The 144,179-nt window shown below is 41.7% G+C and overlaps 2 protein-coding genes and 1 non-coding gene across 3 annotated transcripts; 1 reads left to right on the forward strand and 2 right to left on the reverse strand.

The window, feature by feature from the left end:
* The first annotated feature begins 17,878 nt into the window (after nt 1-17,878).
* TRNAA-UGC (transfer RNA alanine (anticodon UGC)) lies at nt 17,879-17,950 on the forward strand. Its single transcript has one exon. It is a non-coding gene; the product is annotated as a tRNA-Ala (tRNA).
* Nucleotides 17,951-52,190: 34,240 nt separating this feature from the next.
* On the reverse strand, nt 52,191-64,486 carry LOC139694034 (waprin-Rha1-like). The gene is made up of 4 exons (XM_071592433.1): nt 64,383-64,486; nt 59,474-59,548; nt 55,195-55,353; nt 52,191-52,677 (listed from the first exon to the last, which is right to left on the reverse strand). Exons 1-4 carry the CDS (start codon nt 64,384-64,386, stop codon nt 52,535-52,537), a joined length of 381 nt encoding a protein of 126 aa, XP_071448534.1. The 5' UTR covers nt 64,387-64,486; the 3' UTR covers nt 52,191-52,534.
* Nucleotides 64,487-70,761: 6,275 nt separating this feature from the next.
* Nucleotides 70,762-119,278, reverse strand: LOC139694171 (nose resistant to fluoxetine protein 6-like). The gene is made up of 14 exons (XM_071592601.1): nt 119,273-119,278; nt 118,904-119,216; nt 83,544-83,800; nt 82,897-83,111; nt 82,305-82,414; nt 81,969-82,162; nt 81,640-81,797; nt 80,336-80,504; nt 78,490-78,683; nt 76,520-76,667; nt 73,791-73,980; nt 72,181-72,323; nt 70,858-70,964; nt 70,762-70,765 (listed from the first exon to the last, which is right to left on the reverse strand). The coding sequence occupies exons 1-14, from the start codon at nt 119,276-119,278 to the stop codon at nt 70,762-70,764; spliced, it is 2,208 nt and encodes a 735-aa protein (XP_071448702.1).
* Nucleotides 119,279-144,179: the final 24,901 nt, after the last annotated feature.

Here is a 144,179-nt window from a genome sequence, read left to right on the forward strand (position 1 = left end):
CCCAGTCACGCACCATGCATTAGCCTCACTACTGAAAAAGAAATTCATGCGAGCAAATGACTTATAGCTTTGAGATACTGACCCCAGGTGAATGCAGAATTTCCTTTCGACCATGCAGTCATGAGAACACGTCATGTTTAGTACTAATAAAAAAGAAAATACATCGGCCAAAAATAACCATCAGAAAAAGGAACACAATACCACAAACAGTTCAAGCCATATTTTGAGACAATGGAGTAAAAACATTAATATCCGAATTAATTGACTCCTGAGTAAATTTCTATTATTCGTATTCAACATGAAACAAATAATCTGAACCGTAAGCTACAATATGGCGGTGAAAAGCTGCTTCTCCTTAGCCCAGTTCATTCATAGGTGGTTCTTAGTCATATTTTCTTAGATTATAATTGGCCTTACTTCAAGTTGGCGTCCACTCATTATTCGTATTGCTTGAAAAATATCAGGCAAATGAAGATTCAGACTCATTTTAGCAGGTGGTGTGTATCGCAGAATGGGACTCGTCTCTCACGAGCCTCTTAAGTTACGAAGACGAAGATGAGAGCTAAGCCACCAAGTCAAGTAATCATTCAGTCACTCGCATTTCAGCGAAGTCATCGCACGCATTCTCTCGTTTCACATTCTTGTTTATTGTTTGGGACCCTCATGAGGTAGGCCTGATTTGGGAACTAGATCGAGAGCAACTTAGAGCAGCTAGGTTTGTGAAAAGCTGATATGAACAAGGTCGCAGTGTCACATTACTAATGGAAGAATTAAGATGGGAGCAACTGGTTGACCGTATGCTTACATACGTGTTAAATTTACCGCGTACATTTGAGACAGGTTACGTATTTGAGGATGTTATGGGCCAGATCACCTACGTAAAATCAGGGAGATTTATTGTAGAGGGGATAGAATTAAAATGTCGTTTTTTCCTCGAAACATTAGATGTAAAAATAGATGTGTCAGCAATCGCGTAGAGGACAAATAGAATTGGTAGTTCGTATATTTTTAGATATCTTGCATGTTCTTTCCTGGGTTTCATTTTTTATTCAATAGACCCATCTTTTAACTGTTCTCCCTAATGATTTGAATACACGTATCCTGTTATTGAATATTGTTGCATGTATAAGTACTGTCTTTCAAGTGATTAACTTTTTTCGAGTCCATGATTATACTAATACATGTGTATTCGTATGTGTGCTGAGGTAATATGACCGTGATTAAGCATGGTCCAACACCCCCGCCATACTCCCTTACTGTGGCTTCTGGGATATTGTGTAGATGTAGATGTTCCAGCGAGCCTGCCGCGGCCAGTTGCTACCGGCCCGTTGTTGCCCGAGAAGAGCGAGGGAGAAGGCATTGGATGGCCCCTGGGCAGAGACGCGGGGCTTCACTCACTGACTTACTTCGGGGGTTTGGGCTTATTTCAAACGCATCTCGAGGGAGCAGTAGATGTTGAGGATGGATTGGGATTTCCCATCGTACACGGCGGTGGTGTTTTGACGGAAAATCGGATTGAGAGATTGATGAGACATTAAGGTATATTCCATTACTATGCATACTGGAAGACTGCTTCTCAGATATAAATTCATCGCCATTTAGTGGAAGTGTGTGGGCATCAAAAACGTGCGGAAGTGGTGCGGGGAGTTTTTTAATGGCCGGGAAAACGTCCACGATGAGCAATGGTCGGGGTGGCCGAGTTTGCCGGAATCAACGGTGGCTCCAATTGACGAGATGATGCGCAATAACCGGAGAATACCTTTCATGAGATCCAAAGGAGTGTGTCTGCAGCATGGCAATGCACATCCACATGAGTCACATCAAACGACCACCCTACTCAAAGAATTCGTCTGGGATATAATCGACCACCCTCCTTACAGCCTAGACGTTGCCCCCAGCGACTAACACTTGTTTTTCGCTCTCCAAAAACACCTTGGAGGACAAAAATTCAAGTAAGGCGAGGAAGTGCAAGAAGCAGTCGTCAGTTAGCTTCGTGACGCGGCGGGAGAAAGGTAAGACGCCGCTATTAAAAAGCTGGTTACAAGGATGCAAAAAGTGATTGGTCGTCAAGGCAACTATATAGAACAATAGCTAAATGCTCAGCCTTTCCTACGATGCACACAAAGTTGAGAATAATTTTGATTTTTCATGAAAAAATAGACCTTACTTTTCGAATCACCCTCGTACATTAATGCAGATTCATTTGCGTATAATACTTAAGAAATATTTCCAAGTTTTCTCTGTTTCCATTTTCAGGGTATTTGTCTTGAATTCTGGTAATTCGTTTTATAAATATTCTCGGTGTCCGTTGAAATTTGCTTTATCGAATAGGTATATATTAACTTGGTCTTTGTTTTCTTCCAGGCATTTAGTTATTAATTCTACAAGAATACTTAGCTTTAAGTCAATGACGCCGTTCATTATTTAAATGTTTTTAATGATCTCGGCCGTAGAAATCGCGAGGATATCAAGTGTGATATATGTGGCATCTTGTTGATGATGTAACAATTTGTTTTAAAGAGTACTTTGCGGATGGATAAATGGAGGAGTTCTTGGCATGAATCTCTGTTTTTGGCGGATTTTCCTACGCAGCACAAGTCCCAATCAATTGACGGTAGATGAATATCTACCTGAGGCTGAGGCCATAAAAACTTTATTTTGCAAAATTTAGTCTACATCAATTTTTTACCCTTCAAAGTATTCTCTATTTGTTACTATTCACTAATCTTATCTTCTTTTTCACTTTATAAAGCAGCTTAGGAAGTCCTCTGCAGTTAGGCTTTATAATTTCCTCCTCGTTTCCTGCTTTATTGTGTTCACATCTTCCCAGTGATGTCCCCTCATCACATTTTTGCATTTTCGGAATATGAAAAAGTTGCAGGGGGTGAGATCTGGCGAATATGGAGAATGATCAAGGATGGTGATTGCATTTTTGGCCAGGAAATGGTGAAAAATTAATGCTGAATGTGCAGGTGCATTGTCATGGTGAAGGAAGGATCCATCCATCATGTTCGGTTATAATAGTGTGCACTGTTGATTTTCCTAAATGCAGTTAATCAGCTATCATTAAGATAGTTTTTTTGACGATCGGTAAGGACAAGGGACCGCACACGATCAATGTTGTCGTCAACGCGGGTTGTTGAAGGTCGTTCCGGCCTTGCATCATGCTTGGCTTCTTGTCGACCAACTTTAGAAGACTTAATCCACTTGCAAGCGGATGTTTCCTTCAGAGCATTAACACCGTTAACAGCTGTCAACATTTCAGTAATTTCTTGATAACTTTTACCGCACCTCCCAAAGAACTTGACGTTGATTCGTTGCTCCGTGATTGGGTCACAGGCAGCTAGCGCCGCTAGTGGGCGGGGCTATAATCCACGCCATGGCCGCCAGATGGCACCAGTTCGCATATTGCACAGACAACGTATCTTCCGTGAGCCAACTCTCCGTTCCAACTACTGTGTCTGCCTTTGTTCTAACAAAAATATGCTCAATATTCGAACTTTTGTGCTTATTCCACGGCATTTTAAATTTATAATTCTATTTGGTCTATCATCTTTTGTTTAATTGTTTTCTGGTTGCTCACAAAAGTGTTTCAAAAAGCAAAAGTTTGCAAAAAAAAGATTTATTTGTTAACAGTGGCACTTGTCATATATTCATTCCCATAACTATCTTCGCCGTTTTCTAGGTACTAATTTACTTGATTCAAGGTGAATTATCTGTCGTTTTAACGCAAATTGTAGCTTAATGCAGGTTAAATTCACCGCATAAATTTGAGGCAGATTACTTATCTGAGGATGCTAAAGATTACAAAGCTATCTACATGCCCCAATTAACTCCGGTAGATGAGATCACCAACGTAAAGTCAGAGAGATTTATTCTGGGAAGGACAGATTTAAAATGTCGTTTTTCCTTGTACCATTGGTGATGGAAATAAATATGACAGCCATCGCGTAGGAGATAATTTGAATTGTTAGTTCGTATACTTTGTCAATATCTTGAAATGTTTCTTCCTGCATGTTATTCTTTTTACTTAGTAGACCCATCTTTTTAACAGTTCTACAATATGATTTGAATAATCGTAACATATTATTTAATATTGTTGCATTGCAGTGCTTTCTTTTTTTATGTTTGAAATTTGTCGAGTACATGATGAAATTAATATTTGTGCAGAGGTAACATGACTGTGATTGTGAATGTATGGCTGGGGAACTAATTACCCCGCCACACGCCGTTACGGCGGCTTGCCAAGTACTGTGTAGGCATAGATGAAGCGGAAATATTTTGGCCTAACGCTATTTGGATAAATCAGACCACAAAGATAAGATAAGGGAGATAGATTCCAGTGCAGATCGGTACAAATACTCGCTCTTTCCCCGAACTATCAGAAATCATAATATTAAGAAATCAAAGTCGCTATAGTAAGTCAGGAACGTCATTAAACGTTCGTAGACATAAGGTAAATTCATCTACATCTACATAATACCCCGCAAGCTGCCGCAAGGGCGTACGGCAGGGGGGGTTTAGGTCACCACCCGTAAACAGTATCAAAGCAAACAGCTCCGTAGTATCCAAGCAAGCAAAGCACCTGGTCCGGAAGAAACACCCGCTGGAATATCAAAGGAACCAGCTGAAGGCACTTCCCCCTTTTCTACGAATTGTCCTCCCCAAATCGGCGGAAGAAGGCTAAGCACCTCGCGACCGGAAGCCAGCCCACAAAACTCCCATCTATAAAGGCGGCGATAGGGACAAACCAACCAACCACCGACCCACCTCCTATCTCCTGGAACACATTATGGTCACCAAGACTACAAGACTCTTGATAGCAACAAAATACTAACCCACAACCAGCACAGGCCCAGGAAGAGCAGATCTTGAGAAACGCCACTAGGTGCCTTCATTCACAATACACCTAGATCGGTAGAAAACAACACACAAGACTATGCAGCATTCGCAAATTTCAAAAAAGCTCCCGATAAAGTCCCACACAATAAACCGTTACACAAACCCAAATGCTATGGAATTAGTGAGAAAATTATTAATTTGGATTGGAAACTTCTTGTCAAATCATAGGTGCATGTGTATGTTAGTTGATAGCATATGTATTTGCATGCGTGAAAGTTAAAAATATTTTCGCATGAATATCGCATTCGCCCTTCTGGTGTAGATTTGCATGAATTTGCTTGTTTTACATGTGATTTTACTCTCTCATACGGATGATGACCTAACACCCACCGCCACGCGCCCCAATGGCGGCGGCTTGCGGGTAATTATGTAGATGTAGATGAGAGAGGGAATCGAGGAGATGAGCGGTGCGAATTGGGTTTTCGCGAGCGCGGGTATTAATTCCGCGTAGAGCTCTTTTACTCCCCCCGCGGGGAAATGCCTTTGGTGCAGGGGAGGGGATCGCGGTTTTCGAATTCCGACCCGTGCACCCTCCCTCCTCACTTTGCAAAGAGCGCGGGCAAGTGGAATTCCCCGGAGCCATTTCAGGATGGCGTTTAATGTGGTCCACGGCAGCGCGTTAACCACGTTCCCCTTTCATCCGATAATTCAATACTAATCACCGTTTTAGTGCTGGTGGCGTTATTCCACAGTTGCACAGGATACTTTGGCCGAACGGTCTGCGATTGCTATTTCAAATGGAATTTCCCTAACTTCTCCTACTGCGTTGCGCCCTGAGTTTTGAAGAGCGCATATGTCTTCTTTACTGTCTTGTCTCCTGCCTCCAAAACTTGTGAAAACGGACGAAGATAGGCCGTTCACAAATGCCTCTCTGAAAAGCGTTATCGTCATGTCTTCTAATCCCGATACTCGAACGTGGCCTAATAATCACAAAACACGGCTTAGTTTTTTGGTTATATTTGGCACAAATGCGTTGTGAAATGAAAGTATTTATCATGCACGTATCCTTGTGGGACATCAAAAATAATTTCTGTCAAAGTTTAGGAAATAGAAAAATTGAAGATGGGAATAATAAATTATACTTGACGGTGAGATATTACAAGTCGCCAAACCATTAAAGTGTCCACTAAAGAGAGACTAAAACTTTTAACTGTGTGAATCAGGTGTTTAAACAGCACATTCAAATTACCCAGGTGCTTCGATTCGATTTTGTCATGTTTGCCCATTGTGCAAGGAAATATTGAGTAATTGAATTGAATTGAAAAAAACGAGTCATTGAATCTGTCCGTGGCGGCACAATCTCTCTTATTGAATCTTGAGGGATAAGATAATCTTTTTTTAAAAATTCACTGGTTTCAATTGGTTTTAATTACATAGGTGACATCTTCAGGTACCTCCCATTGATTGTTTGCACCCGATGCCGTAGGAATTTGTTTCATCTCAAAGTGGAATCTACCGGTGTACTAATTTGGCAACATAATTATTCCCTCGAGTTCGAATTGAAGTTCAAGTGTCGTGTTCTTTTCCGAAGGTCCATCCGAGTCACTCCTTGCGAGTCAAAAGGTTCTAAACCCAATTCCTGTCCGTCACGCTTGTTCTCTCCACGTGGCAATTTCTAACAAATCAGGCGGATTTTCTCTTAACCTTTTTCCATATTACTTAATTAGAAGAATAGAGAGTAGGTCAATTAGCGGGAATTCACTAGACAAGCATTGCTTGGGTCTGCGATGTAAATATTTCTAGAAGAATCACGAATAGTGTAATGAAAGATTAGACTTAGTACATACGATATACAATACGACATGTACATTTAATATAACTTCGCTGTGCATAAATTTTATTTATTTATTTATTTGGGATACATTGCTGTTAGGCGATAAGCCGGGTGGCAATGACATGATATAACAAACAGTAGTCATTCTTAAAACATATCACAGTGTCATTAAATAGTCGCCATTAAATAGTGTCATTTAACAATCCCATCATGTATACCTTTTGCATTCACGCCTAAATGATTTAATGCTTTTGGGTAAGGGCTTAAAGAGTTCATCAGGCAGCTGGTTCCACTCTTTGATTCCCATATTTAGGAACGAAAACTTGGCGGTGTTTGTCCTTTGGGGCATGTATTTGATTTTAAGCGGGTGATCATTCCTGCCGAGATAACATGGCTTATTTACACTCTCGTTCAGTTCTTTCCAGCCTCCGTCAGCTTTCAATATTTTAAAAATGGCACACAGTCTATTCAGCTTCCGTCTGTTCTTTAGTGACCCCCATCCTAGTGAGCCTAGCATGTCACTTACACTGTCGGTCTGCCTATGTCGCCCTAAAACGTACCTGGCAGCCTTCCTTTGCACTGCTTCTAATTTTTTCACATGCCCTATTTCAAAGGGATCCCATACTGTGGTCGCATATTCGACAATAGGCCTTACAATTGTTTTGAAGACCAATTCTTTAGTTGATTTAGTGCTTCCTTTGAGGCTCCGCATGACCCAGTGGAGCGATTTAAAGGCCTTGCCTACCACATAATCTGTGTGAAGTCCCCACCCTAAGTCTTTACTTAGGTGTACCCCTAGATATTTACAATTATCTTTTGTTACGATCGTTTCTCCCATTATTTTATATACCCTTCCCTCACCTGCCTTCCTTTTGGAGAATGAGATGTGGATAGTTTTTGCAGTGTTTATCTCCATTTTGTTGATTTTGATCCAATTAGCCACGTTATCTATGTCACCCTGCAGAACGTCGCGATCACTGCTGCTGCTGATTTCCCTATAGAGTATACAGTCATCAGCGAACAATCGTATTTTGGAATTGACACATTCCGCAAGGTCATTCACGTAACAAAGAAACAGAGGAGGACCAAGCACGCTACCCTGAGGTACTCCGGATGTGACGCGGGTTTCTTCTGAGATTTTGTGCCCAACACGAACCTGCTGGGTTCTATCTTGTAGGAAGGCCTTCGTCCATAGTAGTACTCTTTTATCAATATTTAGTTTTCCAATTTTATCTAACAATCTGTCATGGGGAACCCTGTCGAAGGCTTTTGAGAAGTCGAGTATAACTGCATCTATTTCTTTACCTTTGTCTAAGCAGTCTGATATTTCCTGGCAGAGTCCAAGTAGTTGGGTTTCGCATGAGTACCCTTTGCGAAAGCCATGTTGGTATTTAAATAGCCAGTCCTTATCCTCCCAGAAGTCACGTAGATATTTTGCGACCTTCTTCTCCATTAGTTTACAGGTTACAGACGTTAGGCTAATCGGGCGATAGTTCTCTACACTGCTATTGGTCCCACCCTTAAAAATTGGTATTACATAAGCCTTCCTCCAATCATCGGGGATTTGATGATTATTTAACGTAATGTTAAAAATGGTGCGCAGATACGGTATCATTGCCTCTGACCCTAATTTGAGTGCGTCTCCAGAGATGTTGTCAGGGCCAATCGATTTGTTGACTTTAAGCTTTTTTACTTTGTCCATAACTTCGCGGTCACCGATCTTCATATACTTAGGAATAACAATATTACTCTTTGAAGGTGTGATGACTAGTTCGCCCGGACATAATACGTTCTCCCCTTCACAAACATGAAAAACACGTGGGGGGAGGTTTCCACTGAAATCCTTGCTAAACACACTTCCATACCACTTGTTGAGCTCATTTGCTTTCCCTTCATCATCTGTTATAATGTCCCCCCCTTGGGTTTGGATCACGCCTACCTTCACCTGGCTGTTTTTTCGTCTTCTTAAGTATTTGTAAAATTTATTTGTATCGTTTTTAGTGAGAATGTTCACTAAGTATTCTTCTTTTGCTACCCTCTTTTCCCTATTCAGTTCTTTTACTATCGATTTATATTTGCACAGATATGGGTTCCCATACTTGATCATAGAGTGACTCCTCCTAGCCTTTCTCTTTAGTTTTTTTATTGCGCAGTTATAGTACTCGGGGTCGGTGTTACTTTTGAGAGTCATTTTTGGAACGAATTTTTCCAGCCCTTCGTTGACAATGTCTTTGAAACTGTTCCAGATGTCGTTTACAGTTCCCCCTGTACAAGCCCAGTCCTGAAAACGTTCCTTCAACAAGGTACGAAACCCATTGCTATCTCCTTTGCTGTATCTCCACACCGAATTTCTTACTACCCTATTCTCGGGTACCCGGAATTCCCATTGAATATTGATACATACCGCTGAGTGGTCGCTTATACCAGGAATTACCTCTCCTTCCGAGAACATATTGTATGGTCTAGCTAGAAACACATCAAGGATGTTCCCGTATATTGTATGAAACTAAAATTTTCTGAAAAAAATATTTAATTGTGGGCTATAAATAAATTGATTGCCGTGAAATAAAATGGAAACATGTTTTGTCGTACGATAGAAATGATAATCTTCTGAATAGGTTTTATGAATTATGATTTTGGAAATGTAGTAAAAATGAAAAAGCCTTCCCATACATATACCAAAAGGAGCAGTCAAAAGCAATGCCCAAAGTAGGATCGGGTATGGACATCAAATGTATAAGGATAAAGCTATCTCTAGAGTGCTAATCAATTGCCCAAGTTAAAAAAAAAAGTAGCAGCCTTTTACCATGTTAGTCAAAATACCGAAGCCGATTTAATTAATGGGAACCGAGAGCTGGCAAACGCTAGACTTCGCAGACGAGGAGAGTTTTTCAAAAGGCTTTGAAATTTGCAGAAGGGACAGAGATTATGGGAGCGTTCATAGCTTGTCGACGATACTCACAAAAGCAGAACTGAATCCCTCACTAGTAATAGGAGAGAAAGCGTTTGGTGGTCCATAAAAATTCTTAGATCGAGAACAGCTCGAATCTACTATAGGCCTCCCAATTCCGGGGAAGCATCCATTATGGAATTAGAAAGGGAGGTCGCTGTGTTGAATTCGCATTTCAACTATAGGAGAGTTATAATCGGAGGGGAATCCAATCTTCCATTAATAGGTTGGAAAAAATATAGTTTCATAGCAGGAGGTAGGAATAAGGAAGGAGTCAGGTGAGTCATTGCTTCGTGTGTTCACATCACATTCATTAAATCAATTAGTGCTATTAACACCCGCCAGAGGAAACAATATACTTGATCTAGTAGCCACAAATTTATCCTAAGTCGTCCTAAACACAGGCACCCTTAAGAAGGACTTAGTGGCCACAGAATAGTGCTAGTTAAAATTAACTTGATGGCTATGAAAAATTAGAATCCCAAAAGGAAAATGTCCTTGTTTGACCGGGCCGATTACGAAGGATTAAGGCGTGACCTAAAGCAGTCTCATGACACATTTAAGGAAATTAGTAGAAACAGAGACAGTGAGAGTTTGTAGAGTGCTATTCTCGACGTCACACGGGGAACAATGGTACGAGAAAAACACGTAATTGGTAAATTTAAAAGTGACAGGTGGGAACCTAGATGGTACAGCGTAGAAGTACGGAAATTAATTATTTGTTTATTTTAGAATTACGTTGCAATTAGGCGATTTTTCTGGTGGTAACGGTCAAGTTTGGTCAAAGATAACTCTTACAACTAAAATTACATACATACATGCACTAGAAACACAGAAAGTAAAGCATTAAAACACCAAAGATCGTGGTATTCAAAAATGAAGAGATCGCACAAGGACGAATCAAACAATAAACAATAAGAAATGATACGTAACTATAAAAAAGCTAACGCGTAACAAAGAAAAACATGTCGCCAGACGTTGATAGACTTTAAAAATAAAATATTAGGTGAATATTTGGACGATAACCCAAAGCATTTTGGTCATACTTGCATGTACGGGAGGTTCGGGGAATAAGTCGCCACTGCCGTCCTTAAATAGCCACGGACAAAAAATTACCACCAATTTAGGAGCATCTGATGCATTAAGCGACTTTTCACAGCGTTTTTAATAATCGCTCGCTGGAACTATTCGAGTGGCTACCTTATCTCTTCCATTTCCCCAATTCTAAATTTGTAATATATTCTCATGGAATCGAACCCCAACTAAGAGACATTACCCCAAAAGAATCGCCCGGCCCTGATCAGATCCCTCCTCGCGTTTGCAAAACTATGTCCTCAGTGATAGCTTCTAATATACCCTAATATATCATAAATCCCAAAATAACCGCGTAGGACACAAGGACTGGAAAGTTGCTAATGTCAATCATATTTAAAAAAGAGTAGATCCGAGTAATCATCGACCAATCTCTTTCACATACATCTTATGTAAAGCCTTAGAGCATAATGACTAATTCAATCATTAAATATATTTCTATTTCGACAGTTTACTGATAAAAAAACCAGCAAGTTTACCGAATGGTACACCTTGCAATACCCCTTAAGGGCTCATCACGGATAGCCGGAGAGAAGAGGAGAATTTCGTGACCTTAATGAATGGGCCTGTGTCCGTGGGATAAGTGAATAGTTAACATACGACCTGTTAACAATCAGCAAGAAATTTGAAGTCCTTTGGAAAATCATTTGAAAGTGCGGCGAAAGCCACAATGCCAGGAAATGTTTACGGTACCGTCGTTGGGCGTCTTCCTCAGCGCCGCATCTCTGTCCACGTGCTCACTCGATCAGGAGAACAGATCACTCGAAAAACTTTCTATTCCATCACGCTATTTGTCCTTTAAGGTATACAACGTACAAGAGGACAAAGAGTCCCAAAGGGAATGTCCACTAACTTCTTGGACAATACGGCCAATTCCCTTGTCTCTTCATACAATAGAGTCTGCCTCGTGTTCGGCTCATCTCTAAATTTCTTCGAAATGCTGTTTCCCAACACGTTTTAGTTAGCCTTTCTTGAGGAATCGGGAACCTTTCTTTTGGCCGTCGGTCTCTCCACCTCCTTGCTTTCCAGTTTAGGTGGACGGGAAAGACGACAGGGGATCAATTATTAATTCCCCGAGCAGGACGATAAACGGTTTGCGAAAAGCCGCAGGAAGGGAAGAGGGAGGAGGTCCAGAGAGAAATGGGGGGGCGGAAAATAAATGAAAGGGAATAAGAGGATCAGGGAATAAGGCCGCGAGGGGAGAGAGTTTGGCCCGGGGGGCGGGAGGAGGGGAACATTCGATTCGGAAGGATTCGATCTGTACACTTGGGGAGGAAAGAGGCAAGAGGGAGGTAAGATCGAATCTGGGGGCGTGGCCATCCCGCGAAGGGGACGGGGTGGGGAGATGTCTCGAGCGTCGCCCGAAGAGAGATAAGACGGCTTATCGGAGCCGAAAAAATATCTCTCATGCGCGGCAGCATCGAGGCAGAAGTGACCATTGCGGCAATCGAGTGGAATCGCGTACGCGTGACGTGGGTGGTCCGAGGGAGGGAAGGAGGCGGTTCCTGGCTTGCTTAATTGGGTGCCGCTTTCCTCATTGGACCACAATTTCGTTCCTCCACCTACTCACCTGTAAACAAGTCAAATACGTGGATTATATTCAGACAAAACAGTGCCTCCTCTACTAAGTCTTTTGCTATTTTACAATTACGAAATACCACCAACGATCAGTCGCGGTGAATTGGAAACGGGGATTAAAAATAGCCCAATTTCGTCACCCGGCTACCTGGCGTACCTTTAGAGATTCGTGGTAATCATACGAAAGGAAAACTGATAGGAATGGTGAATTTTAGAACTCTAGCAGAAAATGTCTCGATACTTGAATTAATAAACCACGTATTTCGCATTATGCTACGGCAAGAGAGATGGTCATTAATTAAATAAGAGAGATTAAGTGCATTACAGATAGATTTAAGCTTTCATTTTTTCCATGAACGATAAGGGATCAGAAAAACATTGCCGACCGCAGTAGGGGTCAAAATTAGTCTGGAGTGTATTCACCCCCTACCACGCACCCAAGCGGAGGCTTACGGGGTATTAAAATTAAATTAAATAAATAAATATAATCTCTTGGTCACATATCAATTTTAAGGAATATACTAATTGAAGCCCCTGCGTTTGGAAGCGAAGAAAATGAATGGGAGGAAGATCATGTAGAAGAATGATGGAGATGATATCTACGCGTGCGTAGAGTGTCTAGTACTCCGCGTCTATTACTGTCTATTTCAGGGCGTAAGCATTCTGTCTCAAGCAGAGAGGAAGTCAAGGACAACCTATTGCCACCATTGTTCAACCAACACTTGCGTGGACTTGGAACTCCTACACAAAATTACCCCATTTTTACTTTTACGACAGGTTAAATCATGCGTTGCGTCCTCGAATTTCATTCGCCATATACATCCCTGATTTCACAGCACTTTGACCAACGCTTCTTGTCCTGCTTTCGTGCATAGTTTTTTTTAAATCGGGGAACAATTACATATGCAGTTTATTTTTTAACAATAAATTTTGGGTTTTCATCGCCAGCGATTCCATTGCCAAATCTAAGTAACGAGATACGCGCTGATTTATATACCTGTATGTCTTATGGTAGACCTCCGACACTTGCTCATTCTTTTCCAAGAATTGCATTCCTTAAATGATAGGTTCTTGGCAGGAATGAATGGGAGTGCACCGACCGATGCCGGGGAGGCCTTGCTTTCGCCTCCTCTCCCCGGGAGAACTCCTCCGCCATCGGTTGGGCCCTCCGCGCGGCAGGAGAGCGGGGACCTCCGCTCGGACCTCCTCCCCTCGCTCCCCCGGGCGCACCTCCGACGTCCCCCCTCCCTTGGGTTATTTATTTGTTTGTTTGCTTGCTTGTCTCTGGCTGAATTACTATCTCGAAATTCGAATCGAATCTCATTTCGCTCGCGTTTCAAAATGAAAATAAAGAGGAGAGGTCCTCAAAATGGGAAATGTCCCATTCCATCAACACTCATTTCCCTTCGCTCGCGGATGTAAAAAAGGAGCCACCCCTTCACCCTCCCTTCCCCTGCACTCACTTGGTTCCCCCTCGCCTTCCCCTCCCCGTTCCCGCCGAAGAAACACGACTCGACACGACGGGGGGTGGACCGGGGGGTGGACACCACGAGCCCCCTTCCACCCTCGACTGTTCGCGAATCCCTTCCTTAAGGGTTCACTCGAGTACTCAAGGGATTGGCGAAAACAGGACAAAAACACGTTTTTTGATTCTCGCTTCGCCATGAAAGCCACTTCGTAAGACTAGTCCCCATCTTCCATTCTATCCAAATTTTTAGTATTTAAAAAAATTCTTGAGCAAAAAGAGGTTTCCATGAGAATTGATGAACCATCTCCTTAAACATGGACAGTATAAAAAGTATCGGTAACAATTTTCCCCTGACGTGCGCGTCAAGTGCTGAGTTCAAACCGTAGGTTTAAGTGTGCGCATGATCGCAGATCGTATCATTGGTATTGATAAGACAGTAAAAGTGCAAATATCATTGAATCACTAAAATAATTGAAGATGCGAAAGTTCTGCGCTAAACTTGTCCTTCCCAAGGTTTTTGGAAGGACGACAAAGAGCAGTCGAGTGTCTGCTTGCATTCTGCAACGACATCGCGACGATTCCCCAACCCCCTTACAGTCCCCCCGACTTGACACCAACACACTATATCTTATTCCCAAAAGTGAAATCCACCATCCATCAAAGGACATCAGTATGGACCCTAAGTGCCGTACAAAAAGCTTGCACGCGTACCCTTAAGAATACCCTTATCCGGAATTCATCTGCCAGGGAGCCATCGAGTCGCGGAAAAGCCGCAAAGGCAAAAGTGTGTCGACGCTCAGGGAAGAAGTAATTTTACCAGAATGTTGAGGTATTGGAGCAACATATCGGAATGAAATCTATTTTTAAATAATACTTTCAATACAAACCCTGTACCTCTTTTCACTATGCTTGTTTGCGATCCAAATCACTTTCAAAACCCAAACGGCACGATAAGCTTCCAAGTGGGAATGCATAATATTTTTCACCATTACCAGTGACATTACAGTGCAATTAAGTAAAATGGATGAAATACGAAAAATCGCATGTTCAAATGCCAGCTTTTCAAAGGCGTCTGCAACCCACTCGTATGAGTTTGACGGGCAAAGTATGGATTATGGAAAAGCAATGAAAGTTCACCTGACTCACTAGGATAAGCGTTGATGGCTGGTTGTCTTACTATGGGCCGGACTCCGAAGTTAGGATTGCTTCCCTCAACGGTTTGAAAGTGTCTTACATGAACCAGCAAGATATGTCTCCAATAGTTCGAACATTATCCCCAGAGGTTCATCTAATCGACATTTTAGATTCCTATTGTGAAATGGATACTTCTAGAATTTCCACGAATTTCATTTACATGACATTCATTTACAACGAGATATTTTCGTGTTTCGTATTTTTAAGTTCCAAATCAGACTACCGGATAAATAAAAAAGCGATCATTTTCCCAATTGATAAAGGATCACCATATGGCGTGACGTCCATTGGACACGCCCTCAAAATTTAAAGTCTACTACATCAGCTTTCCCTGAGGTTTCCCCATATCAGCAACTGTTTCGATAGGGAAAAAGTAACGAGTGTGACAGACCGGTTAGAGAAATTAGACGGAGAGCCACTTGAGATGCGAAGAGCCAAATTTAGAATTGTTTCCCTGCAACGGAGACGTACCAAGCCGATTTAAAATGTCTCCACGGGATCATGAGCGGCGGTCATAGGTCTCACGAACTCCTTCGCCATTTCTATCCTCATGGCCCCGCTCGTAGAACGAGACACCCGCCAGTATTTCGCCTTCTCCTGTGCCGCTTATCCGTGGCCCAGGGACCTCCCGCACTCATTCAATGCCCTCATTTCGCTTCCTTCCGAAACTGATATCCCATCATCACCCCCATCATCTTCCTCAGTCCACAGACGTCCCCTCCAAGCATTGCAACTTACGGTTCATGTTTGGACTTACCTACTTTATGTTTCCCGTACAAGCATTGAGTAATTACATGTTTCCCATAGTGTAAATAATATTTAATCACATTCTATCCTTTTTATGTATTTCGTTATTATTTATTATTTCGAATTCATTGATCACTTTGTAAATAATCGACTGTGGAGACCAATTTGGCTGTTTTTGGGTTATTGTTAAATAAATAAATGAAATAAACAATACACAAGTGAGACGCAAGACTTTAAGCATGTTTTAGAACAAATGAGGAGAGAGAAGGCAATAGAAGAACTATTATAGCACCACACTATTTAGGCAGATCGGACCATAAAGATAAGATAAGGGAGATAGCCTCCAGTACAGATATATACAAATACTCATTCTTTCCACAGACAATCAGGAATCAAAATTGTAAAAACCCGAAGTCAATAGAGAAATATTAAAGACATTTTATTTACAAGTCAGCACAAGATTAATCGTTGGTAGACATACGGTATATTCGTAGGAAAATGTGTATGTTAGTTGATAGTATACAGGGTTCGTCCGGAAAATAAGTGTACTGAGCTCAGGAAAAAAAATGTATTACACTTTTACATATCTTAAGGTAATACTCCTCAAAATGGGACCCTTGTGAGTCGATCTATGAAACAGGCCACGCCACCACTCCTAGAACAAACGTTAATGAAACAGGCAGACAACTTCAAGGTCGGCATCACCGAAAGCGTACACACACCCGTGCGACCGGAAAACATTATGAGCAACGAGCCAGGCATCATAAAGAGCACATCCATACAATTGGTTCAAGATTTTAAGCAAGTAAAAATTCAAAATAAACCAACGGGCATTTCTAATAATGCAAATTTCAAACAATGCACCCTCCTCCTCCTACCTCACCCTCCCCTCTTCCCTCCCCCCCCCCCCTCAAGCCGCCTTGATCGCTCACTTCACATCGAACAGTACCACCGTACAGATGTCTTCTCACCGTCAAGCTGTTTACTCTCCCCGTTGATGGTCACCAGCCGACCTTAATAGCGTAATAGAAGCTTTGTAGTTTTATTATTATTGGCTAGAGGAAATTATCTAACTTTGCAAGGTAGGTCGCATTAACTGTATGACGGCTGCTAATGGTAAACAGAAAGAACATTGCAACAGGAGTGCTCTTCTGCTATGGTTGAATTTGTCATATGTGTAGTAGAATACAAGTCAACCATTCTTATGCAAATGCCTTTTCCTAAATTTGGCGTGGCGTCCTTTACGAAATTCGCCAAGTCCGGGCTGTAGGGCGGGTGCGGCAACGTGGCCACGCCGTGCTTGGCCAAGAAGTCCGACACGACAAGCGCGGTGTGAGACGGCGCATTATCGTGATGCAGCCGCCAGATGTTTTTGATCGCTGGCCGGACGCGGGCGACTCGTTTTCGAAGATTACACTGCTCTGCTATCATCCGAACACTAAGACGACGATCAGAGTTCAGTACATCGCGAACTTTTCGCGCATTTTCGTCGGTGAGTGTCGTTGATGGGCGTCCAGGCCGTGGTTCGTCGTCGACCTCTTCTCTGCCCTCCACGAACATCTTGTGCCACCGAAAGATCATGTTTCTGGACATGGCTGACTCCCCGTAAGCCTGGTTAATCATACCGACAGTTTCGGTAGGCGATTTCCCAAGCTTTACCGCAAATTTGATGGAATAACGCTGCTCCAAAAACTTCGGCATCGCGTTCCGTGACGTGGGTCGAGCGTGGAGGTTCGCGTTAACAGAGCTCCTCACTACACCACAGCTCAGAGCCGACTGCCTTTTTCAGCGTCGCTTGCCAACATACCCCCCTCCAATCGCAGCTCGTCAGAGCAGTGCTGGGCGCGTCTGGAGCGGCGCGCGCAGCCCAGGAGTCAGTACACTTATTTTCCGGACGAACCCTGTATGTGTTTGCATGTGTGTGAGTTGTAAAGGTTTTTGCATGAATACATAGGCTTCCTTGGGTGAAGCTTGGCATGAATTTGTTGGTTTTGCATGTGGTTTTATATTGTTCCACGGGTGTTGACCTAACACCCCCCGCCCGCCATACGCCCTAACTGCCGCTTGCGGGGGATTGAGTGGATGTAGGTGATTAGAATCCTTCGGTTGAAGGGGCAATGTTTCCTCCCCAACGATGCCTGAGCTTTGCACCGATATCAACGAATGTTTCAAAAGGGATGTAGCTCAGGGGTAGAGCGTTCGCTTTGCATGTGAAAGGTCCCGGGTTCGATCCCCGATATTTCCTTTCCTTTAATACATTATTGATATCGGGTCCCAGGTTTCCAGTAAACTTCGTCTATTTGCTGACGATGCAGTGATTTATAAGGATATATTCAGTCTTGAAGATAGAGTATCATTAGCTAAAGACCTAAATGCAATCCAAAAGTGGTTCGAGACATAAAAGCTGGAATTAAATTTGCGTGAAATTTGCGGAAGGGCAATTAAAAAGTTAGGATTTATTAAAAGGATACTTAAGAATTGTAATGACAGGGTTAAAAAACGTTGTCGCTTCACCTTAGCTATGCCCCGCCCAGAGGATGCTACAACTGCATGGGATCTTCATGTAGGCTTAATTTCGGAACTAGGTCAAGTGCAACGACTAACGCGGATGCCCAAAATCTTCTACTTAAGGTCAAAGGATGTCCTCTTTCCTCTCTACTTCTAGCTACCGAAATAAGCGTTACATTCTCATCATAAGGAACCGGCCAATGTTCAGATATGCAATTAAAAATGGAGTGAATATCCTTCTTTCGGATGGTATTCTAGGGAGACTTCTAGGGAGAATTCTTTCAACCTTGCCAGTAATCCATTTGCTTACCTGTAAATTCTTTCAAATTTCGGTGTATCCAGACTTCACTTTGACGATTTGATTTCACTTCTTCTGTGGGGCCAATTTAGCGATCGTGTTGGTTTTTCTGGCCTTTTCCCTGCAGGGGGCGAAAGATGCCCTGCCCCCCGGCTGACCCGCTTCGAATCACCCTCATCTTCCCTCCCGGCCCCCGACCATCTTCCTCATCAGCGGGAGGGGCAGTCAGAGATGAGGACGCGGCAAGGGGGTTGAACCCTATCCGAGGGATGAGGATATAGCATGTCCAACTTCTACTCTCCCCCTGCCCCGGATCTAACCCCCCCTCTGCAGATTCGAATGTGCAGCAGAGACGGGCTTCACCTGGAATATGGGTGTATGTGTATGGGTTCCTCATGAAGTACGCTTAATTTTGGAACTAGATCGAGTGCAACTTAACCGCAGCTAGGCTTTTGAAAAGTTGCTATGAACAAAGTAGTTGGGTCACGACACTATTGGAAGAATTAGGATGAGAGCCACTAGTTGATCGTAGGCTTAAATACAGTTTAAAGCACAGTTTAAATTTGAGGCAGGTTACTTATCTGAGGATCCTAAAGACATATTTTACAGGCCCAGACTTACTATGGTAGATCAGATCACGCACGTAGAATCAAGAATATACGTGTATAGTAGAACGAATAGATATAAAATGTATTTTTTTCCTCGAACCATTGGAGATCATTATAGGCATGACAGCAATTGCGTAGGAGATTATTAGAATTGGTAGTGTATATATTTTGTCAATATCCTCCACCAATCATAAACAGACCCATCTTTATTACATTGTTCCCGAATGGTTTGGATATATTTCGTAATTAAATATTGTTGCATGATAGTACCTAATTTCGTGTGATTATTTTTAATCTAGCGTATGATCAAACTGGTATGTGCGTAGAGGTGATATGAATGTGATTGTGGATGCATGGCAGGTTACCTTACACCCCCCGCCACACGCCCTTGCGGCGGCTTTCGGTATATCCTGTAGATGTACTAGATATGCTCCTCTCCTCCCGCGCCTGGTGTCCAAGCATATGCTCTTCCACGCCCTGCCCTGGCGGTGGATGTCGCGGGGCCCCGCACCCGTGCTATGTCACGAGGCCTCCCCCGGAAGAAAGCCACGCCTCCCCCGGAAGAGAAGCCTCTCCATCGCGCCCGTCCGGAGGCGAAGGGAGCGGAGGATGAATGAACAGCGTGCGGGCGAGTGGGTGGGCGGTCTAAGGGGGGCGTGGCCCCTCCACATTATATGGCGCTCCGCTGGTTTGGGCCTCTCGTTCAGGTTGATGGTTTGGCAGTGAGGCAATTGACATAAATACGCCACGATCCACCGAAAAGGTGTGTGGCAGGGGATGCAAGCACCAGGTGGGAAGAGTGAGTGATGAGGGAGGATTTGGGAGAGGAAGGGAAATATATTCAGGGAAAAACCATCAAACAACGTGAAAAGCGCTATACGTGCTGGAGGAAAACTCAATTCAAATTAAAGGTTAATTTACCAGAAAAATTAGTTACTTGGTATGCGAAAAAAGGGAATAAAAATTAGCCAAAACCATTTATACGACAGGTTTCCACCAAAACAAAACAGGCCATGTAGAATTGAAGAGTAAGAAGGAAAAATTCCACCATTGCAAGGATATGTAAGACATTTGACACGCACTTCTCCGCAAAGGCGTCCTAAATTACAGTCAGTCACAAATAAGGGCGTTACTCAAAATAAAATAATCTCTTATCCCTGTAATAAATTGGTGGGGATTTTTACCTCCCTGTGATCGATTGGGACAACCATAGCGTTAAATCTCGGATCCACGATAGCGAATCTTGTAATTCCTTATTCAAATTGGTTCAAAGAAACTCGTTCCATCAAGCAGTACGCATGCCCACCTGTGGAAAGAACATAGTGGACCTATTTCTTACAAACACACCGGAACCTATTCTTAGTGTATCAACTGACGAGGGCTTGAGTGACCATAAAGCAGTTAATATCAACTCGGTCGTAGAAATAAAAAAGATTGTTAAACCAAAAAGAAAAATATATAATTACCATAAACCAGACTTTAAAACTTTTGCCAGTCCAATAAACTCTTCACTACCCGAGTTCAAAACGCGCTTAAGTTATGCCATTGTGGAAGAAACTTGGACACAATTTGTCAATATTATGCAAAAAGGCATCAGAGATTTCATCCCTATAAAATACGTTAAATAAAATCGCGATCCAAGTTCCACTTGCCACTCTCAGCGTCCCGGGAATAATTAGGTCTACTAAATTACATGCACTTTCACTAACCTCATGTGTTTTGTTGTCAAATTCCTTCCCTTCTGGATGGCCTCATCAGAATGCCTTTACATGATGTACTGCTCTTAACATTATTGTTTGTTCAGACTTATATCTTTTTAAGGTCCCATTCTATCCCTTGTCCCTCTTTGATAGAGGAACCTCCCGCTACCTGCAGCGTTGGGTCATATTACCTACCTGTTTCCTTGGTGAGGAGATCATTTCATGTTGTATGTCCACGTAGTCGTGGAGTTTGCATGTATTTGCATGCGTGTAGAATGAACGGATATTTGCATGAACGTATGTGCCACTATGGATAATTTTTTGCATGTATTAGTTGATTTTGCATGTGGTTGAGTTCCTTTTTACGGGTGGTGACCTAACACCCCCCACCACACGCCCTTGCGGCGGCTTGAGAGGTATTATGTAGATGTAGATGGAACCGCCACCGTAACAATGGGAACGTGGCGGTTAATTTTTTATTGTTCCTGTGACTTGGAATGGGCAGTAATGGACACGATTAAACAACCATATAAGATTTTGGTGGGTGGCAGGGGGTGATCCCCCCTGCCACGCACCTTTTTGGTGGATATCAGGGTGTATATGTCTATGTCGAGACGCCGGCAGGACGTATGGGGGGTGTTAAAAGATCAAATTACGATATAGCCAAATAATTCATAAGAGAGTTGGTTGTTGGATGGCAACACTAGGTAATGGCCGTTGAATCTATTGCCAGCTTTTCTTTCCTGTTCTCTTTAACGTAACACTAAAATTTTTCCGAATCACTTTTCACTTATTCATTACATTTCCATTTAAATTTGCGTGGGGAGGCTGGCGGTATTATTTATTCAGTGCGGTACTTCGCATATTTTCCTGTTTTACTCTAATACATGAACTTTCACTGATCTCGTGTATTCTGTTGCCATATCCCTTCTCGCATGACCACATGGGGCTGCCATTTAACGATTTCAGTGCTCGGTACAATGTCGACTGCCTTTCTTTGTTGTTTTAAAGCTTCTCCTTCCATCCCTCGTCTCTCTCTCTCTCTGTGGATGGGGGCCACGCCTCACGCCGTCCGCCGCCTGCCCACAGCGGTGTGTCACGTTCCCCAACAGTGACTTAAATTATTCTTATAATTATTAAAACGCGCATTCGGAGATAGACAATGTCAGGCAGCACACAAGTCCCATGTATTACAATCAAAATTGTTGCCTTGGAAAAATAACATGACTTCTCAAATCCAATCAATATCACAAAAGTTAATAAATAAAATCAGTTAGAACAAAAACAATACACTTGAAGGAAACTTCCACACACCAATGTCTAACACACAAAAAAGAATATCCCCATCTCATCAACATCAGTTTCCCAAATCAATGAGAAAAAAATCAAAACTAAGCCATTACATACAATTTTACACGACACATCCATCAAATTATTACATAAATTGTTTATATCTTTTCGTAAAATTATTTACCCTGTTAGGAAAGGGCTCGAATATTTTTGCAGGTAAACTGTTCCAATCAGCAATTGTTTTATTTAAAAATGAATTTTTTTTATTTATTCCTTGTGCCCAGCAGTTTACCTTGAATTTGTGATCATTCCTCCCTGTAACATTTTCCGCCTATTTCCTTAGTTCCGCCCTAGCTCCCTTCAGAATGCGGAACATTCCGCATAGTCTGCTTATTTTCCTTCTACTTTGTAAAGGTTCCCAGCCCAGAGCCTTTAACGTTTCAGTCACACTCTCCATCATCCTATGCTCCCCCGGTACACATCTGGCAGCCTTCCTTTGGACCTTCTCCAGTTTTGTAATATGTCATTCTTCGTGCGGGTCCCACACGAGTACTCTAAAATTTCTCTAACCAGCGTCTTATAAGGCTTTTCCTTAGTTGCTCTAAAGCTCCCTTGGAGGTTTCTCATCACCCAATGAAGAGTTTTGAAAGCTTTCTTAAATATGTTCATATTCAACGTTTAACCCCCACCCTAAATACATGGCCAAATATACACCTAAGTTGTTACAGCTATCGCTTCTAGGAATGACATTTTCCGAGAGTTTATAGTCCGTATTGGCTCCATTTAACTGTTACTAAAAGTGATGGATTTGCATTTGCTAACCTTAATGTCCAACCCAATCCGCAATTTTATTTACGCCCCTTTGCGGCACTTCGTAGTCACTCTTATTCTCGACTTTCCCGTAGATAAAGCAGTCGTCCGCAAAATTTCTCATTTGAGGTTTCATTTTTTTCCGGGAAGTAAATCGGAAATGTAATTTTTAAGGGCGGCGATTATGAGTTGCCATGTCCATGTGATAACAGAATTTCCCATTCTTTCTTTTTAAAAGTATGAATAACATGTCTTGTTATGATAGAGGCCTGTTTTATAAATGGTTCATTTTTATTTTCTTTTTTCGTATAACAAATAATTAATTTATTAGGTGAATTAACCCTCGTTTTGGATTAAGTCTTCCTCCAGCATATAAATACAAATTAAGGCGACATTGGATAGATTTTTATCACGCACATTCGATGGTGTATGTGCATATGTATGCTACTTAATATTATATGTATTTTCATACATGTAGGTCAAAAAGGTATCCACATGAATATATACGCCTCTAAGGGTGTAGATTGTGGATTTGTTGGTTTTGCATGTGATTTTCTTCTCTTTTGCGGGTGGTGATCTAACGATCGCCGCCACACGCCCCTGTGGTGGCTTGCCGGATATAATACAGATGTAGATTATGTTTTTCCTACACTTGGGTTGATTTGCGATGTGAATGAAAACAACAATAAAGTTTATCTTTGAAAGAGTCGGAAACATCAAACGTAATATGCATAACATTGTTTGGCTCTGTAGATGAAGATGTAACATGCGTGAAATACCCGCCAGCGATTAGAACTGTAGAATAGAATAGAATATAAGTCATGGGTGGTATTTTGCAGCACATTTACAAAGTTTTTATGTAAAAACTCTTAAATTGAAACTCGTCAAATTCTCCCGAAGAAAGCCCGACGCTGTGGACGTCGACTTCCTCCGAAGCAACTTCGGTTCTCTTCCCTGCTCGAGTCGTCTCGCCACTTGCGGGCCCTGGATACGAGGCGATAATTTCGATTGGCCAAAATTTCACCGAAACCATAACTACGAAAATATCTTTGCCTAATTTCAGCCTTTGTATTTCCGTATTTAGAGAGGAAAATCCACGTTGGATGTATCTCTGCAAGCCTATCTCTCTGACAATTAACGCCTAAAGCGACGTTTCTCGTTCGGTTCTCTTTATCTGAAAATTTAAGGACATCCGCCTTTGATGATATGATGGAGGGTGCCACTGACGACTTCGTGAGAACGAAGGCCCAGGTCATAACCGGGAACTTCCTATGCCTCCTTTCTCGCCTGGAGTAAGTATAGAACATCTACATAATACCCCGCAAGCCGCTGCAAGAGGGTGTGATGGAGTTTGTTAGTAACACTGGTAAAAAAGAATAAAACCACGTGCAAAACCAGCATGCGACCATAATGGACGGCGGTGGGATCGCACTATTTCGCGGGACGATGCGCAGGATTGCACGAAAGCACACACACAATTCGCCAAACCCTGCTTGGAGCCATTCTGTTACGAAGACATTCTGGCTTCGCCGAGTCTAAAATCTCTATTCCCTCAGAAATATCGAACCGTCCTCGCTAAAGACGAAGCATGTTGGTTTAAGAAGCCGGTGTGTGGAACGGTTTCCTTGTCCCTCGATCAATGGTTTCCAAACATTTATTTTCAATTAATTGAGGTCGGAAGGGGTGAAACGTTGTTAATGTTAATGTTTCTGTAGGAAGAACATTTTTCTCGCCCTTCAGCTTGGTCAAGGAGATTTACATCTTCTCAACTGATTCGTAAATCGCATTCTCCCAATGAAACTCTGTTCAACCTAAATTCCGTTACTATACCTACATCGCACCCAAAAGAGATTCCCAGGCAACTGGTTTTTAGTATAATAAAAAGAATGTTTTGCTTCATTAATGTAAAAAACGGACAGCATTCATGTCTTCAGTAGAATAATGAAGGTGGAATCGAATGCGGCGTGCTCTGGACGGATCGTGGCCTCCAGTCGACCGGGGTCCACGGGGAACGTTTTCCCAGATTACTCGCATAGGCATTGCTTTGCGACCAAATAATGCACAGCCTCAATAAAAAAGGTGGATGACTACTCTTGTTAAATAAAGGCGCTGACGCTCCATCAATTCTAACAACGGACCGGACATTCAATTCTAACAACGCTGCAAAAAACACAGTCTTTCCTGATTGCATGCAAATCGAATTTCCCAAGCACAGCAGTAACGTCGAAAAGGACATTCATACTGCCAAAATATTGTGGATGAACAAGGATTTCCAACAAAAATACGCTAAATGTACCCGCACGGATAAGTTTGCATACAATTTACACTTGAAAATCATAAAACATATATAAATTCCTCGCAACACACCGTCTTCATTGAGCACCACCCCAAATTTGAAGTCATCAACGAATACAGACCACACAAAAAACTCAAAAATCTTCATCGTATATTCAAAGCAATGAACAAAAACCGAACCAAAGATCGGGAACCACGTGAGGACAAGAATTTTGTGGAAAAACGAAATAGCCAAGGCCGTAAACTTGATTGGCATTGGGTTGCTTTTAGGAGGTATGCAAAAACAAGATGGCGAGTTAGAGGAAAATTGGAAATTGATTTTCAGTTTTCCTCTGACTTGTCGCCATGTTTTAACCTCCCCCCCCCCCTCTTTTAACACAAACCCAGTGGCGATCAAGTTTACGGCCTTTGGCGCTTTCTTTTCTACATTGTTTCACGGCCGCAGATACATTCGCTTTACGATTTCCATGAATTTCCTGTTAAACCTTGCTTTCAAACACTTCAACCACGAAGAAATCTCTTTACTGAATAAAGGGCTCAAACATTGCCGCCCATGCAACAAACCGCCAGTTGAGGACCTTGTCATAGACATTGAATCTAGGGTGTCCGGGCGGGAATTCCTTCCCGCCGTTCTCGGGAAGTTTTTCCGCTTTCCCGTTCCCGAATCTCGAGATAAGTTGGTCGAGAGATCGGGAATTGAGAAAATATTTAAATATTCCCCAGTAAAAATTTCTCTCTTGCTGTAAGAAATAACCAGGAGTGAACTAGTAGTTATTTTCATAGCATTGAAGCATAGAGGACTGATTGACCATGAAACAAATAACACCAGAGAAAATTAAAGAATAAATGACACAGAACTCGGCATTAATACGACATATATTCAGTTCCATAGCACATACCATAAGTAAAGCCAAGGCACCTCGATGGGCAGTCCCTCATCTTGTTTCGTCGCCAGCGTATTCTTAGACTACTTTGAGATATATATAAGTGTGTTTGCAAAATACATCTACTTAATATCCCGCAAGCCGACGCAAGGACGTGTGGCAGGGGGTGGAAGGTAACCAACCATTCTATATAGATTTCCTCTATTTCCTTACTTCCTCATGCACCCCGCGGTTCATCAAAAACAGAATGGAAAGGGGGCGACCGAACAGCAATCATGAAACATGCCTAAATATTTAGGAGTATTACATGTTTATTAGCTATTACAATGCCTATATAGAGAGGACAAGAAAATACATTAAAAGTTGGCAGGCACACATACAATTCAGTCACTTATTACCGGTTAGTACTCTACGAATTCCGGACGGACAATTCACAAATACAAAAGACTTCACATACATTCGTCTACGCCCCACATGGCACAAGAACGCAAGACAGGGGGGCGTTAGGACGCCAGACTAGACAAAACACGATCGTCGGGTTCAAAGAGCACCTAGCTCATTACAAAAACGGCCTTTTAAACCGATCAGCGATTGCAATTAATCTATGAAACAGGCCACGCCACCACTCATAGAACAAACGTTAATGAAACAGGCAGACAACTTCAAGGTCGGCATCACCGCAAGCGTACACACACCCGTGCGACCGGAAAACATTATGAGCAACGAGCCAGGCATCATAAAGAGCACATCCATACAATTGGTTCAAGATTTTAAGCAAGTAAAAATTCAAAATAAACCAACGGGCATTTCTAATAATGCAAATTTCAAACAATGCACCCCCCTCCTCCTACCTCACCCTCCCCTCTTCCCTCCCCCCCCTCAAGCCGCCTTGATCGCTCACTTCACATCGAACAGTACCACCGTACAGATGTCTTCTCACCGTCAAGCTGTTTACTCTCCCCGTTGATGGTCACCAGCCGACCTTAATAGCGTAATAGAAGCTTTGTAGTTTTATTATTATTGGCTAGAGGAAATTATCTAACTTTGCAAGGTAGGTCGCATTAACTGTGTGACGGCTGGCAATGGTAAATAAAAAGAACATTGCAACAGGAGTGCTCTTCTGCTATGGTTAATTTTGTCATATGTGTAGTAGAATACAAGTCAATCATTCTTATGCAAATTCCTTTTCCTAAATATGGCGTGGCGTCCTTTACGAAATTCGCTAATGTTTCACCTTGCTCATATACCAAGCAAGCTGGGGCAAGTTGAACGACTTTTCCCAATATCTTGTTGTTTCCATTCTCATAAGTAATTAGTAGAGTGGAGCAATTTATCCCTGGGATTGGCCTTCCCACAATGCCTTTGCTTGTGTTACGAGATTCTGCAGCTTCTGCGATGAAAAACTCTCCTTGCGAGGCGTCTCCTTAACAGTCAATGTTGATTATTTAGTAGCGATGCTTGCTTTAGATGCATTGAGGTAACGAGCAATCGCCAAACAATACGCACTGGCCTCTGCTAGTGGATCAACAAGATCAATAAAAACGAAGAAAATGTTCTCGAGTAAGATCATGGGGTTTAAGCAACTTCCTTTGGAGTAAAAGTTTGAAGATCGGCCATTTCTTCCAATTCTTTTGAATAACCTTTGGCTTAAACATCGTACAAAAGTGTACCCTCAAGGTCAAACCGTCAACAAAGATTTCTACTTAAAGGTTATGAAGAGGTTGAGGGTCGCAGTGAGCAGAAAGAGGCCGGACATGTGGAGAAACAATGCATGGCGTTTCCATCACGATAACGCGCTGGCTCACACGGCACACTGATCGTGACAGAGTTTTTCGCCGGAACCGGAACTTCCGTGATCCCGCAGCCACGCTACTCTCCAGACGTTGGTGGCTCCATCAGACTTTTTTGTTTCCAAAGTTAAAATCAACCTTGAAAGGGTGGCGATGCAACTCTATGACGGAGATTAAAACTAATTGTACGGCGAACCTGAAGAGGATCCCTAAGGCGGCTTGCCAGACAGGGTTCGAGAGCTGGAAGAAACGTTGGCAAAGGTGTGTCGTCAGCCAAGGCATGTACTTTGAGGGCGACAAGTGCGATCAAGCTGTATCCGTCGAAATAAACATGTTATAAAATCAGTCCTGTCTTTTTTTGATCACACCTTGTATTTATATTCACCTATGGATAAATATTTCACATGGTTACCGTGAACGTCGTCCACGAGGAAAAATCAAATACCTTTGAGCTTCCGCAGAATAGAATGTAGTGCATTACAATGGATTACCAAGTACGTACGCGTATGCCTCAACTATCGCTCCAAACATGTCCTCGCCCGCCCTCCCCTGCTGATCTTGCACTGCGGCAGCCGTCGACTCATTGGAGAGAGATGATGCGGCCGAGGAACCGAGGTAACCATTTAGAGAACGGTCAAAATCAATCTGGTTAAACCTCGCCTTTTTTTCACGGACATGTGGCCGCGCGATCTTTGTATATCTATGTTTCCTTTTCTATAACCTTGTAAAACTCTCAAAATTGCACCCAGCTACTGATGCATCATTCGATCAATAAAAGTCGCAAAAAATACATTGCAAGAATTATTTCAATACTCCAAATTAGTTACTATAATCACAATCATTTCGCTTGGCAGGAGAAGTTTGATTTAAGAGGTGTGATTGGCAATATCCGTACTCTACGGCTACGTTAATTCCACATGTTAAATACTATGTACCTCTTAAGAATATCCTCTTCATGGGACATAAAATGCAGGAATGTGCTGGAGTGCTTTAAAATGAATTTTATTAACATGGATGACTCGTATTTTGTGAAAAAATAAGGAAGATAAGGAAAAATAAGTCAGTGGGACCGGATAATATCTCAATTGACATTCTAAAACTGGGTGATACCGCAATAGCTTTGTACCTGAGCCATCTATTCAAAGTAACGTTAAATAACGATTCCTTGCCTAATGATTGGAAAAAAAGCAAACATTTCACCAATTTTCAAGAAAGGGGATAAAACAATAGTCAAATATCATTGACTCGTAAGAATTAGATCAGTTGTTTGCAAAATAATGGAAAAAGAATCGCTGACTAATCTCGGGGATGGTGGACAAGAGATAGATGACTATTCAAACAGCAACATGGGTTTAGAAATCGGAATACTCGTGTGAAACGCAAAATTAGGAGTTATGCCAATATATCGGCGAAGCAATAGATGAAGTAAAGGATGTTGGTGCAGTGATTGTTGATTTTTCGGCAGATTTCGACTGAGTGCCTCACTACAGATTATTGTTAAAGCTCCCGTCGTTACCATTAGAATTGAAGGTAAATCTATGGATAAAAATTTCTCACAGGAAGAATTCAAAGAGTAAAAATACGGGATCCATTTTCAAATCAGGCGAACGTTATAGCATGAGTTTCACAAGGTAATGTCCTAGGGGTCATTAATCTTCCTTATTTACGTAAACGATCTACCAAACAATTATATTTTCAAATAAGACTCTTCGCTGAAGATTGAATAAAAAAAACGAGAAGAGCATGTAAATGACCGTGTTATGCTTTGAAATGGCATCGATCGCCTCAGCGACTGGGTTACAAATAATATTTATTATTAGGCAATCTTACGGTTAAGGTAGCTTTTTCGATGGACACAGATACTAAATAAATATTTTGTGACTACTAAATAAACACTAAATCCAGCATTTTACTCTACATCAGGTCCCTCGTCTATTTTCTTCCTCCTTTCATGCCGTCCAACATCACTATCCTGTTCCTTCCCTTTCCTCTTTTGCCCAACATTCTCCCCTATATCACAGTCTTTAACATCCCACTGCCGCCCAATACCACCTTCATCGACCATTCCTGCCTCCATAGGATTTCTCCCAAAAAAACCCCTTTCTTCACCCACCACACCCACTACTTCCTCATATTTTTCTTCTCTGTCCATTTCACCTTCTCCATTTTTCTCCACACCCACATTTCAAAAGCCTCCAATCTACGTCTATTCTCCTGCTTCAATGACCACGTTTCCGCGCTGTACTTAGCTACGCTCCATATCAAAATTTTTACGAGACTTTTCTTAACATCCTTACTCAACGTCCCTGCCATCAACTCCCTCCGCCTTGTGAAAGCCTCTTTGCCTAGCATAATTCTTCTCCTTATGTCACTACTACTTTGACCGTGTTGGTCGAAAACACTTCCGAGATACGTAAACTGTTCTACCTGCTCTAGTTTTTTTCCTCCTATTTTAATGTTTGGCTTAGCCTTTTTCTTTTTAGGAAATCGCATAACTTTTGTTTTATTAATATTGATTCTCATCCCATACCTGTCGCACTGAATTTCCAATTCACTCAGCAATGCTTGAAGCCCCTTGGCTGACTGACAAACTAAAGCTTGGTCATCAGCAAACCTAACTGATTTTACGAATTCCCCGCCCACTTTCATTCCTACCTCCAGTTCTTCTCATGCCTCTTTGATCATTTCCTCTGCATACAGGTTGAACAGCAACGGTGATAATGGGCAACCCTACCTTACACCTCTTCCTAACACTACCCAACCGAACTCCCCGTTCCCCACCCGCACTTGAGCAGTCTGAGACATGTACAGGTTGCGGATTAGCCTCCTTTCCCTCCAATCTATTCCTATTTTCTGCAATATACTCATTAGTTTTTCCTAATTCACTCTATCACACGCTTTTTCGAAATCTACGAACCAGGCAAATACCTCCTGGTTGTGTTCTATATTCCTCTCGATTAATAATCTCATTACTGCAATGGCATCACGCGTACCTCTCCCCTTCCTAAACCCAAACTGATCATCCCCTAAGTAACCATTTGCCCTACTCTTTATCCTTTTGTGTATGATCCTGAGAACAACTGTAGCTGCGTGGGATATCAAACTTATCGTCCTGTAGTCCTCACATGATAAAGTCTTTACCTTTTTCGGAATAGGAACTAAAACTGATTTCACAAAGTCTTCCGGCCAGATTTCTTCCTCATAAATACTACGGATCAGCCCATATAGCCTCTTCCTCCCACATTTTCCTAAGCCTTTTAAAAGTTCCACGGGAATGTTATCCACCCCCACGCCCAGATTTAGTTTCATCTCCATTAATGCCCTTTCTATGTCATTGTCTAGTATGCCTGGACCTAAGCTATCATCCTCTACGTCATGTTCCTTTTCTATGTCTAATTTTGTTGGTCTAAGCTCTTTACTATACAGTTCTTCTATATATTCCTTCCATCTCTCTTGGATCTTTCCTGCGTCAACTATTACCTTACCCGTCTTATCTCTAACTGCCATCGTTGATCTCCCTTTCTTACTTCCCGATAAAGATTTCACTTTGCTGTACAGTGCACCGATTTCACCATTCCTCTGCAGACTTTCCATATCCTCGCACTGCGTCTTCCACCATCCTTCTTTTGCTTTATTTGTTGCCCCCTCAATTAATTGTTTAACTTTTTGCACTTCATTTTGCCTAATTCTCTATTTACATTCTTTCATTTTCTCCTCTCATCCATCTTTGTATCATCTCATCCATGATCCATGGGTTCCTAGTCCTCTTAGCGTTAACGTCTGCGTCTTCCACCATCCTTCTTTTGCGGCTTTAAACAACCCTTTCTTGATACTTTCCCATTTTTCTTCGATAGTATTTAGCTCTTTATTATCCTCCATGATTTCCTCTACCCTCTGTTTGTATTCCTTCCTTTTCAAACCATTTAATGCTTCTACATTCCATTTTCTAACCCGCCGCCCAAGCCTTATCTTTTTGAAGCGTGCGCTACATTTCATAACAACTAAATTGTGGTCAGAGTCCGCATCCGCACCCGGAAAACTGTGCGAATTTATCACGCTTTTCATAAACCTGTGCCTAAACAGAATATAATCTAGCTGATACCTTTCTGAGTCACCTGGTATTTTCCATGTATAGCTGCGTCTTTTGTGGTGTCTAAGCCAAGTGTTGGTGATGACTAACCCTTGTCTCCTGCAGAACTCAACTGCTTTCTCCCCGCGGTAATTCCTCGTGCCTAAACCCTAGTCCCCCACCTCATAACCATCTCTTCCTTCGCCTACCGTCGCATTCCAATCCCCCATCAATATCAAATGTTTCCCTGCAGGAACACGCGATTATGTCATCTAACTGATCGTTTATTCTATCGACCTCTTCTTCCTTATGGTTGCTCGGTGGCATGTATACCTGAATAATAACCAATGTCATCGGTTCCGCTTTTATCTCTAGTAGTAGTATTCTATCCGTTACCCGCTCTATGATGACTACGCTTCTTCCAACCTCTTCATTTAATACTATGGCAACCCCTCTTTGGCTCTCGTCCCCACCGCTTTATATTATTCTATAGTTATCACTCCAGTAATCCCCGCTATCCTGCAATCTCACCTCGCATAAACCTAAAATATTTATATATTTATTTATTTCCCCTCTCTATCTCTCGCTTAATTTTCTCCAATTTCCCTGTCCTCATCATTGTCCTAACATTCCACGTTCCTATTCTAACTAACTTGGTCTTCTTCTCCCATGTCTTCTGTCCTGCTGCTGCTAGTTTTCCCTGGAAAGGGTTTCGTTTGATGACGACCGCGGACGCCTTGCTTCCTCCGCTGCCGGGCATGACACACGGCCGATTGGGCCGAGTCCCCTAGTTGCCAGGATTCAAAATCTCTGTATTGTCCATCATTTGAATCTTGGGAATGATAATTAAGGTGGTTTCCCGTTGCCTTCCTCAATAGTGTTTTTAACTTGATACCATCACTTACTGGCCTCCCTACTGAGGTCCGACGCCATTGCAGCCGCCTCACTGAGGAACAGACGCTGCGTGGAGTACTTTTCGTCTGGCCCCTAACCTTCAACCTGTCTGGAATGGGCTACCCTACCAGGAGCAATTATTATTACTGCCGCCAGCACAGCTCTAGGGGTCATCGGAACGCGCAAGCCCTTCAACCACGTCAAGGTTGTAGTCCAGAGAGGGTTACAAAAAATAATGTAGGAATTAATGCAAGTAAGAATAAGGCAATCTTCCAAATAAAAAGAATGAACAAAAGGATGTTTACTCGTACATCCTCTTTGGAGAAAGAGTCCCATGCAGCAGACATTGCAAATATTTCGGTGTTTAGTTAACGAGGGATATCGGGTGGGATGTCCAAGTAGATAACGTGGTACGGAAGGCGTTTTTAGTGCTGCATTGGGTAATGAGAAATTTAAAAGGAAGTAGCATAGCCACAAAATAAAAAGTACATAAGGTACTGGTTAGCCCTTTCCTAGAATACTCGTCCATAGTATGAGGTGGGACATATTTAAAAGATAGAAAAAGCTCAAAGAAAGGCAGGAAGATATGTACCTGGAAGGTACAAAAGAGCAGATAGTGTTACGGAAATGTTGGATATACTGAAATTGGAGGGTTTGAAAAATAGAATAAGAAGGAGTAGGGTAGGCGGGATGTTTCGAATTGCAGAAAATGACGGATCGTGGGAAGATTTATGGAAAGAGATAGAAATAACAAACTTTAAGGGAAATAACGACCACAGTTTTACATTAAAAATGAGCACAAAAACAAACTACTCTTTTTTAAACAGAACTATTGTGGATTGGAACCAGCTGCCTGAAGATTTGTTTGAGCCCTTTCCATCCAATTTTAGAAGTTTTAAGAGTAAGTGTAAAGCAGCCACTGGATGACAACGTTTATTGGTCAGTGTTTATTATTCTACTTTACTTATAAATATATTTTTTGTTTGTGATCTTCTTGGCGTGATATGTTGTATTGTAAAAATGAATGATGTGTTAGCGGTGCTTAATTTTGAACGGTATATGGAATTGAAGAGTGCGTGATTATGGACGGCGTGCGGCGATGGACGGAGCGATGTAGGTATCGCGTGAACCTAGGCCTTGTGTGATGGTAAAGGTGCGGTTGGTAATCTTAAAAAGTGTCATTGTTTTTAGGAGCATTTTTTCTCATAGCCGTTCTTCTTGTGTATGAACGGATGTGAATTGTAAGAGTGACCGTTGCCACCAGAATTATTGCCTAATTGCAACGAGATGCATGCAGTAATAACAATTCAGTAATTAAAACGGTCTATGATCCGGATGGACCGAGGGAGGCTGTCGTCCCACGGCCTGGTCCTCGTTTTGCTTTGACTGCTTCCGAGGAGAATCTGCCGTCGGCGAATCCCGTTGCCATGCTGAACCCCGCAAGCCGCCGCAAGGGCGTGTGGCGAGGAGTGTTAGGTCACCACCAGTAAAGGAGAATAAAACCACAGTGACAAAACGAAGCTAAGAATGCGTAAAAAATCATACTTTTATTCCAAGAGAACAATCCCAACAAAATATCAGTGCGAAAACAAAATCGTTGCCCTCTCATGTGTTCATAGCCAACGCGGTACCATGCATCTCATCGACCTTTCGGATTGGCATTGACCCGGGCAGCACTTCTTGTCACCTGGGCAGTCCCCATCGGAAGAACACGTGCTGCCGCAAATCCACCACTCGCGGACAGCTGGGCAGCGTCCCGGTTTAACTAATTAAAGAGCAAACGTTCCAGGTGGATTATATTAGATGGAATCCAAATGAACGAAGTGTATAATTTGAAACAGGCATATATTCCAGATGCAACCCGCCACCACTAACTAATCTTTTCCCTAACTATCGATCCGATCTCTGCGGCAAGTCGACTAAATAATAAAAAGCTCACTAATAGAAATTATTGCAGCATACAAACGGTAGTCAATTCATTTCTCGAGCAACGGCTGAAAAAACTGCCACCAGAAATAATTTTGCTAATTTGTCAAGACAGCATTAAACATGATTCAAATGGAACTAAGTCAACCAATCACGTCTTCGAATTGTTTTAGTGGAATTTTGGACAAAGTACTCGGGAATATTTTTTTTCATTTAAGTAGCATTGAAGGCATGTTTTTCAAATGTGCCTCTGTGTGTGACTTTCAAATATATTATTCATTTAATTTTAGGTTTTTCAAGTGTTCAAGTAGAATAAATCAATTGAAGAACACAAAAGTAAGAAAAACTAAAATATAACAATTTGCTTTTCTCAAACCTAGCTTACGTTGGGAATCAAGAGTTGAATATAGAATTGAACTTTTATTTAAAATTAACGAAAACAGTTTCGAATGAAAAATTTGGAAAATTCAATGATTGACTCATTAAAAACTACGAATTACTATTTTTCAACCTTATAACGCCGGCCGATTGGGCCACAGCGCGCATGCGCACGTGCCTGAATATCATATACAGTAATTCATCCCACGAACGTTAAGGAATCAGAATAAGATAATGTTTGCCCGACTGCACAAGGAGGGAAAGGTGTTTCCTCTCAAGGGTATACTGATATGACCTTTTGCTACTTACTACGCATAGTGGTAGCTCGCGGGCTATTAAATGCATTAAAATAAACTAAAACAGTAAGAAATAATGAGCTCTACGGCCTCTCAATTAAATAAGAAAGGGGAAGAAAACTCCAATGGCCGTAAAAATTAGTAGCCAATCTCTCGTCAGACCAATTGTTGTGTTGGTTTAACGGGAACAACGTCAGGGACCAACCACAACCTCTCGACCAGAATACCCTCTGTGGTACAGAGCAACATCTGGACACAGGTAAAGAGCAACTTTTCCTAGTTGCTCTTTACCTGTGTCAAGATTCTCCCAGAAGTTGGGCCCTTTTGAGTGTGTGTTTCTTGAGTGCTTGTGTGTGTGTGATTGGTCTGTGCCAGTCACAAAGCGTGTGCTTGAGAATATCCTGGAATCTTGAACGGGGTCTACTCTACAGCCTCGTGAAGGATTCCATCCCCATCTGAGATTCTTTAACAGGGTCTCACAGCCTCGTGAAGGATTTCAGTCAGGATAGTGTGCGTGTGGCTGTGTGTTGGTCCCTGACGCAGATTAATTTCCCGTAAACCACCACAGAGGGTATTCTGGTCGAGAGGTTGTGGTTGGTCCCTGACGTGATTCCCGTCACACCAACACAACAATTGGCCTGACGAGAGATTGGCAACTAATTCTTACGGCCATTGGAGTTTTCTTCCCCTCTCTTATTTAAACTAAAACAGAATAAGAACAACTGTCGGTCTACCGGAACAATGGGGGATAAGGGAACTCTTTTCCACCAATAATACGCTATAACCCCACCTCACGTTACCCATTACTCCTGACAACGCTCGCCGCAATGAGTAACAGCGTCGTCAAACTCTTGAGTGTATTGCATTTTTTACATGCTGATAGATGAGCCGAGAAAGCTTAGAGGTGAGAAATGATATTGCAATTAGACAGTTGTGATAAATTATATTAATGAATTAGTAGGGTTTTAAATATTAATGTTAAAGGGGAAATCGGTGAACAAAAGTCAAAACTACATCCCTCTTGGATTAAACCAGGAATTTTGCTCGAGGCGATAATTGGTCACCTCGAGCATATTATCACAATCGTAATAAACATATTAAATAGACATTGAAAGACGTATATCCCTATTGCTTCGGAATACGTGCCGTTGTATGTTCTTTTATAATTCCCATGGCATCTGCCTCGTGAAAATTAAATAAAAAACAACAATCTGGGTGCATGGATTCCAAGCATTTATACAAGGTCTGACCCATAAGTAGTATCACTTATGTTTTCCCGGATAGACCAACGGACGGGCGGCGGTTTCTCTCGCTGGATTCGTGGGAGATGAGACTCAGAAAAGGTTGGAGACCGGTGGCAGTTGGCTCCCAGCCTTTGCGGAGTGCAGATAGGTTGCTTGTGAAACCTCTCTAACGTGACCTCGTTACACTTCGTCACTGACCAGTTATTGGAACAGCGCTGCGTAATCAGTTATAGCGCGAAATGGGGCGAAATCGGGTAAGAGACTCAAGTCATGCTCAAGTATGCAGATTATGGTTATAACGCCATGGGTAGATCTTGTTTTTTTGAGTGGCACAAGTTGTTTCTGGAGGGTAGAGAAGATTTTGAAGACGCCGAACGCTCAGGATGCACTTCTACCTCAAAAATTGGCAGAAACCTTGCAAAGGTAAATGTTTAGTTGGGCAGAGATCGCAGATCACATGTTTGCGTAGTTTCTGTTGAACTTGTATTCCGTAAAAGTGATTTTCATCAACTTGTAACCGAAAACATGAACATGAGGAAGGTGTGTGCGAAGTTGGTGCCGCGATTGCTCTCGGACTAACGAAAGGAAACTCGCACGCGGATCTGCTAAGAGCTTCTCGACCTTGCCTCAGCAACCCTTGAGCCTTGACGTTGCACCACCAGACTTCTTCCTCTTTCCCGTCTCAAATCCGTGCTGAAAAGACGTCACCATGAATCGGTGGAATCGCTACAACAGGCCGTGCAGTTGCTGCCAACAGGCTTAGCAACATTCCGGGCGCCGCCTTCCAGAAGGCGCACGAGGCGTGGTAAACCCGCTGGCAGCGGTGTGTGGACGCACAAGGGTGCTATTTCGAAGAATTTTGAGTGAATGCATCAATTCTGGCGATGAATGTTTTTAAATCGGCTCAGTTCGACTACTTTTGGGACAGACCTTGTAAACTCTTAAGAGTAACGAAAAGACCTGCGTCCAACACACAGATGGAAGCTGACCTCTGTTCGGTCGCCTTGGAGCGGTGACTGGCGGGATGCAAATCCTCCCTCTTGCAGAGGTGGGGCAGCATTTGGCTCGATTCCTGGCACCACAGTCATCGTCCGAGTGGCACTGCACCATCCTCCTGGCCGCCGATATGAGCGGCGGACACACTCCGCCTGCGAGAGGAAGAAGGGAAGCTGGCGAAAGCCTTGTGTTTGCCGCAAACGGACTCGTTCACTCATGCGCCCAAACCAGGCGTCCTTTCGGGGTTCAACACTCCAAGCGTTCCAAGAGTCCCTAAAATTATTGGTAGTCTTACGGCTTAGGAAGGCTCTGGATGGAAAGAAACTAAATGCAACGACAATTTTCATTCCTCTCCTAACAAAAAGACAACCTGGCATCTAAAACTGCATAAAGTCTCTCATCCATTCCGCATGCTTCATTCCATCCAATATTCCCGTCCGATTCCTACCCTTCACTTTCGTCAAACGTTCTTCCCTCTATCACAGAGTTCTATATCTAAATGCCAATTAAAACGGTCTGCAACCATCTTTTCGGCCAACGCGTGCTTTGCATTTCTCCTAACGATCTCCTCTTCACCCTCGCCATGAATAGCACCACCTCGCTTGTTTTCCACTCTCTCCATATCGCTTTTGCCATCTCCTCGACATCCAGCTATCAACAGTGAACAATCGACGCCTATCATCCCGCATCAATGGCCATGTTTCCGCGCCATACAAAACCACGTCCATGTCAAGTTTTTGACGGACCTTTTCGTAATACCCTCACACAATGTCCTGCAATAATTTTCCTTCTTTGAAAATGTCTTTGACTAACGAAATTACTCACCTTATATCCGTACTACTTTGACCTTTTTGGCCCAGGGACCATCGTTCATAGAAACACTCGTCTAACTTTTCATCGGAAAAGAAATATTGCAGACCTTAGTGAGGCTAGAAGACAGATAGACGCGATCAAGCTATTCACCTATTTTGGAAAAGTGAACGAAAAAATCTCCAGTATTGAGATATCCAACACCAAGGCAAGATATGCCCCGAATATTTCTTTCGTTACCGTATGTCCGAGATCATTATCCCCATAAATACTTGGTTGTCGAAATAAACCTCTCCTCAATCTTTTATTAACTACAAGTGAAAAACAGGTACTTGAAATTTTAAGGCATCAAGCAGGAAATTGAAAACTATTCCTTCACAATACTACCAATAGGATATGTACCTCATAAACAACAAGTTCCTTGATAAGAAATTGCTCTCCCCAAACAGCTTACAGTATCAATAATATCGAGATAACAAATGTAGAATCTGTCAAACACCCAGGCATCACTCTATCTCATGATATTTCATGGGGCAAACATATTAGACAGATACGTGGAGAAGTTAATAGAAAATTGGAATTTGTTTAGAGGATATTCATCAACATCTACATAATGCCCCGCAAGCCGCCGCAAGGGCGTGTGGCGGGGGGTGTTAGGTCACCGGCTATGCATGCACCCTCACAATCATAACACCTCTACACAAACATCACGTGTCATGATTTGATTTGATCATGCGCTGGAACAAAGTTAATCAAATGAAAGCAGGTATACTCATGCAAGAATATACAATACCAGGACATATTCAATCATTCGGTTACAATTTTATGTAGATGGATATACTTTAATCGCATGTAGGATGTCGACAAAATGCATATGCTGCCAATTCTAATTGTATTCTACGCGATTTCCTTCATATCTACTTTGCTCTCTAATGGTAGGAGGAAAAAACAACATCGTAAATCTCTCCGTTCTACTGTCTATCTCCACGATTTTACGTGCGTGATCTGATCTATCTCAGTGATTCGGAGCCTGTAAAATATGTCTTTAACATTCTCGGATAAGTGACCTGCCTTAAATTTATGCAGTAAATTCCACCAGTATTTCAACCTGCGAACAACTAGAGGTCCCCATCTTGCGATAGAGTCGTGACACTGCTACCTCGTTCATAACAACTTCCACGATCAGATCACGCACAAAATGTCGTTTTTTCCTCGTACCATTAGAGGTCAAACAGGTATGACCGCAGGCTGAGTAGTAGTAGTATTTAGGGGAGGTGACCGACTGCTGAGGTCATTTGCGTCAAAGGGGATGGACAGGAAAGGATGAAGGTTGGAGAGAAACCCGGCGTCGGTATTAGCCTACTGTTTACGAAAGGCGCCAAGGAGTCCGCAGCTTAACGTCCCATCCGACGGACGGCGTACTCACTCAAAGTACTCTCCACAGAGCACCTCAAGTAGGGATTGAGATACCTCTGAAAATTATTCAACACCGCCAGGATTTGAACCCGGGCCCTCTGGGTGGGAAGCAAGTACGATAGCCACCGCACCAATCCCAATCCCCCCGCACGCACGAAGGAGTTAATTAGTACTTCCAGTGTACTAGTATATATATATATATATATATACATATATTGTCGATATCCTGCATGCATTTTAAATATACTTATCTCTATAACATTGATCCCGAATGATTTTGTATGTATTCTGGTGTTTAATATTGTTGAATGTAAGTACCTTCTTTCGACGAGATTTACTTTCATCCAACGCATGATCAAACTGGTATTTGTGTAGAGGTGTCCTGATTGGAACTCTGCTTGGATGGATGGTGATCTAACACCCCCCGCCACTCGCCCTTGCGGTGTATTTGCAGATTTCACAGGTGAAGCGGGTTAGGGCATTACGGTCCGCTGTGAGTCCACTGTGGTCCGGGAGATTAACTAACGACAGATAGTATGCGTCAGTTTTCGGTCTTCGTCACAACCGAGGCGTCGCTTGTGGAAGTTGAGAGATCTCAGAGAGATTGACTCAGCGATTGTACCCGGATTGTCAGCGCCTCCACCCACTTACTGTTTGCGTCCGGTCTCACATTCGGTCGCACGGGGGGCCATATAATCGTGGGCTCTGTCGATGGCTGCGGAAATATCGGCGGCGGCAAATCTAAGCAAAGGTGGCAGAGCACGTTTGGCATGGCACAGCCGAAGCAGGGAGGCGGTTCATCTAAGCAAGTCCAGCAATCAGCCGAGAGGACGTCGATAGGGGGAGGCGGGGTGAAGTCCAACTCCGGAAATTCGAAGCTAAAGAGGTCGGGTGAGGAGTCTTCCTCCCGGAGGCACCTCTTCGACCGCCGCCGTCCACGTTCGCTCGAGTCATCTTGGTGCCGCCTCACATCCACGCAGACGCTCAGACTTGATTTAGATGGGCAACATTTGAAGTACCCGGGGCCGCAGTCTTCGTCGGACAGGCATTTCCTCAGTTCAAAGGCTGAGTTAAATGGGTCATGAGTACCTAGGGTTGAGATTAGAAAAAATAACAGGACGTCATTACAGTAGATCCGGTATTTTCCGGCGAATGGTATGGATAATATTCCCTCGGGTTTCCCGTTGGGTCAGGTTCACAATAATATTTCCAACGAATCCCTGAGGAAGATGGTAGGGCTAACCGTCGAAATGTTGGCCGATGATTGCTTGGCTTAGCTGGAAACTTTGCTCGGGAAAGAAACTCATCTATACCATGACAATCTTGCATAAAAAATAATGCGAAGCTTCATGAAATGTGCAAGCTTTTCTCCAGTGTTTTACACAAAAGTGCTGAGGTTTTATTAAGGTAATAGATATAAAACGGAAAATTTCAAGGCGTGAAGTCATTATTAAAGACCATTTTTCCTAAAAAACAACAGATATCAAGTATTTTATTTATTTTATTTATGAACTATAAATATTGGTATAAATATTTGTATGAATATAAATGAATAAATATAATTGTATATATATATATTTATTTTTTAAGGTAATCTAACGGTTAAGGTAGGTTTTTGGATGGACACAACTACCAAACAAACATTTTATTACTCCTAAGAAAACACACAATCCATCATCCTACTCTATATCAGGTCCCTCTTCATCTCTGAGTAATTTCTTCCTCCTTTCATCCCGTCCAACATCCCTATCCTGTTCCTTCCCTTTTCTCTTTTGCCCAACATTCTACCCTCTATCACAGTCTTCAACATCCCACTACCGGTTAGTACCCCCTTCATCCACTTTTCCTGCCTCCATAGGATTTCTCCCAACAAACCCCTCTCTTCGCCCAACATACCAAGTACTTCCTCATTTGTTTTCTTCTCTGTCCATTTCACCTTCTCCATTCTTCTCCACACCCACATTTCAAAAGCCTCCAGTCTACGTCTATCCTCCAGCTTCAATGACCACGTTTCCGCACCGTACATTAGTAGCTACGTCCCATATCAAAGTTTTTACGAGTCTTTTCTTAACATCCTTACTCAACGTCCCTGTCATCAACTCCCTCCTCCTTGTGAAAGCCTCTTTGCCTAGCGCAATTCTTCTCCTTACGTCCCTACTACTTTGACCGTGTTGGTCCAAAACACTTCCGAGATACGTAAACTGTTCTACCTGCTCTAATTTTTGCACTCCTATTTTAATGTTTAGCTTAGCCTTTTTCTTTCTAGAAAATCGCATAATCTTCGTTTTATTAATATTTATTTTCATGCCATACCTGTCGCACTGAATTTCCAATTCACTCAGCAATGCTTGTAGCCCCTTGGCTGACTGACAAACTAAAGCTTGGTCATCAGAAGACCTAACTGATTTTACGAATTCCCCGCCCACTTTCATTCCTACCTCCAGTTCTTCCCATGCCTCTTTGATCATTTCCTCTGTATACAGGTTGAACAGCAACGGTGATAATGGGCAACCCTGCCTTACACTCCTTCCTAACACTGCCCATCCGGACTCCCCGTTTCCCACCCGCACCTGAGCAGTCTGAGATATGTACAGGTTGCGGATTAGCCTCCTTTCCCTCCAATCTATTCCTATTTTCTGCAATATACTCATTAGTTTTCCCCAATTCACTCTATCAAACGCTTTTTCGAAGTCTACGAAGCAGACAAATACCTCCTGGTTGTGTTCTATATTCCTGTCGATTAATAATTTCATTACTGCAATGGCATTACGTGTATCTCTTCCCTTCCTAAACCCAAACTGATCATCCCCTAAGTAATCATTTGCCATACTCTCTATCCTTTTGTTTATGATCCTGAGAACAACTTTAGCTGCGTGGGATATCAAACTTATCGTCCTGTAGTCCTCACATGATAAAGTCTTTACCTTTTTCGGAATAGGGACTAAAACTGATCTCACAAAGTCTTCCGGCCAGATTCCTTCCTCATAGATACTGCGAATCAGCCCATATAGCCTCTCCCTCCCACATTTTCCTAAGCATTGTAAAAGTTCCGCGGGAATGTTATCCACCCCCACGGCCTTATTTAGTTTCATCTCCCTTAATGGCCTTTCTATCTCATTGTCTAGTATGCCTGGACCTAAGCTGTCTTCCTCTTCGTCATATTCTTTTTCAATGTCTAACTTTGTTGGTCTAAGTTCTTTACTATACAGTTCTTCTAAAACCTCCTTCCATCTCTCTCGGATCTTTCCTGCGGCAACTATTACCTTATCCGGCTTATCTCTAACGGCTAGCATAGATCTTCCTTTCTTAATTCCCGATAAAGATTTAACTTTGATGTACAGTGCACCGATTTCACCTTTCCTCTGCAGACTTTCCATATCCTCGCACTGCGTCTTCCACCATGCTTCTTTTGCTTTATTTGTTGCCCGCCTCAATATATTGTTCAATTCTTCGTACTTCATTTTGCCTAATTCTGAATTTACATTTTTCCATTTTCTCCGCTCATTCATCTTTGTAATCATCTCATCCGTGATCCATGGTTTCCTAGTCCTTTTAGCGTTAACGGTTCCAATGGTGTCTTTTGCGGCTTTAAACAACCCTTTCTTGAAACTTTCCCATTTTTTTTCGATAGTACTTCGCTCTTTAACATCCTCCACGATTTCCTCTGCCGCCTGTTTGTATTCCTTCCTTTTCAAACCATTTAATGCTTCTACATTCCATTTGATATATATATATATATATATATATATAATTATATATATATATGTATATATATATATATATATGTACAAATGAGGAAGTACTTGGTATGGTGGGCGAGGACAGGGGTTTTTTGGGAGAAATCCTATGGAGGCAGGAAAAGTGGATGAAGGAGGTATTGACCGGCAGTGGGATGTTGAAGAGTGTGATAGAGGGGTGAAAGTTGGGCAAATGAGGAAAGGTAAGGAACAGGATAGGGATGTTGGGCGGGATGAAGGGAGGAAGAAGGTACTCAGAGATGAAGAGGGACCTGATATAGATGTTTTGTAAGGAGTCACAAAATATTTATTTAGGAGCTATGTCCATCCAAAAACGTACCTTAACCGTTAGATTACCTAATAATATATATATATATATACCTATTTATATATATATATGTGTGTGTGTGTGTGTGTGTGCGTGTGCGTGTGCGTGTGCGTGTGCGTGTGTGTGTGTGTGTGTGTGTGTGCGCGCGCGCATGTATACACACAAGTTGGCAGCATTGCTGAGCACATTGGGAAGTTAGTGAACATGGTATGCTGAGAAAAACCTAGTTTATTTGTTAATCGAGAAATAGCCAAGTTTAACACTAAAATGGAATGCAAAAAAGCTTCGACAATGAGGAGGGAATTGGTGGCGGGGACGCTGTGTGAATATTTTTTTGGACTGGTCTTCTTGATAACAAAAATTACCGGAAAATTCTATCCAAATCAGACCTCGTCCATGCATTTTGTGATTTTTTACCCCGTCAATTAAAACAATTAAAATCCCCTATCTCCGCACCGTCTTGGTGATAATAGTTACTAAACAAGTAAATTAATTAATTTTCAGAGTTATATACAATCATGAATATCTATTAATATTGGTATTGTACCAGTTGAAGTAGGTTTTGGATGGATGTATACCATATCTCCATTTACTTCTTTCCTCCCTTCATTCCATCCCAATCGGATCGCTCTTAATCCATCTGTCCAGCCTCCCTAGAACCCCTCCAAACAACCCCCTCTCCTCCCCCACCCCACCTAGCACCTCCTTCTTTGTTTCCCATTCTACCCATTTCCCCTTCTCCACACTCACATAGCCTCCAATCTACCCAAACCTGTATCAGTGACCATATTGACCGCGCCGCACATAACTACCTACTCTCCATATCGAGATGTCCACGAGCCGTTTCTTAACCTCCATACTCAACATCCCTGTCGTCAATTACTTCCACCTTTCGAGAGCTTATTTCTTCCTCACGCAGATATTTTCCTTATACTCTTAATACTTGTACTTGGATCATTTAGGTCCAAACACTTTAAAGGTGGGTGAACCGTTCCACCCGCTCAAGTTTATGAACTTCTATTTAATATTTAACTTAGCTTTCCTCTTTCTAGAAAATCGTATAACCTTTGTTTTATTACAATAATTCACGTTCTGTATCTATCGCACTGATTTTTCAATGCACTCAGCAGAGTTTCCAATCCCTTGGCTGACTGACAAACTAAAGTCTGGTCATCAGCAAACCTAACTAAGTTAGGAGTCCCCCACTAATTTTCTTTGGAACCTCACATACTTATTCCAAGCATCTGTTCCACTTTGTAAAACAATCGGCACTTTCCTAACTATCGGAATAGTCTTCAGCTGCCTCATCCCATTCTCCTTTATCTCGTCAACGTCAAGAATTTGTTGCCGCGGCTCCAGGGGACTTGCTCCATGCCGCAACGGTGACCGAGGTTTTCAAAAAAATATGGTCATACCTGGAGATGAGTCCTGGTTCTAAGGCTATGACCCTGAAGCAAAAACATAGTCTTTTCAACCATCGGCTGACGAGATAAAGGAGGACGGGACGAGGCAGCTGATGGCCATTCTGACAACTAGGACTTTACCGATTGTTTTAAAAAGTGGAAGAGTAATGGAAAATTTTCTACGATAGCATGAAAAACATGATCATGAAGATACATTTCCCCAACAGCAGCCATGAGTAGTCCATTAGTTAGCGGTCACTTTAACATCCGAGGCACATTCAAGTAGTTAACCTGGACCGAATACATGGTTCACTTCATATATCGTATACACCGCCTTAGCCGTGATCGCCTAGTGGTTAGGACATTGCGTTGTGGCCGCAATAACCCAGATTCGAATCCTGGTCATGGGAATGACATTGTCACTGTCACTTTTTCTAGATTCTGGTACAGATAGAGACACATACTCATTCTTTCCCCAAAAAATCAGAAATCATAACAGCAAGAAACCGAAGTCACTTTAGAAATATAAAAAACATTGAATTTACAAGTCGGAACAAAATTGAACATTGCAAAGATGGTATATTTGAAGGTGCACTGTATGTTAGTTGGTATTTTGAATGTGTGTGGGGTGTAAGTGCTCTTACATGAGTGTATGCCATGTTTAGTTTGCGGATGGTATAGATTTGTGGCTTTTGCATGTGGTTTTTTTTTCTTTTTTAATTATTGGTGGTGTCCTAACACCCCCCACCACACGCCCTTCCAGTGGCCTGCGCGGTATTAAGTAGATGTAGATGAAGTAGATGAACAGCCTCTTTTCAGATTAATCCAGGATTAATCTAATGTAAGATGGATATTAGATCTAATGACCGATCGATACTCAGTGATACGTTTATTATTTAGATTACTGAGGTTATCAGTACAGGGGAAATGGGCACCTCGAAAGCATAAAGATTTGAAATCATTTATTCCCAAACTCAACCCGAAGAGATTTTACGGCGTGCAGGTTTTCAGGAGCACCATAGTTACATGTGTCAAGGTATGGTACGTGTGGTAACCTTTGTCATGCACTCCAAATGAAATTTAGCTGACCTTGTATATGAGAAGTGGGAAGGCACAAATCGAGCGTGTCGTTCATATGCACACACTTCTCGTCTTGCCCTGCGCAGTCTTCGTTGACCTGGCACCTCTGAATGACTGATATCTTTGACGGGCAGCTTCCGAGGCTATCTGCAATATTTGAAGTGAATTGAGGGTAGCTGAGCGACAAACCAAGCAATTTGATTTCTAATCATAGACTTGCTGTTAGCTGCAAATTGTCGCAAGATTAAGCGTTAGATCGTCCAGGTTTGCAAATAAATGCTGCGTTTTGAATTTCTTGACTCATGCATTTCAATCAAAATCGTCAAAACTCCTTTAATTGATTTCTCATATTTGATCGCTGTAATAGACAATTGCGTAAAGGCTCACTAATTACATGTCAAAGGCGATGATGAATTGTGTGAAGCCTTTATACTGTATGAATACACTTTACTGTTAAAACCGTTCCTCTGGGGTGACAATGGCCGGAAGTTTCCATTTATTACGCTTTTTTATGGAATGTAAAGTTATTAAAACTCTCGTTACATCGAAGGCGATTTATATTTCAAACGATCCTTTTGAGAGAGAAAAATTCTAATCATCACCAAACAAAGATGGATCCTTTAAATTTACCGTAAAATAGACACATGTAGGTAATGGAAATTGAGTTTTTCTAGTAACCAAAGACGACCTTTCATTAAGTTTGAGTTCACCGTTAAAAAATATAAAAATCAAATAGTTACCTCCATAACAGCCAGAAAAAAGCAGCAAAATGGTAACTAACGCTGCTGACACCACACTCACACTCAATGCAGCATCAGGATTCCCTGCTAGAAAATACATGTTTTAAGAAAATATCTTCATTGTTTGTCATGAGATATCTTTTGCATCATTACTGAATATCATCTTGAATCGAAGACTCATCATTTTGCATTCGTGATTCGTAAGTAATTGTGATAATAGCAAAGTGACGAGTAGTATTCTGTTTAAGAGGATATTCCACCTATTCAAACATTAGTATAAGTATCATCATCACGGATTCGTGACCGCAAAATTACGATTTTCCCCCAGTCAACTGATTTGTTTCACGCCGGTTTTCGAAGAGCTACATCATCTCCTCAGGGTATACGGTGTAATACACCGCAACTTGATCGGAAATAAATTTGTTAATGAGTGTGAAATGCAATTAATTGGCCATTAACATGTCCCAATTCCAACAAAGCACACCGGAAACTACGCTATTGGGTCACACATGCTATCAGTTCCGGAATCAATTTGTAGCAACTCTCCACACTCTTTGCTCCTCATCAATCTCTCATTATAGATCCTTAACATTTCCCACGGCTCGTTTCCCTGGCTTTCCTCATTTAATTCTTTCCCTCCGCGTTTCCTTCAATTACGACCTCAAGTAAAACATCGTGCTTCGGGATATGTGTACGATTAGTTTCCTCTTCTACAACGCTTGAATAAAAACTATTGGAAACAATTTTTCCTGACGTGTGCGTGAAGAGCTGAATTCAATCCGTTGGTTGAGTGTGCACATGATCGCAGGTCGTATATCAGAACTGATAAGACAGTGTCAGCATACATACAACTATCCTTTAAAATTTAGCAATGAGAAGATCTGAGCTAAACTCGTCCCGAAGGTCTTTAGCGCTTGAGGCTCCAAGGTAACCTGAAAAATAACGGCATCACGACGATTCCCCAACTTCCTTACAGTCCTGACTTTGCACCAGCAGACTATTTCCTATTTCCCGAAGTGAAATCCTCCCTTAAAGGATACAAGTACTATGTGGCCCTAAGTGCCGTCAAATGAGCCCGCACGCATACTCTTAAGAACCTTCCGATATCCACCTACCAATGAGCCCTCGAGTCGTAAAAAAGCCGCTGGAAAAAGTGTGTCGACCCTCAAGGAATGTGCTTTGAAGAATTTATAGGAATTTTAGGAATATCTTAAATAAATCTCGTATTTTTACGAAACTTTTCCCGATAATTTTTACGTAAAATAAGTCCTTGAAATCGTTCTCTATGAGTATCTCGCTTCACCAAATTTTAGAGGTACTTCTTCATTTTTTATTCTATCTCTTCGGTTTAACTTCTTCAATCTTTGGTGGGACCGCATTTCTATTGCCTACAATATTTTTTCTAACAGGAACACATGATGCGTTTTACTTCGATGAGAAATAAAAACTTCAGGAAAATCCTTGAAAAAAAATTCAATCTCTCCACGGGAAGGCACTATGAGCAACAGCACCGTAGTTAATTCATTGACTCATAAAAGCTAAACTGTGTCTCATTACCAACCCGATGCGATTTAATGTACTTAATTCAGTACAAAAAAATAATTCATAATAGGGAACGTTTTTGGACGTTTCTGAAAAATATGTTTCTCCGAAAACTAACACTTAGGCACAAGGTCCAGGCAATGTACACCAGTCCCCAAAACTCCCGGCAAGTACAGCAATTCCATTGAAAACATGTAGCATCAGAACTATTTGTAGGAGTGAAATCAGCCTTGTCAGAAATTCACATTGAAATGAACTAGAGGACAGGTAACCTGTCGACCCGAGAGATCCCAATACCTCAAACCGCAGTGAAGACTAAAGATACGTATGTATTGCAAACTAGTACACTCACCCATCGTAGTTCCCGGATTCAAGACTGAGGTCCGACTGCGGAGCGAGGGTTAGTAACGCGAGAAGCACGCGAAGAAAATTTGTCAAGGAAAATTGATAATTTTAAGTGGCCTTCACGTCACTTAACTCATTTGATTGCTATAAATGAATTATCGCCACAGGAAACGAATATTTTTACATCCCGTAACGATTATATGTTATCTTAGAATAATCCTCTTCCTTATAATTCTCTCCTGGGTCTCTGCAGAGCGAAGGGTGACAGATCCACCATTTCGTACAATCAGATTGAGATTTGTTCGAGTATTTAACATCAAGTAAGAAATTAATTTGGAATGAGTATTAGGAACTAAAAATAAACTGATGAATTGAATATTTTTTTGGACGTGGGTTTTCGACATGAAAAAATCATTGGAGACCCTCGATCCCAAGTTATAAAAAAATCATGGTTCAAGCTACTTGTAAGTAAATGTTATTGACCTGAAACTTTCATATTCTACAATACAGTCAATAAATTTAGAGAGCCAAACCCCTTGCCCTTTTGGTTTCTCACTTCTTCGAAATCGAAGTCCCATATTGAAGGAATGTCATTTGGGCTTTTACGTACATCTTGGCTGCCATGAGTTCCGGTGGAGTGAACGGAATTGCTACCCGGAAGGTGACGGGATAAAGGTGAAGCCAGGAAGAGGATGAGGTCAAGGATCTTTCCACTCTTGCCTCTAGTCAGAAAGGCAAATACCGTTTTCTGGAAACTGCCATCTAGTGCCCCGAAAACAAATTTACAAGGGTGAAGTCGACTTTTTCTGGTTTTACCAGGTTCAAGTAATCTCCACGTGCACCCTTGATGAGAGAAATTTGTTCGTTACATCTCTAGCTACCCATCAATCATCCTGTCCTGTTCAATTTAATCAGAAACTTGTAGATTTTATCACAAGAATACAAATACCGCCTTATCGCAGCATCATCGTTATTGTGACTGTTATTATGATATGTGAGAGGCTTAGAAAAACTTCCGAGTCATTTAATAGGGAGGACGCTGTGCGGGTGAATGTGATCTCGCGTTGCTTGTGAAAAGGAAGAGAGGAACATTCGAACCAACGTTTGAACTTTGAGTGATCCCTAACGAAATCTCGTACAAGACACAGTCGGAAGTTAATTTGATACGTATCCTGATAATCTAGCCCTAGTCTGTCGGTCAGCCAAGGGGTTGCAAGCCCTACTGAGTGCACTGAAAAGTCAGTGCGATAGGTATGGAATGAGAATAAATGCAAACAAAAACAAGGGTAGGCGGTCGTCGAGAGAGGGGAAGGCTAAGGTAAGTATTAAAATAGGAATCCAATATCGGAAACTTTGCTTAGGGTGGAAGAACTACTCAAGGATTCCACCATTGCCCAAAATATCTCAGACGAATTGGTCCCCTCATCAAAATGACAGTTAACCAGAATTATTTTAGTTTCAACCACACCCTTTACAGCCAAACGGATGGGTTAGCTATGGGTTCCCCACTGTCCCCCTTCCTAGCCGAAGTCTTCCTCAATTCTGAAGAAGAACATCTTTTTAATGCTGACAATCAGCATAACAAAAACGTGGGCTATTGGTTTCGTTACGTGGACGATATACTATGCCTATGGACCGGAACCAACCGACAGTTAGACTCCTTCCTTAATTTCCTAAACACTCTTCATCGGAATATCTCCTTCTCCATGGAAAAAGACGTCAACGGCACCATCAACTTCCTCGACTTGACAATCACAATTAGGGATAATAGACACGAATTTGCAATTTATAGGAAACCCACATATACAGACCATATAATTTCTAATGATTCCGCACACCACTGTTCTCACAAACACGCAGCCCTCCACTCCATGATCCACCGCCTCCTACACATCCCCCTTTCCCCCAATAACTTCAAAATTGAACTCGTGAATATCACTAATATAGCTACCAACAATGCTTTCAACCCCAAACTAGTTGACACATTACTACGGAAAAAACAAAAAGCAATGGCCATAAAAAGCATTTTCGTATCACAGCCCTTAGTATCTAAAGATTTTAAGTGGTGCTCGATCCCGTTTCTGGGAGATCTTTCATATAGGATTTCCAACTGCCTACCCACCTCACTCAAAGCAGCCTTCTACCCACCCATAACCCTCTCCAAACTTCTAGCCAATGGAAAAGACACCCAGGATAGCCTTCTCAAATCAGGCATTTATAAACTGAAATGCGAGGATTGCAACAGCGTTTATGTCGGTCAGACCGGCAGGAATATCAAGTAACGAGTCAAGGAACACGCTAGGTGTCACAAAAATCAGAATAACAACTCTCTCTTCGCCAAGCATTTACTAGAATTCAACCACAGCAGTGACTTTGTCCCAGAGATATTACACACACTCCCAAAAGGATTAAAACTGGACGCTCTCGAGCAATTAGAGATTAGAAGGCACTTGGTAAACCCCAACACGACTCTTTGTAATGAGCAACTGTTCCCATACCCCTCCCCACTCCTCTCAGAAAAACTAGCCTGAAAATCGTCAAAACAATCCATCAACGCACCTGCGAGCCCCCACCCCTCTCAAATCCTTCCAACCCTCCCCGCCCCCACTCTGTCCTGAGGGTATATATGCTTGCTCTGTCTGTTTTGCAAATTTGTACCTGATGATGCCGCAAGTCGGTGAAACGCGTTGTACCGTATAATAAATCTGTGGAATAGTACGAGTCTTTCTTTCTTTTTAGTATGGATATTAAATACTTCCACGAAGTGAAGCCTGAAACAATAGAATATATTAAAATAGGAGTTTATAAATTAGAGCTGTTGGAAACATTTTACCGATGTTGGAATTGTCTCGCACCAAAATTTCTTAAGTAATAGGGACATAAGACGGACATTTGCATTGGACAAAGAAGCTTTCACGAGTAGGAAGGCATTGATGATGGGTACGTTGAGTAGGGATGATAAGAAAAAGCTCGTCAAAGCTTTGATATGGAATGTGTTCATGTACGACGCGGGAACATGGTCATTGAAGCAGGATGGTGGGCGTAGATCGAAAGGTTTTCAAATACGAGCGTGGAGAATGAATGAAATACTTCTTCGGATCACTTTATTTGTAAACCATTTGGTGCCAATTATAGATACATAACTCTTAGCTTCAACATCAAGGCAGAGAACAGGAACGTCAACAAAAAGTTAGCACCGACGCATCAACCACTGAAAGCGGAGAAATGGTAAATTCGAAATGTTTGTGGGTATAACATAGGATATTGAATTGGTTTCTTGGTCACAATCTAGACCAAAACATGCTCTCTAAATCCAGAGGTGAGACGGGTAGCGGAGAACGTTTAGGCAGAATCCGAGATATTCCATAGAGTTGGTGCTTTGGAGGGCCACTTATTCTCAAGAACGGTGATCCGACAAGTGTCCATATCGGAGCCCTTCCTTTCATGGCTCTGGCTTCTGGCACGTGAGGGCACTGCAGCGGTTCTTGCAGCATTTGAGTCTCCCTCTGCAGTCCGCATCCGTAGAGCACATGTGTGAGCAGATCCAAGGCCCGGTTGGCTCAGAGGGGCAGTTTCCTTTTTTCACTGGAAATGGAAGAGATAAGGGCAGGTGAATACATCGAACTAGGGGAACCGGGTGCCATTTCTTAGGTTTACAGTCCTACTCGTGGCGTCTTTTCAAATCCCGGTATTGACAAAGGTGATTCGAGCTACGTTCCAGGGAAACCACTTAATGGCACTGGAGAGAGAAAAAGAGAGAGATAAAATTAATCCTAGAATCTTAACTACCCCGGCGTTTCACCAGAATATGCCAAAATATGAGTAATTAGTCTCGTAGCAACAGCCACAGTTGTAAAAGGAAGTGAAATTGGAGGGGTCGGCTGCATTAAGTTCTGTAATGTGGATGGTATCGGAAAATAATCTTCATCTACATCAATGCCTATAATAAATTAGCCTGTAACCTCGTCGTGATGCTGTTCATTTGACCACGGGCAGTACTTCATTTCCGTAGCCTTCCCTTTTGTCTCAATCCCCCGTTGACGGTCACTTTATTAGCTGACACATTGCTAGAGAGTTCCTCAAAAATCGATATTGCCGATAGGATTGACACCTGACAAACTCGCAGCCAATAGTTAAACACCTTCATCGTTTCAGTAAATTAGGCTCCTTGAAAAACGAAGTCTTGCATGAAAAACGTAAGAAACAGGGAAGAATGTGTCGCCCAATAAAAGGAGAAATATTCATGTATCAAACAAAGAGTGACCATGAAAGAAAAACGGCCCTGGAAGGGGGGATGCTATCTTTCGATTGAATTACTTGAGAATGACGACGCAAGAAGAGAACTAAAAGGGAAGCCTCCATCTATCGTATGATGAACCCCTCATGCGCACTCAGGAATTCTACATCTACATCTACATAATACCCCGCAAGCCGCCGCAAGGGCGTGTGGCGGGGGGTGTTAGGTCACCAACCGTAAAAAGGAAAAATACCATATGCCAAAAAAAAAACAACACGGAAAATTACACCCACAGCAGCGCACACACTCATGCAAAGACCAAATTAGAGACCAAATCGCTTCTAAAAATGGAATTCATTCTTAAATCGTATTCGTAAATTTTAAATTTAAAAGAGTTTTCAGTTACACTCTTAAAAAATTGCTTCCATAAACTATGTTTATTTTTTTACTGATTACACTAATGTGTAAATGCAATATAATACTTCAAAATCCACAATTATTATAAAATAGTACTTCTCAATGTCAAAATATAACGTTGCATTTTAATATACAAACAAGGAGGGCTGATTCAGGCATTGCCCAATTAATAAACTTCTCAGCATTTTGTAGAACAACTGAAATACACTGTAAAAACAGGCTGACGCACCCTTGCTGCGAAAGAAGGCGAGTTTTCGTGGGGCATTTTGTAGTAAGTACGTTATTTTACCTTGCCAGCAATGACCACAAGTGATTTGTAGTTTTTGGATGACCTGGAGAAGCCTGAATATCCATTACCATATTTCAGTCCGACTGGGATTCAGATATCCAAAACTAAATCTCCCCAAGCTACGCATATGATTTTTTGAAATTTCTTGTTAAAAATAGTTAATTCTTAAACAAGTATTACCCTTGAAATTCAAAATTTACCTCAAGGAAATAAAACCTCCCGCGGACATACTATTAGCTACCTCGAGAATCGATTCGGTTTTGGTGAGCAAGCTGTAATTATAAGCTTTGTGGATACATTTATCCATGCATTGTAACCACCAAAATAAATTATGACTATTGTTTAAATCTCGTTGTAATTAGGCAATTGTCCTGGTCACAACGGTACACGCGTAAATGTATAGCAGTAATCGAGTTAGTGCTTTCATTCAATAAAATCATGATTCCTTTCTAAATGATCCCTCAATTCCGGGGCACAGAAGTTCCGTGGATAGACCTCTGAGGCACAGACAGGAGGGCCTGGGTTCAGTTCCGGGTGGCTACGTTGGAAACCCTAAGCCTCCGTCTGTCTACACACATGCGCGGCAGCACATTTGAGCAGTTTCGATGGTGAAAAGTGTGGAATTGAAGTTCGAAGTATGACAACAGCGACAAACCAGCCTCCGAATCGAAACCACACGGTTGAGTTTATTCTCTACAAAGAGGAAACCAATCTTACCGAGATTATTTCACCCCCAATTTTTCGTGTGAAATTGAAAGCACTCTATCTTGTGACACCTGTGCCTGTAATCTCCATTTTTTCGCGAACATTGATTCGTCAATCACGCAAAACCATATCGTGGCTTATGTCAATCATTTCGGAGAAAATCTCTTCCATTGGACGTCGCGAGCGATGCTCATTATCTGTGGAAACACGGCCACGTTTAAACTTTTTTACCTAATAGCGAAATAGTTGCAAACACAGTCCCGCTCTACCTCGAAAAATTCCAAATTTACTTTCCCCTGACCTACGACGGAATGGCGGATGCGGTGAGCTCCCACAAGGGCCACGCCAATCTCTAATGCCTTAGCCATAGAGGTAGCTCGCGTTCTCGTGCGGTAATTCTTTCTTCCTCGTGAGTTGTGAGGAAGGCATCGGAGAGTGTTCGGCGTCGCCTTACCCGCCGGGGCGCCGTGGAGTCGGGAGACGGGCGCCACGCAAGAGGTTCCTCCGCAGCCGGTGCGGCAGCACTTCTGAGCTCCGGGGCATTCGTAGTCGCTGCTGCACATCATGGCGCAGATTCCAACGTCCAGGCTAGGAGTGCAAGCGCCGGGTTTCTCTGGAAGGACAATGGAGGATGTTGTTTGAAGTGGAAGGATCGTCCAAATGAAATGCTCTCACATGAAATCGTAAGCAGACATGAAGGACGGCGAATAGCCTCCAGGTAGCTCACAGAATACCTTGGACTCGAATTCAACGGAAACACTGCAGAAATCACGAATCATAAATGGCATGAGCCTACTCTAACTACTTATCACCGGGAGGTGGTAATTCGTGTGCTAATAATGACAAAGTCACCCTTTTAGTGATGTCTCGATGCCCGCACTTGGTTCAAAAGGACAATTCTAACATTAAATGGTAGTCCTCACCTTCGAAGGGAAGTGAATCCCTGGATGGTTCTCCAGCTGGGACGCCGGGTTCTAAAGATGTGAATTCTTTACAGTTCACCCATGTTGAACATGTTGGGTAATCGAGCCCATCGCAAATAGCTTAATAAACTCATTAAATATACTTGTGATAAAAAATGCAATAAATGCACACATCCAATGCACCATTCGGAATCCAAGGCAAAAATTTGCACAGTAAAACCTATGCTCTTTCGCTGATTTCCTACCCTATCCCAGCATACATCCTTCCCGTTTGTCAAATGTGTGTGTCGTATCATACACTTTCCCAAGATTCAATTATTTCAAGTCTGAAGACTCTTCAAAAAATTCGCCCATGACTTTCTCGCCCTCCCTCTCTTTCGGACCACACAATCACTCTCCTCTCGTGCGGCTCCATTTGGTGATTCGGGTCTCTTCCATCCCCGAACCAAAACCAGCGCAGCATGATTCTCCCACACCTTCTGTTAACGGTTGACATAATCCAAACGATCTCATAACCCACTCGTCTGACCGCAAACATCCCACAAGCGCACTACACACCCACCACATTCAGATAGATCCGACATCGACATAAAATCCCCGCGATCCACCGAGAAGGTGTGTGGCAGGGGGTGTAATCGCCAGGTGGGGAGAATAAGGGAGGATATGAGGAGGAAGGGAAAAGGGAAAAATAGTCGTTAAAAACGATCAAATAACGTGCCAAATTGTTACTTGATAGAGGAAGACTTAATTTAAAAAGTGGGTTGATTTGCCAAATAAATTAGGAATTTGTTACAGATCCACACTTATCCCCGCTACCTTCGGCTCAGTTCCTTAAAAATAGGATAGAAGGGGTATACCTTTTTACATTGTCAGTTTTCCTGTATCAACAGACTGGCAACTCTTCTGTTCGCATTCGCAATGATTTACTACTCAAGTATTAATACGGATGTGAAATACGGCATACATTAAATATCAAATCTTTTTAATTCGCTCCAAGAGAGAAGATCTACTTCTAGGGTTATATAAATCCTGCTGAGTGATTCCCTAATCGTTAAGATAGGGCGGCAAAACTTAATCGGGTGGAACTATTTACCTACCTTGGAAGTGCTTTGGATCAAGATGGCCGCAGTAATACGTATGGACATCTGAATAAGCGTCACGATTGACAAAGAAGCTCTGACAAGGAGGAGGAAGATGACGCGAGCGTGGACTAAGGATGTTGGAAAGGATAAACTTCACTTTTATGTGATTCGTTTTTTTGTACGGCACTGAAATATGGCCGTTGAGGGAAGATGAAAGGCAAAGATTGGAGGTTTTGGATAAGTGGGTGTGAAGAAGGATGGAGAAGGATAAATGGACAGAAAGGGAAACAAACAAGGAAGTGCTGAGTATGGTGAGTGAGGAGAGGGAATTGATGGGAGACATTTAATGAAGGCAGCAAAGGTGAATTCAAAGTCTTTTGATTGGCTGTGTAATGTTGACGGCTGTGACAGAAGGAAGAACATTAGACCAGAGATACGAGTAGAGAGATAGATAGAGAGATAGATAGATAGAGAGATATATGGATAGAGGTTTATTATTTGGAGAGGGAAGGGAAGGAAAGGATAAGCATGTTGGGTGGAAGGAAGGATGCTAAAATGTTTCCGGAATTGATGGATAGTTCATTGCAGCATGAGGTATGACGCTAGGGCATGTTAGGTTAGGCAAAGAAATGTAGTAATTCTCAGTCTGTGCTCATACAAAACCTATCTTACGCGGTAAACTGTCAAATAAATGAATTTCTTTCAAACAATGCCAGGAGGCCAAAAAAGCATCATCCAGCATAATAGTATCCTTCTGAATCAAGCGTCTGAAAATAAATGCCACTCTCATCATTCTGCCCGAAGGTCACTTTTTATTATTGAGCAAGGAAAATGACCAAAGTATTGAACCGAAGTGATTTCAAAGCATTTCAAACCCTAATTAGATCTCTTATTTATATTCGTGTGAGCAATGAAATCAGTCCGTTCACCGTATCAAGGAAAAAGACACAAAAGTCAAGGAACAAACTGTTACCTACATTTTCTGCGAGACACAAGTGAGAAGATCGCTTCATAATTATACGCACGAGCATCTCTATGTGCCCAACGTGCCTGTTTGACGAAATTTAAAAAAGATATATTACATGTTTCGAACACTATTCTTAAATAATTTCCACATCTACAACAAAAACGAAATTGTAAAATTTTTATACTTAAAACTAATAAATTTGAAAATGGTGAGAACCCCGCCTTTTCGGAGAAAGGTCAAGAACCTCGATGAACCTAAAAGTAATTAAAGAGGGGAAGAGGTGATAAGACTATGCGTAAAAAGGGGTTTTTCCGGACATGAGGATTGATAATAATTAGAGAAGGCACGCTGCCACCTCCCTCCTTCCTCTCCCATTATCTAAGGGATGCTTGCCGCCTCTTGGGGAGAAAAGGAGGATTGCGCAAGACTCGAGCGCTTCCACGAGTCTCTTCAAGGAGGCCACCGGATATGCTGCCCCTCTTCGGTCAGGGCGGAAGTGCCTCGGGGCGGACGATGAGTCCGAATGGATGTGCTTTGGAATTTCGCAGCCGCGCTGTATCAACCGTGATTAGAGAATCCTTTTGGAATAAGGGCATTTCAGTAAACGACATCCCTAGCAGGAGTCCTTGGTCTCTGTGCTATTCAGAAGGGCCCGTGGTCGATCAATGCGAGACATGCTAGCGGGTCCAAAGTACGCGGCGGGCCGCAATTTCAGTTCAGTCGTCGAAAGAGGTCGCAAACGGTTTTCAATCAATAAAAGTTCCCGAAATGATTAGGAATGGAGGGAGAAATCCAAGAGAAGGCATAGTTTGCTTAAATTTAAGACGATGGGTGAATGTCCAGGACAAGAGACCGCAAGCATTTTGCCTGAAAACTCCTACAAGATGAGAATTACTCTTATTTAATGATTTTCACGAAAACAGTATGTCGATTTACGTATAGCACGTGGCTGGCTTGTAAAATGTTTCAGAATAATTTTTGAAATTCAACATTATTATAAAGATGAAAGAGTTTGAAAAGGTAACGGCATCAGTGCAATGGTATAAGTCTTTGAGAAAATGTAAAGGAAGTTGCATTTCGTCGATGAAAGAAACTATTCCCAAGGAAAGGATGATACTTTTATTTTCACCTGACAAGGAAACCATTGACCAATCCAGGATGGGGTGCAACATTATTGCGTCAAGTGTGGTTACTTCCCACGTTTCTTCAATCGCTAATCCGATGGAGTCTCGTTTGCAAATGTACGCATTTGTCGGTGAAAAACCAATCAGGCGTGATGAATTTTACACCCGATAAGTGGAGTTTCACTCGAAAAAGGTAAGTAAACACTCGTATTTCTATGAAATGAAGAATTTGTGACAGCAAGTTAATGGAGACGCAGTTTTTGCAGAGGGAGGAAAGCTCGAGATATATTCAAAGCGTAGCTGACCCTATTCATCCCTTCCTCTGGGCATCCTTCAATGCTCACGTGATGGGGACCTCACCCGACTCATAAATACACTCTTAATCACGGAAAGTAATGCAAGTATCTGCCTAATTTAACACCAAAACACGCTCTTCCTTCCGTTGATTTTCAGCTTGTGCACGTTGTTTTACTCCAACATCCCTAATCACCTTGGTACCAGAGCGATGGAAATTATGACATTCCACCTGCGTTAAGGCGACTTCTAAAACTGCCATCAAAAATCGTGCCACCCCGCGAAAGTGGAATACATCCCGTGTGGCATAAATCTGATTTCTTAATTAGGCATGAATACTTACCCCTAGCCAGCTGACCGCTCACGACTTGGGCAAGCACAACTCCGACAACTGATAGGAACACGACCGCGTTAGAGCCTGAAAGTTTAAAGAATCAAAATTAATTAGAGACTAAAACAAGGAAATTCCATGCTATGAGTGTCTTTCAATCCTTGTACCAAACTTGGCATAAGAAGCCCAGATTTCCCTAAAGCCTAAAATAGTTGGCCTTTGTGAAAAATCAATCGTCAACGGGTTGAGTTCAGAAGTGTCGCAGGGAAGTGTAATCGGGCCATAACTCTTATTGCTGCTCACCTCAGCTCCCACGCAGGCGGTATTCATAGATCATTTGCAGACGGCGCTTCGCTTTACAGAGTAATAAGGACACAAACAGAAAGCTTGAGACTCTCTAAGAATTATACCAAATTAGGGGTGGCGTAAGGAATGGGGGCTAGGATACTGCCATTATCATTATTGGTAATCTACCGGTTAATGCAGATTTTGAATGGGCCCGGGCACGGCACAATGGTAAAACGATGATTCCCTTACCCCGTCTAAAAAAATACAATCTGGCATCCAACACTGAAATACGCCCCTCTTCAATCCCTAATATTTCATTCTTCCTCCCTTCATTCCGTCCAATCTATCCCTATACCCTATTCCTACCTTTCCCTTGATTTTCTTACGTTAACTACTAGCTTCTTGCAAACATTTCGTCTGCAAGCCTGATAAGTCATAAAGAAGCCCAAGAGAGCTTTTTGAATTGAACTTGTCTCCAACGTCTACCAGAGGACTCCCATTTCACATGCGTGGAACACAATGAAGGAAATCTACGAGTCGAAACACTCACATGGAATCATACGTCTACTTGTGTGTGGCAGGGTGGTGATTTTACATCTGGAAATCAGCGAAATTGTTACACATCTCTTTACTGATACCAGTGGAAAAGACAATTATTTAGACTCTACATTTTTAAATGTGAAGGAGCGAAGCGATTGTATCCGTCCGAAATTCAGCAAGCATCCAAGAGCAAAGGCCGAGTACAACATGTTCTTTTCCCTTTGGGAATTAAAGTCAGCCCACGTCACCTCTCCAGGCAAGGGCAAAATTCACAATGCTTTTGTGCTTTTATTGAAATATAACTCCATAACTCAAGGTTCAACTCAAGCAATAAGAAAAACACAATCAAATAAAAATTTAAATATTACCGGAAAAAGCTCATTTGCTGATAATACGTAATCGCGGTCTTCGCCATACGAGTCTCTAGCATACGAGTTCGCTTGCCCCGCACGCCCGATGGGACACCACCTTCCCCCATTATGCGCTTATTATAAGTATTGTGTAGAAAATTTTAGACTGGATTTATTCCATATTTCGTAATAAATGAATCATCGATGCTTGATGAAGCGTTTCATAATATTTTTAAATAATACATGTAATATGTAATAATACATGTATTTTTATGTAGTCTCAGATAGAATTCATTTCATAAAAGGAGGAAAGAAAGGAAAGTCGTCCTGATGCGAACTTGGATTCGTCCAAACTCAAATTCGAGGGTTGATTTCGGAATACTATATCTTTCTATAAAACTGATAAACAGTAATATTTGTTACGCAATGCAAGCATACCTTTTCACTATTCATTAACTATTGTCTATTTCTGTCTTTTCACTATTCATGTCTTTTCACTATTCATTTCATTAACTATTGTCTATTTCACATATCAGGTGTGCCTCGTGTGAAAAATTCTCTCTAGAAGAATAAGGCCCAGAAAGCATTGGATCTGGACCGTTTCTCATCTCATTTGTTGCTTAATATGTTCTTATAACATTGTCAACTTCCATTATGTAAACCTCATATTTTTCTAGAATATCCATTTTGACAAATATTGGAAATAGAAAACTGGCAGTCTGATATAAATACATGATTTATATCAAAAGTATCGGGAAATGTTTCGGAAAAATAGATTTCATTCAGATATATCTACAACGTCTCAAAATATTTCCAAGTACTTCTTCCATTGAGCGCCGACACACTTTTACCAGAGCGGCTTTTCCGCGACTCGAAGGCTCCCTGCTAGGAGGAAGGTCCTTAAGGACACGCATGCAAGTTTCTTTGACGGCACTTAAGGTCCCACGGTGGTGTCCTTTGAGGGAGGATTTCATTTTTATAAGGAATAGCCAACACACTCGACACTTTACAGCGACACAATCGACTCTGCTCTTTTGGTCGTCCGTCCAAAGACCTTCGGGAGGACGATTTTAGCGCAGATCTTTCCCATCTCCGAATGTTTAGTGATAATGGTGTGTACACTATCACACTCTTATCAATGCCAATGCGATCTGCGAGCACTTAACCGACGGACTGAAGTCAGCACTTCAACCATACGTTAGGAAAAATTCGTCACCAATACTTTTTATAAAATCCTTGTGCATTTTAGAGGAATAAAATAACTTTCTCCCTCGTCAAGTAATGCTGGATTACATATTTTTTTGACAACAGTAAACCTTTTCAACCAAAATTCTTTGAATGCTTGGATTTGCGGTAACCTAAGAATATGAATGATTTGTAGTTCTTGTACAGATGCCGGTAAAATACCGTGTCGCTTGTTACAAAGGCAAGTACTCCTCTGATAAAAAAAATCAACGGCCTAGTCGCTGTCTTTGTTCTGCCTTTAGTATCTGCAAGACGGTAGAAATCTCATCGGCCATTAAAAAAAATTCACCCTGAAGTTAATGAGAAGATGATTTTTATATTAAACACTGTTGCGAAGACCAAAGTTCTAAGAAATAGAGTGATTAACGTTGACGGAAAACCAGTTGAGAACAACCGCAGAAGACAGTGTTCTCCAATGTCTCTAGGAGATATGAGATTTCAGGTGTTCCGATGTAACGTTATACCTGTATTCTTCAAAAATAATTTGATACAATTTTTTATTAATCTGTACCCATGGATTAAAATATTTTTCTACGGAATATAGTTTGATTGAGTTCAGCAAAATTCATGCTTCACTAATGAAATGTATTGAATCCACGATCAATTGAAGGTTATACGTACATTCGTAGAGCTAAAACAGATGTTTTTTCAATGATCTTAACTTATCCTGACAACCCTGAATTTTTGCATTGTTTCACAGATACGTAAGGTAGTGTTTAAGGATGAAGAATATCTTTGGTAATTGGACCGTCACAAAATAAAAATGACTTTTACTTTGGATAGTCGTCCTACCTGCATTTCGTATTAAAAAATAGTGAATTTCGTCACCCCCAATGACTTATGAAGTACACAACGCATCAATGAAGTTTCAGCGTTATTTGAAAAATATCCACGCTGCCATTCCGCTTCCATATTTGCTTGTATTCGATCAGTTCCGTCCATTACTCCATGAAAAGTCATACAATTTTTGGATGACTCTTATCAACATATGAAAATCGAAATTTTGGCGTTCCGGCCAGTGGTTCTCGAAGACTATGACTAAATCCAGCGCCACAAATATTTATGTCGACGATAAATCCAAATGAGATCTCAAATCCACTCTCTTTCAGGCCAGAATCGACCAAAAACAGAAGAGTGGAGAAATCTGAGATGAGAAAACGCATATCAGGAATAAACAAATTACAGTTTTTGAAAAGAGTAAACAAAGCGGTAATGGGTTGCATACTGTTTCGAAAAGCCAAGGTAATGAATTATGATTTGTTATCGAAGACTGAGGAAACGCAAAATATTCAGCGGTCATAATGCAGAACAAGGAATATACCATAAATAACGTACGCGAACGTGCAAAAATGATGAAGAACATCATTAGTTACTTGCTTTACTAATTGACCAAAACATTATTGATGGAAATAGTTCATGTTATGCATGAAAATCCTTCGAATCGTGATTTTTTCTGAATAGCTCAATAAAACAACACGAAAGTTAAATTCCACAACTATACAGTAAAACCTGTTGAACCGCCAGCGTAAGAGTCCTCCTTTCGCCGGAAACACTTCCGTAATTTCTCCCTCATGAACAATTTTGAAGCATTTAATAAGAATCATAGCCTCCGGTGATTTCAAATGCATGGCGAGGGCCAGAAGTATCCGGCCTGATTTTCGATCATAATTAGTGCAATGAATTATACACATAAATATAATCAATATTGATGAATTAATTATAAAATAATTAATTGAAATTAAAATACTAATTATTAATCGTCTATAATTATTTATGTATTTGAGGGGGCCCATAAGTACCCGGCCTGACCTAGAGATGGTGGTGATAGTTTGAAAAATACCACTTTATTAGAAAGTATGCAATCTATAAAGCATATCTTTCAGGTTTGAAGACGCTACGTTGTTTAGTATTTGTTTGGCAGCCATAAATGGTGAACGTTTTCAGTGAATTTGTGAAAATTGAGTAAATTGGTCATATTTATGTGATACAATACTTTTATTTGAAAGGCCTCAGCCCAACCAATATAAAGGCTGAACTGGATTCTACTCTAGGTGAGTCTGCTCCTTCGTTTACATCAGTAAAATGCTCGTAGGATATTGAATGTTTTTCCATTGTTATATAGTACTATCTCACACCTTGCCACTAAACCAATAAAATGCCCCGGGGTGCTGATTTGAGACCTCAAAATTATAAAGCAAAGAGGATTCCAGTTATTCACCCACCACCCCGAATTTCTTAGCGGAACGATGCACTAAGAGATAAATACCAATGTCTCAAATGGATATTTGAAACACTTTGGAAAAAATAAGACAAAAAAATGTTGGTTGAAGACGGAAGTGATTTCAGGACTTAAAAGGAAGCTGCTATGTATAATAAGAGCGAGCGGTATTACCAAGAATCCCTAAGATTACCTTATCATTCTGAGAAAAATTTACGTGCGTAGAAAACAAAGGGAGGTAATCGCTACGTTTCCACCAGAATAATGAAAGTGAACTCACCCATCTTTTTCCTGCTATGGGGGTCTAAAGCGGAGGTTATCTCTCTAGCAGATGCGCGTCCACGAATGGCGTTCCAGCAGTTGATAGCCCACAGGGTACTTGTCCCCTCGCACACTAAATCCACGATGGCGAGCACGTGACCCTTAACTATGCCACCGGATTCCACCGAAATGTCGCCGGGACAACCGGAAAACCGCAACCTTAGCAAATAACAGCGCGCTCCTTCGCTTCTTTTTACTTCCGCTTCCGCTCAATTATATGTATTATGCTTGCCTCGGGCTGCTAAGCAGATTTATTTTGTAACTCTTTATTTTCCATATTTCGGCAATATTCACGCACGAATTCATTCAACGGAAATCAAAGATATATATTATATACATAGATATCAAATATATACATTCAATTCAAAAGATTATAAGGAGGCAGACGTAGGCATGCAGAATATATTAATGACAAACTAATTGAATATCCTGCCCTGCTGGAAAAGCGATTGCTAAAACAAAAAAATGTAGCCGGATAGATTTCTACAAAAATTCCAAAGTTATGAAATGTGGAATCGTTGACATTTAATATGAGACCTTATTTTCAAATTGAAAAATTTGAATCAGAAAAAAATCAGCATTATGTACAGGTGAAATTGGAAATGCACTCACGACAAAGTTGAAACGTTCGTGGAAGGCCAATGGGGAGGAACAGCAGAAGCTTACTTGTTTTGTCCGTGCTCCGCCCACAGTGGTCATTTTGCATAATGCACACACAACCCATAAATATTTACAAGCTTATAATGCTAGCGAAAAACATTTTAATACATATATAACTGCAAAAAACTTGCAATTATCAATGTCAATAGTTCCTACCTCTTCAGCAGGTCATGAAGTAATCTATTTTTTTATTTTTAAGAATATATTGTTGAAAATCCGGTGCCTTTAAGTGAAAATATTGTCTACTCACTTTCTCATTCTTTGCTGGGGGGAGGGGGGAACCAAGCAGTAATTTCTTTTCATATATATTTGATGAAGGTTTTCCATTCATCGGTTTCAAATGAGTACTCATTAAAAAAATCAATTTTATCTTATTTCAATTGTTATTAGGCTTAATAAATATTTATATTTTTTTCCTTTCCTTTTATTATGTGCAAATGTGTGCATAAAAAATTTGTGTCTGTCTATATGTATTTATGTGTGCATATGAATGTAATTATAAATGTTATGCCTAATATAGTATGTATACGACGATGGGTTAAATGGAAGAAGGAACCATTAGGTCTCAATTTCGCCCAAATAAAGACTTCTATCTATCGACAGCTATGGCCATTTTGAACCACTTTCAAAAGGTTTATAATCTCAATGCCCTAATAATAAATAGATATATAAATACAAACATAAATATGTTAAAACATAGTTTAAAAAATTATACCACAACTAAGGATGTCCCATCCGCCCAGTTTCCCTTAAAAAGATGAGAACTCTATTTAATGAGTTAGGGTCATTCCCTAAAACATTTGAATTCCCCCCCCCTTATTTTAAAAGTGTCTCTTGCCCTCTGGTATTTGTGTCGGGATATGGCTCTTCGTCAGGCGCAGGTCACACTCTTCACAGCGAGGCTGATGTTTTTCCCCCGCGAAGAGTGTGTGAGGGTGCAATGCCACATCCTCAGCCATGGGATCGCCACCTCTTCCCTCCGCCTCTTCCCAACAGATGAGGGCCACGCCCATTTCGCCGATTTTATATCCGGAGGCGGTTAATATTCTTAACATTCAGCCACGCATCCCGCCATTGCTTTAGGGCCGAGTTTTGCATTACTGCCGCCTTGAGATCATTTAGAATCATTCCCGGGCACGATTGTGGCTTTTCGACGCTGCGTCGGCTTGTTCATTTCCAGCGATCCATCTTTCAGCGAACATTTCGTGACTTTGACTTCGATCGATCCGTGAGCACAGGGATGAAGTCTGTGCGGGGTTCGCTGAAGGCACCCAACATTTGTTGGCACTCCGCATCGGTGGCGCACGATTTTGAATGTGATTGTGACATGGTCTTCTCTCTAGAGAAGCGGAGCCCATCACTGCGTTCCAAGTCTTAAGTTTTTTTCAGAATCACCCGGACATGCCTGGAGGCACTTGGAAGTCTGGAAGATCTCCAGAAGGTAGCAAGACCGTCGACAACCCGATCACTGGCGCCTTGATACACTCAGTCACGTCGTTCATTACGATGGCTAATAGGGTTAAACTCTGAACGGAGTCGTGGGCTACCCCATTCTCTTGAACATACGAACGGGATCTACTATGCTGACTTTGAAAACTCGGTTCGTTAAAAAACTTTAATAAAAAACGCCATATTTCCCCTAAAACCCCACTTGTGCAAAGTATTTCATATTTGGTGTCTACCCACACTAATTCGTAAGCCCTCTTTCAGATCGAGGCAAACGGTAACGGCAAACTGGCGTAATGGTAAACATTCGTGGATAAAGTTGTCCGTTCGCACCAGATGGTCGGTCGTGGATCTGGATGGAAGGTGGTGTCCCATCGGGCGTGCGAGGCTAGCGAACTCGTATGCTACAGACTCGTATGGCGAAGACCGCGATTACGTATTATCACGTATGAGCTTTTTCCGGTAATATTTAAATTTATATTTAATTGTGTTTTTCTTAATTCTTGAGTTGAACCTAACCTAGAGGTTTAATCGTAGAGTTATAGAGTTATATTTCAATAAAAGCACAACCAAATACATCTAGGGTAAAAAAAATACCCAATGTATCCTTCCACTAAATTTTTATTCGGTAAAACTAGTTTCGACGCATCGACGTTATCCTCACTGTTTTTTTTTTAATTTCAATAATAATGGACTTCCACAAATTTTAGCCTGAAAACATCGAATATACCAAATACTAGCTTTAACTTATTTCTAAGTTAAAGGTAGTATAGGATACGTCACGTACTTCCGATACTCAACCATGTTGAGCATCGGAAAGACGAAGTCGCCTCTCTAAGAAACAAACGAGACGGCGATATACGAGTACCATCGTTCCCATCGCTTAGCACAGGCAGTTGGTGAGAGGCATGACACGGTAACGGCCTGGATCGTGTTTCTCCTTGGCCAGCTTCGGAATTGGAATAGCCGCTTAACCCAGGTGGAATGTTATAATTTCCATCACTCTGGTGCCAAGGTAATTAGGGATGTTGGAGTGAAACTGCGTGTACGAGCTGAAAATCAACGGAAGGAAGAGCGTGTTTTGGTGTTAAATTAGGCAGATACTTGCATTACTTTCCGTGATTAAGAGTGTATTTATGAGTCGGGTGAGGTCCCCATCACGTGAGCATTGAAGGATGCCCAGAGGAAGGGATGAATAGGGTCAGCTACGCTTTGAATATATCTCGAGCTTTCCTCCCTCTGCAAAAACTGCGTCTCCATTAACTTGCTGTCACAAATTCTTCATTTCATAGAAATACGAGTGTTTACTTACCTTTTTCGAGTGAAACTCCACTTATCGGGTGTAAAATTCATCACGCCTGATTGGTTTTTCACCGACAAATGCGTACATTTGCAAACGAGACTCCATCGGATTAGCGATTGAAGAAACGTGGGAAGTAACCACACTTGACGCAATAATGTTGCACCCCATCCTGGATTGGTCAATGGTTTCCTTGTCAGGTGAAAATAAAAGTATCATCCTTTCCTTGGGAATAGTTTCTTTCATCGACGAAATGCAACTTCCTTTACATTTTCTCAAAGACTTATACCATTGCACTGATGCCGTTACCTTTTCAAACTCTTTCATCTTTATAATAATGTTGAATTTCAAAAATTATTCTGAAACATTTTACAAGCCAGCCACGTGCTATACGTAAATCGACATACTGTTTTCGTGAAAATCATTAAATAAGAGTAATTCTCATCTTGTAGGAGTTTTCAGGCAAAATGCTTGCGGTCTCTTGTCCTGGACATTCACCCATCGTCTTAAATTTAAGCAAACTATGCCTTCTCTTGGATTTCTCCCTCCATTCCTAATCATTTCGGGAACTTTTATTGATTGAAAACCGTTTGCGACCTCTTTCGACGACTGAACTGAAATTGCGGCCCGCCGCGTACTTTGGACCCGCCAGCATATCTCGCATTGGTCGACCACGGGCCCTTTTCATTAGCACAGAGACCAAGGACTCCTGCTAGGGATGTCGTTTACTGAAGGGCCCTTATTCCAAAAGGATTCTCTAATCACGCTTGATACAGCGCGGCTGCGAAATTCTAAAGCACATCCATTTGGACTCATCGTCCGCCCCGAGTCCGAATCTGATTTACCTAATTTTTAGTCAATTTAAAATGATTGGACAATCAAACTGGTATTAGGCTTAGCTGTGAAAGTAATTACCCACATTAATGATGCTACTTATGCTTCCTAAAATTGGTTGATAAATGAAGAGAGGGTGACAAATCACAAATGCACACACAGTATTCTCAGTGAAGAGACAGGCAAAAAAAATAGAAAATGTTTGTTTTTATTCCATCATTGAAACATTTTAATCTATTCACAGTTGCATCCAAGTAAAAATAACACTTTAACATACAAAAAATATCCAATATTTACAGGTATAATGTCTCTAGGGATTCAGGTTAACCACAGGTGTGGCATTAAAAAATCTCCTCAAGGCCAAATATTGTCATAACATTGAACTTGCTAGACAGGTACACTAACTCATCTGTTGGCCGCTTAAGAATCATTATCAAATTCACATCCCCATATACTTCTTTGCCCATTCATAAAACTCTACAAATACTCATATTATAATAATTAAATAAAAATAAGTTATGAAAGTAAGAAAAAGAAAGAAATTGATCATCACATGAGTTAAATTCTTTTGACAGACAAACTTTGAAAATGTTAAAACCATTACTTGAAAATTCACAGACACTTCTTAAATTATTCTGAAATGTGAGACTTAAAATTGGAATGAAAGTATTTTATGTTAACTTATTAAAATTATACTTCGTTGAAAATTTCATATACGTGCTGAAAGTTTTGAGGATGCACATGAAGCACATGTATGATACATACAGAGAGGGAGGGGTCGGCAATCACTCGGAGTACACACATTCTAAACAGGGAAGAGACTAGGGGAGCAATTGACTTGAAGCTCATTCCATTTTTGATTACTTTCAAGTCATGCATTGTTCATTCACACTCTTTACGTTGGCCTTCTTTGGCTTCATACAAATGCTATGAAGAACATCCTCAAAGGAGGTGCATGTACAGTGAACCTACCAGCCCACTTACAACCTACTCTTAATGAATGAGCACCCGTTAAGTGTACCCGTTTTCAATTTTCATTACATGCACAAATAAATGGCAATCAGATTTTACTGGAATTATAAAAAGAATCATGTTCTGGAAAATACACAACGTGAGGACATCACAATAGAATATGTGCGTGGCATTCCAAAGCATGACAGCCACTTTAATTTGTCCATCATTGCTTCAGAGTTCACATGGTGCTGTTGAATGAATCGAGGGTCAATGCATGCCACAAATACTGACTTGATGTAGGAGTGCTGTGTAATACTGAGAATGCAGAAGACTTTTTTCATCTAAGTAAGGCAAGCACTTTCCCCTCACCATCATGCTCACTAGATGCATTTGGTAAACTCATGAAAGTAGTGAACTGCCATGGAATAAGTGCAAGATAACCGAATGGTTGCCTTTGATTTACACCCAAAACTGAGGCATTAATGCCATTTTGAAAACAAACATCTTCCTAACAATACTGAACAGTTTAAAATGCAGAATGCCTTCTTTGATTCAACTCTTAAACTCGAATTTTTCATATTAAAATTCAGCAATAATTAACACTTATACATGCACAGCTATTGGGGAAATCCTTTGAAATCTTACAGTTATCTATGTTCCTACTTTGACATCATGAATGCTCAATCAAGTCTTTTAATATCAATCACATATCAGGTGCTTTCTTTGATTGCAAGTACTGGTTTGGCCCAGCTGTGTTCTTCGAGCACATCCACCCTTCAAAATGATGCTTTGTATTCCAAGCGTCTGATGAGCAAAACCAGATGAGGTTTGAATGTTTCAACAAACTTGCTTGTTGGCAATGGCCTAAGTGTTCACCACAGGCAATTCATGTAGCCAGCCACAAATACCTATGCGACAACTCCTCTTGAATCACACATTAAAATCATTCCCTACACCCAATTATCCTCTCCGATTGAGAGGCAAAACATCTTCGAGGAAGAATATTTGTAGGTGTACAAAGGGTTGGCAAACCTGAGCATATTTAATGCAAGTAACCATAATTAATGACTTGTTTTGGCACTGAATTATATTCACTTGCTGGCACAATTCACTTTGTTGCCAGAGTTAAAAGTTCCTCAAAGGATCACCTGAAATAGAAAAAGGAAAGGATTTAGTCAATTTTCATGTAATTAAATTGGGAAAATGAAAATTCAAATTCCACTGCCATCCTGTGTTTTACCTTTTTCCTGCTAAACCAGCCAGATCTCTGAAAGGGCATTCAATCATCAAATATAAGAAGAGAGATGCAAGGTATGTCATCATCATGTTCAAAAGCCACAGCCCAAACTGTAAAAGAAGAAACATGTATGCATTCATCCATTATGAACAACACTATAATATGTAAACTTATGATAAATTATACACAAAAACATATTCACATAGTTTATATATAAACATATACATAGCAAGATACCACTAGTGAAAAAAATCACAGAGAAGCACATGCAAATGAAACAAACTCATACACATTCCAAAATTTCAGTGGCCAAACCACCTTCCTCAGGAGAAAGAGTCCTCCTCCTTCCAGATATTTATATGTATCTACTAAATCACATATATATAAATAAGATAATTATATATATATATATATATATATACATGTATGTATGTGCGTGGGTGTGTATAAAAATATACATATACATGCATAAAGTTTGGGGTAAGGGTTCAAATATTAACTGATCTTGATTTCTGTATATATCAAGTTTAATTTAAAATATGGCAGTGGTTATTCTGTGTTGACACTATAAATAAATTATGAGTACAAGCATAGAAGCTAATCCACGAGCCTTCTAAAGGCTCATGATAAAAAAATAAATTTGAAGATTGAAATTCACATGCCTTTGGGTTCATTTTGCATTGTAAGAGATCTTTTTGTAAAAGTGAGGGGAAAAAGTCAAAGAATTATTAACAAATGTCCAAGTAGACTGTTCTTCAATTCTTACTTTCAACTGTATTCACTCCACAAATGTACAAGTGCATCGATCAATTAATTTGACTGGATATTGATATGTGCAATGTGATCACAAATGTACAGAAATGGTAAACCAGGTATAAGAAATACTAATGGTTGGCATGAAAATGAAGGGAGATATGATTTTATCAGATTTTAAGTGAGGGATTTTTTATACAGTCAATCATCTCCATTATAATGGAATGGTCAGGGTTAATTTGATTCATTAAAGTTAGGAAGGTAGCGCTAAGAATTTATTTTGGAGGGCATAATTATAGTAGGTGGAACTAATATTAATTTTAGCTTTCATTGCCATGGTTCAGAGCTTTCTATTAGGAGAGAGAGTGAAGACAGTTTTGAGATATGGATTTCATGGATTGGGATAGGAATAAATACTAACTGAATAGAGTGAGATGAATAGATTTTGGAGATCCCTAAAAACCCAAGCAGAACTATTATGAAAGAGAGGTCTTCAAGTTGTGGGCATCATGCAATTTTTTAAAAACAACATATTCTGTTAGTGGGATAGAATAGAAGACGGGAAGCACTTACCAAGTCGTAGATGCTCACATATGTAGGGTTTCTTTTCATGGAAATCAACACAAGTTGAAACACAAAATGGACCAGATAAGCACTATATGTCAATTTTCCAAGCACAATGAACACTTTGTTGGATAAGAAATCACCAATCACACCTGAGGAAAAATATCAACCACTCTGTTAATTTACACACATTAAAATGATTCACAGCAAAAAATTTTTTTAAATACCTAAGTTGTAGAAAAATGATTCCCCACTTAAATATTATTAAGCATTAAAGTTATAGTTTTATTTAGTTATCTATTTACTTTTTATCTCAAGTAATGCTTTGAAGTTAATTAAAAGAATTAATTATTTCCATCTTTGCATTTCACCAGGACAAAATTAAATGCTTGATTATAAAAAGATGTTATCCAAATTCAAAGAAACTGAGGGAGATACCATGGCATTAACATTCAAGAGAATCATCTGCTAATATGCTTTATATTGTGAAAATTTCAAAGCATAAAAAATTATTCTCCTGGACCATGATTCAAACCTGGATGTCTGGGCAAGTGCTTTAGCCAGTTAAGCTGCTAAGGCTTAACTGGCTAAAGTTAATACTGGCCTCAGCCGGACACGAAGGCATCCATGTTTGAATCCTGGTCAAGGAGAATGATTTTTAACACTTTGAAAATGTTGCTGTAAAATGATTTTAAAGTATTTTAAGATTCATCAGTTTCAATATGAATATGTGGAAATGAAAAATTTTATGACATGCGATTTCTCCAAGAATCAATTAACATTTTCAATGAAGTCAGAAGCCAATTAATGAATGCATTTCCTGGAAAAGGCAATAATCTAACCTTTTGTTTCCATTGAATAAGCTACATGCTTACTTAAGGATTTTAATACTCAAGGATAACAGCATATTATGCAGTGCAAATAAAACTTCCTATATTTTTAGAAACTGGATTTTGAAAATTGTTTTAGTGCTATGAGAATTACTAAAATGTTACCTAGAAAGAGGAACACAGAAAGAAATGTGTATAAATGATAGAAAAATAGCATTAAGAATGATAATTCATTTTCAAACAGTAATACTTTGCCATGCAGACACATTTTTAATACCTTTGTATCTGCAAACAGAATTTTCCAGGTGCAGACACCTAGGTGTCACACCTTTGGATATGTGTCATGGTATTTATGTCCCATTGTAATTATCCAATGCTTCAATTTCCCAGGCCCTATTAGTAGAAGAGTTTCCTAGGCATTCATCTTTACTGTTCAAATGAGTGAGAAACAAATGACGACTTTGTCTCAAATACCTATCTAGCAAGTTCATTTCAATCATACTGACAGTGACATATGGATGACCCTGTGATAGAATCCTTCTGAAAGTGTACCTAAATGGACTTCTGCTTCTTCTTTCACTAAGATTGAACATAAGTATATACTTTCATTTATGGGCTGGTTTAATTTGCTTCTTTTCTTGGTGAAAGCTCACCAGGGGCTGAAATATGCTTTCCTTTTGTAAAACTTGGGAATAGGTGCATATATTGTACGAGATGCAATGCATTGTTCCTGGTTAAACTATACTTAAGGGTTGCTTAAAAAATGGATTTAACAAAAGGAATACATACCTAGAGATCCAGATGACATGCTAATTATCAATAAGGCAATTCCAATGCCCCAAATGAAACGATTTGATCCGGCATAAACTGCTGCTTCCACTGGGTAATAAGGCCGATTTGGGGTATAGAACAAACCAGAATAATACACTGGACCACAAAGTAGTCCCAATCCCATCAGGAACATGATCAAATGGGCAACCTTGAGAAGATAAATGAGATTTATTTTAGACTTCAGGACATTCCTCACATTTCACATTTATGTGTGGATCAACTTGAATGCACGATATTTTCATTTTATCATTGTGCTTTGTAGTATACTATGGAGTGTGTTGTAGTGCAGTCATCTAGTGCTTGAGTTCATTGGAAACATGCCCTAATCGGCAGACTTCACCAATAGTAATATGCTTTGATGTCACAAAAGTGACATCACAAGTTGATGAATTTACCAACAGTAAAATGATAATGAAATTTTACCGCCATATTGCGCAGCTTTTTATCTCACAATGCATGAAAACATGCCTCTTGGAAAAGTATTGGGCCTTGAATTATTCTGCGCACCGGTGTGGTGCTAGTGTGGGTGCCACACTGCACAGTGAACTGCGCACACTTTGAATTGAACTCAGGATTAGTGTTGGTAGAGTCGAGCAGGTCAGGGTGTGCTGGAGATGAGCCAAGGGTTCACGGATGCTCAACCCCACTGAATCTACTTGTTCAGTCACCTTGAGAGAAATGGAAAAACGATGACGGCATCTCACTTGAAGGTGGAAGGAAAACTCAAAGCATGTACATTCAGCTGTCTCCCTCCACTGCGTGCAGTGGTACCCACACTAGCATTACACCTGTGCACTGGAAAATTCAATGTCGGATACTTCTTCAAGAGTCATCATATGTCATTGCTCCTTTGCTTAATCAAATCACATTGTTTCATTTTAGAAGTGAGTAATTGATCAATTCTATCCACTTTGCATCATGACATGAAAAACATTAATCCCCCCTTACATGGCATCTAACTGATAAAAGTGAGAGATGAATGGAGGAGACAGGCAAGAAATCTCCCATGTGTAGGTACATATTCGCTCCAATTCTTTCAAGTTGGTAGGTGCATACATAAAAATGACCCAGTGCAGAAAACAAAAGACAAAATATACATTTATGAAGTATTTTCATGCCAATGTTTCACGAATGTACCTGCATAAAATATTCATTCATTTATTTAATATTTTCCATGAATCAAAAAGGAACAAAATAATAAATAATACACAGGTAAGATATTTTCTGCTAATTATTTTATAATTGGAAAGCTTATGTGACTTTGAGCTGTCCTCTTTTGTTATAGATCAACTTTAAAGAAAGGGGCTGGCAGAAAAAAATCACAGAGAAACACATTTAAATGAAAGTCACACATGTTCTGAATTTTCGGTGGCCTTACCACCTTCCTCTGGGGAAAGATGGACCTGAGATATTAGGCCAATGAGGCTTGTCTCTTCTTCTGGCTATGCGTGCCACAAAACGCACTGTTCTTATCCTTAATGATGTTGTATGATTACTATAATACTATCCTTTCCTCTTGTGTGTCTTGTCTATTTCTCCTATGGTGGATGAAACAGCTCCCTAACGCCATCTCTTGGCCAAAGAATCGGGGCACTTGGTTGCATAAAGCATTGCAGATCTCAGTGTAAATTATGTTCCCTGGATAGCTCAAGTGGATAAGAGCTTCCGCCCAGCAAATGGAAAGATCCGGAGTTCAAGTCCTGGTCTAGGAAGTATTTTTACACTCGTGATCTACCTGATTCCGCCTTCCCCACTTCTCCTGTGTATGTCCTTTATGTGTGTTCCTATCCTTTTCCCTTATATCTGTTTCTTTGTAAATGAGTATTTGTTCGCCGTTTGGTGGGATTTCGTGTTTGAATGTGTGTAGAGATATATGTATATATATATATATATATATATATATATATATATATATATATATATATATATATATATATATATATATATATATATGTGGCCACCTTTATCGGGGAGGAGAGGGGCGGAACTCTTCCAGAGTTCTGTCCCTCTCTTCCTTGATGGGGGTGGTCGCGACCACAGAGGGTTCGAAGGGTGGTGGGTCTCTTTTTTGTGTGTTTTTGTCTGTGTCCACTGGTGCTAAGTGCTGTACATTATTATTCACGTCCGTGAGACTTTCAAAAAGCATTATATATATTTATATATATATATATATATATATATATATATATATATATATATATATATATGTGTGTGTGTGTGTATATATATATTTTTTTTTGCTAGGAGTCACAAAATTTTTAATTTGTAATTATGTTCATCCAAAAACCTACCTTAACCGGTAGATTACCAAATAATAATCATGATAATAATTATATATATATATATATATATATATATATATATATATATATATATATATATATATATATATATATATATACACGCACACATACACACATGTATATATCTTAGACGGTAGGGCCAACTAACATCTGCCCCAATTATTCACCAAAGCAGATTTAAACCCGTAGTACTTACCTGTCTCCTTCAAGCTTTTCTGGCCATTTTGAACTCACATGTACGACAAACTATGAAATTCAAGCAATTTTGTTGATATTCAGTGAAACTATCCCTTCTGAATGCAGCTGAAGCTTTTACTCAGCAATTCAATAAGCAATATCATTATTTTCTGAGCTGAATTTTAGTAATAATAAATTGCTCCTTACCTTAGGAATTTTCTTCTCCTTTACTTGTACCCAATAGTGGAAGTAGCCAGCTATCAGTCCAGCCATATATGGACCAGCCCTCGAATGGGATGCATAATACACATCATATAAGAGCTTGTTGTTCAGTGAAAAATCCTTAAAGAATGAGCTGAAAGGAAATGCATAAGATATTATTTCTGCTTTCATTGAAAATAATCAATAAAATTCATTAAATAGTGCTACACGCTTAACAATATTATGTGACAGATTTTCAGATGCTATCCTACACATTGCTTTCTTTTTCCACCGGAAGATTGGTTTCATATTGTTTCATACATATCATATTTTCTGCCGTGCTTGTATGTTATTGTTTCGTTCAAGTGCTTTCAACTGCTTGTTGTCTGTAGTTTTGGTCTGGCACATGTACGAGGGTCATCCGGAAAGTAGTACCCGTTCGTGCCGCATGAAGTGCTGACGACGCGAGTAGCCGCTGGACGAGGTCAGATAGCTTCAGTGGCTTGTCTGCCTTCTCTGAGCCAAGTTGCGTGACGCTAGCATTGCCTGTGTTGTTTCTGTGATTGTTTACAATGTTAAAAAAATTGAGAACGCCGCCAGTTGTGAAGTGAGGGCAGTGATTAAATTCCTCAATGCAAGAAACGTTCGCCCATGTGATATTCATCGCCAATTAAAGGAGGTGTATGGAGACAATGTAATGGACGAGTCGTCTGTTCGGCGGTGGTGTCGCAACTTCAACATGGGGAGGGGGAACACACACGACGATGAGCGTTCGGAGAGACCGTCTGTCATTACAGACCAACTGGTGAGCTCAGTTGACGAATTCGTGAGGAACGATCGGCGCGTCACAATTGATGACATCTGTGAGCATTTTCCCAATGTTTCTCGAACAATTGTTCATGAAATTGTTAAACACCATCTGCATTATGCAAAAATTTGTGCAAGATGGGTCCCTCGCGTATCTCAATGAGCTGGCGGCGAAGGACTATGCAGCAGGAATACAGAAACTTGTCACACGTTATGACAAATGCCTTAATTTGCTTGGAGATTATGTTGAGAAGTAGTTTAAAGTATCCTCTTTCAAATAAAATTTTTTATGTTTGTTAATATTTACTTTTGTGTCTTTATTTCACGAACGGGTACTACTTTCCGGATGACCCTCGTACATGCTGATTTTAAATGTAAACATAACTACTGTCCACATATTTGTATTTTATTTATCAAAAGGAGTACCACTAGCCCAGTTACAATAAGGGAAGACATTGAGATAAGCAATAATATCTGAGATATGCTGCTACACATAAATGTAAGGAAGCAAAAATTGAACTCGAATGTGGGGTTTTCATTTTAGGCAATTTTGAAGAGGAATTCATGATTGTTTAGCCCCAGTGAAATGATTTGGAAAAGAAATTGGGAATGGCTGAAAATCAACCTGGTGTTGGAGAGGGAGGTGGTGTCATTGACAAGGTATGGCAAGCAAGTGCTCACAAATCAGAATTCATCCAGCTCAGACTGCAAAAGCAACAGTGAAGAATATTCTGACAGCTAAGTTTCTGATCAATCTACACTAGGAATATGAGTCATACAGATCGCTGGAGAAGATACTCCTAGGATATAATTAACTGTTTCCACTTCAAGATAATGAAATAAATTTGCATATTTTCATATTATTGCAATAAAATATATTTGCAAAAATTCCTTGTATTTTCTCAAAAGGTTGAGAATATTAGATAGTTTGAATCAAATACTACCATTGATAATTCATTTATTCTAATGAAATGAGAAATATACACAGCAATGTACTCAAATTTGACACATTTTACCTCAAGTTTTGCACAAACTTAAGTCAAGTTAAGTCAATCTCTCTGTCTTACATGTTAGAAAAAATGGCTCACTAATCAAATAGCTTATTTGTTGTGTTCTTTTGTAACTTTGGAATAATATATTTATCAAAAACAATATTAATTTGTTCTTACTCCAAGTAGAAGATGACTGTCGCATCAAGGCTCCACACATAAGTGATAACAGCAGGGATCACCAAGGAGACAAAGGTGACAGTGAAGATAAGAGCCAATCCAATCCGTGGCCTTGAATGTAGCAATTTCAGCATTGGTAATGCAAGAATGAAGAAATGGGTATCACATGGCAGGTACCATGACTGCAGGACACACTGTTTGTGACAAGGGAGAAGTAAAAGATTATGATTATGGATTAACCAAAATTAATCAAAATTAAGTCAAATGATAATAATATAAGGTTTGCATGAAATCTAACGCAAACAATTTTTTCCAGATGTGTGCATAAAGTACTGTATTCTTACTGTCAGTTAAGTGTGCGCATGACTGCAGGTAGCACCAGCATTGATAAGATGACAGTGCACATTCTTTTCATTTGGAGATGCAAAAAATCTGCCCTAAACTCTTCCTGTAGATCTTGATGTACGACCTAAAGCAGAGTTGAGAGTTTGATTGCGAAAACATTCAGCATCAGCAATGTGACGATTCCCCAACCTCCTTACAGTCCCCCAACTTGGCACCACTACAGACTATTTCCTTTTCCCAAAAATGAAACCCTTCCTCAAAGGACAGCACAATGGGACACTAATTCCATCAAAGAAGCTTGCACACATACCCTTGAGGACCTTCTGGAATCTGCCTACCAGGGAGCCTTTGAGTTGCCGAAGAGCGACTAGCAAAAGTGTGTCCCCACTCAAGGTACACTTAAATATGGACACACTTTGAAGAATTTTGAGGCATTTTAACAATATCTGAAATAAATCTATTTTTCCCAAGCTTTTCTTGATAATTTTTATACAAACTATGTATATTATATTATGTCATTTATTGACGATTAGAAGTCAGTAGAATGCAATCAATAGTCTTCTTCAATGGGAAATACAATAAAGTTAGAGCTCAATAACAACAGTGTTCAAAAGTTTGGTTCTGGCTGTTAGATTTGAGCTTGAAATTCTACCTTCAATTGTGTTGTTGCCACATTTTCCCGTGCCTAATGTATCCATATCTTATAAATGTATAAGATATTTAATTTAATAATTATTGCACAGGTAATTTTCCTTTCCCCATTGAATCTTTTGGATCTTTCAACCTGTAGATATAAATAACAGCCTTTGAGCACGAAAGACATTTATCAAAAAAAAAATTGAGGAAATGGATATGTAAGATGAAAGAAAATATAATCACATTTCTGTCTTAAGTATGAGAGTGACAAATTTTGAATATCTTTGTGGTCTACGTAAAGATTTATTTAAAAGCCACTCATTGTTCTGACTTTCAGAGCATGAGTGACTTGTTCAATATTGGTGCATTAAGTCCACACACAAAGCAATAAAAGTGAAAAAATACACTGATATGTATTTCAGTGCTCAAGTGTCATCATACTATTCTGTAAAAATAAATGGAAGTATCCATTAGATACTTACCCCCTTACTTAATATGAGCTAGCATCTGACATAACAATGTTGTTTCGCTCATGCCTAAATCATTCCTGAGTTTCCGCAGAACATTTCAAATGACATTGCATGATATTATGATAACATACAACTTAAATAATTGTTTTACTGCATCATTCATGTAGAGGTAGATGAACTAAAATTGCTCAATGTAACCATTAACTCTGGAGAAGTGTAAATTATGCCCTAACAAAGCTCAAGGATCACAGTGGTCCATTGCCCTTCCTTGTGAGCCTGCTATCGCCACCATTTCTAATCAAGAAACATATTGGTACAAATTATTACCATTGATTTGTAGGGAAGCAATAACATAAAGCGATGAGTCTTGAACCATTTGATAAAGAGTTTCTCACCATTTTGTCTGGATGGACGTAGTTGTTGATATAGAGAATATTGGTCCACCAATTTTGCTGGCAGTTGTCTCTTTCTCTGCTCATAGTTGCATTCCAGAATGGACCAGAGCCCAACTTAATGAGAATAGATGCATAGAAGAGGACAATGAAGAGGACAGTAGGGGTCAACCTGAATTCAAGAGAACAAAAGGCTCTGAAACATTCATGTGAAAATTGAATGACATGAATCTATAGTCAATGTTACCAATAATTTGTGATATTCAAATGAATTGCCATGAAAGAGTAGGCACTTTCCCAGAGATATGATTCATGTTTGTCCCACAGAAGGTTCACAATGGTTTCTTACAAATAAAAAGGTAATCTTAATTTTATTCCAGGCCTGAGGGGCCAGGAAAAAAATACCCACATTATTATAATTCTTTTATATAAATGATAATTAATTTAAAGTAGACAAGGAAAAACAATTATTGGAAGGAAGAGGAGTTAAAATTGATCTCAAAACAGTAAACAATTGCCCAAGACTAATTAAATATAATATTATAGAACTGATAATTATTCAAAGCAATCTTGTCATTCGGCATAAAGGACTTAGTATCAGTAATCTATTTAAAGAAAAGACCCTTAAATAAATACTCATGACCAATTCTGTTTCCAGAATTCCCACTTCATGCACAGAGAATACAATAGATGTTGACGTGCAGAATAATTGCAGAAATCTCAAATGAGATCAAGGTCATGCATGAAAAGTTTTTGTGCTTATATCATAATATAGCTTCATGTAATGGAAACTCCTTATGTTACAATTGAAACAATTTCCCTAAACTAAAGTGACGCTCATTTTCATTGTGTTTTGGATGTCTGCCAGCCAAAATGATTGGTCTCTCTCAACAAACTGTATCATTTCAGGCTTAACTTTGCGGAAATTTTCCATACTTGAGGGAAATAATGAAAAACAATTGTGATTTTCACTTGAGTATTACTACTATTCTATAGTGGAAATTGTTCATTATAATTTATCTCATAAATTTGTTATTCTTTAAATATTAGCTAATATATTAAATTGAAATATCAATAGATTACTTAATTGGGATAAAAAAAGTTGCTAACCATTTCGGTTGGAAGGCATCTGCAATAGAATGATAATGACACCATTTTAAAGAGATACATCCATACTTTAGGAATCCCATCATCAGTTCAAGATCCTGACATGCTCTACTAGTTTAGATGCTCCCATCATTCAACCCTTGATGTGCATCATCCCTATCTAAGCCTCTTTTATAAATATGTAAATAAAATTCACTAACCTCACATAACGGAAAATAATAAGTTTCAGGGTGCTGACTTTCCTCTTCTCGAGTTCCAGTAAGAGGAAATATGCAAGGAGAAAAGCTCCAGATGTAAAAAACGTGTCCACAACCAAATCACCATGCAGAAGCCACAACGAAGATGGATCCCTGTTGCTCTGTAGGCAAATGAAAAGTAGATGAAGGTAAAGAAATGATGCCCATAAAATTAATCATATCTCATCATAAAAAATATTGCAGTGCACACAGAAACTGAAATTATACATGGCCATGTGATAAAAGTACATAAGATTCTTTTTCACAAATTAGGAAAAATATTATTATCTCACCCTCTCTATCATTTCTGCGTTCATGATGGGACCCTGGATCATATTTAAGATGCAATGGCACAGAATGATGATGCCCATTGATATCACTCGTAAGCCAAACATTGAGTTGAGTCCTCCTGCATTTCCTTTTTTTTCCGGGAGGTTGAAAAAGGATTTTCGCACAGAAAAGCACAAGAAGATCTTTGACAGCAGAGCTGTAAAAGCAAAAGAACATTTTAAAATATTAGCAACCACAAATAAATTCTGGAGAGTAATTAATAATTCTTTTAGTGCTGTGAGTATTGACGCATTGTGTTCAAGGCATTTGGTTCATGAAGACAAATTGAGAGTTCTTACCGCATTGTGGGCCATACTTCCCCTCGACTTTAATTTCATTTGATTGCTGAAGTTTAATGTCCCAGACAGTGCTGGAAATGTTTAGAAGTAGCAGGAAACCCACGAGGGAGCTATAAGACAAAGAAACATTCTACTGATACAAATTTTTAAGAAAACAATGAAATTGAAAAATCATTCTTTAGTTTTGAATGCACAGTAAATGTATTAACTCTGCCATTTCATCTTTTATCTAACCTCCTCACAAAATGATAGGAGACAAAAGATTTAACCCAAGTGTTCAATTAGAATATAGCAGAGAGATTCAGTCAATGACAACAGTATTGTAGCATTAAAAAAACTATGTAAAAAATAGGTGTTGTCACTTTCATTTGATATATTAACTTCATAACTTATATCTTTAAAGTTTACTAAACTTTTACTTTAAAGTTAACTAAACACAACTTAAACTTATATCTTCATAATTTCCTATATCTTTAAAGAGAATATATCCTTTGAACCAGATGAAGCCACTCTTTTCATTTAAATCTCTTTCTTTTTGGAATTGATATAACAATGGTGCATTTGAAAAATCATAACTTGTTTAATGACTTACCAAAAGATGTAATCAAAGGCAGAAAATGTCACTGGTTCTTGCACTGTGCACAGTGATTCATCCACGGTAGCAGTCGCCACTACTCCAAAGGCAGGTTTGGCCTTAAGTAGGATATGGTTGAGTGCAGATTCGAGGTCATCAGAAGAGCAGGCAGAGGGCAGGCAGAATCCCCATTTAAGTTTGTCGCGCCTGTGCTTGGATTTATCTCCCTTGTACTGGAATTGAACATAATTGAATGGTCAATGCGATGGGAAATGGATAAAAAAGGAATGGATAGCATGGCAAGGAAAAAGTATTTGCTTAAACAATAAAACAGAGCAGTTGGAAAAATGAAATGACAAAAAGCTCCTTTGGTGGCAATTGTTTCAAATAGGAAAGCTATTCTCTATGAGAAATTTCAAGAAACTATTTAGTAAAATGGCAGAGATTAGAGAGATCAAATGTTATAACCCCATATGAGGACCAGTCGGGTAGGTTACATTTTTTATTCAGATTATACAGGTTTTGACACCATCCAATATTAGTCCCCTAGATTAAGGAGTGTGATCTAATTGAGAGCAAATGGATGCCTAGTGCTCAGAGTTCCCGTGGGGGTAGCGTTCGAAGTGGATGGTCCGAAAGGCAACTCTCGATGAAGTCATGCTCACCTCGATGACCTCCCACGCGGAGGCCCTGGGGTCGTAGTCGATGGCGAATGGGTTGCGGGTGGTCGACCCCCCGGCGAGCCGCGCCTCCTTCGAGAGGCTGTCTTCGGAGATGGTGACTGAGGCGAGGCAGTACTTGCCCTTGAGCGGAGCGCCCCGCTGGTCCCAGCCGCGGGTAGTCACGCACTCGTCGAAGTCACCAAGACGGTAGTAGTTTCCGGAGATGACTCCGCCGGGTAACTTGGCTCCAGAGTCGAACACTGACGTGGAAGAAGGGAGGGTGGCATGAAATATCACCAATGTAAATGTCTAAGATCAGAGTGTCGAGGTTATGTGCAAGCATCGTGAAACGTGACGCTATTTGAAGCACCCGTTGCGGTCGCGGAAGCTGTAAACGTACACATTTTGATGGAAGAGAAAACCATGATGAAAACCATGAAAACCATGTGATTATTTAACAGCAATTACACTTTTTCTTTTGAGTATATTTGAACTTGTCTTCTCATCAGATCTACGATGCTAAACATTTCATTGCCACAACTTACCAGGATATCCCCAGCGTGTTTAGCAGTTGCTTATGCTTACGAAAAATTTTAGTTATATGTGAACCCCAGAAAAAACGAAGAAGTATAAAATACATACAGTATTTATCAAAATACACATTTTTTAATCATTTAATTTTTACCATGATATATTGAAACTGAACCGTTTCACACCAAACTATTAAGCAATTGTCTTGTTATAATTTAGCCTGTTTCCATAACATAATGTAAGGATGTAGCCATATATTTTAGTTGGAAAAAAGAAATATTGTATGTGTGTTTGGCATTCTTTTTACAGTTAACTTCTTGCAGTGGGCTGTATTTACGTTATTAACTCCACAGGTAACGAATTAGTTACTATCAATATGCAACAATTTTAGTGTGCGAAAAGTTTTTAACTTTGAAATAGTTGAATGTTAATGCATATTAGTGGATGACTCTGTTAAAAGTTACTCTTGCGCCATCTCCCGCAGTTTCTTAGAATTATTTCCATATTCTTTATCAAAGAGACGTTAAAATAGATGTACCTGTCAAAGTACGAATCAAAAGGCAATTATTGGTAACCGCGAATCGGTACACTAAATTGCGACAGACTCTAAATGCACGGAAGGGTAATTCAATGTCTTCGAAGAGGTCGGCAGAGAAGGCCTGAAAGAGCTAGGCTATCGGAGGTCAGGCTTCCCGCGCGCCTCTGCTGTCTGCACAGGTGGCCTACAGTGTATGGATCGTGATGATACCACTTCTTGGACTCCGTGCAATGGAAAATTTACGAAGCCAGCCAGCCGACTGCTGTTGATAGGTAGCAGAGACAATTTCAAAGGAAACATCTTCGATATGGGACATATGGCGGTGTCCATATCTGAGGCAGGTTACTTATCTGAAGAGGTTAAAGATATATTACAGGCCTCCAATAACTATGGTAGAACAGATGAATAGCGTAAAATCAGGGAGATTTATGGTAGAACGGATAGAGTTGAAATGCCGTTTTTTCCTCGAACCTCGAATGATCTCGAATTAGAGACCAAAAAAATATACCAGCAATCGTGTAGGAGATAATTAGAATTGGGAATGTATAGTATATTTGTCGATATCCTTCATGTACTTTCCTGTATGTTATTTTTTATCTAATAGACCCATCTTTTTATCATATATACCGCATGATTTGAAAATATGTATCCTGTTATTGAATATAGTTGCAAGTAAGTACTTTCTTTCGTGTGATTTACATTTTTCGAATGAATGATCAAACTAATATGTGTAGGGGTGACCTTATTGGAATTGTGCATGCATATCTGGTGACCTAACGACCCCCGCCACACGCCCTTGCGGCGGCTTGCGGGGCATTGTGTAGATGTAGATCCAATGATCAAATATTATATTGAAATCTCGTTCCTGTAATGAGCTGTCGGACCGACCCGGAAAACAGCCCGGGAACCCTCCTCAGCTTGAATGATCCCTTGGCACATGGACTTTCTAGATTTTCGTTTATCGAGCAATAATAACCACATCCGTCTCAGAACCAATTACCATTGCAACTACTTTTTTTAATCTACATCCCATACACGCAATTCTTACACAATCTAGTCAATATATTCATTAGAACAACTTTTTCGGGGTAGGAATTCTTGATTTCAAAGTTAAACGCCAGTATTTGATAATAGCTATTGGTCACAATGCAAGTCGATGATATCTAAATATTTGTAATCACTTCGAGAAATCAAGATGATCGATCAGATTTAGATGGTCACAGATTTCAATTACGCACTTATTTTTGGTGATTTTGTCGCTTAGAGCTTCGAAATTAAAAGAAAACCTTGATGGAATCATGAAGAAACATTCACGAAAGGTTAAAACGACGAGAAGTTCGTTTGTGTATGAATTTGTCCCCTTCTACGCCAAAACACACATAACCCACATTTACTCAACGAATCATAATTATTTAGCCATCATATGGATTGCAGTGGTTTCTGAGCTCACCACAGAGTCCAAGAGTGAGGGAATAGGATGACGATAAATCCAAACAGAATGAACCAATGAAATTCTTAAGGAATGGTAAGTTTAAGTCAAACATCGAAGTTGGAAGGTATGAACAATAGCAGTTAGAATATTTCATTTGTTTGATAAGTATTTTAGACACGCACGGGGACTCTAGTGGGGAAATTAGAAGGAGTATTGTTTTAGCGAATGAACCATCGATATAATAAAAGCATTAGGTGACAAAGAACCTTAAATTAACGACTTCAACAAAAGCTGGCGAAGACTTGCGACAAATAAAATTAAACGTATCAGGGGTGAGAGTAATATCGATTTATAGTCACCGTTATCGATTTTTGTATCTCGTGATATGTTGATGGTTGGCCGGGGGAGGGGGTGTATTGGGGTCCTAGGTCCCTCACCCTCTTGCCCGCATTCGACGCACCCCCACTCAAAGACTCCCTTTCCTCCGTTCCCTCCCACCAGCGATCGCGGTGAACCGCTCTCACCACAAGATGGCGTAGTGAGAGTGACTGGACTCAGGCCGATCAGGAGAGCAATAATTCCAAAATGCCGCTTGCCAAAATGTCGGATGGATAAGCTACGTGCGGTCAGTGTCTCGATGACTGCGAAAGGAGTCTTACTGAAGGCGTCCGAATGGCGAGGCGTTTGAGGGAATGGCATTAGAAAAAGTAGAGACGACATAGGTTTTCAAGGCATAGTCATGACGAGACCACCACGTTGCTTAGGCTAGCTATGAGGATGCACATAGCTTGGTTAAAATGTATTTGGAAAAGTTTCGGAAAAATGGATTTATTTCAGATATTGCTATAATGCCACCCAAAATTCTTCAAATAACTCCTTCCATTGAGCGTCGACACACTTCTGTTGCCAGCGGCTTTACCACGACTCGAAGGCTCCCTGGTGGGCGGACTCCAGAAGTTCCTTAAGGATACGCGTGCAAGCTTCTTTGACGGCACTTAGGGTCCTTTGGTGATGGTCTTTCAGAAAGGGAGGATTTTACTTTTATTGGGAATAGGAGATAGCCTGCTGGTACCAAATCAGGACCTTAAGAGAGTTGGAGAATCGTCATGATGTCGTTTCAAAAGGTCTTCGCAAGCAGACACTCGACTCTGCTCTGTTGGACGTACGTCCAAAGACCTTCGAAATGCCTTGCATTTTTTAAAAAGATATTTTAGGACCCTGCAAGTCACCACCAGGGTATGTGGCAGGGGGTGAGTACACACCAGATTAATTTTTACCCGAACATGACCCTACCACGGTCGGACAATGATATTCTGATCCATTATCGATCGTGGACAAAATGGCATCTTAAATCTATTTGTTCTACACTTAATCACTCTAATTTTAATGACTCGATATCTCCTACCGAAGTGCGATATGGGTAGTGATACACTTTTAACATCATTGCTAGATTTGATCTAATCGTTAAATCATTGAAACTCGACGAAAGCGCTCGATTAATTAAGCGCTTTTACCGAGGTATATTTTAAGATTTGGTTGCAATATTTGTTTTTTGGTTGTAATTTATAGTTTTAACGTCGGTTGTATGTTACTCTTGATATGATCGACCCCATTATGCCACCTCGCGTACATCCAAAAGATTGATGGGAGCGTCGCTTCGCCCGATGAAAGACTGATGGGAGCGGCCAGTGACAGGGCAGCAGACGCCTCCAAGAAAAATAACGCCGCTTAGAAATGTCAGCCTCAAGTTTGACATATTTAATGCTGGTTTTCGAGATAGTCAAATTATAGCATTGACAATGGGAAATAAAATAAAAAGTTTTCTTCGATTAACTCAACTTAGGAAGGATTTGTCGCTGAAGGTGGTGGACCTGGCTTGCTAAAGTTCCGGTTTTGATTCAATTGCGGTTTTCGTGCGTACCAAAGTGTAACGTGTTTTCTTTTGTCCCGATTTTTAACTTCTCTTTTAACGAATCGGAATCTTCACCACCCGGGGAGTAATATCGGTTTTCGTGTAGCGTGAGAAGAAGTGAAGGGAGACGAATTGTCGCTGCATTGACGCACACAGTACAGGTCAGTAAGCCTCGAGGTGCAGTGGTTGGAAGGTCGCGCCACTTGGTGTTTGTTCACAATAGAGAGTCAAAATGAACAATGCAACTGAAGTTCCCGCCAAATTATAAATTCGTCCACTGATAAAAATCTTCAAAGCTGCTGGCATTCGTCGAGAAAAGTGGGCTCTGTACGGACCAAATGTGATCAGTGACAAAGTTAACTGTGCCAATGCTGTTGCTCGTTTTAGAGAGAACGGACAAATGTCGATGATGATGAACTACACCTGAAAATCGATGAAAATTTTCGTGAAAACCGAGGTTTTGCGATATCTGAAATCGCAAAATGAAGTTTCCACAGAATTCTACGATTCTGTTGCATAGAAACACGACTGAAAAGTTGGACGAATACATGTTTCGAGCTCGTCTCGACGAGGAACTTCAAAGATGCCGTCATCGGTTGGCCGCGATCTCTGGCGGCAGAATTTAATGCAAAAGGTATTTAAAAACTATTGCAGAGATGTGAAAAATGTTTAAATCTGTTCAGCGAACGTATAAAAGTAGATATAAAGATAGATAGAGGTCTTCATTGGGCGAAATTGAGACAGTGGCCCCTTCTTCCATTTAGGAGAGACATGTAGCTTTGAGATGAAAATAATAAAATTTTTGTATCTATTTCAGTCTATTTTTAATAAAATGAAGGAGCTTACTTTCTTTACAGCCCTCGTATGTTAACTAATTCATAAAAACACAATAATCAACCCGAAGGTCGGTTTGGTAGGTGATGTTAGAGTTCACCCAGTTTTACTGATGTGTGAATTCCCAACGGCGTGTGAAATTCACACATCCTTTCCCTAATATATATATATATATATATATATATATATATATATATATATATATATATGCTTAATACGCATGGGGGCCGAACGACTAGGATGAAGAAAATTAAATTAAGATTAGGTGAAAGAATGGCCATAAATTAGCGTATTTAGTATGCAAATTGTTTTGTGAGCGGCTAGTTTACATTTATTCTGAGCTCTTATCATCAGAGGGGAAACTGAAATTAATCCGTCGATTCTACAGATGATCTCTCCAATCCTCCTTGCATGGTCTTTCCTACCGACGTGCAACTGCGTTGGAGTAATAGCAATGCGCTCAACGAACTGACGAACACGTACAGAACTTTAAGGCTTCCGCTATGTGGTGCTCGCATTACTGGACTCCGCTGAGATAAGGCCAGGCCTATCTCTAAACTGAACTGAAATTTTATATTTTATTCCACAGCAAAAGCTACCGAATGAACTAGACACCATATTATGAAAAGGGATTGATTCAAGATCATTCACGGGTGTAGGAAACTTTGCGCATTAATTAACGATCTGTATTAAAATTTATGTTCTTCATTTTTTGGTACTTGACTGCATCAACTTTCCAAATGGTGAGAATTTACAAAAGAGTCTGCTATTTGATGGCAATCACCCAGAATACAGCTCTTAGGATAAGTGAAGACTGATTGTTCCAAAACTTACTGCACGTGAAATTTACGCATTCATAAAAAAAGGGGACCTACAAGATTTGTATGAAATGCATCTTTAAGAATTTTTTCCTTGCGTGTTTGCGTGAAGTACTTAATTCAGCAGACCGTCTGTTAAGTCTGCGCATGATCGCAGATCGTATATTGGCATTGATAAGATGACTTTGCACACACCATTATATCACTAAAAATATGGCGATACGAAAGATTTGCGCTAAACTCGTCCTCCCGAAGATCTTTGGTCGGACGACCAAAAGAGCAGAGTCTTAGAGTGTTTACCTGTGAAGACCTTCTTCAACGGCATCGTGAGGATTGCCCAAACCCCTTTGAGTCTCCCCGACTAGGCACCAGCAGACTATTTCCTATTCCCTATAGAAGTGTAATCCTCCCTCTCTCAAAGGACACCACCAAATAGGACCCCAAGTGCCGTCAAGGAAGCTTTCACGCGTACCCTTAGGGGCCTTTCGGAATCCGCCGACAAGGGAGCCTTCGAGTGGTGGAAAAGCCGCAAGGGTCAAAGTGTGTCGACGCTCAAGGGAAGAAGTCTTTTGAAGAATTTTGAGGCATTGTAGCAATATCTGAAACATCTATTTTCCCGATACTTTTTATACAGACCATCTTCTTCTCCCTGTGAGTCAGCCGAGAAATCCCATGATAGTTCCGTACCCAGAAGGTCACACACACAGCGGACTTTAATCGGGCTGCCCGGGTAGAAAACTCTTAGGCTCGTGCGACGGCCGGCCGAGCAGACACAGCCCCTCGGTTCCCGCCCCGCTCATCATCCCCCGCCAGCCGGCCCATCGCCCCTGGGGAGACGCCGAGTGGGAGCCTACGTGCCGGCGAGCATGCGCCTCGGACCGGAGCGCCCATCGGAGGTGGGGGGCAGCACCCTCCTCACTGGTGCAGAAGTTCAAGGCTCCATCGCTCAGGGAACAACGACCTTAACCCCGGCCGCTCTACTTAAATGGCCGTCTCCAAGGCGACCAACGAGCAAAACAACAGTGGAAGAGGAAAAAGGAGGCGTGCGCATAAAATAATTTAAAAAAATCCCCCGAGCGTTTCTTGGAAAAATTTGGCGGAGGGTGGGAAAGGAACTGGTTCTCCCTTCCTCGCCGCCCCTGCCTTCCGAGACTCGAGGAAAGTTGCGAGGAGAGAGAGGGGCGTCCCCTCTCCTCCTGTCCACGTCTCCCTCCCCTCCCGGTCGTGACGCCGATGACGGCAGAGGCGCTTGCAGCGGGGATGTAGAACTGGACCCGTCCGCCGGACCGAGTCGCCTGGTTGGGCCGCGACGGCCCGCTGCAATCCGCACGCCAAGGCCGAGGTGGGACGAGGTAGAAGGATGCGGCCCCCGTACCTCGCCCTCCGCGTCGGCACGTCCAGAAACGGAGAGTGGGGCGGGGGTGTCTCTCCCTCCCCCCAGGTGGGAACCGAGCCACCCGTCTCCCCTCCCCTCCCTCTGTCCCCCGCTGATTCGTCGACGCGACTGACGTCAATGAAACAGCATTCCCTCCATAGGGGTTGTGCAGAAGGGCAAGGTGTTCCCCGACCGATTCGACTGGTTTAGAATTTTATGGCGTCCCTAATCCGCTTGGCCTCATAGTCTTGGGCGAAACGTTCGGCTGGCTGCCGGGTTCGAGTCCGGTAAAAGTGAGACGGAAAAGTCTCCTCTGTTCCAACAAACTGTCATTCGTTCATTGGGTGATGGATACAAGAAGATGGGTCTCACTCTAAGTCTTTGTCGATAGAGTCGGCATCTCGAAGGATTTCAGCCAGAAAGATCGTATAGGTGTATTGCAGACGGCGTTTCTTCGAACACGATGTGCCCACATATTTTCTATGAGATAGCTACGGAATAACATCGAAACCACCGGGAAATCGCCTTTTTGTGAGCGGTTCAAAGCGGGGAGCATATCGAAAACTGCTCTCGACATTATACGAGGCACTATTCTTTGGACATATATCGGAAAAAATTTGGGAAGATTCAAAAAATCCCTTCAAATAGATTTACCTTTCGTGTCATTCCAGCATATTTTTAAAAAGTCAAATCGATATTGCGTCACAGATGACCTCCCCTCCATGAATAAGGACAGGTCATCCGTCCGCCGCGCAAAATAACCGGAAACGGAACGCCCTCGGCCTTGGGAGGGCAAGTGGCGGAGGAAGGACCTCGAAGGGATGTGTACGTGACCCTCGGAGCGTATGCCCGCATTAAGGGCATCACACCCTCCGCGCCTCCTTCCGGGGGAGGCTTTTCATTTTTATCGCGTTGCCAGTTTCATCTCACGGGGGTGGGCGGAGCCAACGCCACGGGTGGCTTTGACGTCATTCGATCTCATTTCAGATCCGCGAAAAAACGAAAGCCAAAAGGAAAAGATCCATGAGATCCACGAGCAAGAAAGAGCAGCCCCTGACTTCCTTGGACCGATCGCAGTGACGCGAGGCCTCGCCGATATTTCATTAGCTCTCGCCGGCGCTCACCTTGACACTCACGACTTAGGTCTGCGGACGTAAGGGCGAAGTGTCTGGAATATATCGCTATCCTTAAATATAATAATTATAGGGCCGAAGGTAACTCTTGAGGTAAAAAATGTTCCTTAACATAAATTTTATCATTTAAAAGATCTTATTAAGGGGTTCTCCACAACGTTGTCTTAATCATTCAGCTCTATTACACGTATAACGACAGTCCACAATGTTAGACAGTTGTATAGTATTTTACCCTCGATAAGAAACATGACCAAGACGAATGACCGCGAAGGGATCCAGCACTTCAATGAGCGGCATTCGATATGCGTTTGCTGTGAGTTTCTCAATTTCCGAGAGAATTCGCGGGTAGATCCCGCGGGGGAGGAAGGAGGATTCGACTCCCACTCCTTCCATGATACTTCCTGGGCTCATGAGATGATCTTGGTACTGCCATTTGGAAAATTATCATGACATGATCAAAACTTCTACCATTAATCGCATTAAATATTGAGGACCGTTTTGGGACAAATGAAAGGCTGCGAACAAACACAAGGGAGGAAAGATGATCTTGCTACGGCTTTCTTTTGTCAGAAGTGTGGTCGCGGAGGAAATAGGAGTCTTACGGGGAAAGTGGCGATTTGGTAAAAGGGATTGGAGAAGCTCAGCGGGCAGGGTGATCTTTTTTCTAGAGCAAGAGGAGAGTAGCAGGTGCACATTGGAAATGAGACATTCAGAGGAATTATAAATATACAATTTGCTGGCCTATTGACTGTGTAAAAGTCCTTGTATGTGCAGGTGAAGCGAGAAAACTATGGAGGACACTGGCAAGAAAGATGTGGGTGAGACACATCCTACATATACATTTACGCAATATCCCAGAAGCCGTCGCTAGGACGTATGGCAGGGGGTGGTAGGTCTTCAGCCATTCTACTTGTATTGTCACTATTTTCTCATACACATGGCATCCCGTGAACCCTTCAAGAACCGCGTGGAAATGGGGCGACCGTTCTAAGGTTTAACAGCATATTTAGACACCTTGACAGACGGATTTGAAAGAGGTAGACCACTTGGAGAAAGCCATGGGTTAATTACGCGCGCATATAATGCAGGAGACCAGCACTGAGAATTATGGAAGAATGAAAACATTGCAAATTAATGCGTTTGCTTCGGAGGGCTTAGTAAAAACAGCCAATGATATCAACTCTAAGAAATCAGGAATCGAATTGGAACTCCAAAGGATTTAACTAACTGAAAATTCTGCCATAAAATATAAATCAATTCTGATAACCCTTGGGTCTATAAAATCTTCGGCAAGGACTATGGTCGAAGGTTTAAAGATAATGTTACGAGCTGTGAATAATAAGCTAAAAAATGTCGAAGTTCAGAGTTCTACTCTCAGGGATAGCGAAATTATTTTAGTGAATTACATAAGGAGCAGGTCAAATAAAAAATAATGCATTATTTTTCAGCTGCTCACCGCAATAACTTGTTTATTTTTAAGAAATATTCTGTTTTATTGCCCGACCTTTGCTACAATTCCATATTTTCTATTGCAAAAATAGGTAAAAAATGATAACAAATTTCGTTTCCTCATATTTGAATCATAGAAAGCCATCATGCATTTATAATTTAAATCGAATAAGTAACTTTTTACTAACACACATTTTATTTAGAACACGACCTAGGCTTCGAAGTTGGACGTCATCATCAAGTTGGACGTCACCATCATGGGACCAATTGTGACGTCCAACGTCGTATCCTAAGTCGTGCTCTAAATGGAATGTGTGTGTTAGTAAAAAATTACTTATTTCATTTCAATATGTTGAGTAAATTCCATAAAGTCACATGGCGAGACAACAAACACCCAATATAATATCTTTTTTCAATATTCATGAATAATATTTACATATCTATATATTGTGTTAATACGAGTTGCGTATTTTTCATATACATATTTAAAATTTCGACGGTAAAAGGGATTTTATTTATTTATGAAACAATTCCAACACTTATGAAGTAGAAAAATGTATTAAAAGTACCCAGTGTAATAGTATACGCAAGAGTCTGTAGACCAGTTCTCTCGCTTGTAAGTTTTCCTGAGCAGTCACGAGGCAAGAAACTTAGGCAATAGATAGATTGATAGTCGTCTTTCTTTTGGGGCGAGATCGAGACCATGGAGTCTCTCCTATCCCTAGGAGAATGGAATAGAAAGCCTTAACGCAACATCCTCTCTCGATATTCTTGGGCTCTAAACCTAGTCGAAAAATATAATGAAGTCGGTGGGAGAGAGTTTGGAGATTTGAAAATTAACACCTAAGTTTTTGACCACAATGGTTTTAAAGAAATCTTCAAATGAAATGCACTTCTCCGAGATGAATCTATTTCCCTGCAGCGGCAGGGGGTTGCGACGTCAACGGAAGTGGCCAGCCTTCCGGAGAGAGCAAGGTGGCGCCGACAATGGGCACAGCCCAAATGTCGAGGTCACGCCGCGGACCCCTCACGGCGACCGGCCCTCCCACGCCTTCCCGCCCGACTTCCCCAAAGCCACTCTCGATGGACATCCACCCGGGGCACTCGCGGTGACTGGAACTTCGACCTCGAGTCGTCTCTCGTGGGTTCAATCCATGTGTCGGACTGGATTTATATGGAGGCGGTGCTCCAGATGAGGTCGAATCCTTTTCTTTTTTAAATCGATGCGATTTGCTCAATAAAAGTACCGCCATTTTCTCTCCTATCGCTATCGCACGCGCAACAATAGAGCGGGCGGAAGTTGGCATTGGTCGTCAACCACATCAAATTACCACAAATCCTTCCGCAAGGTCTTTCCCAAAAGTAGTTGGTCTTATTTTTTCCCGGATAGACGGACGGTCGGGCGGCGGTTTCTGTGGCTGGGTTCGAGGGTGGGGAGCCTCAGGAAAGGCTGGAGGGCGGTGGCAGTCGGCCACAAGCCTTTACGAGTCTCGGCTCCGCGAGTCCGGATCGCTCTTTTGCGAAACCTTTATAACGTGACCTCGTTACGCTCCCTATCATGAACCGGTCATTGAAACAGCGCTACACAATCAAATTTTGCGTGAAACTAGGAAAAACCGGGAAATAGACTCATGACATGCTCAAGGCAGCTCATGGTGATAACACCATGGGTAGATCGGGTGTTTTTGAGTGGCACAAGTTGTGTCGGGAAGGTAGAGAAGATGTTGAAGACGCCGAGCGTCCAGGAAGGCCTTCGACCTAAAAGACGTTATGTGCATCGACTTGCGAGCGAAAACATGAACATGAGAAAGGTGTGTGCGAAGTTGGTACAGCGAGTGCTCTCGGACGAACAAAAGGAAACTCGCACGCGGATATCTGCCAAGAGCTTCTCGACCATGTGAGTGGGGATCCAAATTTTTTAGAGAGTGCCCCACCAGACTTCTTCCTCTTTCCCCACTGCCTCAAATCCGTGTTGGAAGGACGTCACCAGGGCTCGGTGGAAGCGTTACAATAGGCCGTGACGAGGGCACTTAGCAGCATTCCGGGCACCGTCTTCCGGAAAGCGTACGAGGCGTGGAAAACCCACTGGCAGATGCGTGTGTGAAGGGTGAGGACTTACGAGTGAATGTATCAATTCTGGCAATTAATGTTTTTTAATTGACTCGGTCTTACTGTTTTTGGGACAGACTTTGCAAGTCACTCAGAACCGCTTATTTATTTATTTTAGTACCCTGCAAGCCACCGCCAAGGTGTGTGGCAGGGGGTGAATATTCATCAGACTAATTTTGACCCGAATATGACCGTACCGCGGTCGGATAGTGTTATTCTGGTCCCTTATCGTTCGTGGAAATATTTACAAATATATATTCCCTCATCGTTTATGTATCCCTTACCGTTCGCCTCGCTTAGCCATACGTTCTCCACATTAACGCGACGAAATTATATCCATAAAAACGCGTCATCATCGCGCCTTTCTATTCCTTATCCGATTTTTATTCTTTTGGTCCCTATTTCGGAAAAGTTAATTTTTACCCAGAATGCGGATCAACAAATGGAAACGCAAAAGCGATCCCAGATGGAGATTGCGGGGTAGATCATGGTCTGAGATGCCAAAGCGTCGTGTTGAATATTTGCATAGTTGATTTCACCTTTGCATGGGAGATAGCGAGATCGAGAAAGGAGAGCGGGGGTGGGGGTAATCAGACCCCCGTTGGCCGGGATCGGAGCCAACCGACCGGCGGCAAGTGCCATCTGCCGCAAAATGCCTACGCACTCCTGGGCGACCCGGTTCAATGTCGACCGTTAAGTGGCCGCCGACCGCGGGCCGCGTGAGACTGCAGCCTCCCTGGGGCATACCCCAATGCGCAAATAAAAGGGACCGAATCAAAGGGCGACGAAAATGAAAACCACCCCTTAGGTCTGCCGTGGGGTGCGGGGGGAGTGGGAGGGAGGTACCAACGGGGTAAGGGGCTGGAGTGGAATGGCGATCAGCTGGGGGAATCGCGGCCCCCAGCGAAGCACACATGCAGATACGACCACCACTCGGATGAAGCGAGCGATCAAGGCGGGTGGATTCAAACAGTCCCTCCCATATCTCACACTAAAAGACTCATCAAGGCCAAGCACGTAACTCCCCCCCCTCTCTAGCGACGAGTTCTTTCGCCTCGCTCGAAACCAATTAATATCATATATCTGACCTCTGCAAGGCACAATGTCGTTGCTGAGGGCACTTTCAACACGTAAAAGGCACACACGCCATATTTATTTTCATCCAAGCAGTTTCACATATGCTTTGTAAAAAAAGGTATCGGGAAACGTTTCATAAAAAAATACGAGATTTATTTCAGATACTGCTACAATGCCTCAAAATTCTTCAAAGTACATCCATTTAGCGTCGAAACACTTTTTCCAGCGGCTTTTCCACGACTCGAAGGCTCCCAGGTAGGCGGATTCCGGATAAGGGTACTCTTAAGGGTACGCGTGTAAGCTTCTTTGATGGCACTTAGGGCCCCATGATGGTGGTTTCCTTTGAGGACGGAGGATTTCACTTTTGGAAATAGGAAATATAGGTCTGCTGATGCCAAGTCGGGGAGATGGTAAGGGGGTTGGGGAATCGTGGCGATGCCGTTGCAAGAAGGTCTTGAAGAGCAAGAGTCTGCACTCGACTCTGCTCTTGATCGCCCGTCAGAAGACCTTCGGGAGGACGAGTTTAACAGCATTCTGCGGTGCAGTATCATCAGGCCTAAAGATGCTGCAGTGCAGTAAAACCCGGGTCGCACCAAAACTTATTTTTCATGTGATTTCACCAAGTTTTTTTTTAACAATAATCATCATGAAACAAGTCCACAAAGTTACGCCGGAGACGATTAATCACATGGAGTAACTTTTCCCGAGTTTCACCTACAGTTGATTATCTCGATTTATCATTGTCAAGGCTGCAGTTAAGTGACAATAAATGCAGATATTCCTGAATCCGCAGAGGGCAGAGTTTTTATTTGCACCGGCAAGGTCATGCGATCGCATGCCCCGCGGCCTTTTGTCTGTTGCCCACACCTCGCACCGCAATCGACACCTTCCCCCCCCCCCCCGGTCGAAAGGCGGTCGTAATCTCGGCGGGAACACAACATATATCGATCACGCACCCTACATCACGCCTGTCGACTCTTATATTCCTTAGGTGATCCGCTTCAATCACACCCTTCTCACCTCCACTTACAAATCAAATCCCTAAGCCTTAGCTTTTAAAAATTATTTTTAAATTGTCCATTTAAGCCGTAGCTGCGCAAAATTTCATTGGTGCATATTAAACGTTTCGTGAATCGCTTGAGTCAATTGTGCACTCGTTTCAAAACGTCCCTGACGGTGCTCTCACCTTCCGGTGGGACGGAATTGGGAAATTGTCCACCGAAGAAACAAAGATTCGTTCCAAAATACATACTTGTGGTTGATTTAAACATAATATAGAATCTTGAATTGCTTTCTCCTTTTCGAATATCAATTGTTTTTATTGATTATATGAACAATATCATTAGCGAACTGACAAGAATAAAGTTTTAAATAGAAAAATAATATCATTTCACTACGAGTTATCATTTTCAAAGAGGAACCATTCAGTTTTAAAGCCACATGAAAATGACGAGTAATTTAGTAATCTTTACTTTCTTTTAATTACATTTTTTTTGATTCACTGCTAATGATAAAATATCCTTCAATGTTCAAATCATATTATAAGTAAACAACTATACACTTCATCGTAATTATGACAAAATTTCAAATTAGCTGACCTAAACTGTGTCTTAATTTCGCAAAATCGATTTGCTGGTCCTTCTCATTGAGTTCGTATATCCCATGACCTTCATCCTTACAGAAGAATCGACTCCAATTTAATAGGATGAACACTCCGATTTGGTCATTGCACTCTGTAAAAGGCTTGATCGTTTGTTTGTTTTTTTAAATAAACCGGCATCCGTTTCCACGAGACAAAATAACTTAAAACGATGCGGGTTAAGCGATTTATTTATTTGTCAAGAGATGTGTGATGTCGTGACGACGCATTTCCGTTGATATAGCCGCTCGTCTTATATCAAAATTCTCTTTCCTAAGTGGAGAGATTTAAGTTACTTAAAAGGTGCCATCCAGCGAGTCCCAATTAAAGCAGCAAGGGCACTTTTATCCCAGGGCCTGAGCAAGCCTCTCTGAGATGGCTTTTTTCCACTGAGCATTTTATCTCGACCTTGTACTTTCTCGTTTTCCTCTGTGCACCTCTAAGCACGCATTCAGGTACACTCCGCAGACGGCATTCCTCCCTGCAACAGTCTTTTATTTTCCCCGACTGAGTTCGGACTCGAAGTGAATCCAGGGCCTGCTTCACTTCGACTCCCACGAATCCGTCGCCCGGCGTCGGATCGAAAGGCGCTTGAGCCGAGGAACTTTGGAAGAGATTTGGGAACAATTGAAGAACGTGAACGGTTGCAATACGAGCAGACCGACATTTAGTTGTCAATGAAACTGTTCAAAAGTGAAGCGACTCTAGAGCAGGGACGTTCGGCAATCGGGGCTGCCGAACATACACCATGACCCCGGCTGCAGCCGAAGCTGCGCTCCCTTCAATCGGTGGAGGGGCACCCGAGACTCCAAAGGGATTACGCTCGAGAAACTTTATTCGCGATGCATGGGAGACGAAAGGAAAGGTCACCCTGGCGATGAAGCAGTCGGGATTTTTTTTTCGATTGTTAAACATTCATCTGATTCAAGAGAGATGAAGACAGTGCCCACAGGGAAGGCAGCTTGTGTCTTAGAGAGACCAATTTAAAAAAAAGTGAATTAAACTCGAGCAAAAATGCGATTCATTGAACATTTGAGCCTCCCGGCTCCGAAAATCAGCAAAATAAAATTAAAATGCACTCAGAAAATGTACTTAAATCGTAACCTCTCATCTTAAATATTTTAAGTAAAAAACTTTGACCTTTCCAATAAAAAATTAGATTCCTTTTAGAGAAAATCATTTTTAAACCAGGGCTGTGTAAAATCCAGCGGCAGGGATGTGAAATATTATTGGAATGGCAACAACTAAATTCAGAGCCTACCGGACTTCCTTCACAGGTAAGCGAACTATCAAACTTCTTCTGAAACTCCATGATAAGCACTTCATAAAAGCAAGAGTGATGGCGTGACATCACAAGCTAGGCTTCATTGCCCCAGGAAAGTGGAATGGTCATTATGGAGTGATTAAGGTATTAAGGCTCCTACGTAGAGATATGTCCTTTCACTTACAGCATCCCACACCTCTTTCGTGCAATGAGATGATTGCTTAAAAGCAAGATTGATTTATCACAAAGGATCGCCCCTCTTAAACATTTCTCCCGGAAAAAGCAATAATAAATAGTGGGATTAATCAAATTATTACATTTTCTAAAATATATTTTCAAAAATTGCATTAGTTGATCGCAACAAAATTAAATATTAGGTGCTAGTTTAGAATGAATAACTTTTTTCAAAAGTAATTCAATAGTTTTGTTCATCGTTGCGTTTTTTTCAGTATCGCCATTAAAGTATCGATAAGTGTTATTGGGTCCAAGTCAAAATATTATTCAGAGGAGACATCTAACACAACGTTTTCCGCCGTTCCTATTCATTTTGGAGGACGTGATTTCTATCAATAATGAAGCCTCGCTTTTCATAATTGCCAATTAATCGATAACGATATTTCGTAACCAATATTTCCGAAGGTTACTTATGGCCCTGAGCCCCTGGCCCATGGCCCTGATATTAACCGCACCTTAGGAATAGATTCTCTCGAATATCTTTGTGGGAAACCGGATTTTCTAGCCGAGCCCATTAAAATATTTCTCTGGATCAAGGTTTCATAACTAGATTAATATCTAGGGCGATATCTAATACGATTGATATTCCGTTCTGACCCAGTAATCCCGACCCGAATATCTTTGCCCAAGTTCAAAGCGGTTCCAAAAAAAAAACAAAAGCGGGTCCCATAACATAGGATGATTCAATTTTCAACCTTGTCTGATCCGTCCGAATTTTCGCCTACCAAGGGAAAGCGACGGGAATGCGTATCGCAAGCGCCTTTCACCGCAAGCGAAAGGATTCCCTCCGGATGGACCACGTCAATTCGAAAATGATTTGCAGCAAAAATAAACTTGATCCAAAATCTACCATTTCCCCGTAAAATGGAAATAGCACTAACGAAAAGTCAGCAACCATTGGTGGAATGTCCATTATACTTTCTCTGAGGTTTTCCCGCGAGGCGTTTCGAAGACAAAAGAGCGTCTTTCGAGCGAAACCATCCGCGGCAAGGTCGACGCATCGTCGCGGCCGATGCAGTGAAAGACACTTCGGACGCGGAAGGCTCAGCTGCGCAAGAAGGCTATAAGCGCCCATTATGTTTCATCACCTTTAACTACGCACTGTGCGATAGATGGATCCCAATAATAAAACATTAATGAATATTTGTTTTATTACATGTCAATTATGAAACGATGAAATCGCTCTTTCATCAGCTCTATCGAAACCGGCAATCAATAAAAATGCATTGAACCGGCGGCCCATCCGGATACTCCGAGAAGGACGAGCGTGTCCCACTCCTGGCAGTCACGGCTCCGAGGAAGCGAGGCCAAATTAAACCGTCTCCCAATAGTTTCCAAAGCGACTGTTTCCATCTCGAAGACACCACGAAACGTTAACAATACCTTCCTTAAATTAGTCCCTATATCACAGAGCAGTCTCTCTAAATTCTCCGTCACACTTAGCTCTAAAAAGAACCACATCCATCCTCACATGAAAAATCACTCAACCCTCGCGAAGTCACAAGAGCATAACATATGTACAAATAGCTTCGTCAATGTATATGGTCCGGCAACTACGACCTTGACTTATAGAAAGAGAAGTTAAGCTCCCACGGTCGTAAACTATTAAAATTGTTCGGCCATATGAGAGTAACTTTCACATACAATAAGTTCCAAGATTGTTTTGATACGAGAACCGTGTCGATCAGAGAGATTTACGCCCTGCACCCACGGGCCGCTTGGTGAGACGATAGGGGCGCACTAGAACAGGGATACGGGGACAGAAAAATGGCTATGTGGGGGTGGAAAATGCGTCGTTAGAAGAAATGGGCGATGAAATGAAATAATTTAATCCCATAATTCACCACTAATTAAGAGACGGCCTGGCGCTCACTGGAAATCTACACTCCTGTAACCTGACGCCCCAAACTCCCTTTGGGGGGCGCAGTACAGATACCGTGAACTTTCTCCTCGGAAAGAACCTGCAAAAACCTCAATAACGCGTTATGAAGGTAGGAAACGCTTACGAAACACATTAATCCATATCTATCGAAGTTGTCGTCTACATGTTTCTATTCGCCTAAAGTGACCAAAACACGTATCGACATACTGCAGTGCGAACGCAACCAGTCACGACGGTGAAGAGAAATCCTTCGACACAAAAACTCAGAATAATCTTGGAAGAGCAAGAATACTTTTCGCGGGTGGTTATCACTTTACACGGCCTTACCCTTTACCCTTTCAACATTTATCGATACTCGATCAATAGCATCTCAAGTTCGGTTCCAGAAACGCTATATCGTATGTGTGAAACCGTGGAAAAGTAGATAAACTGAGAGTGATAATCGGAAGAACGCACATGGAACGGTGGACTGATTGGGTCCAGCAAAGAAGACTTAACGAGCGGGAGCTATAAAATTAAGGATCATGCAATAAACATTAGCAAATGGGCACGCAGAGGTCAGGTATAACTCCGAAGGATGTCCATAATGCGAGCATAGAGCTTCCATTGGTGAAAAGGACGGCTTGTCATGGTGAAGGTGGAAACTGAATTCACGGACACTCGCGCCGGAGACATGCGTGGGACGGACGGCCGAGACGAGGAAGTGGGCAAGGTCTCCGTAGAATCACGGAAGCAATGAAGCGCGTACCTGGAGAACTAGACACGAAAAGGATCATTGGGAATTGGAGTGCGCTCGTCGGAGAAATGTGATGACGAAAAGATATTGAAAATTACAGAATGGGAAAAAGTGAGAAAGGGGAAGAAAGGCTGATAGTGTAGGTCAGCGTGCATTTTATTGTTTTCATTGGTTGTACACCACTCACAGTATATTTTTAATGGGCACAAAAAACTAACCACGGCTATGCTCGCCTAACTGGACCAATTTAAATTAATAATCTTAAAATTATTGCTAGAAATTCCCGCCGAGTGGAAGTGGAAATAGTATCAGGGGATAGAAGGCCAAGGAAAACTGATATCGACACTTGTAATGAATATTACGTTGGACTGAATTGACAGGGCGAGTGGCAGCATCAGCAATGAATGAAAGACGAAACCATTGCAGGATTGGCCGTGAATGCCATCGCCCTGATCCAAAGGAACAGTACTATGACTCAACATGGCCATCATTACCTTAAATCACACGCGACAACCTGCCACTAACATTGATCAGAAAACAGTGAAGCAAGAGAGCTGGGCCAATGGTGTCATCAGCCGTGCAAGTAAAAGAAGTGATATTTCCGTCGCTGTGCCGTATCCGACGTCGCCCATTTGAAGCGTTAACTCATCCGAGGGCACCACTTCACGTCACGGGCGCTAATTGCGGCGGTCAACATCACTTTTGGTCTCGCCTCACTAATGCAAGGGGGGAATTTTGAGCATCAAAGATCCATTTCGGGACTCACTTCTGCGTCTTTGGGGCAACGAGGAAAAGAGAGATCTTGAATTTTAGCACATCCTAGTGGCTACTTTTCTAAGCACTCAAATTCCCGACTGATTTTATCATTCTATTCTAGCGCTGCGAAAGATTATACATTTTCAGGGTTGGATTATTTATTACCCCGTTGAGAAAAGAATACCAAAAATGAGCGCGTTTTATTCCTTAAGCAGGGCGAGTTTTATTTCTCTGATTTATTCATGTGGTTGTAGGCAGAATATTGTGAAAGCTGTTTCAAACGGATACGTAATCATTCCTAGCATAGGAATGTCAAGTAAATATTTTCCCCATAAAAATAATGCATGATCATCATTTGTATTTCAATCTTAGGTTCGGTTTACTGCAGCCCTTCATTCTACTATATATATATATATATATATATATACATACACGAGGGTCATCCGGAAAGTAGTACCCGTTCGTGAAATAAAGACACAAAAGTAAATATTAACAAACATAAAAAATTTTATTTGAAAGAGGATACTTTAAACTACTTCTCAACATAATCTCCAAGCAAATTAAGGCATTTGTCATAACGTGTGACAAGTTTCTGTATTCCTGCTGCATAGTCCTTCGCCGCCAGCTCATTGAGATACGCGAGGGACCCATCTTGCACAAATTTTTGCATAATGCAGATGGTGTTTAACAATTTCATGAACAATTGTTCGAGAAACATTGGGAAAATGCTCACAGATGTCATCAATTGTGACGCGCCGATCGTTCCTCACGAATTCGTCAACTGAGCTCACCAGTTGGTCTGTAATGACAGACGGTCTCTCCGAACGCTCATCGTCGTGTGTGTTCCCCCTCCCCATGTTGAAGTTGCGACACCACCGCCGAACAGACGACTCGTCCATTACATTGTCTCCATACACCTCCTTTAATTGGCGATGAATATTACATGGGCGAACGTTTCTTGCATTGAGGAATTTAATCACTGCCCTCACTTCACAACTGGCGGCGTTCTCAATTTTTTTAAACATTGTAAACAATCACAGAAACAACACAGGCAATGCTAGCGTCACGTAACTTGGCTCAGAGAAGGCAGACAAGCCACTGAAGCTATCTGACCTCGTCCAGCGGCTACTCGCGTCGTCAGCACTTCATGCGGCACGAACGGATACTACTTTCCGGATGACCCTCGTATATATATATATATATACATACATATATATATACATATATATATATATATAGAAACAGATATAAGGAAAAGGGATAGTAACACACATAAAGGACGAACACAGGAGAGGTGGGGAAGGCGGAATCAAGCAGATCACGGGAGTAAAAATCCCGGTCCCCGTATTCCGGTCTAGGAAATATTTTTACTCTCGTGATCTGCTTGATTCCGCCTTCCCCACCTCTCCACCTCTCCTGTGTTCGTCCTTTATGTGTGTTACTATCCCTTTTCCTTATATCTGTTTCTATATAAATGAGTATTTGTTCGCCGTTTGGCGGGATTTCGTGTTTGAATGTATATATGAATGATATATATGAATGCAAGGCAAGGTTAGATATTCTCGGGAGAATAATGTGGTAATTTCCCGTGGCCTTCCACAGGTAGTACTACGGCCGATACCGTGAACTTACCTCCCGCCCGCAGCTGTGGGTTAAACGGAAGAAGGGACCATTTGGTCTCAATTTCGCCCAAATAAAGACCACTATCTATCTATCTGTGGCAGCCGATGCCGGGCCGACCCACTCGGTATGTGCCACCAGTGCTTAATCGTGGAACTGCTGCCTATCGCCATAGGGCCAGGGTAGCTTTTTAGAGGGAGTCTATTTCTCTAGTTGTCTCGTTCCGAAATACTATTGTTGAGTTTTTTTCTGATAACGTTAGACACGTTACCTCCGGTATGACCCCGCACCGTTTATCATGCATATTAAGTTATTTTTAAGAATCACCCAGAATTAAAAAAATCGGGAGGTACATTAATAGTTTTCATAGCTACAGGAGAAATTGTAGTTAGCCAAATTTTCCTTTCGTTCTTACTAAGAAGGAATTGCCACTGGCAATGGTAGGTCGGGAATAAAAGAAGGGGAAGGATGGTCGGTCGCTGATCTTGAAACTGCTCTTGTGTGCGGCAGCCTCATGACTTCGGTTGTTCATGCCTGGCTCAAAGGGGGTTCATCCGATAACAGGTCAATAAAGAGAGAGGCACTGACCCCGGGATATAAATCGTCGCCTTGGCCAAGGTTGGCGGCGGCAGTGCGCCGGGCGAAAGGAAGACGCAGCGAAGTCGTTAGAGCGTACACAGAGCCTCCTTCGCGTTCGAGATTAAGATGCTTCACTTCTCGAAGCGTGAATTTTAATAATCCTTTTTTAAGACACGCTTTGCATAAATAATATAAAGTCAATAACAAACTCATCGATACAGTTTTCAATCTTGAAATTCAAACTGCGTTAGTTTTGGCAACCTTCGTCCACGATATACCGTTCCCTCCGACTCTGCCTTTGACTCCTCGGTAAAATATAAACGTTTTTCCCTGCACTTTGATGAAACGTGAACGTCAACGCTCTGAGACTACCGGATGATCCGCGTTCTATTCCCGATGACTATGGACATCCGCAGATTCGGCCAATTGGTGCTTTCGGATAGCACACTCTCTTAGGCAACGGCGCACATATTCCAATATCTACGATGAAATATTATAAATGCTTTCATTTTTTTATAAATTAGCGCGGGGCTATCAAAGAAGTGGCGGGGGTTGGGAGGAGGGTATATTTTTCCCATATTTCCCTTCACTGTCGGAGTTGGCCCCAAGCGTTCATAGTGCAGATGAGATTCAGGTGACCTTGAATAGCCAATCAGGTCAACGCTACTTTTTTGCCCTAATTCGGCATGAAATTTAATTGGGGGCTATTTGCGGTCGTTTTCCGAAAATGGACTGGATTTAAGTTCAAGAAATAAAATGAAAAAGCTGTAACGGCTGATTTAAATAGAAAATGAATCGGTCAAAGAAGAAACACCGCTCACTTGAGGTTTCTCAATGCGGATGATCCTTCGAGAAGGACTCATTGTCGAGAATCTGGCGTCATTACTCGTTCATTGCCTAAGATCGAGGGTTTTCAGTTTCTCCTCGGCATACCTCGTGGCGCAGTTGGGGGCGAGGGGAATTTCAAGAGAGGGGAAGGGGTGGAGGTCGGCTCTTCGACCGGCCTCTTGAAGTTGGGACCGAAGCAGTTTGAGAGGGGGGGGAAGGGTGGAAGCCAGCCGTCATTTGATGGCAGTAAGCCTTCGTCAAGTTCTCGCCTGAGGATATAAAACTTACATTTTCTATTTTCGTGTCGGAGCTCTTTCCTTCATTATATCCCCGGAGAGGTACGTGAAAAAGTTATATCATTAAATTAATGAGTATCCACTTTTATAAATTAATAGAATAAATAAATAAATATACTGTATATATATATATACGTACATCATAAACACAGTAATCAACCCGAAGGTCGGTTCGATTGGTGTAAATAGCCAGTACTAAACCCGTCGGCGTGTGAAATTCACCGAAACCGGGTAGGGGTACCAGTTCCTTTCCCTGTGCCAGTTATGATTTTTCAGGAAGATCTGGTACCCGAAAAATCATGCAGCTTGGGTGGAGCTGCAGGAGGCCAGAGAGGCTTCCTCGGAAATCGAACCCGGGACCCTCCGGTCAGCAGTCCAACGCTCTACCCTCTGGACTACCGCGACCCACACGTGCACACACACACACACACACATATATATATATATATATATATATATATATATATATATATATACATATATATATGTCAAGTACAATATTTAAACACAGTAATCAACCGAGGGTCGGTTTGGTAGTTGATGATAGAGTTCACCCAGTACTAAGCCCGACGGCGTGTGAAATTCGCACATCACGGCCTTTGGTGTACTTCCACCCTCCACCCGTTCACAATCTAGTGCTAACTCCATCGTACGACATCTCCTGCCCAAAACCACCCTTTTCTTAGCTTTCATGAGATTTTGGCTGGTTTGATCATGTTTTTAGTTTCATAAAATATGAGTTACTTTAATATAAATTTTACTTGAGCAGGACATTTTAAAAATTGATCCTAATTAATTGAGAGGCTGGTTCAGGCGCCCTGACCCATGAGGTCTTAAAATGCTTTCCCGACACATTTCCCCCGCATCGAGACCACGTGTCGATTGAACTTGGGCTGTTCATTCCATGGAAATCTTTGCTAATGAACCAAGAGAGGATCATCGGGTTCAGAGGCACACGGGGTTTCAGCAGCGTCATAAGAATAAAACAAAAACCAGAACCCAAAAAGACCCCGCTTCGGACCATGAAGACGTGGAGACGAGCACGCCCATCGACGTAGGAGCTCCGAATTCCTTGAGGGAGTCAGCCCCCATCGCACCGTTGCTCCGTCTTGAGGTGGACGACCTCCGAAATTCGGAAGATTGCAATTAAGAGGCAAACAATTCGATTATTACATTCTTTAGATCTTTGAATCAATAATGCTTGATTTTAACTAATGAGATAATGCCGGGTTGATATGAAGGCTTAATTGAAGGGTCTTTGACAAAAATGTGTGTGATGATATTACTCTTTTCATTGTTTACTGATCCATGCAATATTCAAGTAATGTTTGTGGAGGAGCATTAAGATTTTTTTTACAACCCGGGAGTCAATCAGCGAGCGAGGTACGGAGGAGCTCATGTGTAAGTGGTTTTTTGACGTCAGTTCCGGTGAGTGACAGAGAGGATGTTCCATTTCTCTGCAATATATTTCCGTTACTGGAATCGTTCCGTTGGCGTTTTAATTTTATTTTCTGACCGGTTTCATTCGCCAGGGCAGCTTGATTTGAAGAAACGACCGTCCTGAGAAATCAATGTTACGTGCGTCTAACCACGATCTCCATGGTAGCATCCGCGTGCCTAGCATTAAACATGCAAACCTAGCAATTTCGGAGGCAGTCCAACCTCAAGACGTAGCAACGGATGTGATGGGAAGGGAGGCTGATTCCCGCGAGGAATTCGGGGCTCCTCGGCGCGAGAGGGGGTAGGCGCCCCCCCTTCCCCTGCGATTTCGGCCAGCTGGCGGTCGACACTAATTGATTGGCTGGCGAGCGAATGAGTCAGCCGGCAGTCCTGTTGGGTGGGGAGTGGCACTCGACGCCGTTTTCCCTCTCGAGTTGTGCCGGGGAGATGGTGAGACCATCTTCGTCTGTTCGGCGCGGTGGCCGGGAAGTTATCGCCAAAAATCCCGAATGAACTGGATTCCACGGAAGTCTTTAAGAAGGGCGATCTTGCGTACGTGCTCGTCTGCACGTCTTCATGGTCCGAAGCGGGGTCTGTTTGGGTTCTGCTTTTTATTTTATTCTTATGACGTTGCTGGAAGCCCGTGTGCCTCTGAACCCGATGATCCACTCTTGGCCCATCAGCAAAGGTTTCCATGGAGTGAACAGCCCAAGTTCAATCGACACTTGGTATCGATGCGGGGGAATTTTTGTCCGGAGACCATCTAGAAGAGGGCGCAGAGAGAGAGAGAGAGAGAGAGAGAGAGAGAGAGAGAGAGAGAGAGAGAGAGAGAGGGGGTACGGTGATTTAAATGCCTAATGTTAACTTAAGTTTCATCCGTCAAGTATTCCAAAAGCAGAGGTTTATCTGCAATCAGAACTCAGTGTCGACTAATACTGCCATCATTTCACCGTCCGTGTGGACCTCAATTAAGGTCAGCCCAATCAGAATTGTTGCTTGTAGCAGACAGGACCTCACGGTCAGGACGCCTGAACCAGCCTCTCAATTAATCAGGATCAATTTTTAAAGTGGGATTTTAAAATTTCCTGCTCAAGTAAAATTAATATTAAAGTTAAGTATATTTCATAAAACTGAAAACATGATCAAACCAACCAAAATCTCATGAAAGCTAAGAAAAAGGTGGTGTTGGGCAGGAGATGTCGCACGATGGAGTTAGCACTACATTGTGGACGGGTGGAGGGCGGAATGACACCAATTTAACAATAGAAAAACTTGATCATATGTTTGGGAAGAAGATACGTAAAGCCTGCAACCAGATTATTTTCATTCCACCTATTCCGGATGGCAACGGCGAGGAGGGCATGAATGAATGTGTATGTTACATAAAGGACCTTAGGACGCTTCATCGATCTAGTTCACTATGCCCTAAAATATTGATAGCATGTAGTCCTCCCTGCGGATATTACGCAGTTCCTTTGATCATTCAAAAACGTCTTAAAGAAGAAGCAATGGATTTTTAGTACAGAAAAAAGAACAGGTTTCACAGAATTGGACGAATCCACTTCCGAAAATACCGTTGAATATCACACACGATTGAAAAATTCGTTCATTTGCACATTCCTACCAGTACATTTCCTAATTTATCCTTCATTTAGATACCTATTCATCCCTTTTCTGCTCTTAGATCTGGTTTCATCAGTGTTCGATAGTCAATCGATTGATCAAAAACCTGCTTATCATAATTTAACCTGTTAAAAACCTGTTAATCATAATTTATGATTATTCAAAATAATGCAGATACGCTTGTTTGCTTGATACAAATGAATCCAGTAGTGGACTTAAGTTCACTTGATTTCTTCCTGGTTTCCTCGCAATCACCAAATGACGGGCATTGCTTGAGCAGTTGGTGAAAGCGGGAGGGCCTTGATCCACTGGCTACCTCTCTGGCGACCTCTCTCCTGCCCTTGGCATTCATAGGACGGAGTGCAATATGGGCTCTAATTAGGGCGTTTTCTGCCTACTTGGTATGTTTTATTTCTCCCTTTCAGTATAATAACCAGTTGATAGATCTAAAGCCAGAGCATTATGTGTCCTGCAGACTAGTTTCTAAGTTTAACAAGCAGCTAAATTATTTTAAATAAGTAGCAAGAAAATTCTCAGACCGTGATGGGTATCCATTCCAATGCCGCAAAATTATTCAATAGGCAATGGGTATTCAATTTTTTGTTTCGTTAATTTCTTTTGAGTAAGTGAACTGCAAATGTACACCCAGCGGGAGACTTCAACGCTCTATTCTCTTTTCCGTGGTCGATATCCCAGAGATTTTAACACGCATTAGGTCTCTCAGAAATTTCTACCCCTGAATTCACCATATCTTTCACCTCCCGTATTTCAACAATTCAAGTTGACATTAAATGGTTCTTGGAAACTAGGGTATCTCAAATAAAAACGAAGTTGTTAAACTGGAGGTCCTTCCCCCTCTAATGCTGGCGCATATGAAAACGCCATTTTTGAATCCACACGTGATACGTACGGTTTCTTCGAGAGGGTTTATAACAAAGCTTACCATTTTCTGTGACCATTCATGAGTCAAGTAACGCTGTTCAAATCTTATTGTAGCGTTCTGCTTTGACTCTTCGGAAATTCCGCTCATCTAATATGTATTCTCTTGCTAGTCATCAGTGTGGTTAGTACAATGCATTGCGTTATTATCCTTAAATATTCATGTTATGAGGAGTGATAGTAGGTGACAGCATTTGAATTTCAGAAGATAATATGATTTTATACGAAAGGATCGCGGTGGATCTCTCCTTGTGGGTTCCGAGGTGATAACTCTTCGTGAACATAAGCAGTCTAGCTAGTCAAAAGCCTAAAAATATAATTCTGTTCCAAGAATATAGTGGGAAGAGCTATCCTCTAAATTAAATGGGAAATAATTCATAAAATTGAAGTAAACTATCGAAAGACTCTATCATCTTCTCAGCTTAGGAATATTTCAGGTAGTTGGGAAGAATTACTTCAGGTGTAATACCCCAAATTATCACTTAAATTATCTATTGACCATTTCTTTCTTTTCGAATGGCAGGTGAGATAAATGGTTATAGAATCATAAATATTGTGAGCGAATGTCAATGCGTGGTTAAAGTAATACACATTTAAAAAAAGGTTGGAGCTGGAATGGATAACCTGAAAAGATTTTAACTCAAAATAATTATTTTGCATTGTTGCGAAAACCTGTTACGAGCGCTGCATGCGCTGTAAACGAGCGAAAATGAAAGCAAATCCGATGCCGTATTTCACATGAAAATGAAATGTTATGATATAAAGAATACCTACCCCTGGAAAAACGTGCCCTTCAAATATACTCTACCACATATTCACAAAATGTAAGAGACGCGCATTGGAGCGCTCGCTTATTTTTATAGTGGATGTCCATTCCACGCGGCAGGGATGACCTCATCCCTGACGATTCCCAAAAGATTCTCCGTCTCGGGTCACCTATCTCAAAAAAAGATTCCTTCGCCTTGCCTCTTGGCTTACTTCTTAAATTCTTAAATCGCTTACTTTTTTCTGCCAGGATGTTACGGTGGTTAACTTACAGGCTTCCCACCCTGAGGACCCGTGTTCGAATCCTGGAAACAACGGATATTGACTTAGCTTATGATGACTTAGCTTCCCTAGTCCCGACCTCCCTAGCCCATACGTTACTATATGCCGACGACTGCAAAATTTTTAAGGAAATTAATTCCCCCACGGATTGCTACCACCTTCAGGAGGCTTTAAATAAAATTTCAGAATGGTGCAGCACATGGATGCTAAATTTAAACTCAAATAAATGCAATACTCTAGTTCTCTCCCTAAAAAAATCTCCTCTTACCTTTAACTATACAATTAATTCAGTTCCTCTGAATCGTGTTGCTTCTGTCAAGGATTTTGGTGTATTAACTGATCGCAAACTAAATTTCTCAGGTCATATCAAAGCAGTTAAATGCAAAGCCATGTCTCTTCTAGGTCTACTTTACCGCTACACAGAAATAAAAGATGTACAATCTCTAACCGCATATTTCTCAACCATTATCTTACCATTAATTACCTACTGCTCCCCTATATGGTCAATGTCTGCCCTATCTAACCTTAATACCCTTAACACGATAACTAATTTTTTCAGTAAAATTGTCAAGTACAGAGTCCCCCATCTTCGGGACTCGCCCACTGAATCACTTCTTTCCTCGCTCTCGATTTGTAATCTCTCCTCTCTACGTCTAAAATCCGATTTAAAACTCATGCATAACACCCTTAACTCCATTAACGACTGTCCTGAACTAATTTCCCTTATCAATTTCAGAGTTCCCCCCCGAGTTACCCGCGATCACTCTTTATTCCACCAACCCGTTCCCAGATTGTCCCTCACCAAACGGTCCCTTTTCTTCCGTCTCCCCGCTTTACTGAATTCCCTTCCCAAAAGTATTGACCCCCTCTCACTCCCAGCCAACACATTTATAAACCTTTCTCTGACACATCTCTCACACCTCCCTCAATAGTATAGTCTTGTTGATGTTTGTATGTTTGTGTCCTTATATGTTCCTGTTATATGTGTCACTGTAAATTGGCAATCCTGCTGTATGTGCACAATTTTTACTAAATAAAATAAAATAAAATAAATATTTTTCAATGGTATCCCAATCCCTACTTGAGGTACTTTGTGGAGAGCAGTTTGATTGAGTACGACGCCCGTCGGATGGGACGTTAAGCTGCGGACCCTTTGGTGCCTTTCAATTAGAATAGGCTAATGCCGACGCTAGGTTTCTCTCCACCCTTCATCCTTTCCTGTCCATCCCCTATGGCGCAAATGACCTTAGCCTCCCCCATTTTCCTCCCCCAAAACTACTACTACTACATTCAAACGTGTCGATGGTCAGTGAACCATCTTCACGCTACTCTATCACACTACTTTTCTTATACTTGTTGACGAAGCTCATATACTTTATCCCAGAAACCGAATTCACCTTAAGTGAGACTGGGGGAAGGTGAACTATTTATTCAGACTAAGAGCCTTTCTCTTTATCAAACGGAAAAATGCTGGGGCAACGGCAAGAAGAACGTGGGACTGAAGTCCCAATATTTAAGTTGGACACGGAAGTCACAATTACACAGATGTATGCCTTCGTACATCAAAATGAACAATCTTTGCTCCGGTAGTACTGAAAATATTTATTGGATAAAAATATAATGCTCGTTCAACTATTCACCCAACTCTTTTTTCCTTCATCAAGGGAATCAAGAAAACTTTATGACTGCGACATTGAAAAATGAGAATATTTGAGCGTCCTAAAAAGTGGCAGTACCAGTTGGCTCCCAAACTGTCATAAATCCCACTGAGATTTGTTGCAGACCTTGTTTATCTTAAGGTTATATCAGTCTTTGATTCAATAACATCAACATACCTGTGTTAAGCTTTGAAGCTAAAACGTATCCGTCTAATTTGCAGCGAGCGAAAGCAAACGAAAACTATTGCTTTTTAAATGCCTTCGTGATGATTTTCTATCCACATTCTATATTATACCAGGTCCCTCCAAATGTAACCAAATTCTATCTTGTGCCGATAGATTTTCCTCAATATATATGCATAAGAGTATGCGGTTACGTCTTCATTCATGGACTTCTAGATGGATAGTTGCAGGCACTCGCTGCTGTGGCTTGGAAGATCACGCATTTTGTAGTCAATCATTTTTCTAAAGGTGATTAAATCAACCGGCGAGTGGTAGAGATAAAGTTAGCGCAGGGTAAGCCATTATAGTGGTTTCGTAGCGTAATCTCCGAGCGAAATGACTGGAAGAACGTAATATGACATAATATCGACACACCGAAGCATAAAACAGGTATTATTTGTGGAAAATATCACGATACGCTGTAATACTCGGCATCAGTTAAGTTTGCGCGGTTTTGGGTAGAGATTCATCACAAAAAATCGCTCAAGATAGTTAAGACGTAAATCAAAATCACTCAATCGTGAGCCAAGTGTGTCAAACGGTGGAGATTCGGTTGTAATCGACATAGTATTGCAAATTAGAGTCAGATTCGCTCGGGTGGTCTCAACGGTGTCAAAACGAAAGGCGAAATTCCTTCGGCCGTAGATGAATACGACACATCCAGTTGTAAATTAAAAAATAATGCTTATTATTAAAAAAAAGTAAATGATAAAAAAATTTCAGACTGACTAAAATACTCAAAATTGTTTTCGCTGTTAAAAATTTTCTTTTAAGCTTGGTTATGTAAGGAGCGTGGAGGAATTCGATCGTTTAAAAATAAAAATGACATTCTGTCATCATAAGTTGTTTTGACGAGGTATTTTGTTGTAGTTGGGAATTTCTGTCTAAATTTCCCATCAGCAATATAATTTTGGAGGGACGTGGTAGTCCTAAGCTCAGGACTACGAACCAGAGAACCCGGGTTCAATTCCGCGCGATGCCTCAGGGAATCCTCATTTTGAATCAAATTATAATTTTTCGTGTGTAACATCTGCCAGGCAAACTGCAGATGGTATCGTCAACCCTCATGCACGAAAGTCACATCGTATTGAGCAATCATGGGAGATAAATTTGAATTTTCTTCCAACTTTATTATAATCGCAAGTGAGAATGTATTTTTAGTTGATCCGTTCCTCGAATTTCGAAAAATATAAAGAAAAACTATAGACGGTACTAAAAAAATAATGAAAAGCTGGTAAAAATATTTTCATTTGCTATACCAAGATAAAAAAGGCAAAATGAAAATAGTATCCTCATGTATGCTGTCCTCGTAGTTACATTAATATTATAAATGGATTCAAAAGGAAGCACGGTTGGTCATCGGCAAGCTCGGAACACGATAAACCGATAGGATCTTCTCGTAAAAAATTAATTTTGCGTTATGTTCTCATTGAGTAAGAGGATAACGCCAATTTTGCGCAAATATGACAGTAACTGACACCCCCTTGTGACGGCTAAGAATCACTCACGGCAGAAAGCACGTCCGTCAAGGATTATTCCGCCCGTTTTCAATGACACTTTCTCTGGCCGGTGTTGCTTTTCCGCAGCGGCAGTTGGGTTTCCGAGGCGTTCGCCAGTCAGACCACCTCTCCCCAAACGCGTCTAATCGCGACCTACCTCAACCTCCGGACCGCCGACTCTCTCTCTCTCTCTCCCCCCCCCCCTCTGCGCGCGTTCTCCTTTCGGTGTCGTTTCAGTGTCGCCTCGGAGGCGAGCAGAATTCGGAGATGAAAATATGCCACCTCCTCCTCCCTTGGCATCAGCATAGAAGCTTCAGATGTCGCTTTTTTTGGTTTTTGAATTGGTGTGTCTCATGCAATGTGCTTCTGCTCAGTTATGCTAGGGGAAATATAATGAGAAAGTAAAAGAGAGGTGTCCTTTCGCTCTAGTTAGGCCTCATTTTAAATACGACATAAGTATTCAGGATCCTTGGGAGAAAGTGTGGCAAAAATAATAAGATAAAGTAAAGATAAAATCCGCCAGATTCGTGAAAAATTGTTAAAATAAGAAGATGAGTTTTATAGGGCTTTTAAGGGAATTGGGTTGGGAGGCCCTTGAGATGCGAAGAGTACAAGCGAGACTAGGACTTTTAGAAAGGTTTAGGAAAAGCGAGTCACAAAGGGAATGATTATGGCCCCACACCATTTAGGTAGATCAGACCCCAAGGAGGAGATGGACTCCTGGACAAATAGATCCCGTTCTTTCCCCGAGCTATCAGGAATCGGAATAGTAAAAGACCAAATCAATATAGAAATATTAAAGACATTCCATTTACAAGTCAGGGCAAAATTAAACGTTACGTAGACATGAGGGGTAAGGTAGATGGATGTGTATGTCAGTTGATAATATATGTATTTGCAAGTGTGTAAGTTATAAAGGCTTTTGTATGAATACATGTATACGCCTCCGTGGGTGTACATTGGCATAAATTTGTTGCTTTTGCCTGTGGTCTTACTCTCGTTTACGGATGGTGACCTAACGCCCCCCGCCACACGCCCCATGCGGCAGCCTGCGGGGTATTATGTAGATGTAAATGTAGATAAAGACGGTTGTGGAGTAGAGAAAGAAACATCTTTCGTAGGATTGCATCAGATCCATGGCGACGGTCCGCCTTACCTAAGGATAGGAGGAGAAAGTGAATGGGATGAACTAACAAGAATGGGGTGGCGCGAAAGTTAAAAATCATGAAGGCATGAAAAGGGTACTCGTTAAGGGAACTGAGCGAAGGGGTACGACAAATTAATCACGGGCTCGATAAAGTTAAATGATGATAATGAAATTATTGAAATTACTATGGAATATTATAGGGCTTACATTACACGGTAAAGTTGCCCTGATTGTGACCGTTGAACCCCAAGGGTTTTTAACACCTAAAAGTACTTCAGGATCAAAATGCGCGTATGACACAGCGATTATTTTTACATCAATGTAAGGTTACGCATGAGCAGGTTGCTTGGCACTCCCCGCGGCTTGTGCGGGCGTTCCTCTTTTGTTGCAGGATGTCATGCAAGCAAAACTCTGTACATGTAGAAAGTTGGTTTTGCGTAAGGATCTGTTCAAGGCGTAGCTTTTCCCGGTACATGATTGGCTGACCACGACCTAGAGCTCATGACATATCCATCTCTGCCGTAGGAAGATCGTCCAGCCGTATGTTTTCCATCTGAAGGTGATATCGCCACACTTAGCCTTGAAAACGGGCGTTATGAAGTCCAGTGGGAAACCGCTTTTTTCTTCAGATGACGCTCCTAAGCCTCAATTCCGTTCCGAAATTGGGGCACGTTAAGGCCGATGCAGCGAACTCGACCGTTTCATCAGATTTGAGTGAATTATAACACCGCGCTTATGACCACACTTGGGGAAGCCAGTTTCTAAAGCCCAGCCAAATTAGGACCAATTAGATTCATTATCAACCGTAAAAAGATGCGTTCACACCATCAACCCAAACGAAATTCGACAAGCCAAGAGTAACATGAAGTCCAAGCTTAGAACTTCCTACGTCGCGAATAATGAATGCACTGTTAGTGTTGATACAAAGTGTTGTGGACAGGTTGTTAAGCTAAGAGTAATTATTGGAAATTCAAAAAAAAAGGCACTTAGTTTATTAGTACTATTTTTCTAAACTTCCCTTCAAGGACCAACCACTTGATTTTCCAATAACTCACAACAAAATTTGAATATGAATATGTTAATTTAGAAACGGAAGGCCATAGGGTATCCAAAAAAGGAATTTTTTCCACATATTTCTATTTTTCCTGGATGGCTCGTTTAAATTCAATGTCTGTCCTCCTAACCTTGAAATTTCTCATGCCTAAACCTAAGTCAGGAAATCAAGTTTGATATTTTTAAAATTACATTAAATTCTAGCTTAACCTGTGCGTTCGAAAGTAAAATATTATAAAAAAATAAAGGGGAAAGCTATTATTATGATTGCGCGATTTCCGTCCGTAAATGTTGTTGCCTTTGAAATAAGGTTCCACCATAATCACGCTTTCTTTTACTTAAATTTGAGCATTTAGTTTTCTTGCATTTTCATTACTGCTTTGGAAATAAGTGTAAGAAAATGTTAAGTCGATGCATGAGAATGGCCGTGTTAAGTAAAAGAATCTTCTCCGATTATAATTTTTAGAAAAAACGTTTACATTAATTTGTTTAATCTCGTTGTATTGAAGACTTGCTGTCCGAAAAAGTGTTTTCAATCCTTTCGGCAACGCGAAGCAGAAATTTAAGTGAAAACTTAGCGAGTTTTTCATCTGATAAGCGATTTCGTGAGGAAATAATAAAAATGTCCTCGAACCTTTTTTTCAGGGAAACTTAAACGCACGACGTAAGGCCACGCCTTCGTGGATTGCACACACCCGCACTGTAATTCGGAATCGGGATTACAGAAATCGAGACAAAGATTATCAAACACCTATCCCAAATCTTCACTCTTCCCACATCTTCACTCTCCTGCTAATTACTGCAATGATGTTTACCGAATCTTTACTACTCATCATGAAATATCACTACGCAAGTGACTCAAGTACTGACTCTCCTTCGTCATCAGGCTACAAGTTTACCTGATTCTCCATTAGTAAACGCCTCGGCTCGACACTACCGGCATGCAAGCATTTCCATGCCATATTTGACGAAAAATTATCGGTAAACATTTTTCCCTGACGTGTGTGTGTGTGTGTGAAGTACTGAATTCAGACCGTCGGTCAAGTGTGCGCATGATCACAGATTGGCAATGACAAGATGACATTGCACAAACCATTATCACTGAAATTTTGGTGATGCAAAAGGCCTGTGCTAAACTCGTCCCGCCGAAGGTCTTTGGACGGACGATCAAGAGCAAAGTCGAGTGTCTGCTCACGAAGACATTCTGCAACGGCATCGCGACGAATCCCCAACCCCTTGCAGTCCCGACTTGGCACAGGCAGACTATTTTCTATTCCCAAAAGTGCAATCCTTCCTCAAAGGACACCACCATCATGGGACCATAAGTGCCCACAAAGAAGCTTGCAAGCGTATCCTTAAGGACCTTCCGGGTTCCACATACAAGGGAGCCTTCGAAAAATGGAAAAGCCGCTGGCAACAGAAGTGTGTCGACGCTCTAGGGAAGAAGTCTTCTGAAGAATTTTGATGCATTATAGCAATATCTGAAATAAACCTATTTTTCCGTAAATTCTCCCGATACTTTATTATACAAATCATACACGTTTTGCTGCACAAAATGCCCATTAAGAAAAGAGTATGCATTCATGTAGGACGCGAAATCAACTGACGCTCCATTCCTCACCCCCCACCCCCTTCCCAATAAACGCAAGAATGACATCTCTGCTGGAGAGAAAACAGTTTCTGGGGGACTTACTCTGCACGGCCCACGTGGTGAAATTGGCGAGGTTGATGAGGTAGTCCCTCGTCTGGTTGCGGCACAGCTCGCCTCCCATGGTGGACATCGCCTCGAATATGGACAGGTAGACGTCCCAGAGGGGTCCGGCGGGGCGGGGGGCGGCGGGGGCGGGCGGGGGACCCCCCGACGGGAAAGCAGCGGTGAGCGACGAGATGGCTAAGAGCACCGTCGCGAGCGACGCCCAGCCGCGGGTCTCCATGGCAACGCGCCTAGACGTAAGGGTTGCGTCGGGATGATGACAGCTCCTGGACCTTATCTTCTTCCTCCTCGCCTGCAAAATAAAAAACAAATCAGCCTTACAATTTAAGGAGGAAGTGCCTAAATTACCTCCATACATGCTCATTTTACATTGAGATGCTTGGCACAGCCTCGAAGAATAAACTACCCCTACACCGCCTTCACTAAAAATTATACATTTTGCTGCTTTTAATTGAAGGGGCTTGGTTCTCTTTTCACTGCATTTTTCCTTATATTTTTCCGCCGCTTTAACGACATATTACATTTCTTTCCGTTTCAATTTGCCGTAATCATGAATAATAATCACAATTACGGGATACATGATGGTGATACACGAAATTCCAAGTTCATTTGTGCCATTCCCAAGTATGTCTGAATAAGATGCAGCCGTGGCATTTGAAAGAGAGGTGAAAGTGAGGAGGGAACCGAAATTGCACTACTTTCACCACCCATATTTTAATGAGAAGTAAAAGAGTCAGCTCCATGGAGAGGTTTGGGTGGTAAAAAGTAGGGAAGAAACGGAAACCCAACGGATTTACCGAAACAAACGCTAAAAAACGAACAAAAATCGCAGGCGAGAAGTTCACCCGTTGATTCTTTCGTTAACAAAATAGAGAAGGTACCGGGGATCTGATTCGTGTGAGGGTGTGAAGCAGCCGATGGGCAGAGGAAGGGAGTTCGACCCAAAGACGCCGAGCGCAAGTGATCTGGACCGTGTTAAATAAAAGTTAATTTGAAAAGAGCGAAAAATTGGTCTGAGTGAAAAATTTAGTGCAATAATTTGGGCGTCGGGGAAACAGATTATGATTAAAACAGCACTGCGTTTTTCCTTACGAATTGTATTTTAACCCTTTGAATGACACAATTCTCCTCGCGATACAGACGACAACCAATTCACTCATTTGCTCGCAGCCATGCCCCAAATTCAGCAAATTGAACTCGCATTGCGTGCATAGATGTATTACGATTGCATTAATGACTTTACGACTGAACGGCATTGATTTTGAGGTCAGTCTCACTCTATCGATTGGGTGTCGGCTAACTACTCGTGCCCAGAGGCACGATGATGCTTCGAAATGTCCTGCGAGGAAAAAACCAAGGGAAGGAAAGTATGGCGGAGGGAGGCAGGAAATGAATTGCGCGAAACCCGAGTAACTCGTGGCTTCGAGGGCGTTAGCCCGCACGACAGAGGGGCGGCCAAGAGCGAGGTGGCCGGTGGGGGTTAGACCTTAGGAACAGTCGCATGAGTATCGGCGCCTTTCGCACCGTCTCCCGTGGGGGCCAGCGGGTAGATCGCGGTGGGTGCGAGAGCGGAATTTACACTCGCGTAAATATCGTACTTAAAAGTTGACTGAAATATAACTTAGCGCATTTAATTAATTTACAAGGAATTGAAGGAGTTGAAATGGAAGATACATCCTTTTCCTAATAGAGGAAAATCCTGATGGCACTTTCGTATGCAAAAAGTGCATTTGACACTGTCGTGGGGCAAACGTGAATTATTCACTCAGAAAAAAGGGTTGGTTTAGATTAATGCAGAAATGATATGTCATTCCAGAAATAATGGCTACAAAGGACTCTGTCGTGGATTTACCTAAAGAGTTGTCTGGTGAACTTCGATATTTTTATTTTAAACTTAAGTTAACCCATTTAAAATCGTTGTGCGACCATTCAAGCAAAAGCAAATTTTATGCTGTACATCGTGGCACTATTTCAAACCATCTGGCCAGCAAGAGAGAATTAAATAAAGATGAATATTGCGGTGCATTCTCCCCGGTGAAACGCCGCAATATTCTTGTTATCCTAAGATAATGAAGTACTTAAAACAGGAGAGCATTAATAAGGGAAGTTTTTTCATGAGCTGTATGGCGCTAAAAAAATCAGTTTCCGCGTTCTGAAATTCTTCGTAGCAAACGGAGAGAGATGGAGAGGGAAATATTCCGAGTAGAATTCACTCAAATTCAGAGAACTAAAAAAAAATGTTTGAGGAATGCCAGCTTCAAGATTCAAACCGAAGGTTAGCTCTAATTGGTGAGGGAAAAGAGGTCACCTGGCACCATGACATGTGAATTTAACACACATTAGTTAGGGGAGTCAACTCCTATCCTTATACCGACCGCCTTCGGTGGCCCATAAAGGTTTAATGAATAGAAAATTTCACAACTAGGAACGACAAAGTATTAGTAATTGACTGTGTAGTGAAGAATAAAGAAAATGCTAGGCCAGCAAGTTTTTTTGGAACAAAAACTCAAGCCAACTTAAGAACACACCCATTTGACACTTATTATATTTATCTGAAATTTGTTGTCTCAGACGTAAATTTATGGAATTCGCACAACATATTTACATGAAGGAAGTAACTTTGTAATTCCACGCAAACTGTATTTAGAACGCGACCTAGGTTTCGATTTGGATGTCATCGTTAGGTGGACGTCATCACCAGACCTTATGGTGACGTCAAACGTCGAAACGTAGGTCGTGTTTTAAATCTAAAGTGTGTGGAATTATAAAGTCACTCCCGTCACTTCATTGTATTTCTTTAATTCCTCATCCTAACCTGTCGAACGAAATATTTGTCTTTGAATGATTTTTTGCCATGACCTAATGCATTTCTTTCAAACTTCATATAACTTCCATTCAACCGGAGACGATGTCCCCCCAAACCTAAAAACTCTTTTCAGTGACGTGCGCCATCGACGAACTCAACGCCACGTAATGATACGCTACGTGAGATGAAAGTGGTGCTTGAAGAGTAAATTTAGCCGTCTAATCCTCTTCTTTTTCAGTCTCATTGTCAAAGGAAAGAAACAGTGTATTTAGTGTATAGGGCATTTTCTCCAGTGGTGCGAATAACCGCCAGAGTCGCACAAAATGGAGATGCAACCGATGTCATTGGCCACCCGCTTCCTCAGTTCCCCGGTCGGGGGACGACCCGCCCGGGAACGATCCCTTCAAGGGGATGAGGATTCCTCACATTCCGAATAATAACGATTAAGTAAGTAAGACCCATCCCATGTCGACGTTTTCTTTCTTTCTCTCCTGAGATTCAGATCCAGAAACCAAAAGCATAGCAGACTGCGGCAGGGTCCTGCCTGCCAACTCGGAAATCGCGGTTTCATTCTTTTCCAGGAGGGTTTCCCTTCATCTTGGGTGCTTGGATTAGTCTTTGTTGTTATTTTCACGTTAAAAAATCCGATGTCAACGCTAAGAAGGCTGTTGGCGGATTTATATTAAATAAATATAAACACCTGCACGTGGTGACTAGGGTAAAAATGCCGTGGAGTATCTACCCCTCCCCCCTCAAACTGATTATTGGCAAAAAATGGGAAATTACAAGGAAGGAGTAACTTTCGAAAGACTGCTAATTTTCTAAAATCCTCTCTGTCCATGTAAATATGTTGGAAACCTGGCGACGCAAATTAAACAAGGAGCCGTGGAAAACAAGTCTAAGGGATAACAATGCTTTCAGAAGAAATTATGCGTGACTTATAAACTACACCTAAACTACTTTCTGATTGCAAAAACTAAATTCGGTCAAAATCGTAAAATCCCGGCCTTTGTACCTTGCGAAGCATTAATATATCCCCCTGCAAGCAAAGACCACTTGAGGGAATGGAAGATCTTTCTCAGAAAGGCTCTCAATATTTTGTAATCCAATTGATTTCTAGGAAAACAAGCAATTTCACGAATCGCGAAAAAAATGAAACTTTTATGAAACCATCACTATCCTAAACTTCGCCGTTAATACATTGACAGTCCAATCAGCATTCCTGCTACCTGCAACGTTGGGTCGCATTCCCTGCCTTTTAAAGACTCTTTGGGGGTAGAGTGTTTCGTGGTGCATTTTCATGTGGTGTTTCAATTTCTTGCTTGTTGTGTCCTGGCTTCCGTGTTGTAGGATGGCTTTCGTGCTGCATCATGGGGTGCAGTTTTTTAGTTGTTTTGCGGTATATGTGTTTGCATGAGTATTGGATGAAGGGATTTTTGCATGAGTGTGTGCGCTGCTGTGGGTGTAATTTTCCGTGTTGTTTTTTTGCATGTGGTATTTTTCCTTTTTACGGTTGGTGACCTTACACCCCCCGCCACACGCCCTTGCGGCGGCTTGCGGGGTATTATGTAGATGTAGATCAGCTCCGAGTATATGTACATGCGGTCGCGGTTATTCTGCGATGCGTTATGAATTATTTTCCACATCCAGATATAAATACAGTTCGCCTATCTCCAAACTGCAAATAATTCATCCGCAATATCAATATTTAAAAATTGATGAAATACCCTTTGACGTATTGCCGTCGAATTTTATGTAAAATGAAACGGATAGGTGTAATAGGTGCAAGACTAAAGGGACCTCTCGAATCGACGCCAAAGGATTAAGCCAAAGCTCCGGCGATAGATTGCATGGCCCACTCTGGAATATGAAATTCATAGATCTCCAGGCGATGGCATCTCCGTGCGTTGCCTGCCACTCCTCGCACCCCGATCCCACGATGAAACCAAGGTTAACTGCCATGGGACGAGGTCTCGTGCCCTTTTACGTGCGCTCCCCTCTCATTTAATCAATTAACACCTAAACTGTCCTAAAAGTCCACAGCGAAGACCGTCAACCTGATCGGTGAGCCTAATGTCGCGTCGAACGAAAAGGAATCAAGGGGCAATCAATGATGACAGAACGTGCCCCTCGATTGAAATACGAATGGATTCCCCGTGGGAAACTTACCGCTGGATTAAAACTCCCTCTCCGACGCGTGTGCGGGTGGCTATCTCCTCCCCTTGGGTGCGGTCGGGTGCTGTGTGTCCACGGATGACCAATGTGCGGGGGAGGGTCGTCTCTCTCTCGTCTAGTCTCTGCGTCCACACCGGTCGCTGTCAAATGGCAAAGTGCGGAAAGGGGCGATCGTGCTCGGCTACCGGTTCCTCCTCCTCTCCCGGCCGGACGGGAAGGATATATTCCTCTTCCCCCTTCCCAACACCCCCCCACCCCCCTCCCCAGATGCTCGGCCCGCCGGATCCAAAGAGAGCGAGAGTGCGTGGAGCTCTTGCCCTTCACGAAGAGGAAAATCAAGAAGCACGCCCATCACCGGCGCGCCGAATCCGTTTGGTGGATTTTTTTGAGGTCAGTGGCGATCGAGGGGGAGACTCGAGTGTCCCTCGGCACGTAAGCAGTCACGTTCGCCATCCCGTGGGCGCTCTTCGCTGGGGGTCCTTCCGCATCGCGGCGAAACCGGTTCACTCGTACCGCCGCTCTTCCTCGTGGGGGCGAATAAATTTGGAGATGCTGATACGTTTCTCTCTTGACTGAAGGGCTTCATTCCCTCCCATTTTCAATTTTGACGACGCCATCTGTCCACTTCACATTCCCGAGTGATGGCATTGCTTTCCCGTAATGCCTGAGTGAGTGAGTGTGTGTGGGTGAGTGTATTGTTCCCCCAAAGTCGATCCCTGGCGTGTGGATTAATTTCTTCGTGCACCTATTCGATCTCCTCCCAGTTAACACGTACGCAATTAACGTAGCACAGACCCTATCCCTGGAGAGGGAAAAAATTCCTCGCAAAACCACTTCGGGCTGGCCAGGGTGACTGCGTGTGATTTTTTAGGTCCCTATCAATAGGATTTATTTCCCATCTCATTATTTCCCTCCATTTTTACTTTTGCAGTGGTGTAAAAATGCGGCTTAAGGAAATATTATTTAATATATATCCAGTCTAATAAGACGCCGCAAGAAGTCAATTTATTCTTTACTCATGATATTTATTATTCCATTCGCTTCGATTCCTCGGCCGAAGAAAAAAATACTCCAGTACATAACGCGGCCCACTCCAGTACATAACGCGGCCTTCGTCGAGATCAACATAACCTTCGCAATTGAACCGCAATGATTCTGAGGACGGATTCAGCAAAGTTCTCCACTTCTCTCAGGAAATGATGGAAGGGTCAAAAGCAGGTGTGATTCGTGTCCGCCTGCCCAACTCAGGAGACAAAGATTTCCCCCTGTTGGTGCGTTTGACTGCATAATGTGTTTGTTGAAGACAAATACTTTGGCTTTGGCTTTAAAATACTTGTTTCATTTTAAACTCCTTTAAAATAATGAACAAAACATCCAATTTTCATCAAAAACATAAATTTACTACTCGAGAAATTGCGACGCACTGCCAGCAATTCGCACTAATATTTGCATTTTTAATAGATCAAGTATTTAAATGGATAATTGCATCGCCTAAAATGTAACAGTATTTAATAATCGACTCTCGTCGAGGAATTCAAATGTCACAAAAGGTTTTATATTTGAAATAATCATCAAAATGTAGAAAAACTATAGGAAAAAAGATAAAAAGATGAAAGATGGGGAAATTTTTTGCCTGACGTGCTGTAAAAAACAGGGTTACGTACACTTTGCATGATAGGGAATCTTATTTTTTTCTGAGGCTGAATCAATCGTCTTTTTGGTAATTAGAATATCCTCTAAGGAGAAGTTTTTCGTTCAGTGGTCGGTTTCAAACAAATACGCAATTGCGGGGAACTTGATACATGCGTAGTACTAAATTCTATCCTGCTTAGTATTTTACGAAATGCATAGTCTTTTCCTCCCCCCCCCTTGCTTAATCAGTATCCCCTCTACAGACAGCGGAAGGGTCAGCCAACGACCCTTTGCATTAACGCTCCGCCAGCAATTTGCACTGATATTGCATTTATTTCATCAAGCTGACCAGATGAGACACGAGCAAAGAAATCACATAAGCCATGCACCAAGAGAGCACCGAATTCTAGCCATTAAAAAATCTCTCCCTCTCAGGCCTCCAACAGAAACTACCCTCTCTACATCCTCTTTTATTGGCTCGGAATATCTCCCGGCAAGCTTGTAACTTTTCCTAACTTCCCCAGTTTTCCTACCCAGCACTTCTTCGTTTGCTTGCCCACCCGTTGTGTTTTCTATCTTCTTCATACCAAAACCCCAGAGGCCTAGAATCTACAATTAACTTCCATCCTCATCACCAATTCAGTAAGCACACAACACCAAGTCCCAAAAGAATACACTAATATTTTAATTGCGTCCATGCTTAAGATTTCTTCCATCAACTACTTTTTACCATATCTTCAATTCACGCAATACTGTTCTTGCAAATTATTTTGCTCATTTTAATCTACGTAAAGTGTTTCCCAATATGAAATTGATGAACTTTTTTACCTGTTTTAGGCAATGACTTTCTACTTTTATATTAATCTAGGTCTTTCTTCAAAGCTCTTTATGTAATCTACTCAGATATTTTTTTTTATCTATAGCTCATACCTATGACAATGATTCTAATATACACTTTGCAGTGACTGCAATCTCTAACATATCTAGGTCTATAAATGTTGATCATTTTCCATCTGAAGAGTTTTCATAAGTAATTTCATAAATTAAACGCCTACCTCTATTCCTCTGATAATACCTCCCAATATTTACCCCGTCTGAACCTCATAAAACTACCAATATTTACAAGGCGACAATATCAAACTCTGTCCAACCCATCCTGATTATTTATCATTACCAACGACCTTAAGATAATTTCCAGCGAAGAAGAACCTTTTAAGTTTAATTTAATGCCAGATTTATGCAAAAATGGGATAAAAATATTAAAGATTAGGATTGTATGAATGGTTCTAATCATTTCCAAAAATTGTATATACAGCTACTACCTTGAACAAAAAGTTCCCGGAATAACCACCGTGTGGCGCTCCCATCGTTCCGATTTGAGTTATGTTTTTTTTGTTAAATTGGTACATCTGTTGTTGATATTCCCTTTAAATCTTAGTGTCATAACTTGACATTTGCAAAAGTTACGTAGCCAAGAGTACATCTATCTCTGTGTGTGTTGGCGATTTTTTACAATTGCAGAAATGGATTTAAATTTGCAACAACGAACTTGTATTAAATTTTGCGTAAAAAACGGATTTAGTGGCGCACGGACGTTGGAAATGTTGGAAAAGTGTTTCGGCAACGATTCTCTAAAAAAACGGTCGTTTACCAGTGGCACGAGCGGTTCAGAAGTGGTCGTGAGTCAATCGAAGATGATGAACGCAGTGGCAGACCATCGACATCGAAAGTCGGTGAAAAAATTGATAAAGTAAAAGAAATGTTGGTCAATAACCGCAAATTAACCATCAGAGAAATAGCGGAGGACTTGAACATTGCCTATGGATCCGCCCAAGACATTGTGGTTAATGATTTGGGTTTCCGTCGTGTAGCAGCAAAGTTGGTGCCAAAAGACCTCAATTTCATGCAAAAAAGAGACCGTGTTGACGTCGCAAAAGACATGATTTGCGAGGCTGAATCCGATCCCACATTCATCAAAAGGATCATTACTGGAGACGAGACGTGGGTTTATGAGTACGACACGCAATCCAGACATCAGGCAAGTGAATGGCGTTCACCAAATGAGCCGAGACCAAAAAAACCACGTCGTTTTCGGTCAAAAAAGAAGGCAATGCTGACGGTTGTCATGGATTACAACGGTGTAGTGCATCATGAATTTTTGCCAGAAGGCCAGACAGTAAACAAAGAGTATTATTTGGGCGTTATGAGACGTTTGCGTGAAGCAATTCGCCGAAAGAGACCAGAAATGTGGGCAGAAAACTCGTGGATTTTGCACCATGATAACGCACCGTCGCACAGTGCTATCATTATTCGTAATTTTTTGACGAAAAATGCAACAAATACCATCCAACAGCCACCGAATTCACCTGATTTGGCTCCCTGTGACTTCTTTCTGTTCAATCGAGTTAAAAAACCATTACGGGGAACGCGTTTTAGCAGCCGAGAGGAAGTAATGGAAAAATCGCAGGAAGCACTGATGGACATACCGAAAACCGACCGTAACTTTTGCAAATGTCAAGTTATGACACTAAATTTAAAGGGAATATCAACAACAGATGTACCAATTTAACAAAAAAAACAGAACTCAAATCGGAACGATGGGAGCGCCACACGGTGGTTATTCCGGGAACTTTTTGATCAAGGTATTATGTCTTTGGTGTTAAATGCCTCTTGTATAGAGTTTATTTTCAATTTTTTGAGGTCTAAATACCATTGGGATTCGGCCCTTATGTTCGAGTTTGTTCTTCATTTCTAATAATTTATTATCAACCATTGAGTTCAAATTTTTCACTTTGGTGGCTACGATTCCGAATCCTGGAGAGAATATTGCTGAGTTAAATTTTCAGTGCTTTTAAGAATCAAATGCAATGATTACTTCAGAAATAACTCCTTAACTTCAGAGTACGGTATTCCTGCACATACAGGTAGACCTCTGGGCAACTGATCGCAGGGATTGGATTCGGTTCCGGGTGACGCCGCTAGGTACCCTCAGCTTCTACAAAATCAATCTAGACCGCTCGCCACCACTAGGGTGTGGGGAAGGGGTGGTGAAACACCAAGAATACGATGCCAAAAATATAGTCTTCCTTTCTTTTTTAGTTATAATACATAACCATAAACACAGTAATCAACCCGAAGGTCGGTTTAGTAGGTGATGGTTGAGATCACCCAGTACTAAGCCCTATACGGCGTGTGAAAATTCACACATCAGGGTAGGGGGGCCAGTTCCTTTCCCTGTGCCGGTTATGGTTTCCCAGGAAGACCTGGTACCCGAAAAATCACGTTAGCTTGGGTGGAGCTGCAGGTGCCCAGAGTGCCTTGCCCGGGAATCGAACTCGGCACCCTCATTTATCCAAAATTCTGCTTTGTGTTTTATGGCGTGGAAAGGTGGTCATTGAAGCAAAGTGAGAGCCGTAGAATGGAGGCTCTTTAAATGTGGGTGCGGAGCAGTGGACAGAAAGGAAAACACACGAGGAAGAGCTATGCATGATGGGGGAGGAGAAAGGAATTTTAGGTACAAATCCGTCGGCACAAGTGTATAATATGTAATGGGGATTACTTTGAAGGGGACGAAATAGATATTCATGAATAAATAAATAATTTTTGTAAAAACACAAAATTCGCCATACTTTTTGAACATACCTCGTATGTATGTGTATATATATATATATATATATATGTATGTATATATATATATGTATATATATATATATATATATATATATATATATATATATATATATATATATATAGTACAATACACAGTAACACACAATATAGAAACACAAAAAAAGAGAAGAACACTCACACGTTATTTCTTGATATTTCGACGGAAACAATCCGTCTTCCTCTGAAGATATAGAAGTAATGACTGCTGGAGTTGTTGAGGTGAGGGGTGCGAGAGAAAGGGAAGGGGGCCAGGAGAAGGGGAGAACGGGAGGCATTCCTCACCAAGAAGGCCTCTCTTCCCTACGTTACTTCCTCTCCAAACGCCCTACCCCTCAAATCCCCAGTACCGATTTTCTCATTGACCTTTCCGATTTCATTCTCACCCGCAACTCCTTTTCTTTTAACAATAACCATTACCTCCAGATAAAGGGCTGTGCCATGGGTAGCAGATTCAGCCCTTCATATGCAAACCTCCACCTTGGTGTCCTAGAAGAGAATTTCCTTTCAAACTATCCCCTGCAACCCCTCCTGTGGCTCCGATGCATTGACGACATCTTTCTACTATGGCCACACAGCATAGATTCCCTCAATTCCTTCATCTCCCAACTCAACGATTCCTCATCCCTGTCTTTCACCTCGACCATTTCATCCTCTCAGATTACCTTCCTCGATGTTAATATTACCCTCAGCAATAACAAATTCCTTACCTCTGTTCACACCAAACCCACTAATAAGCAGCAATACCTTCATTACAGCAGTTGTCACCCCACCCATACCAAGCGCTCCCTCCCTTACTCCCTCTCTATCCGCGGTCACCGCATTTGCAACCATCCCGAATCCCTTAAGAAATACCTTAACAACCTTCACCACTCCCTCCTCCAACGAGGATACCCTGATTCCCTCCTCCATAAAAAAATACTTAAACATTCCTACACCCCCAAGCCTGCCTCAACCACAGACTCCCAGCCTCTCTCAATCTGTACTACCTACTTCCCAGGCATTCAGTCTCTCAAATTCATCCTCAAAGACCTATTCCCCATCCTCAAAAATCACAACACTTCCTCCAACCTTCTTCCCAAATGCCCCTCTGTCACTTTCAAACGTCCCGCCAACCTAGCAAATATCCTCAAATCCACCAGGCCGCTCTCAAAATCCCCCCACACCCCCAGAGCCATACCCACTCCATGTCATCGAGCAAGATGCAAAACCTGCCCTATTTTCACCACTCCACCCCACTCCATCCCACCATTTAACTCTCTCCCGCCCTTCCCCTATTCCTCTTGCACTTCCAAGAATGTAGTTTATCTTCTTACCTGTAAACTCTGCCCGTCATTTTACATAGGCCAATGTTCCACACCACTTAACATTAGGATTAATAACCACCGCGCCTCGTGCAATCCCTCCTCCCCGTCCGCGGGTCTCCCCATCCCTAAACATGCTTCCCATCATAATACCCCTTTCAACCTGTGCTACAATGTTTCCGTCCTGGCCTCCCTTCCCACATCCGATAACCCTATACAATTAAAAACACTTGAAATGGCATTCATTTACATCTGTATGGCCTATCAGCATCCGGGCCTCAATGTCGTTCACTGATGGGAGTGGCCTAAAATTGTTACTTTGTGGAAGCCCACCCTCACCCCTCCTTCGCCTCCCGTTCTCCCCTTCTCCTGGCCCCCTTCCCTTTCTCTCGCACCCCTCACCTCAACAACTCCAGCAGTCATTACTTCTATATCTTCAGAGGAAGACGGATTGTTTCCGTCGAAATATCAAGAAATAACGTGTGAGTGTTCTTCTCTTTTTTTGTGTTTCTATATTGTGTGTTACTGTGTATTGTACTATTCGGCACTTCCGTGTTACGTCTACGAAAGCATATATATATATATATATATATATATATATATATATATATATATATATATATATATATATATATAGATAAGGCGAGTAGGATAATATTTGACACAGGAAAGATCCAAGAGAGATAGAAGGAATATATAGAAGAACTGCATACTAAGAACTTAGACCAACAAAATTAGACTTAGAAAACGAACATGACGTAGAGAAAGATAGCTTAGCTCTAGGTATACTCGACGATGAGATAGAAAGGGCAATAAGGCAGATGAAATTAAATAAGGCCGTGGGGGTGGATAACATTCCTGCGGAACTACTGAAATGTTTAGGCAAATGTGGTAGGAAGAGGCTCTATGGGCTGATTCGTAGTAACTATGGGGAAGGAATCTGGCCGGAAGACTTTGTGAGATCAGTTTTAGTTCCTTTTCCGAAAAAGGTAAATGCTACATTATGTGAGGACTACAAGATGTTTGGGTTTAGGAAGGGGAGAGGTACGCGTGATGCCATTGCAGTAATGAGATTATTAATCGAGAGGAATATAGAATACAACAGGTATTTGCCTGTTTCGTAGATTTCGAAAAAGCGTTTGATAGTGTGAATTGGGAAAAACTAATGAGTATATTGCAGAAAATAGGAATAGATTGGAGGGAAAGGAGGCTAATCCGCAACCTGTACATGTGTCAGACTGCTCAGGTGCGGGTGGGGAACGGGGAGTCCGGATGGGCCGTGTTAGGAAGAAGTGTAAGGAAGGGTTACCCATTATCACCGTTACTGTTCAACCTGTATGCAGAGGAAATGATTAAAGAGGCATGGGAAGAACTGGAGGTAGGAATGAAAGTGGGCGGGGATTCCGTTAAATCAGTTAGGTCTGGTGGTGAACAAGCTCTAGTTTGTCAGTCAGCCAAGGGGTTGCAAGCATTGCTGAGTGAATTGGAAATTCAGTGCTAAGCTAAACATGAAAATAGGAGGGCAAAAACTAGAGCAGGTAGAACAGTTTACGTATCTTGGAAGTGTTTTGGACCGACACGGTCAAAGTAGTAGGGACGTAAGGAGAAGAATTGCGCTAGGCAAAGAGGCTTTCACAAGGAGGAGGAAGTTGATGACAGGGACGTTGAGTAAGGATTTTAAGAAAAGACTCGTAAAAACTTTGATATGAAGCGTAGCTATGTACGGCGCGGAAACGTGGTCATTGAAGCAGGAGGATAGACGTAGACTGGAGACTTTGGAAATGTGGGTGTGGAGAAGAATGGAAAAGGTGAAATGGACCGAGAAGAAAACAAATGAGGAAGTACTTGGTATGGCGGGCGAAGAGAGGGATTTGTTGGGAGAAATCCTATGGAGGCAGGAGAAATGGATGAAGGAGGTATCGACCGGCAGTGGGAAGTTGAAGACTGTAATGGAGGGGAGAATGTTGGGCAAACGAGGAAAGGGAATCGTCATTATGTGAAAAACATATTTGTATTTTTCCAGAAATCCGTTGAAAAGTGCAAATTTGTTTTCTCATGACATAAACATGGGCCTACGAATATTCCTTATGTCTGGACAGCGTTGAATCTTTTCCGGACTTGTAAATCGAATGTTTTTAGTATTTCTAGAGTGGCTTCGGTTTCTTGCTGTCATGATTTCTGATTGTTCGGGGAAAGATTGAGTATTTATACTTATATGTACTGGAATCTATTTACCTTATTTTATCTTTGTGGCCTGATCTACCTAAGCAGTGTGGGGCCATTATAATTCCTTTAGTGTCATCGGTAAACACGTTTGTCCTGAACCTTTCTGAGAGTCTTTAGTCGCGCCTGTTCTCTTTGTATTTCAAGTGGCTCCCAGCCTTAATCCTCTAATCGTAAAAACCTCTAAAAAGAGACCTGCCAATTTTGTGTTCTTATCATAACAATTTTTAACGAATCTAGCGGATTTTTTCTACATTTTATCTAATTATTTTTGCCAAGTTTTCTCCTCAGGATCCCAAATACTGGCGGCATTTTCCAAATGTGACCTAACTAGAGCGAAATAACACCTCCCTTTTACTTTCTGATTACATTTACCCGACACCCGTTGAATGAAGCCGAGTTTCTTTAAAACGGATCCGCATATTTTCCCGCATTTATATATATAATTTATATATATATATATATATATATATATATATATATATATATATATATATATATATATATATATATATAGCTCTCAACCCTCTATTTCATAATTTATGTCCTGCTCATTACTTTCGCTGCTCAATATTTGTAGTACTGCGCATTTACCTATGTTAATGGCTAATCCCCATTCCAAGCACCAATCCGATATTGTGTCCGAGTCAATATCATGTGCACAAACACGCTGATTGCAATACTGCGACAGTCTCACACTTACATGTGAACGATCCGCATAAAAGTTGTCCTGAAGTTCATTGCCCAAAAATGGGTCAATTCTCCACATGCATATCCATAACTTGGTGCTCATGAGTACCGGTCGGACTGCTTCGGTCAATGTCATCCGTCCCAAGGAACAAGCGAGGTGGTTGGACCATGTCACAGAAGTCCTTCCGAAGGCCTGCCCCCGACGTCGAAGGGGCAGGCGGTTGAAGGGTTCCGACTTCTGGAGGCGGACGGGCGGGCGGTGGCGATGCAGATCGCCCTCTTGACCTCGTCGCACGCAAGCGACCCACGCCAGTGGAGCTCAGGGCCGCCCGGCAGAAGCACCGCCAGCGCTCTGACGCTTGGGCCGGATGGGAGCAGGCACCGAGGGCACGGACATGGAGGGGCGCTTGAACTCCCGAAGCCCCGGGTCCCCCGACCAAAACAAGGCGAGGCCACGCTGTCGATCGACACGCGCGGTTCCTCGGGAGATCGTGACGGGAAACTGCGGTTGAAAGCGGAGAGCCGGGCATCCTAAAGACGCGCACAGATACTGAAGTCACGTTGCACGAGCATCACTGTTGCGTGCACGAACGAACGCCAAGGGTCGAGGGCTCGCCATGTCCAAAAGTCTATTCGGGACCTTGCTTATCGGGGGATGTCATCAAGTGGCCATTGTTCCCAAGTCGCGGGTGAGGATTCATGTACGTAGCATCAAACATTGAGCAAGGAGACAAAGTTAAAAGTAAAAGAGAGGAGCGGAGAGAATACATAGACAAAGGTTCAGAAGTGGAAAGCGAATACGTTTCAAGAAAATGATTCCCTCACTCAGAAGCCGAAAAGCATCCGTGAAGAGACTGGATTCAACCTTTCGTGCAGCGGCAGGCTTTTGCTTGGACACGTCGAAGTTAAGCTCTTAGTAGCGTTTACTTGATTTTTTTATGTTAAGTTTCAAATCAGCTTTGGGAACGAGTTTCTTCGACAAAGAAGGAGAGGGGGTACGTCATATCACGTTCGTTTTGCGAGTTTGGAATCAAGATTAATTCAAGGCATATGAAAAGTACGATAATGTGCAAGAAAGGAAGCAGATTTGTGGACATTTGATATGGCATCAACCATCAGCTCCGGTAAAAAATTACTTGGGCTTAGGAAGCTGGATAATGCAGTTTTTATCAGGTGTAACTTGGATATAAATTAGGTAACGTGAGTTTGAAATGAAATAAGTGACTTAGTAATTCCAGAATGCACTTTATAAAGGTCATGACCTAGGTTTCGAAGTTGGGCTTTATCATTTAGCTAAGGGGACTCTCAATACGATGAAGCGGTTATAATTGGGGCCTTAGACTGAGAATCGTGGAAAATAGCCACGAAACATTTGTTTGTGGGCATTATATGGGGCGGGGGCATGGGCACGCATTTAAAAGGCAGGAAAAAACACTGAAGCCGTTTGAACTGCGGTCACGGCAGAGAATGCAGACTAATAGGTAGAGGGTGATGACCAATGGATGGTAGGACTTGATTTGGCGCAGAAAGCAATTATAGGCTGTAAAAAAGAGGAAGAGTGATGTGATTGGGCCATAGGCAGACAGGGACGTAGTCTTCTCGGAGTTTTGGAGGGAGTGATTAAAAGAAAAGCTGGAAGAAGGCAGAGGAGATGCCAGAAGATGACAAAATCAATAGCGAGGGAAAATCGAAGAGGTAAAGAGGGCAGCGGGGATGTGCGTTGATGTACCAAGCCACCACGCACGAGAGGACGCGCCAGAAGACAGAACATATGCACCATCACCAAGGTAACGGGTGCTGTGGTGACGACTCTTCTGCGAAGATGTGATCAAAGGAAGATGAACGCGGCGGGGGAGGGAGGGGGGAGACGGAGTCGTCGAGCATAGCGAAACGTGCACCCGTGATCCGTGACGGCGGGAAGGCGAAGGGGCTCCGGGGGGTGTGACCCGAGTCCACCACCGGAGGGCCATCCGAAAAGGGTCCGCCCAAGCAGTCTCCTCCGGCTCCCCACTGGGAAGAATCCACCCGTGGACACTGATCTCCTTTGGAGGCCTTCTGCGCGAGTATCATTCGCGAGGGAGAGTTAATCCGCGGACGATGTTCGCTGAAGTGAAGGTTACATTCGCATCGCGGGATTTCACCTCACTCAAGATATGGTCTCTTCAATTTCCACAGAACTTTAAATATTGCTGATGAATCACTTAAATTGAAATAAATTCTTTGCCCGAATTATGAGGGTTGCACGTTTGCGAAGGAAAGCTTACTCTAACACGAAACAAGACAATATTTCCGATATTTTAAGTGAACATGATTAGGGCTAGCGCCTGAATATCGCCACACACACCTTGGTCCTCGAAGTTGGTTATTATACGGAGGATCTTTGACAAACTCGTGGATTATGTAAGTTACCTCATGTTAAGATTTTCAGAGCTGAAAAATATTTTCACGAGTCTTCCGCAAGTAGACATTAAATTGCTGATGACGTGGCGGATTGATTTCCTTCCGGTCAGTGGTCAAAGAACTGAGAATTCGCTTCCCTTGACGATGAAATAATTGGCGGATATTAAACATGTTTCTCATTTAATATGATTTACAATGGCCAGGAAAATCATTGACGATGGATCGGCTAGCTTGGAGTTTTATTTTCTCCGTTAACTTCATACTTTTTCCAGGTCTTTTGAGTATTAAATTTCAAAACGTCCAGGAGGGTACTGATTCGCAGAAGAATGCCTTTCCAGTCCCGTTTTCTTACTTAACCTATTGCTTAGGAGAGAGCCTCCACTAGACGCCGAATCCTATTGGCTGGCTGATTCACATTTCGCTTATTTGCATTAAACAAGAAGTTACTTAGTTACTTACATAAACTCAACAGTGGATGGGACTTAAAAAATACGCGAAAGCAAAGGCAACAGGGGTATGAAACTTTGGTTAGGAAAAAAAGAGACATCCGTGGATAAGGGGAAAATGGAAATATTCGAAAAAAATATACGGAGAAAACATCAATGAGAATAGGTTCCCTAGATATTCAGGGAATTGAACAGAAATTTGATTATTACTATAGGTATTCTTCTGGTTAAAGTGGGTTTTGGATGGACACAAGCTACCAAATAAATGTCTCCGTATACTTCTTTGTTCCCCTCATCCCGTCCAACATCCCTATCCTATTCATCCCCTTTCCTCTTTTACCGTTTAAATTCCCTCGTACCTTGTTCGTTCGAAGGTTTCCGCGGCGATGAGTAGGTGATTTCCACATTTTTCGGGCTGCGTCCGCGTATGTCGTTTAAAAGTACAACAGTTTCGCCAGCTATCCTGCTGGCGTCCTCAGGTCAAGGATCATCATCCTTGACCTGAGGACGCCAGCAGGATAGCTGGCGAAACTGTTGTACTTTTAAACGACATACGCGGACGCAGCCCGAAAAATGTGGAAATCACTCCCTCGTACCTTGTTTAAATTCTTCCCTTTATCGGAGCCTTTAACATCAAACTGTCAATCAATACGCCCTTCATCCATTTTTCCTTCCTCCTAATGATTTCTCTCAACAGTCCCCTCTACTTACCCACCATAGCCAGAACTTCCTCATTTGTTTTCCTTTCTGTCCATCTAGCTTTCTCCATTCTTCTTCACACCCACATTTCAAAAGCCTCCTCCAATCTGCGCCTATCGTCCTTCTTTAGTGACGATTTTTCGGCACCGAGCATTAATACGCTACATACCAAAGTCTTAACGAACCTTTCCTTTAGATTATTAGTCAATACTCCTCTCATCAACTCCCTCCTCCTTGTGAAAGCCTCTTTGCCTAGCGCAATGCTTCTTCTTATGTCCATACTACTTTGACCATTTTGGTCCAAAACACTTCCGAGATACGTAAACTGTTCTACCTGCTCTAGTTTTGGCCCTCCTATTTTAATGTTTAGCTTAGCCTTTTTTCTTTCTAGAGAATTGCATTACCTTTGTTTCATTAATATTGATTCTCATCCCATACCTGTCGCACTGAATTTCCAATTCACTCAGCAATGCTTGCAGCCCCTTGGCTGACGGACAAACTAAAGCTTGGTCATCGGCAAACCTAACTGATTTTACGAATTCCCCGCCCACTTTCATTCCTACCTCCAGTTCTTCCCATGCCTCTTTAATCATTTCCTCTGCATAGAGGTTGAACAGCAACGGTGATAATGGGCAACCCTGCCTTACACCCCTTCCTAACACTGCCCAACCGGACTCCCCGTTCCCCACTCGCATCTGGGCAGTCCGAGACATGTACAGGTTGCGGATTAGCCTCCTGCCTCTCCAATATATTCCTATTTTCTTCAATATAGAATATATTCCATGATGGGCAGTAAACAGAATTTTGATAACACTGTAAAATACAGGAATATGACAGTAGCTCTTTGATCGCCTGGCAGATCTTTGATCCCCGAAAAGATAATGAGATACCAATTAATTTAATGCGTGGGAAATGAAATTTTTCGGGAAGGAACTGAAAATAAAGGGAAATTCTTCGTGCCAAATTGAAGGCTCTTTCCTAATAAGAAGATGGAAGCTTGGGTCGGCCTCCTAAGAGATTACGCCGAGTTGACTCCAAGACCAAAAGATAATGGAAGGTGGGGAGAAAATTTCATTTGCGCACGCAATCACCATTTCGCCACATTACTGCTTAAGAGGGTCAAAGCAAGATTTTTTTGATTGAAAGTATGGCAACGGTTACTAATAACGATCGTTTTTCGTAATGTTGGTGCAGCATGAATGTTTGTACCTGATACTACTCTAAGTATCGCGCACCCGTTGTCCCATGCACTCGTAGAGAAAAGAAAACAATGGAAGATATGAAAAATATGATTCACTTTTTTCATTGTCAACCTAAGCGACAGGGTTTATTCCCTCAAATTTTGGGAAATATGCTATTTATTTAATGGTGGATAGTTAAAAATCAAGCATTTTTATTAATTCTTTTATAGTCCTCAAAAAACCTACTTCCTTAAATGACCTTAACGTTGGCATGCGTCTCTAAACTAATGCAATAAGTGGTTGGGTACCAATTATTAAGCATACTGTATCATCTGGTAATGCTATTGCGAAACGTTTCTCACATTTAATCGAAAATGCTTGAGTTCACTATTTGTTCTCTGATCACCCAATGTGACGAGGACTTTCACTTTCACTCCACGCAAAGGTCCTCTTGGCAGGTAAAAACCGTAGCTTGGCACGATCTCTGATTTATGGTTGGCAGTTAGCGAACAATCTGTTTTCGGTGCAGCAGTATTGGGTCGCCATCGAAACATTCAAGTGGAGAAACGTATTTGTTATGCTTCCATCAAAATGCAGCATTTTATAAAATTCCAAGTGCAGTTGTTGCCACTAATGTATTTTTTTTTTTTTGGATTGTAAACTATTTGGTTCTCCTTTCCGGCCGAGTGGCATGATGCCGCAGGTCAAGATTATCGGTTCGTTTACGCGCCTGCGGGAGAGGGCGAAAGTCACGGAGTCGCCCGAGGTGCACGTGTATGTGGAAGGCAGCGGGAAACCAACACATTAGTCTTCCTAGGAAAAACATTCCTGCATTCAATTGCAACGTGGCATTGACAATCCTCCAAATGGTAAAACTGTCCCTCGGCTGGGTAGGGACCACTGGAAAGGGAACATCAGCCCAGGCGGACAAGTGCAGGATAGGGATTTTTTAACAAATATTAGACTTGCTATTAGGTATGGTAAGAAATGATCCAGTGAAGTTCCTCAATTTGCTTACTTACAAATGTAGTATACATACTCCACGTCGGTTCCTTCCTAGGTTTTTAAAGTAAAAAAATCCTCATTTGAAGCTATTTCAGGCAGCGTATTCCCTTTCGCCAAATTCCTCCCGCTCTTTGCGTACGCTTCATTTACGGCTTGAAAATTGCAGATCACATTACTAAATATTTTGACAAACTCAACTGGCTATTTCTGGAATCTCGGTGGAAACTCCCCGTGCTATCCTTACTCTATCAAATACTAAATTAGTAAACCCCTCAATGTTTTGCCAATGACTTCAATAGCCTCGATAGAATTCATAAACTAAATACCAGAAGCGACATAAACTCGTCATCCTTCATCACAGAACAACTGGACACACCCAGTCATTTGCAATCACAGCGGCATGTCGTCATTTGGAATGAGCCAATCATCCGTCATAACTAATGCAACATTTCTCCCATTATTCAAGCGCGCACTTCATAAATCACTAATTTCTCAGCAAACCAACCAATGAAAATACAGCCGTAAATAGACCTCGAGATCCTTCCTCTTTCTTTCGCAGGAGCATCATACTTTTTATTGGCGTTTTGTTTATATAACCAGGAATATTGATCAATCATGTAAATGTGTGACGAAGAGTTAGGTGGTAAAAGAGACTCCATGGTCTCAATATCGCCCCAAAATAAAGACGACTCTCTCTCTCTCTCTCTATCTATCCCTTTGCAGTATTCTGTGTGAATGTGAAATTCGTCACATTACATTTACATTATTTCATAGCTACCTTTCGTTGATGGGACTTCAGATATTCCCTGCCTTGATATTCTCTTCGGTCACATTCGCCCATTCCTCTTAACGTTTCTCTCTCTCTCCCTTCCCGAGTGTCTAGGTCGCACTGTCATCCAAGTGTGCGCCCCGTGTAACGGTTCTCAACGCGTTTTTCCGTGGTCCTAGATTAAAGGTGCCATACGTGAAGAGTTCGTATCTCTCCTTCAATATCTCCATGTCCTACTACGCCATTTCCGGGGTACACGCAATAATAATGCAACTGTTGTTAAATAAAACACCAAATATCTGATTCATCATCCTTTGGAGAACATTAATGAACGTGTTTACAAGAACACGCTTAGAATACAGACGCCAGTCCTCTGATGTGAGCGCATCCAATTACTAGGGCGTTACGTTTCAAGCGCATCCAGCATTTCAATCGCTGCGGATCTCCTCCATGCCTCAGGGCTAGGGGGGTAACATAAAATCCCAATTTAAGTTTTTGCTAACCACTTCCTTGGGCTAGTTCGCTTTTCATTTAGTCTTTGGAACTACGAGTCTCATAATGCCGGAAGTCTTCCCGCCATAGCTTGACATGTTGTCAAAAGTTTGCTCACGAATTTCCAATGAAAGGGGCAATGTGTACAACTTTCCTGTTCGGCGAATATTTCGCACCTCTGGAAATGGCGAGGGAATCACTGTGGTGAAATTACAGTATTCCCTGTGCAAAGACGCGTTCGTGAAACGCAGCCACGTTCTGACGTCACTAATAACTCCTAAAAGCATTAAAATTCGCCAACTTTGATGATTCTTTGCGAGGTGTTAAAAAAAGTGGGCGCCGCGTTCAATGCCTTTTCCTTTCGCGTGCGCTCTCAAGGTCAAACTAAAAAACCCGTGACATTCAAATCGAGGTTAGCCGATGATTCTTGTGGGTTCATTGGGTTTTTGCGTGTGGGAGTGACGGAAACACTCGCATCTAGTTCCTGGTTTCCATTCTTGCGACCACCTAAGAGACTTCATGAAAATAAATGGCGAAGGCACACACGAATCAACGCTGAATTGCAACTTGCCATCATTAAGGCGTTGCTGCAAGTCTTCGAGGATTCAAACTGACAACATGGACGAATTTACAGATTCGAATTGCCAAGAGCGAAGGCTATCGATTGAATCCTAAACTATGTGCGCGTATGAAAATTGTGTGATAGATGAACCATGAGATATGGCTAAATACATTAGTATTGAAAGAGCTTTGAAGTACGGAAAACAAAATCCTCCATACCCTTGCCAAGGGTCAAAGGGATGTAAATGACCCACTCTAATGCGACACAAACCTGCGAGATAGTTTCCAGTTTCAATGGCAGGTGTCGGTTGCCGAGCGAAGGGCATCCACTCCCTGTTCGGTAATCTAATACGCGAGAAGACGAGCCTTGAACGAAAAATAGTTTCTGAAATCAAATGCAGTTCGGGACGTCATTCTGCGTATTCCGCGAAACACCTTGAATACACTCACTCGCTCTTCCCAATCAATAATAACCCCGGGGCTCTTAACTGGAGGCCTCCGAAGCAATATGTCAAAAGGTTCAGAAGGACTGAAGGGACAGTCCGCGCTGAGAGAAAATCCACGGATCCGCCCGAGGTGCACTAAAGAAACAAAAAAGTGAAGAGAGCCGATCATTATTTTGCTACGTGTCGTGATTCACATGCAAAAATTCCAAGGTCATAAGGACAACCAGTCGATCGACAGCGCTTTTAATATAGGCTGGCCACCGCAAATATTATGACGGTGGCAGAGAAATGTCGGGGGGAAGGGAGGGAATGGTATCTGCGTCAGAAAAACGCCAAGGATACTACAATCGGCAGTTTCAGGCGTTACATTATACAACCGAATCATATGAGAATGAAGAACTCTGTGATTCTACAGTACATATTTCATCCAGATACGACCCAGGTTTCGACGTTAAACACGGCATTCAAATTGAGGTTACCCGATGATTCTTGTGGGGTCATTGGGATTCGGGCGTCAGAGCGATGGAAACAATCAGGTCTAGTTCCTGGTATCTATTCTTGCAACTGCATCTACATACATCTTCAGTCAGTGATGGACCGGAATATGAAGTTGAACCTCCGTGAAATTCGGGTATCTAAATAAAATACGTACAGTGAAATCACGAAGTTATAGCTTTTCATTTTCATCGAAAATGGCGATGTTGGTAAAATTGGTTAATTTGGACAACGACATAAACAATGAGCCATGGAATTAAATATTCCATACCTGCGCTGTTGTATGTAATGCAATTCTAGCATGAATAGCGAGGGAAATCAAACTCTAATGCGAGTATTTGAAGGGGTTCTAGGTGAAGTTATTGTGGAGAATGGGAAATAATTATGGTATGAAATCTGAAACAAATTCTCAATTCACCGTGAAGGCATTGGGTTGCGGTCATGCATTATTTTCTTTCAAAGTACCGCGTCGCTTGAATTATTCTTCGTCGTTGTTAATAAAATCGCACTTTATTAATCTTTCTTTGATTACCCAAAGTTGTTCATTCCACTCCTTCGGGTCATCTACCTATCGTGGTCATAAGTCAGTTTGTTATTAGCAAGGCGTTATATAAGCAGTAATAGTTTTATTGGGGTTTTTAGGGTTAATCGACATCTATGGTATAAAGCTAGACAACTAAAACACAAAAAAACTAGACTTTACTTATTAGCCCAGTTTCTTTTAAAACTGTGACAATCCTGAAGTAAGATCTGGTGCTTTCCCGGCGTATTTGCTGGATGAAGTTTTCTCGGGTCTTCCACCGGGTCAGGGGTTCCATGTAACCCCTGATATGGAACCACTGATCCGGGGGAAGACCCGAGTAAACTTCATCAATGTTACAACCCGGCTTAAAATTTTAGGCGTTATAGGGCGAGGGACGACGTTGGACTCTTCTGCCTCCACTTGATTCACTCATAAAAATGTTAAGAAATGTTAAGAACAAATGGCAAGGAAAACATCTGCAATCAGAATTGCGCGAATAGTGTGGTCGTAGACGGAGGAAGAGCCTCACACATGGGAACGAATGCGCATGTCCCTAATCTTCCCAAACTGAGTTGTTTTAGGGTTCAAGCCTATGGCAAGTTGATTTGCTTGATATGTGATCAAGAAACTCCCCAGGATCGAGTCGCATCCGGGTGGGGTTTCCTCGCCTAAGACATTGTGTTTTATATTCTTTCATGCGTTGTTTCCATTAAAATTTATAAATATAACTTGAAGGTACTTCTAGCGGGAAATCAATTAACGCACTGGTAACGCCACGTCATCGACATTAAAGCCGTCGAACACCGCCTTTGAGTAGAGATATCGCTTTTAAGCAATTATTACTAATAAATAACCGAGATATCATGATAAAAAATAATTCTGTAAATTAATAGATTAGCATTATGTATATAATGTGAATACATGCCGCTATGTATGTTATATACGTATGAGAATAAATTGCAGTCATTAATTTTTAATTGCTTTGTTTTGTTTGAAGCCGTAGGTTGAAGTAAATAGCGGTATGGAGAAGATAGAGGCTCTCGGTGTGATTACATTAATTAATTTTAAAGGTTAGAGTGCCCGGCACATTTACTTGAATTAAATTAAGTTTATGGAAATAATAGCCCGTCCTGTGACAGTTATGAGATGGAAAGAACGATGTGAGACTGAAAGAACCCCAGGCGATTAAAGAAGTTTCCATAAGCCCACTGAACAGATGCCGTGGACGACGATTTGTTATGGCGAAAGAAAGATTTCAAAGCAGCGTCACGTCTTACAGTGTCCACTGTTGCCGTTGACCAGTGGCGGCGAATCTATGGCACGCATGTTCACTGTGGCACGCAGAGCTTGGCTGCGCTGTGGGCAATATCACGGTGGGTTTAGATTAGAAGGTCGAATGAGCACCTTCGTTAATTTAATGAGGTTAAGTTGCAGATGGGAGATAGAGAAAAGCACCGTATTAAGTACATTAGTGGCCTATCGGAAAATCCCTTTGGCTCGATTTGACAAACATTTTCTGCGCTGCATATTTATTTATTCATTTATTCAGTATGAGTCCGAAAACAGCACATTTTGGCCTTTACATCGAACTATTAACAACGATAACAATAGTCACATTTACAAACACCCAAGCCCTAGGTGGAGGAAAACTCACTCAGGCGGGAATCGAACCCGCGACCCTTGGAATGGCAGACGAGGACGTTACCCCGCCGCCACCGGGGTCGGCATATGTTATAAACTCC

The sequence above is a fragment of the Hetaerina americana genome, unplaced genomic scaffold, assembly GCF_022747635.1.
Source record: "Hetaerina americana unplaced genomic scaffold, ioHetAmer1.1.p SCAF_5, whole genome shotgun sequence".
Lineage (NCBI taxonomy): Eukaryota > Metazoa > Arthropoda > Insecta > Odonata > Calopterygidae > Hetaerina > Hetaerina americana.

Coding starts and splice junctions, on each gene's coding strand:
- LOC139694034 (XM_071592433.1), bottom strand. Junction 55,354..59,473: donor GAGCGGTCAGCTGGCTAGGG/GTAAGTATTCAT, acceptor TTGTCCTTCCAG/AGAAACCCGGCGCTTGCACT. Junction 52,678..55,194: donor ACTCCACGGCGCCCCGGCGG/GTAAGGCGACGC, acceptor TTCCATTTCCAG/TGAAAAAAGGAAACTGCCCC.
- LOC139694171 (XM_071592601.1), bottom strand. Junction 78,684..80,335: donor ACGTCCATCCAGACAAAATG/GTGAGAAACTCT, acceptor TGTCACAAACAG/TGTGTCCTGCAGTCATGGTA. Junction 72,324..73,790: donor CATGTCATCTGGATCTCTAG/GTATGTATTCCT, acceptor ATTTTTCCTCAG/GTGTGATTGGTGATTTCTTA.